The following is a 122540-nucleotide window of genomic DNA, read 5'->3' as shown; positions in this document are numbered from 1 at the left end:
GAAGAAGACAACTGATAGAGAGACAGATCCGGAAGGCATCATTTGGGCTCCTGAGTCCAGCTATGCCTAAAGGCAGCCCGGCCGCTGGGGTAAGGCAGCGAGGGATGGATGGGCTTTCTCTCCCTGTAAGCTGGTTTCAGAGATCAGCTGCCTTTGTTCACTCCCATGTCCCCATCAGGATGAGAACACTGAAGGTGCCAGGGCCTCAGAAGGCGGGGAACCCCACCCCCTGACCCTCTGCTTTCCCATGTGTAGGATGGGAGGGGGGCAAGGTCCTCGCATGCCAGCAATACCAGGTCCCAGTGTGTACTCACTGTGATCACATTTTGTCCCCACCTCAGCCCTCATGAGCAAGATGCTCTGAGCTCAGCTGAAGGGAGACTTCACTGAGCCTCATGCCCCAGCTTCCTTGCTGTGCCATGTCTGGAAGCAAATGACTAGGGCTCCAGGAGGAAGCAGGCTGGCTGGGTGCTGATGAGCTCAACCTTAGCATCCAACAGACAGGGGTTTGAGTCCTGGCTCCAGCCCTCTGTGATCCTGGGCCAGCAGTTTCCTCCTCTGGACCTCAGTTTCCCCTCTCTAAAACAGACGGATTACTTAGGACATCGGGGAGGGGGGAGAGTCTGCTGGGAGAAGTTGCTGTCCCAGGAGAGCTCACTAATACATGGATGTGTCTGGTGGAATCTAAGCTGGGCTGTGACTCCTGGCGTGGGCAGAGGTGGGAGCTGAGCTGGGGGTGGGGGAGGCGCAACTCAGCAGTCTACCACCGCCCAGAGCGGGTGTGCCAGGGTACAGTTTCCCCTCTATGCTGTGTTGCTGTTGGCTTTTAAGAGGATATGGATGTAGAAGTAACTTGTTGATTCTTTTTCCATTTGCTACTGAGCACTCAGTGTCCCGGTGTGCCTGGCTGCAGGTTGGCACTGTTTCCCGGCACCTGGACAGCCTCACTTGGCACAGCGATTCACTGAGTGGTGGTTGGCTGGCTGCAGGAGTCAGTGATGGTGTGGTCCTCCTCTCCTGTGGTTTCCCCAGACATGGGGTAGAAAGCACTTCGTAGCTCCCGTGGCCCCTGGGAGCTTCCTTGGACTGGTGACAGGTGAGGGTGTGGCTGAGAGAGTGGTTCTGTTGGGGTCAATTCTGAGACTCTGTCCCGTGGCACCTCAGGACGTGGGATGCCCCAGTGCGGTGTCTCAGCCCTCCTGGGTCCTGTGGCTAATGCCCTATAGCTCCGTGCTTCTGGTGGACACATCACCCTGGGTGCATGGCTCTCTAACACTGGGGTCCCATGGCTCTAGGATCCCAGTTTTGTGGCTGTGGCACTCTGGTCCTGTGGCTCCATCAACCCACGATGTTATGCTTCTGTAGTTTCTCAGTTCTGTGGCTCCTTGTTCTGTGGTCTCATGGCTCTTGGATTCTTTGGAACTCCTTGGCTCTAGTAATTATTAAATCTAGTGGGAAACAAGGTCAGCAAGGCTCAACAGATGGGTGCCTACTATGTGCTTCACCTTCATTCTTTTATTGAATCCTCACAATGACCTCTGAATGGGGTTGCCACATAGCCAGAGAAGTCCTGAAGAGAATCCATCTATACATCTACCCACAGACCTGCCTATCCACTCACCCATCCAATTATCTGCTCACCCATCTGTCTGTCCATCCATCCACCCCCCCATCCATCCCATCCATCTATCCATCCATTTGTCCATCCATTCATCCACACACCCATCTATCCACTCACTCATCTATCCATCTACCCACCCATCTGTCTATTCACCCCTCATCCAACCATTATCACCTACCTGTACATCCACCCATCATCCATCCACCCACGTATCCATTTATCCCCTGACCCATCCATCTGCCCATCATCCATCTACCCAATCATCCATCCATCTACCCACCCATCCATCCATCCATCCACTCAACCAATCTGTACATCCATCCATCACTCATTTATTCCATCATGTGTGCATGATGCTGCAGACATGGTGGGGAACACGATGGTGGGGCTCAGGTGACATAGACACATACCCCATGTAACCCAGCAGTGCCACACAGTGTGGCCAAGCTGTGATGGAGGATACTGAGGGCACTTTGGAGGCCAGAAGGCCCACTAACCCAGCTGGAACAAGGAGAAATGAGCCATGTGAAAGGGAGTGGTGCACCAGAGAGCAGTCACAGCCCAGGTAAAGGGGCTCGAGGGTAGAAAGAGAAGGGGCTGGAGAGGCCTGTGAAGCCCGAGCATGGCTCCCAGCTCGTAGCTTTGTCCCTGCACAGGCCCCCATCCCCACTCTCCTCCCTGTGGTCCCACCCTTCTCCTCCTCCAGGGCCCCTCTGCTTCAGCTGTATCTGCCTCCTGGTTGGACACATCAGGCACTTCCCACCATGGCCTTTGGCTCTGCTGTGCCCTCTGCCTGGGGGGCTCCAAGTTAGCTAGAACCATTCGCCTGCTCGAGTCTTGGCACCAACATCCCCCCCTGCAGAGGGAACTCCCTGACCGCCCCCTCCTTCCTCCAGCCCAGCCAGTCCCCCTCCTGCGTGGTGATGCTCCAAGCAGCGTGTGTGCACTTGCCAGCCCTAGAGGCCACCCTGCTCCATGTGTGGGGAGGGGTCCATACCTGTCCAGTGGATGAAGTTATTTAATTTCATCCCACTGATCGATAGTCACTTATTTGGCACATATTGTGTGCCAGTCTTCCCCCTTTGAGGCTGGGGCTCCTCCCTGCTTGGTAGCTCCCTCCCCCACTGGCTTATGCCCCAGTCAGGCCCCTGAGGGCCAGGCAACTAATGGGTAAACACACTCCACCCTCAGCCTCCATCCATCCATCACTGTGCTGAACAAGGGCCTCCTGTTAATGAGCTGGGACGTGGGCGGGAGAGAGGCTGGAGGAGGAGCTTGAGGAGGTAAGCTCTGTCTACCCACCCACCATCCTCAGAGGGAGGCCCAGAAACCTGGGTGGGGGAACTCTCTCTCCTTCTTCCTCACGGAGGCCAGACTGTGTGTGGGGAGGGAGTGTGGGACTTCCTTCTCTGAGCACCCAGTGCCCAAATCGAGCAGACGGGACGAACCTGCTTGCTGAGCCTCAGTTTGCCCATCTGGAAAGTGGGGATGTTACCAACTGAGGGCTCATCGCTTTCCACGGACCAATTCATTCAGTTTTCATAATGACCATAAGAGTTGGGTTTCCTGTGATCTCCATGTTCACCTTGATTTTGACTGCTACTGTCACTGTGTGAAAATCTTGAGGCATTTCCATTTTCACTTCATTAGACAGAGAAGAGAGAGGAAGTGAGGGAGAGAAAAACAGTCCTGCAGTTAGCCCCGCAGGCAGTCTCTCTGTAACAGACACAGTTGTTTTATTAAAATTCTTGACCCTGGCCAGGTCGCTCAGTTAGTTAGAGCGTCATCTTATGCCAAGGTTGTGGGTTCAATCCCCGGACAGGGCACACACAAGAATCAACCAATGAATGCATAAATAGGTGGAAGAACAAAATCAATGTTTGTCTTTCTTTCTCCCTTCCTCTCTCTCTCTAAAATCAATAAATTAAAAAAATAAGAATAAAAGAACATTCTCATTAAATGTGAGAGGAAAGGTGGGGGGGCAGGAAATCAGTACCCACTGAATACTGCATCATTAAGTTCCAGTGGGCCTCCTGTTCCTAGAGAAGTCCTTTCTCTTCTGAGGCAACTTTCCTTGCTAACCTTGAGAAGTATAAAATTTACATTATAATAGACTTGAAATTTTTTTTAATACAGGTTTATTGATTTTAGAAAGAGAGAAACATCAATTGGTTGCCTCCCATATGTGCCCCGACCAGGGATCGAACCCACAACCTAGGTATGTGCCCTGACGAGGGTCGAACCCCCAACCTTTGGTGTACGGAACCACACTCGAACCAACTGAGCCACACCAGCCAGGGCATGATACATTTGAAGGTGATCCTCTCTACTACCAGAGGGAGAGAGAGAGAGAGAAGGAAAGAGAGAGAGAACAAAAGGAAAAAAACTGAAGCACAGAGAAGTCAAGCAACTTGCCTCAGGTCCCACAGCAGAGCTGGGATATGAAACTCAGGGCCTGAATACCAGAGACCAAGACCTTCACCGCCGTGCCCTGCTGCCTTCATGATGACCGGTCCCTGCCTCCTGGGGCTGCAGAGGGTGCAGGAGAGGAGGACAGAAAGAAAAAACCCACAAAAGTGGTTGGCAAAGTTTTAAGTGTTTGGGACTTAATAAATAAAATTGTAGCCACTATATTTATTGTTATCTTCCTTTTCCTCATCACCCTCCAGGAAGCCTGGGATGGAATGGGGACAAATGGAGGGTGGGAGAGAAGGCAGGGCTTGCTGAAGGTCACAGAGCAAGTCAGGGTGGGTCTATCAGGCTTCAGTGCCCAAATGGCAGCCTGTCCCCTGACACTTGGTCCTTCTGGAGAGATGGGCCCAGTGGGGGCTGTTGGAGGCGGGCTGGGTCAGGCTCCTCGGCAGTGGCCTCCGTCTCCTCCCTGATGAATTCCCCAGACTCTGAGCTTGTGGCCAGGCCCGCCCAGGGCAGGGCAGCTGCCTTCCCGACATATTTTCCCTCTGGATTCACCAGAGGAGGCAGCTGGGCAAGCTTGGGGCGCCCACATGTCTCCTGGCCCAAAAGACCTCTGCCAGGAGGGGCCCTGGGGGCCCCATCATGCAGGCCCCAGCCCCTCAGTCCCCGCCTGGCCAGGCTCCCGGAACCACTGGGTCTGGTGTGGTGGGAAGGGGAGCTAGCTGGCTGGGGCACTGGCCAAAGGCTCAGCCCAGGAGGTCCCAGGCAAATAGAGCCTTCACAGCTAATGAGGGGCCTGGGCCAGCATTTCTCGTCTGGATTCTGTGGCCAAGGGCAGGGAGGAGGGGTGTGTGAAAGCCTTAGGGGTCCCGCTTCCCCCAGTTCTAATCCTGGCTGTGTGACCTGGATGTGTCTCATCTTCTCTCCCAGGAAAATGTGAATAAAACCCTCTAAGGTGTAAGTGGCAGAGTGTATAATTCCCTTATTGTACAAGGAGGCTGACACTGGAGCCAGGTGCTGCATACAGCTTTGCTCATTTGATCCTCTCAACAGGGATCGCGCTCATTTTACAGGCAAGGAAACTGAGGCACAGACAGGTCAAGCAACTTGGCTAGGTCACATAGCAAAGCTGTGCCTAGCTGAAGTTCCAACCCAGGCCAAGTGGCCCCCAAGTGTGTCCTAAAGAACAGGGCTGGCAAGAGTTACTGTTATCAATAGCAATGATGTTGCATTAATTGTAAGGAATAATAATAATGTTACATTAATGGTAGCAGGTGTTGCCACAGATTACCAAACCCTCCAGCCTTCCTTCTCTACACTGGCCCCCAGGCCCCCGAGGAACCTCCAGGCTGGGAGGGACAGAACTAAACACAGTCCCCAGGGTCAGGCCATCCCTTCTCTGCCAGGAATCCTCTGCCGCCGGTCACACAAGCAAAAGCCCCTGAGCCCTGCCCAAGCAGGGAGGGCTTCCTGAAGGAGGAGGCGTCAGATCCAGGACTAGAAGAACAGAGGAAGGATTTGGAGTGGCAGGGAACAGCAGGTACAAAGGCTGGGAAAGACTCCCAGAATGAGGAGGAAGGGGACACTGCCCAGAAAATATATTTCAGGGCTGGTAGGATCCAGGAGGCAAGAACGTGGAACCAGAATGCCCATCTCTGGTCATCTGTTGTCTGATATGCAAACTGGGACATCCTCAGCTTGTTGTTCCCTCTGCCTGGAGTGCCCTTCCCCACTGCTCTCCATGGCCTGAACAAGGCCACGTGTGTCCAAGCCCCAGCCTCGTGCCAAGCCTGTGGCAGGGGCCTGGCTTCCATGTGCTCTTGTCCCAGCTGCATGAGGCACACGCATGCCTGCCGGCCCTGCTGGAACCATAGTTTTCCCAAGAATTCCAGAACCAGCCGGGATCGGCCCCCAGGTGTGCCAGATGCCAAGGAAAACAGGAGGTGAGCTCATGGCCCAGCCGCCGGCAGCAGGCAAGGCGGGTGCTTCACTGGAAATGCCCAGGCTGGGGCCGGCTTGGGGCCGGCTGTTCCCACCCAGCCTCCCCTCCAGGCCCACCCCTCCTCAGTTATCCTCTGTGACTCCACATTGCCCTCAGAAGACAGCCTGAGCCCCACACTGCTTCTCCTGAGACCCCAAATATCCCTACCCTAAGATCAATCTGCACATCAGGCTCATTTCTGCCTCAGGGGCTTTGTGTATGATGTTCCTCTATCTGAAATGCTTCTCTATCATCTCTTTGCCTGGCCTTGCTCTCCTCATACTCCTGGTCCTAGTCCAGTGTTCTCTTCCCCTCTAGGGAGCCAGCCCAGACTTCCCCTACCCCAGGCTGGGTCAGGCACCTATCTCTTTGGAGCTCCCCCATCACAGTCTTGGCCCCTTTGGATGATTACATAGCTGTCTCCCACCAACCTGGGCTTCCCAAGCGGGAGAAGCTGGGTCGGGTTTGTTCACCTTGTGAACCCAACATCTAGCACAGGGCATGACACACAGTAGGTGCTCGGTGCAAACTTGTGGGGTAAATGAACGTGCCTGAGATTTCCCCACCTGCAAGCTCCACATGCCTCCCTCTGCCAGAACTGTCTTCGCCTTTTCCCTCTGCTGATCTGAGTCCTCCCTTTTTATAAAAAAAAAAAAATTTTAATTTATTTTTACAGACAGGGGAAGGGAAGGAGAAAGAGAGGGAGAGAAACATCAATGTGTGGTTGCCTCTTACACACCCCCTACAGGGGACTTGGCCTGCAACCCGGGCATGTGCCCTGACTGGGAATCCAACCAGTGACCCTTTGGTTCACAGGCCCACTCTCAATCCACTGAGCTACACCAGCCAGGGCTGAGTCTTCCCTTTTGTTTAGGTTTCCTTGCCATCTCCTCCAGGAAGCCCTCTTTGATTTCTCTGCAACTTTTCAGAATAGATCTGGCTGTGACCCTACCCTAGCTTCACTACTCCTCTTGCAGTGGCCTTAGGCTAATCACTTCCACCATTCAGCCTTCAATTTCCCCATCTTTAAAATAGAGGCTGTAAGCTTCCAGAAGGTAGGGGTGGAGAGGGTTAACTCCAGAAAACTGATGTGTCTTGTAGCTCAAGAGTGTGGCTGGGCTGACAGAGATGATTTTCCTAATTAGCGGTAATTTTTATTTTTATTACAGGCTGTTCCCAGAGTAGCTGGAGCAGAGCTCGGAAGGTGTGGTGAAGTCTCAGCAAACCGAAGTCTGGGGCCCCTCTAAGACCTCCAGCCAGAGCCCTTTAATTTATGCGCCTCCCATGGCAACTGACACGTGAGCAGCCCATTGCACAGACTAGGAAGCTGAGTGGGCTCCCGCCAGGGGGCATCCCGGCTGCCCCCACCAGCACTCACTCACAGACAGGGGGGAGCAGAAAGTGGCGAGGGGAGTCACCTGCGGCTTTCTGGGGTGAGGGCCCCAGGAGCATGCCTCTGTGGACCTGGATAGGGAGACTGAGAATCCCCGCTCTCATCTGACCCTCATTTCCTATAGTAATCATCACCACTAACAATGATACCACCACAGTGCAGGGGGAAACTGAGGCACAGAGAGGGAGTGGAGGGTCAGTCAGTCTGACCTAAAGCAGGGAGGGAGGCAGAGGTTGGTACGAACCTTTAGCCACTCTTTCTAAAAATCTTCATCCAAATTCATTGCTTTTAGAGAGAGGAAGGGAGAGAGAGAAATATCGACGCTAGAGAGAAGCATTGACTTGTTGCTCCCTGTATGTGCCAGGACCGGGATCACACTTGCCTGGACCCGGGATTGAAGCCGCAACCTAGGATTGCCCTGACTGAGAATCGAACCCATAGGGTCGACGCTCCAACCAACTGAGCCACACCAGCCAGGGTGACCTTTAGCCACTCTTGACTCCGTTTCCCCAAGTGAGAGTTGAGCGGGGCTGCCATGGCGTTCGTGGTGTTCTCAGCTGTGCGCCAGACTTGGCACACAGCAGGCACTCAGGAATAAGTGAATGAGACAGCTGGAGGGTGGTCCCATCTGACTCCCCTCCCCACCGACCCTGCACTGGCTCCTGTGACTCAGTTTCCTCACCAGATCCCGGTTCAGCCAAGCTGGGTGGGGCCTTGAACGAAGAGGCCAGCGCCGGCTGTTTACGTTGCGGCTGGACGCTGGGCTGGGCGATGGTGGGCCGTCCCTGGGGCCGGCCGCGCGGACGGGATAAATAGGCCCCGCGGGCCTGGTGGGCGGCAGAGAGCAAGCCGCGGTTCTACTCGCCGTCGCCGCCATGGTTCTCTCAGCTGCCTGCGTTCTCCTGCTCTCCCTGGGCGTCCTTGGCGCGTCGGGCCAAGGCCAGATACGGTTAGGTGAGCCGCGCCCTCCCCCACGCCGTGCCCCCAATGCCCAAAGTGACAGAAGGACCCGTGGGAGGCCTGGGGTCGCGGCTTTCTGGAGCTTGGGACAGTGAGCAGGGAGGGGTGTGCAGGGTGTAGAAAGCAGGCAGCTGGGCAGAGGCTCAAGGAATGGGGTGAGTGTCCGGGGTCCCTGCGGCGGCGGAGACGTAAGGAGTGGAGTGGGGCAGAGTCCTCATGCCCCGACACCCCGCCAGCGCCCCCTGTTGGCACAGGTGCAGACCTGGGCCCCCAGATGCTGCGCGAGCTGCAGGAGACCAACGCGGCGCTGCGGGACGTGCGGGAGCTGCTGCGGCAGCAGGTGCGGGCTGGGGTGAAGGGTACAGGAGTGCGGAGGATGGGAGAGAGGCCTGGAAGTGGGGGTCTGGGAGGTAGGGTCTGCGTGGGGGCGGGAGACAGGTAAAGGGGGTCCCGGTAGTGGTGGAGAGGGTCCTGGGTACCTGGTAAGGGGGCTCCCAGGAATAAGGGGTTCTGCGGGAGAGGGTAGGGGTCCTCGAGGGGAAAAAGGAGTCCCAAGAAGGGAGAGGGGTGGGGAGAGTAGGTAGTTCGAGGGGAGTGAGTGGGGGAGGGTGGAGAGGGGAGGCCCAGGGGAGGAGAAGGACGGAACGCCGCTGACCACACCCCGTCCCCCCTGCACCGCAGGTCAAGGAGATCACGTTCCTGAAAAACACGGTGATGGAGTGTGACGCGTGCGGTAAGTGGAGCTAAGGAGGCAGAGAAGGAACGGCGGGACACCAAGAAGCGGTGGGAAGACGGAGACAGAAACCGAGAGCGAAGGAGAGACTGGGAGGAAGAGAAGAGGAAAAGGACGAGGCTGAAAGACGGAGAGAGTGGATGAGAGACAAACAGGGAGGGGAGACTGAGACCAGGGAAGGGGACACACAGGGAAGAGGCAGAAGCCGTGCGGGAGGTGCAGGGAGGTAGGGAGACGCGGAGGGAAAAGCTGAAAACGCGAGAGCGCAGAGCGGGAGACGGGAGAGACCCGAGGGCAGGGCGAGCTGGCCGGGGTGGGGTCCGGACGGGCTCAACCCCCTGTAGGGGCAGGGTGTTGCTAGGCTCCGCCCCTGGGCTTGGTTGGTCCTGACTGCCCGGGACTTCCCCCAACCCCTCGCCAGGGATGCAGCAGGTGAAAAACCCCGGCGTGAGCGTGCGGCCCCTACCCCAGTGCGCACCTGGCTACTGCTTCTCCGGCGTGGCCTGCACCGAAACAGCGAGCGGCGCGAGCTGCGGACCCTGCCCGCCGGGCTTCACAGGCAACGGCACGCACTGCACGGACATCAACGAGGTGTGCCTGCCCCCACCTCCCCGGTGATCCCCCAACTCCCTACCGCTCTCAAGATCCCCTCTTCAGCTGGGGGTGCTCACCCGGAGGATCCCCTCACCGTCAAGGGCGCACGTCCAGACGACCATTCCACCGCCGGAGGTCACCCACGCCGGCCACCTCCCCCGCCACCAGGGACACCCGCCCTGACAATCCCCTCCACTGCCAGTGACGCCCATCCCAGGGACTCCCGTATCGCCAGGAATGGTCCGTCCCAACGACCCCCCTCACCTCCGAGGCTTAGCAGCCTCAACAACCCTTCCACCACAGTGGGGAGCCCGCCCCGACGACGTCCCCACGGACGGGCACGCAAGCAGGGACAACTTTCTCCCTCTGCTGGGGACGCGCGTCCTCACAATTCCTTCCTCTGTCCATGACCACCCAGCCCACAGTTCCAGGAGCAGACAGACCCCTGCAGGCATGCCCCTCTCCCCGCCTGATCCCGCCTCTGCCTCATGTGGCACCCCCTGTCCAAGTGCTGGCTGATGACGCTTGGACTTTCTAACTCCAAGCCTAAGGAACCCTAAGGCGTCACTGGGGCACGGGGGACGGGGGGCGACTGGGGAAGAGCTCCGAGTCCTCTGACACACCATGGCCCTTTTCCTCCCAGTGTAACGCCCATCCCTGCTTCCCCCGGGTCCGCTGCATCAACACCAGCCCCGGCTTCCGCTGCGAGGCGTGTCCGCCGGGGTTCAGCGGCTCCACCCACGAGGGCGTGGGGCTAGCCTTCGCCAAGACCAATAAGCAGGTGAGGGCCTTGGGGACTGGCGCCAGGAGTTGGAAGGGGTGGCGCATTTTGCTTAGTAAATTCGTTCTCCAGCCTCGCGGCCTTTACCCTGCCTCGCTCCAGCAAGAGATGGTAGGGACTGGGGTCTAGAGGGAGTCAGTGGGAAAGGGTCCGCGTCAGGGACGGTCGCAGTATGAGGCGCGTGGAGGGGAGAGGTAGCACAGGAGACTGCGAACCAGGTCTGAGGGTGTCTGCGTGGGGGGGGGTAACGTCTGCGCTCCCTCCCACCCAGGTTTGCACGGACATTAATGAGTGCGAGACCGGGCAGCATAACTGCGTCCCCAACTCCGTGTGCGTCAACACCCGGGTAAGGCCCAGGAGGAGAGGAGGAGGATGCAGGGACTGGGCAGGGGGTGGGGTGGTGCGCGAAGTGGCAGCGGCCCGGGCTAACCTCCCGTGTGCAGGGCTCCTTCCAGTGCGGCCAGTGCCAGCCCGGCTTCGTGGGCGACCAAGCTTCAGGCTGCCGTCCGCGCGCTCAGCGCTTCTGCCCGGACGGCACGCCCAGCACATGCCACGAGAAGGCCGACTGCATCCTGGAGCGCGACGGCTCGCGGTCGTGTGTGGTGAGTGCAGCCACGCGGGGAGGGGTGTGGGATGGGAAATAGGGGTCGGTGACGCCGGAGTCTCACCCCTCACCCGCAGTGTGCCATCGGCTGGGCTGGCAACGGGCTTCTCTGTGGCCGAGACACGGACCTTGACGGCTTCCCTGACGAGAAGCAGCGCTGCTCAGAGCGCCAGTGCCGCAAGGTGGGCGAGGACAGGGGGCGGGGCCAGCGGGAGCGGAGGGCGTGGACTGTCGCGGGATGGGCGGGGCTACAAAACCTCGCCCTTCAGTACTGCCCTTGCGGCCCCTAGGACAACTGCGTGACTGTGCCCAACTCAGGGCAGGAGGACGTAGATCGCGACGGCATCGGAGACGCCTGTGACCCAGATGCCGATGGTGACGGGGTCCTCAACGAGGAGGTGGGGCCAAGGCGGGGCCTAGGAGAGCTGGGGGGCGGGGCTTTGTTTAGGGCCGTGGCCTCGAGGCGGGACTCGTGGGTCCTGGAGAGATGAGGGGCTCTGTAGAGGAGGCGGGGCCTCAGAGGTGGGCTAATCTTGGATGTGACATTTGCCCCACTAGGCTTGACTCCCCCTCCCTCCTTAACCGGTCCTGTCCCCCAGGACAACTGCCCGCTGGTACGAAACCCAGACCAGCGCAATTCGGACAGCGACAAGTGGGGAGATGCGTGCGACAACTGCAGAACCCAAAGGAACGAAGACCAGAAGGACACAGACCAGGATGGCCGAGGGGACGCCTGCGACGACGACATCGACGGTGACGGTGAGCACGGTGGGGGCGGGGCTGGTATGGTGAGGGAAGCACCGAGGGTCCGGACTCAGCGGGGGAGGGGGACTGGGCTCAGAAGCTGAGAGTATGAGCTTAACTCGGGCGCCCTGAACCATGGACCTTGCTCAGGGGAGCAGAAAAACGCCCGCTATGTCGGATGCTGCAGGGAGGAAAAGCAGGACATGGTCTGCGGTTTAGGGTCATGGAGGTGTCCTTTTTACACCTTGGGCATAGAATCTCAGGTGAGTGCATTTACAGAGCAAGAGAAGGGCCAGTCTCCTCCCTGGCCATCTATTCATGAAGTCGGTATGAGTACTTGGGTCTAACTTTGCAGTAATTGTGCACTAGGGGAGGGTAGGACTCTGGCCCAGGCTCGCACTTGCCCTGCTGAAGTCAGCCTGGCCCCGCCTAATCATGGGGTCCTATTCGGTTCCCCTGCTTCCTGAAGGGATCAAAAATGTGGCGGACAACTGCCCCAGGGTGCCCAACTCAGACCAGAAGGACAGTGATGGTGACGGTGTAGGAGATGTCTGTGATAACTGTCCCCAGAAGAACAACCCAGACCAGGTGAGGGCAGGTCAGTTGGGTCAGACCCCCAGCGTGAGCCCCAGGCTACGTTAACAAGACTGCAGCCCATTCAAAGCAGCCTGAGGGGTGTACCTTTGCTCTGGAACTGGGCATGGGTTGGAGGCTTTTGAGTTCCTCTGCCCTGATTGTGGACCCCTGCACCTTCTTAGGGGGATGTGGACCACGACTTTGTGGGAGATGCTTGTGACAGCGACCAAGACCAGTAAGGAGGCCTTCTGGGACGGGGGTGGGGGCTCAGGGTGGGTGGCCCCTACAGGGCCCTCTGGGCATCACATTGTCTCTCTGCCCCACCCACTCACTCTAGGGATGGGGATGGGCACCAGGACTCCCGGGACAACTGCCCCACAGTGCCCAACAGCTCCCAGCAGGACTCAGACCGTGATGGACAGGGTGACGCCTGTGATGACGACGATGACAATGATGGGGTCCCTGACAGTCGGGACAACTGCCGCCTGGTGCCCAACACAGGCCAGGCAGACTCAGATCGTAAGGCCGGGGGTGGGGCCTGTGGTGGGGATGGGACATGCGGAGCCACTGGGGCAGGTTTGGGAGTGGGCATGGTGGGGCCAGTGTAGGGTGTGAGCAGGGCTAGGCATGGAGTGGGCACCTGGCACTGACCTCACCGCCGCAGGGTCTCCCACCACCTCTCAGGGGATGGCGTAGGTGATGCGTGCCAGGGCGACTTCGACGCTGACAAGGTGGTGGACAAGATTGATGTGTGTCCAGAGAACGCCGAGGTCACCCTCACCGATTTTCGAGCCTTCCAGACCGTGGTGCTGGACCCGGAGGGTGATGCACAAATAGACCCCAACTGGGTAGTGCTCAACCAGGTAGGGGCAGGGGCCAGCAGGTGGGGGGAGCTTAGGACCCTCTCTTAGAGTCCTAACCTAGGGGCCAGAAGCCAAGGGCCCTGTGGCCAGCCTCAGGCCCTTCTTCCTTTGACCCCATTAGGGGATGGAGATCGTGCAGACGATGAACAGTGACCCTGGCCTGGCTGTGGGTGAGACATGGAGAGGGGAAGGCTCTACAGGGAGCCGCTCAGGGGCAGGGCCAGAGGGAGGGTGGGGCGAGGCCAGGGAGGGTCTGGGCTGGGGCAGGGTGGTTAAAGGCAGGTTTGAGGGTTCAGGGTCATGGCTGTGTCTAAATTTAGGGGGTGGGGATGGGGTGGGTCTACTGAGGGGAAATCTGGGCTCAGGGGGCAAGCTGGACCCTGGAGGGGGTGGTTCTGTGGTGTCTAGGGCCCCATTTGTCTCCTACCTCCCCAGGTTACACGGCTTTCAACGGTGTGGACTTTGAAGGCACATTCCATGTGAACACTGCCACAGACGATGACTACGCTGGCTTCATTTTTGGCTACCAGGACAGCTCAAGCTTCTATGTGGTCATGTGGAAGCAGATGGAGCAGACGTACTGGCAGGCTAACCCCTTCCGCGCCGTGGCTGAACCTGGCATCCAGCTCAAGGTGTGTGTATGGTGACGGGGTGTGGTAGGAGGGGCACCAGGGTACCTGACCTCCAGTTCCATGCCCTCTACACACCTCCAAAGGCTTCCCAGTCCTCCCGCATCATTCCATAGACCTCAAGTTCTTCCTACCTGCTTCCAGCTCTCCTCGGGACTCCCATAGGCCCCACAGCCTCCCAGGTCCTCCCACAGGCCCTCAAACCCTCGCCCAGTGTCTGCCAATCATCTTTTGGGCCCTGAAGCCCTTTCACAGGGCCCTAAGCTTTTCCTCAGGTTCCAAATCCTTTTGCAAAATCCCTAGACTATGTCACACAAACTTCCCAGCAAATTTCCCAAATCCTCTAGACCCCAGTTTATCGCATAGACACCCAAAACTTTCTAGGTCACTAAAACCCAGGTCACTAAATCCTCCTGCAGACCCCCAAAGCTTCCCAGATTCCCAGCCTATTCAGACTCCCAAATCCTCTCATGAGACCCCGGAGCACTGCTGCCCCCATAACCCACCTAGAAATCTCCATGTGGTGCCCATGAAGGCGTCCTTGTGGGTTTCCCATCCAGCCCCCCCCCAAAGCCTCCATCATTCTTCCATGACCTGAAGCAACCACCAGGGTTCGGGGGGCTCCAGTGGCCCGTGCAGTCTCTGACCCTGTGCCCCGCCTCTGTTCGTATCAGGCTGTGAAGTCCTCAACGGGTCCTGGGGAGCACCTCCGGAATGCACTGTGGCACACGGGGGACACAGCATCACAGGTGCGGCTGCTCTGGAAGGACCCCCGCAATGTGGGCTGGAAGGACAAGACATCCTACCGCTGGTTCCTGCAGCACCGGCCCCAAGTGGGCTACATCAGGTGGAGACCCTGCCCTGCCTTAGGGGCTGAGTCCCTGCTCCACCCTGGCTCCCAGGAGAGGTTCTGAGGGCCTTGGTCCCTTCGTCTGTAAAGCAGGAACAGTGTGGCAGCTAGAATTAACTGACTGGTCCCAGGGCACAACACCCTTCCTAGGGCCCAGCACACAGCGGGGCCTCAGCGAGAAGGTGAGGCCTCACCCACTCCCCATTTCTCAACCCCTGCTCTGTGCAGGAAGTCCAGGCGCTCTGCTTAGTTAGCACCTCCCGTGTGCAGGACCCTGGATAGCTACTCTCTCACACACAGAAGCTGAGGCACAGGTCAGGGGCCCTACCTGCCCTGAGTATGGGCCACACAGGAGGGATCGTGGCCCCCACTCAGAGAGAGGAGGGGGCTCATCTTTCAGGGTAGGATGCCGAAGGTCTGAGGGCCTTCAGTCTCCTGCCTCACTGTCCCATCCCCCTCAGAGTACGGTTCTATGAGGGCCCTGAGCTGGTGGCTGACAGCAACGTGGTCTTGGACACGACCATGCGGGGTGGCCGCCTAGGTGTCTTCTGCTTCTCCCAGGAGAACATCATCTGGGCCAACCTGCGCTACCGCTGTAATGGTGAGAGGAGGGAGTACGGAGAGGGGATGAGGGGAAGGCCCACCAGGGAGCGTAGAGTCTGCCCTGCTGGCCTCACCCTCTCTCACCCTCCTGCCCTCTCTCCCTCCACAGACACCATCCCAGAGGACTATGAGATCCAGCAGCTACTGCAAGCCTAGGGACGGATGGAGACCTGCCATTAGCTGATGGCCACCCTCAGGGCTGAAGCTCGGAGGGGCGGCCAGCCTGGGGGAGGGAGGAGATCAGAGAGGACAAAATAAAGTGTGTTTGGCAGGATGGTGGCTGCGGTCTCTGCTTTGGGGAGATGGTGAGGTCTGGCCTCAGGGAGTGGGGTCCAGGGCCGACTCCCCTCCCAACTGACTAGGAGTGTCCTGCCGCTGCAGCCCACCCCTGCCCCCAGACTGTCTGCACCAGGACCCGTAGGCGTGGGTTGCTCCCCTTCCAAAACACAGGTCCAAGTAGCTGGCTATGAGGGGGAGGTGGTGAGGGGAGCAGGTCTGCATGTCCATATTCATACATGCTTTTGTGTGCCTCCCGCCAGGTGTACCTGTGACACCCATGTTTCATTTCTAGGGTGGAGAAAGGGGGAAGGAAAAAAAGGGGAGGAGGCAGAGACGAAAACATTGGGTTTTTATTAGGTTTCATTACAAAGGATGCAAAGGTACAAAGACAAAAGCGTCCACGCCAGAGGACAGGCAGGGGCCGGCTGAGTGCACCCTGAGCCGCCCGCCCCAGCCCGCCCCGGGCACCCACACGCACGGCCCATGGGACATCCACAGCAGAGTGTACATGCTGGGGGGGGGGGCAGAGCCAGCCTGGCAACAGAGGGACACAAGTGGGGTAGGGCTCAGACTCATGGGTTTGCATATATTAGAGGTGCCACCCAGCCCCTTGGGGGCAGTTTCTTGGGGGGGCAAATGGGGGACAATGGACCTCGGCTGCCAAAGCCCTCCCTCCCGGGACCTTGTGGGGGAGGCTATGGCAGTGTCCCCTTGTCCCAGTGGGCAAGAGGTCAGAAGTGACAGGCTAGGATGGACTGGACATCATTTGTCCCAAATCCCAGAACCCTGTGAGATGGCAGCAACACTCCCCTCCTGTCCCCGCACATGCCACATGTCCCTGGCTCCTTGGGATGGGCTGTTGGGGACTGGCTGGGAGTGTGGAAGGCAGAGGGAGCCATCTGCAGCCAGCATCACCCTGACGTCCAACCCCTGCCCCTCACTCTAACGGGGAGGGGCCCTGAGACTCATGGGTCTGAGCTAGTGACTGGAGGGAAACTTAGGCCCTGGGCACAGGGTCCTGTTTCTGCTCTCCATGCCTTCAGGAGGAGTAACCCAGTGTCCAGACCGGGGTAGAGGTTGCCCTGCCTCCCTCTTCTTGGGAGTGGCCAGTTGCCTGTGGCACGAGGACAATGAGGGGCCTGAGCCCCACTCAGCCAGTACCCCTGAAGGAATGTCACAGGGGCTCCTAGTTACATCTGTACTGTGAGACTCCAGGGGGTGGGTGCCCAGGGTCCAAAGAGAATGGGGGTAGAAATAGACCCAGCTGCCTACTCACTCCAGGCAAGCCTCCCAGGGCAGGCGAGGCACTGAGTCTTTCCCCAGCTCTGCAGGCCTTGTGGGGAGGACTCAGGGAGCCACAGACCTCCTCACCTGGAATGCCACCTGCAGGAGCGATGGGTCAGGACCAGGGTGCCCAGTACCCTAGTCCTACACTGGGCTTCGTCAGAACCCAGGGGCTGCTTTGTCAGTACCCCAGTGCCTCCGGACTTCACACACACAGCCCACATTGGAGTGGAGGTGCCTCCTGTGGAAATGCAGAAAGCTGAGTTTGGTGGATGGGGGTTTGGAAGGATGTTTGGTTATGAACCAGCTCGGGGCCCTGCAGGCCCCTTAGTGAAAGTTGCTCATGCGCACTCATCAGACCCAGGATGCCCAACAGATTGCAGGGGTTCCCATACTGGACATCTACCCTGGGCAGGATGCAGGAATGGACATGGGGGCCCTTGCCCTCCATGCAGCATCTCATCTGACAGAGGTGACCTCACCCACCCCACTGTGACGCACGGGCCTCACAACTGACCGCCCTTCTGGACATCCTTCCAGGAGCTCGGCAGATGAAAATCGGGTCAAACGTGCTAATCACTCAGAACCCTCCTTCCCTCTGAAAACCCATGAGCAGAGAACAGCACAGAAAGGCATCACCTGGGAAAGGACCAGAAGCACAATTCCAAGCCCCCAAAGGCTGGTCCCAGGGAGCCCCGTGACCTACAGTGGCAGAGCTGGACCCACCCCAGTTAGGGCCACTTCTGCTGTGGCTTTTCCCCAGGGGGGGGGGCTCGCCAGCTTTTGGATATGTTGGCTGTAGGTTCCCAAATTTTGCTGAGGGGTTGACCTACCCTCTGAGCTTTCCACTGAGGGTCTCAGGTCCCCCTGCCCCAAGAGGCTGGCACTCACCCTTCCTGCCCAGAAGTGTCAAGGGAAGGGGGCTGCAGGACGCTCCAAACAGCGCTGCCTGTCTTCCCCCTGCAAGGGCACGGAGGGGGAGGTCAGCACGGGCACCTGTGATGGGGGTGTGACCCCAGCGAGAGTCCGTCTTCTCCTTCAATCAGCCCTGGGCACAACCCTCTTCTCTGGAGGACACAGAAAGGCGTGGACCCTGGGCTCCATCCTCAGCCCACAAGCCGCGTTAGGGAGCAAATTTACATCCTTGATTTGTAGAGGGTAAACTGAGGCAGTGGGGATAGGCTGGGCAGCTCAAGCTCCCAGGGAAAGGTTTGCACAAGCTGAAGTGGCTCGGCTAAAGCTGGGAGCACTTAGTGGGGGTGTGGCAGGGGGACAGCCCGGCTGGCCTCTGAGCCTGTCCGTGTGGACCCAGTGTCCAGGCTTGAAGTCCAGACTTGCCCTGAGCTCGTGAGTAGGACACGGGTGGCAGGTCTATATACAGGACACAGGCCCAGGCCCGCCCTTCATGGCGCAGCTTGCCTGAAATCACAGTATTTTTCTCATCACAAGTCAAAGGACTGATTCCCTTAGGCTGTCTTGACTCAGAAAGTCTTGGCAACTCAAGAATATTTAGTAGAGAAGTAATATTTAATAAAAAACCAAAATTCCCTGTTGCAGACCCCGGGAGGCCTCCCAAGGCCCAGGAAGACATGGGGATGCCTGGACTCTAGCTCCTGACGGCCCCCCCGGCCCTGGCCCAGGATAGCTGTGCACCTACGCCTCTCAAGGGCACAGGCCACCAGCCTCTCCTGCCTGTCTGCACCCAGAACTGGCACTGAACAGATGGAAAGTGTGGGCTGACAAGGCTCCCTCGCTGGATCCCCAATGCCTTGCTTGAAATTGCATCCAGGAAGGTTGCTTGTAATTTTATTAAGGCCATTTTTAAAAAGTTCTACATACAAGTCTAATGGTAACCAAACTCTTTTATGTACATGTAGATGTTCTTAAAAAAAAAAAGTCCCCATTTCTGCCCCCAGTCCCCACCATGGTAAGAGGACAGGCCCTGGACCTGGATGGACTGACAAGGTGCTCCCCCAGCCCAGACAGCAGAGGCAGGGCCAAGTGGTCGAAGAGGGGGGACTTCCCACGCATGTGGCCACCCAGCTGCTTGGATCCATGCTAACAGCCTGGCCAAGGAGCGAGAGGGAAGGACAACTGCTGGGACCGAACCCAGCTCCCATACACTGAAGCGAGGGCTCCCGAGGCCCAGGCAGGAGGGCGGCCACAACACCACAGGGGGACACGCCAGGCAGAAGTGTCAGCCCAACTGCAGGCGGAGGAGCAAGTCAAGATGCAACTTGGGGACTGAAACGGAGGCTCCTGCTAAAGCAGCTGACAGAAAATAAAGCCAGCCCACCACCCCTCGAAGGGCCTGGAGGGCAGAGGGAGGTCACCTCTGCCTACCAAGGTACTCTGAGAAGCGAGCACCGAGAAACCTACCGCTAAAAGCACACTGTTCTTTGCCCCCAAGCCCAGCCCTCCCAGGAGGAGCTACACAAGCAGCGGCTGGAGGGGATGAGTGTCGGTTTTCTCAGGGTGGGGTGAGAGACAACCTCGTCTGTGGCATCTGGGGGCAGAAGGGCCACAGCTGCTGCCAGTCTCAGTGTCCGGGACACACCATCCCTGAGCACTGGCAGGCACCATCAGCAGGGCCAGGCAGAGCCAGGTCTTCTCGAGACCCTTACTAAAAGCAGTGGCTCCTTCCCAGGAGTCCGGTACGGGGCCAGAAGCAGAGGCACCTCCAGCCACCCGAGCTTCTGCCAGAGTCCCCTGCGTGGCACAACCTGCCCTCACTGGGCCGGGCAGCCACTCAGCCCTTCTGTTTTGAAATAACTTGAGGTGAAACTAACGAGGCCCGCAGCTCAGATAGTAGACTGCTTCTAGTCAGCTTTAAACAACGTACAACAGGGTCTCTGGAAGAAAAAGATGCTCTCAGGCAAGTGTTGGCTTGAAGTAGTCAGCTACTTGTCTACAGCCAAAACAGAAATAACAAACCAAAAGAAACAACAAAAAAATGTAACAAAAATGCCCTGGCCACCCTTGTCTGTAAATAACAGTAACAGTGGCCACAGTGCAGAGCAAGAAAGAGGAAAGCAAGTCCTAGAAGTCCCCAGAAATGACCTGACTCCACATATGTTCCCTGGCAGGCCCTGTCACCCTGGCCAGGGGCTCCCTGGCAGAGGCAGCCCCAGAGGGACCTGGAGTGGGGGGCTGGGGGGCAGGCGAGGCCGGAGGGGGCTGGGAAGATCTAGCTGCTCGGTTTACACCTTTGTATCCACCCCCATGGGAAGGGCTCTAGAGTCCTGTGTGCTCAAAATATAAAAGAAAGCAATCAAAATAGTGTTTATTTTGCACTGGGTCTGTCCCTCTCTCTGGCACCCTCTCCCTTTGGCGGGTGGGGTGGGGCTGGCTCTCTACCTAACCATGACCTGGGGGTGGCAGGTGTCGGCGGGACCCGGGACAAAGGAAGGCAGTGAGAGCTGGACAACAGTCGGAAATGCACACCGCCCACCACAGCGCAGACCAGACCCTGGTGCTCCCAGGCCTGTGGCCCTGCCCAACACGCTTTCTGCATCTTACAGGAAATGATGGCTCAGGGCCTGGGGTGGGAGGAGAAAGAGTGAGCGCAGGGGGAGTCCAAGGAGGCAACTCACAGCCTCCCATGGGAGATGGACAGCCGAGGGGGGACAGGGGGTGCTTGGCGGCATTGCAAGCTCAGAATCACAAGCTCGGCCGTTTGCAGGGACAGTGTGTGCAGTCCCTGGGCTCAGGGAGACTCCGTTGGGACCACGGACCGGTAGGGTGACGGAGCCAGGGCTGGGTGACCGAGTGCTGGGACTGCACTCACAGACGGTCCATCCGGAAGGTGTCCTCGGTGGCTGGGTCGGCCAGGACCATGTCAGGGTCATTGAGCATGTGCAATCCGTCCAGGGTCAGGGGGTCAATCTTGAGTTCGTCCAGGGGAAACTGGCTGTCAGAGTCGAAGCTGACATCGCCGACCCCGGCCAGTGTGCTGGTCAGTTCTTTAGAGAGGCTGGGAGGGGACTCTCCTGTCACTGGAGGGAGGGGGACACAAAAGTCAGTTCATTCCTGGTCCCCACCGCCCCATGCTCAGGGAAGAAGGCTTGGGCTACCCCAGGGATGCTCACTGGGGATCTGCCTTCCAGGGGACACTGACAATGTCTGGGGGTGTTTTTAATCATCATGACTGGGGAAGGGGGTGCTACTGATGGCATGCAGGTAGACACCAGGGACGGTGCTGTACGGTCCATAGTGCACAGGACGGCTGCACCCAGAGAAAGATCCAGCTCCAGACATCATGTCAGAGATACAGGCTGGGGCGTGTGCATCGAGGCACCTCCCTTAGGCTTGGAGGTAGTCTGGTTCCTCTACAGAGACCCAGGTTCAAACCTGGACTTCCTCTTCTACTTGTGGGGAGTCCTGCTGCACAACAGTACCCTGCTTACCCCTGCCCTGGCCACCTACATCCCCAATACACTCAGCTAACAGGGCTCAGGTGTCTGGGTGGCAGGCATGGGACTGGGTGACTGGCTCTATTTCTTGCTCTGAGCACAGGGCACTCAGAGCAAGAAAAAGACAGAGCCAGTCACCCAGGGTCCAGGTGCGTGTCCGCCTGGTCTGTCTACAGCTCAGCAGTGAGTCAAGGTTGGGGGTGAGTCTGGCCTCCTTGGGGCCACACCAAAGGCGGGAACACCTCAGTCAGGTCATGACTCACCCTGCAGGGCAGGGGGTTCCATTTCCTGCAGGGCCGAGGCCTACGGCAGCTGCCGGCTCTGCAGGAGCACCAGGACTGAGACCCCTGCCCAGGACGCCACGCACGGGGCCTCACCTGTGAGAATGATGTTGGGGATGCTGCTGTGGCTGGGGTAACCCAGCTGCTGTGCGTCGGGCAGGCTCCCGTGGCTGCCTGTCAGGCCCATCATGGCCGCCTGCGAGTAGTTGAGTGTAGAGCCTGGGCTGTACAGACTGCTGGAGCTGATGGCGGTCTCCATCATGTTGAACTGTTCCAGCTGGGAGAGGATACAGGGCGTGAGGCTGGCCACTGAGCACTGGGTGCTGTGGGCTGGCCGGCCTGAGACTGCCAGGACCACGTTTTCTGCAGGATGCCTGGTGCTGTGCTCAGGTCTACCCGCAGGGGCTGCCCACGTGAGTCTGTCTGCTCTGGGGTATCACCCTCTCCTAACCCTCAGGGCTTGCTGGGTGAATGAGTAAGTGGATGGATGGATAAATGAATGGATGGGTGAGTGACCAGCTCCGGGCAGTGGCCAACCCCTCCTGTGCCTGTGCACCTGATCCTGGCCTCCACATAAAGCCAGCTTGACCTCCCACAAACCCACATGCATGGACCACGCCGAGTGCCAATCTCTGCTGGCGTTCACTGTCACACGAGGTGCAGATGCCAGGGGAGGCAAAGGCGGCCCCATGCTCCCCTGCCTGGAGACAGGGGGTGGAGCTCATGCCTGAGGGCGGGCGGGGTCCGGGCAAGCATTTGCTGGGGGCGCTGTGGCCCGGGCGCCCGCTCACCTGGTGGGACAGAGCATTGGCCTGCCTGGCTGCCATCTGCTGCTCATAGTATGAGTCCCCAAACACGCTGCCCAGGTTGGAAGAGTGCTGCAGATAGAAGAGAGGCCTGCTGTCATCACAGTCCCCAAGACCGGGGAGGATGGGGGCTGCTGTGGGGGGCCTCCCACAGGCTGGCTGAGCCTGCTGAGAGGCCCTGAGACCTACTGGAGGATGTGCAAGAGAGGGGAGGCCTATGACAGCTATTCCAGGGCTCCCAGGAGGACCCGCTCTGAATTAGTGCTCCCCCATCTCAGGATGACTGCTTCTTTCCCCTACTTGCTCCCGGGGGTGGGTGGGGTTCTGCACCATGACATCTCCCAAAGTACCAACCCCATCTCCTCTCCTTGAGTGTAGGTGAGGGCAACCTCCTTTCTGTCAACCAGAAGAGGAGGGGGGTAGGGGACGTGGATATTGGGAACCCCACCTGACAGGCCCCAGAGGAAAGTGTGTAACTGGGGCAAAGGCACATGGTTCCTTAAATTTTCAGGATGGGTGAGCACTTGGTGACCTTTGTCGGCCCCTGGGGAGATATGGGACAGGTCAACAGGCCACACACATGTGGACAGGATGGGCACAGACACAGGACAGGCACTTGGAAAGCCCCTCCCCTGTTGGCCCCTGGTTGCCAGCTACTGAGACCCCAGTAAGGGCCCGTGGGCAGGCATGTGGCCCCATTACTGCTTATCGAGGCTGGCCAGGACAGGGGGGTAGGGGCTGCTGCTGGGAAAGGAGCGGGAGGACAGGGCCTCAGATGTGGTAGAGACACCAGAAAGAGCCTGAGTCCGTGCCCACTCTGGAGACACTGCCCGGGATGGTGGGATGGATGGAGCCTGACAGCATGCGGAAGGGATAAGAGGGACAGCTAGTGCGTGGCCAGGCTGCATCCAAAACACCAGCCCTGGAGAGAGACACTCCCAGCTGGACCCCGAGTGTCTCTTCTTTAGGACAGGGTGGCTCATGGAAGCTGCTGCACCATGGCCATTCCCAGATGTCCCAAGTGATGTGTTCAGCATGCATCCTCTCAAATATCTCCACAGACCAAAGGCCCTGGAACCCTCCCTCTGAGCTCCCTGTTCTAGAAAGGTCCCCACATGCTCTGACAATGACCAAGGATTGAATCTCAGGCCTCCATCCCAGCCAGAACTTGGCCACAAACCCACTGGCTGCTCCAGGTGGTTGGAGGGCTGAGAACAGAAAGGGACAGTGGGCAGGGAGGGTCCTGGAAATGAATGTTCTATTTCCGGAGAAGACTTAAAAATCACCAGCTTCAGGTTGAAGGTCTTGGCTGCGTTTGCCCATGAAGGAGGTGGCAGGTTTGTTTTGGGGCACTTGTTCCTTTCCCTGTGTCTTTGGCCTCAGAAAGGCCCAGCATGCACAGGGGACCCCAGGCCATGGTTTCTCTTGTGAGGAGGCCACGAAGGTGTGCCAGAAAGGTCTGCTCAGAATTAAACAGAGAGGCAGCACACCAGCACAACCCCAGCTGCCTGAGACCTAGTGTGCCTGCTTGAGGCTGGGTGGCACTCCCCACCACCCTCTGTATCCAGGAGAGATGCTCTCTGGGCCACGGAGGCATGAGGGACCAATGCATCCTGCAGAACCAAACCTGCAGAGGGTAGTCATGTCTGCCCTCTGCCTGGTACTGGTTGCTGCTGAACAAGTCCCTTGCCTCTCTAAGCTGTTGTCTCTGGTTGGGGTCAGACGGCCTGATAGCTCCATCCTCACACCTGAGCGAGCAGCCTGCATCCCTCACCAGTACATGACGGATGGACAGATGGACCAACACACAGACTGGGGCTTGACAACACAGGAACACGCTCTCTTCCCAGGACGGACCACTTTGGTTCAGGCAAATCTCTCCTGAAAGAAATCTGCTTGACCCTTAAATTCCTGTCCTGCTTCAAATTAGAGGGATGTTATTCAGGGACTGGCCCTGGGATGGGCTGCCCACCCAGGACAGGCCCCAGCTGCTTGCCCTGCCAGGATCAGCTTCTCTAGCCTGCTGTGTCCCACAGCACTACACGATGAGACCACCTTCTCAGAGCTACGAGAGCTCAGAGCTAGCGTGGATGGACCAAGTGTGCAGACACGAGGCTGGGCCCTGGCATGTCCCAAGCTTACTGCCACCCTCCCCGCCTGCCTACAGAGCAGGAGGCTGCACCCCAATGGTTCCAGCAGGATCCCTAGCAGCTGTGGGTGGCGGAGGAAGCACCTGGGGAGGGCCTCTTCTGTAGCAGACGGAACCTTGAGTCCTCCCTGAGCAGATGCCTACCGTCCCAACACAAAGAACCAGGCTTGGGGTGCATGTCTGAGAGCAGGGGAGGAGGGGACAAGGGAGCCCAATGTCTTTCCTGTCAGGTCCTATCTGGAGCTCTTCTCCCTGCTCTATGCAGGAAGTAGAACCCTATTTCCCCCTGGCCAAGAATGAGGCCTCAGAGCTGGGGCACTGCAGGGGATCCTAGCGGTTTCTCAGCTTGGTGCCCTTTTGAGGACTGAGAGGCTCTGCTGCTACAGTAAGATGTTTCAGGCCCAGTTGTCAGGTTTTGGGCACCCCTTCTTGTCTGATGGAACATTCCATCCTGAATGGAATGTGGCTATGACCAAGCTGGGTATGTGACAGTCACCTGGGGCCCGGATGAGCCAGGTGTGGGGAGGAAACCTATATCTGATGGGCGTTGTCAAGCCCTGCCTTTGGCCCAGGGCCTGCGGTCAGCCTCTGTCTCATCTGTGGGAGGGGGACAAGGACCCAACAGGCTTCAGTGCTGTTCAGAGAAGCCTCCTGGGGGCCACACCTTCTAATGGAATATAGGAGACTGGAGGAGGCTGAAGAGTCAGAGCCCCCACCATACCTGGCTGCCCCCTCAGCTGTGCCCCAAAGCAAGGAAAACAATCTCCACTTTTGAAAGCCTTAAGGCACCAGGCCTTGGGGTGGGCAGACGCAGGTGGCGACATGTGCACAGGCTGTCGGATGCATATTTGAGCCACACTCAGGGCTGTTCCCAGCCACTGGATGAGGAGCTGGGGGGTGGCTGACACTGAGATCGTTAATAGGAGTGAGGCGCCCACCACCCCCAGCTGGGGCCTTGCACAGACCAGAGGAGCAGCGAGAATGAGGGGCAGTGCCTTATCCTCCCAGGCCTGTGGAGCGGACGAGATGAGATGAAGTGAGGCATGAAGCACAAATGGCGGGCAGGGGCACAGGGGTGCGAGGCAAGGCTGGGGCGTGGGAGGCGGCATCCCTTACTTGTGGGGAGCTCCCAGGGGAGAAGCCTTGATTGGAGACGGGTGAGGTGGGAGACTGGTTGGCTGGGGTGCCGGCACTAGTGCGGTACTGCTGCAGAGCTGGGGCCTGCAATGACAGACGGGTCAGGATGCGGAGGCCCCAGCCCAGCTCCCCACTGAGCCCCCCACAGGTTCCTACCCCTCAGTGAGCAGGGGACCTGGGCCCAGAGCCCGGGGCCCATGAAGACCTGCCTCCACACCCAGCTCCCAGGTGTGGGGGCTATAGTCAGAGAACCTGCAAATCAGCCTCATGGGGTTGCTCTGGAGGGCTGTGGGGGAGTAAAGGAGGGGTCTCCCTCAACTCAGCAGGCTTCAAAGCACCCACACCACATACATATGCACACACCCACACACCCACACACACGCACACCCCCCTGCACTCACAGGCAGGGATGGCCTAGGGCTGGGCAGGCAGGCACTGCCTTTTGCTCCTGACTCTGGGTGGGTCCCCGGCACGTCCCACCCACCTCAAGGTGGTAGTACTGAGAGCAGGGCTCTCAGCACCAAGCAGCCACTACCACTGGCATGGCTTAGAACAAGCCTGATGAGGTCATGCTATTCAGAGACCTCAGAGAAGTAGTCACTTCCTTATTCAAAGGCAGAGGACCCTGGCTTCTCACCAGGCCTTGGATTTAAAACCTGCCTGACCTCTCTAAGCCTGCTGTTCACTGAGGTCTAGGCACCTAGCCCAGGGCCCCATAAGTGCTCAGTCTTCCCCATTTCCTCAGGGGCTTGTTCTGAGCAGTGTGTGAAGGGGGCTGAGCCTGGGAGGGGCATGGGACCTCAATGAACAGGGTGTGGGTGGCACCAGTGTGGTCACTTGCTGAAGATGCTCTCCCTGCCTGGGAGAGTCTGCAGAAACTCCAGAGGCGGCTGCCTGTGTCCCAAGGCAGTCAGAGACAGCAGTCCCTGGATAGTGCGGGACAACGTATTTCCTGCTCTGGGAGCCTGGGGAGGAGCTATGTGTATACCTGGCTCAAATACCTGGGCCCCCAATGTCCATCCAGCTTCAAAGCCAGGCCCTGCGGCAGGAGGGTGTTAGGGAACTAGGTGCCCAGGCCAGCCCTAGCATCAGAGCCGCCCCTACACCTGCTATGTTAATGCCGAAGGAAAGGCTTGGGCGCTCTCTTTCCTGTGTGTGGGTGTCTCTGCCCACCGAGGGGCTGGATCAGCTTGGAAATGTGGGTCTCTACTGTCAGGACACTGCCTGCCCCATCAGCTCAGGGGGGTCTATTCTTTTCAGAGCACGTGGTGTTCTGAAGGCATTAGTCCTGTGGCTGGCAGCTGAGGGTTGAGTGGAGAGGGCACTGTGCTCCACACATGGGTCTCTGCTCCACTGGATGTGGCTAAAGGTAGTAATGACCACGCCCTTTCCACCAGGGTCTGAACAGTCAGGAGGCCTTAGGATTGCAGGGGTAAAAACCTAGCACTCGTTGCCCTGAGCCCAGCCCAGGTAGGGTGTTCCATGGTCTGTGCGGCAGTCCCTGGCCTGGGCAGGGGGTCCTATGGTTTGAACTGCAACACACCCCTGCCCCAGCCCAGGAAAGCGGGAACCATGGTCTGAGCCCTGGGCCTCAGGTAAGGGGTCCTGTCCTATAATGGAGCTATAGCCCCCAGCCCAGGCAGGGGCGTCTCAGGGTCTGAGGTGAAGCCCTTGGCTCAGGCACTGTGCTGTATCTCTCCCCTGCAAGTTCACCTCTACCTCCTCTGGCTCCCAGTGTCCTTTCCCCAGGCCCTGAGAGCTGTGCTCTCCCTGATTCCAGGGAAGGCCCTTTTTGGATGGAAAGGGTGGAGAGCAGGTATCAAGGGCCACAGGGGCTGGCATGGCAGCCACTCATGGGTAGCCCATCTTGGGTAAAGTTCAGGGCACTGACCCTTGCTTGTGCCTTAGTTTCCCTATGTGTACATGGGGTGACAACCTCAGCTTGAGAATCCCAGACAGAAACTCCCAATGGGCACCCAGCCCCACAGTGTCTGTCTGCCTCAGCCCCAGATCCTGCTAAACTGGCCTCCAAGTGGAGGCTTGAGACAGCTGCAGATGCAGCTGGGTGCCTGGCTATGCTTGGGCCCTGGGTACCCAACTATCCCACAGTCCCAGGCTCCTCCTGCATGACCCCAGACCCAGGCCCCTAGGACCCTGTCCCAGGCTTACCGAGGCAATGTCGATCCCCATTGGCGGCTGGCCTGGGTTGTCTGGGGGGGGCTGGGGGAGAGAGGACGGTACCGTGACCGTGAGCGGAGGCAGCTGGGGCCCCCGTGTCAGGCTGGCGCTTGGCATCAGAGGGCTGCCTGGGGGGAGGCCAACAGGCACCTGGGGAGGTGGTGGAGGTGGCTGCTGCTGAGATGCAGGTGGTGGGGGTGGCGGAGGCTGCGGCTGCGGTGGAGTCGACTGCTGGGAGCCTGCCTGGGTGAAGAAGGCATAGGGCAGCTGCTGCTCCAGAGACAGGGCATCCATGGCCATGGCCTGCGGGAAGAGTAGGGCATCAGGCTCAGGTGTCAGCAGTGGGGACCAGGCCACAAGCACCCAGTCCCCAGGGGGCTCCCACAGCCTGGCAAGCTCAGTGCTATGATGGATGAACAAAGGGATGTCCATACACTGGATCCAGGAAGCACAAGCCTAGAGAGGGCCTGGCCCAGAGCCACGAAGGTCAGGCTACAGCTGGAAAGGACCTGGGCATCCAATGCAGCTGGCTACACCCTGCACCTGACCAGCCTTTCCTTCACTCTCACCACACACCAAGAGCTGGCACAACCTTCTGTACTCGCTCAGGCTCAGGAAGTGCTGGCCTCTCTGAGCTGAAGCTTCCCCTCTGCAGCCAGGCACCAGGTGTGACACTCTAGTAGCCTAGTGGGTGGCTAGCGCCTAGCTCCCTGGCGGAGGAAGGGACCCCGCCCCACCACCCTGCAGCCTGGACCACCTGGGGAGGTCAGACATGGTACTGGTGAGGAAGGCACTGGCGTAGCCACTTGGTGATGACCAGCTCAAGCCTCCTCAGAGTTGGAAAAAGGAAAATAAGCAGAAGTTTTCAACAATCATGAGTTTGTGGGGAGAGTCCCTGGAACAGGCGGGACTTCTGTCCTGTGTTGGAGGCAGTACGCGCCCCAGAGCTTAGTAGATGCCGAACCTCTAATGAGCGGTTAGTTAGTGATCACAAAGTACTTTCCAGAAAGGGAAAGCAAGCCTAAGAGACTGGGGGTGGGGAGAAGGGGCAAGGGTCACAGATGGAGAGAGTGATGACACAGCTGCCAGAAACCACCATGGCTCTGTCTGCATCCTGACCTGAGCAAGACCATGACACAAGCAGACACGGAGGGGAACCAGGCCCAGAATGGGCATCGAAACGCGTGAAGGAATGATTTGATTCTGTTATAAGTGGATGATTCCATCAAGGTCACGTTAAAAAAAACAAAGAGGTAAAATATTATCTGTCGGAGATTTTTAAAAAATAGACAAAATGGACAAATTTCTAGAAACACACAAACTACCAAAACTAACCCGAGAAAAAAATAGAAAATCTGAGTAGACCTGTTTCAAGTAAGGATGCTGAATTAGTAATCACAAACCTCCCAGTAAACAAAAGCTTGGACCTGGGCGGCTTCGCTCATGAATTCTACCAAACATTAGAAGAATTAACCCCACCCTAACTGGGGTAGCTCAGTGGGCTGCGCGTTTCCCCCCAAACCTGAAAGGTTGCTGGTTCAATTCCCTGTCAGGGCACAAGCCTGGGTCGTGAGCCACATCCCCGCTGGGGGCATGCAAGAGGCAACCGGTTGATGTTTCTCTCGCACATCGATGTTTTTCTCCCTCTCTTTCCCTCTTCCCTTCCCCTCTCTCTAAAAATAAATAAAATCTTTAACAACAACAAAAAGAATGAACACAATGCTTCTCAAACTCTTCCAAAACACAAGAGAGAACACTTCCTAACTCATTCTATGAGCCTCAGTTGACTTAGATGAGAAGAATCAAATTACTGAAATAAGAAACGAAAATAGGGACATTACTACCAACTTTACAGAAATAAAGGGTTATGAGAGAGTATTATTACTATGAACAGTTGTACAGCAGCTCACTGCATGACCTAGATGAAACGGACCAATTCCCAGGCACACACAACCACCAAAAAAGCAGACAGAGTAAAATTACAGAAAATTGAAAAAGAAAACATTCTAAAATTTTATTTTGGCCCTGACCGGGTAGTTCAGTTAGCTAGAGCATCATCCCCATGTGCCAAGGTTGAGGATTCAATCCTAGGTCAGGGCACATGCAAGAATCAACCAATGAATTCATAAACGGAACAGCAAGTCATGTTTCTCTCTCTCTCTCTTCCTTCCTCTCTCTCAAAATCAATCAATAAAAATTTTTTTAAAAGTAAAAATAAACATTTTATTTTGGAAAATTCCAATCAGATCCTAAAGAAGAGAATAATGAAGGATACACACTCACACTGGAACAGCTAATGTCGGAACAGCCCGTGATGGCAAAGGGGTTCCAAACCACTGATTAACGCATTTCCCATGTGCTTGAAAAGTTGACAAAAAGCCAAAAATTCTGGGCTGTTTCTACAGCCCCTATGGAAGGAGCAGGAGGCCTCTTAGAGAGGCAGAGCTGGGATGTCCCCCACCCCACTGTGCCTTCGCACCTGAGTGATGGGTGACAGTGGGGAGAGGGTGGGCGACACCTGCTGGGCCTGCTGCCGTCGTGCTTCTGAGCTCAGGGACAGTGGGCTGACACCGGCCGGGCGGTGCTGTGGTGAGGAGACTGGAGTACTCATCCCTGGAAGAAAGGAAGGGTGAACATGACTCCAGCCTCCAAAGGGCCACTCACACACCCACAGTCACTGCTGGGGACAGCTCAATCACTAAGACAGAAGCCAGTGGGCATGTCCTGATTGTCAAACTCAGGGTACCTTCTTCCTCCAAGGTCCTGATACCCTGACATTTGGGCCCCCAGCTCTTTGTGGTCTCTATTCTCCTTCTAGAATCCCATGAGGACCAACACTCTCCATGCTGACCCTGTCATCCCTCCAGGAGGGGTGTGTACTGCAGGCCCTGCCAGGGAGAACTTCCCTGCCTCTGGGTTGCCACACAATTGGCCCCTGGATTGATATGTCATGAGGCTGGTCCAATGAGACCCTGCCCTAGGACTTTTGATGGAACTTTAAGAAGAGAGCCCAGAGCTCTGTGTGTGTGTGTGTGTGTGTGTGTGTGTGTGTGTGTGTGTGTCCTTTGGCTGGAACAGGAAGGATCAGCGGAAGAATGAGATGAGAGAGGCAGCACCTAAGCCCTGGATATATAGCTATACTAGCATTTCTTCTGTTCTGGAGACAACTGATCTCCTTTTTTTCCTAAACTGGCTTGGGTTTTGGTTAGCTTCAAGCAAGTCAATCCTGCCTGATGTTGTTTCCTCTGGACCTTCATTCAATGCACATGCCCCTTTCCATAACTGCTCCTTTGGCCAGACCTCCTCAGCCCTGGACCTGTGTAACCGGAAGCTCCACTAACCCCCATCTCACTTCCATGTCCTTCTCCCCCGACCTGTGTATTCTCCATGCTAAAGCATCAACCTCTCTGGGATGCCTAACCTAGAAACTCAGTTATTTTTTATCTTCTTCTCAAACCCTCATTTGTGATGGAGCTCCTGCCAGGGACTCCACATTGTGCCTTCCCTCTCCTTGGCTCCTCCCCCAGCAATCTGATCCCTGGATACATCTGTTGTGAAGGAGCTGAGTGAGGTCAGGTTCAGTGTGGCAGCAGTTGGGGCCTGTCGGGTTATCCTGGGGCCCTGTGCCAGGGAGGCAATAGGCCTCCTGATGCCAGGAGAGCCCTGAGGGCCTGGCTACTCCCCCAGACTCTGTTTCCTTGTCTTTGAGGTGGAGATGATACCAGCCACCCTTGCCAGTTAACTGTGAGGCCCTAATGAGGTTGTGAGCTAGCTCTGGAGAGTCTGGCCCACAGGCAAGGCCAATGAAGGTGCCTAACTCACCCAGGAGAGCTGGACTCATCCTGCCAAGGGCACCAGATCAACCTTGTTCCAGCAGGTACGATGACAGGTTCATAGGCCAGGGGGAATGCACCCAGCAAACACTGAGGGAGATGATGGGCAGCCTTCTCTCTGCCCAGGGCAGCTGCATGCTGCGTCATCCACGTGAGGCGAGCCCAGTCATGCCTGCACTTCCCCTTGGATGCCCTGGTGGCTCATCTTGGCTGAGCACTGTGGGGGGGCCTGATGCCGTTGACTGCTCCTGAGGCAGAGCCCAGGGATCCAATTTCTGCACAGACTGTGGGCCCCAGAATCAGGCTGCTCTTGACACAGCGATGTCAAGGGAGGCACAGTCAAGAGGCCTGGACAGGAGTCCAGGAGACACCTGCTCACAGCACACTTGGAGCAGGTACCCTGGGCTGTTCCCTCTTCTTCTCTAAGCATTCAATACTTCACGGGTCCAGCAGGAGTGAGAGGAACAGTGGGGTGACAGGGACAGGTGGGACTGTGGCAAATAGGAGTGCTCTGGCCCATCTTGAGACATAGGACCTTGACCCACTGCTGCTAGGCCTTCTGATTCAAGAGAAGCCAGTTATCCAGATTTTTACACGCACTCTCCTGATGTTGAAGTGTCTATTCAAAGCATCACGCACACAGTTGTGGGCCAAACAAAATACACCATTGGGCTGAATTTGGCACTTGGGCTGCCAGCTTCTAACATCTGCCCTGAATACAAAGGCGTTTTTGAATCCCCTGTTGGATTGCAGAGCGAGCTCCCGGCCTCACATGGGGGCCGGGAGGGTGGACAAATGCCTTGCTGTTGAATTCCTTTTGGCAACCTGGATCGCCTTTGGGAAAAGGAGTGGGGCCAGCTAGAAGAAAAGTCTGGGCAGGCAGGGAGAGCTGCCAGGGGAGGACAGGCCAGGTGGCAGGGGTCTGGCCCAAGGCACGTAAGCCCAGAGTGTGGGGGCAGCCGGGTGCAGAGCAGTGCCAGGAAGGAGGACCCGGGCCTGTTGTCCTCCCGGGTCCCAGTGGACAGTCAGGGAAACGACTTCAGCAAATGTGGAAGGGGACAAGAGGAGCCACTTTCTCCCTGGTGGGAAGGCCTCTTCCTCCTCTAAGGCTCACATTCTGACTGGCGGGAGGGCTGGGTGGGGGAGAAATTTCCACATGTGCCAGAGGCTGAGGCTCAGCTTGATTTAAAATGCGCCTGGAAAATGAAGCCCCTGCCAGGTAAGCCGCTGGTGCAGCAGGTTAGAAAACAACCCAACGCATGTCAGACATCACCGGCAGATACTGGAACCGGGTGGCTGGGGTCCGCCCCACTCCCACCCCAGAATCCCCTCCCACCTGCCCCCTAACTCAGGGTCTGCAGCTTTCATACATGCCTGTTTTCCTGTGCTTGTTTAGACTCTGCTCAGGTTAGAAGTACACGGGGCCCTTGGGTGGAAAGGGTGATGATATGGAGGCCGTAGTCATAAGTGGGGGAAAATGGGGCCAGGAAACTGCAATGTCAGCACCAGCCAGGGAAAGGTGGGGGGCACCAGCCTCAGAGCTGACCTTCCAATTTCTTCCTTTGCACAGGGCAATGTTTGCACTGCCGCCCACTGGTCTCTAGGGGTCAAGGGTCTCAGGCTTCTCTGAATCTGCCCATTTGTATTTGGGTCTTCCCTGAGCCAGGCTGGTGCCCTCTGCTCTGTGGTTGAGTCAGATGGGCACAGGGCCAGGAGTGTGAAGAACACAACCTCAACATCATCAGGCTAGAGTCCCACCCCTCTCTTCAGCACCTGGCCTCCACTGACTTGTCTAACCTGGGAACATGGCGCTGTCCTCAACATACCTCACCTTCCTAGGCCATGTGGACACCAGAGCCAGGACTGACTCTCCTCCACTCCCCAAATCAACCTGGCTCCCAAGCCAGCCAATTTCCCCTGGAAATCTCTCTGCAGAGTATCTGATGGGCCCTGCCCTGGTCCAGGTGCTGCCTGCCCCCCGACGGCCTCTTCTCCCAGGAGTGCAGCAAACATGACTTTAAGCATGGGGTTCTCTCAGAAAACACTGCATGGCACGGCCCACCACACTCGAAGTGATGAGCAGGTGAGCACTGGCCATTCTGTGGCACTGGGCAGGTTGGAGAGAACACAATGTAGTGCTCTCACTAACCACCGAGTCCTGATACCTGTGGGCTCACAGAGGGGCCCCCTCGGCCCCTCCTGCCTGTCCCACCACCAGGACTGCTGGGGGCCACCCTACCTCCTCCCTGAATGCAAAGCCACACACCCCACAGTTAACTCGGTGCAGAGGTTACAGTGGGGTTGCAGGAGAGGCCCAGCCCAGGGTGCAAAGTAGTAACTCAAGGTCAGTGTAGAAAAGCAAGTCTGTGTGAGTCTGGGTGGAAGGTGTGGGCAGAGGCCTCACTGAGGGGAGGAGGTGTGAGCAGAGATGGGACAGGTGAGGGGCCCCCTGCTGCCTAGAGGAAGGAGAGAAGGAGGACGTGCAAAGGCCCCAAGGTGAGCTAATCAACTGGAGAGGAGAGGTGTAGAGGGTGGGTGATGAGGGGCTATGCAAGGTCCCAAGCAGAGGAGTGCCATAGACTGACAGCTGTTCTGGGTGGAGAAGAGGTAGGGACTAGGCAAAGAGGGGTGGCAGCAGGTGGGGGCCCTGAAGGGTGAGGAGGGCCCAAGTTGGGCTGGGTCTCAATGGTGGGGCTCACGAGACATGCCAATGGGGCAGGGTGGGCAAGGGGACAGATGAATGAGGAGGACACCTGCAGGTTCCTGGCCTGTGCTGCAGGGGACAGTGCTGTTGGCCTGTAGGAGGAACGGGGGAGGGGGGGGGCCGGGTGCCAGGAAATATTGAGATGGGCGAGGGCCGCAAGGGTCATCCCTGAAGACATGACCAGGGAGAAATGAGTGTGGAGCCTGGGGAGGGTGTCAGGCTAAAAAGTCCCAAGCATGCATCTACAGTGATCTAAGGGAAGGGAGAGCCTGCCTTTGCACAGGGCAATGCTTGCACTGCCGCCCACTGGTCTCTAGGGGTCAAGGGTGGGAAGAGTGGGGTCACTTCTCCACCTCACTCTCTGAAGTCCCAGCACTCCTCAGAGCCACTGTCCCATCCCTGGGGGCATCATGAGCCTTCCCACTAGCGGGCATTTTCCCAGGCTGTGCCCTCTGATACCTGGGACACCACTCCCCTTGGGGTAGCCTGGTAACACCAAGCCCCCACGCTGGGCTCTGCTCCCACCCTATGCCCAGAATTTTGGAAGTGACCCTGCTCAGTCATTTGTACACACACACACACACACACACACACACACACATGCACGCGGTACTTGCCAGACAGTGAGCTCTGCCAGGGAAGAAAGCGTGCTCACCCTCCCAGCCTTACCCTGGCCAGTGCCACCGATGCCCAGGTGCGTCAGGTTGGCAGTGAGGTTGCCGGTGCTGCTGGAACTGCTGAGAGCGGGGAAGGTGGGCTCCTCAGGGTCCAGCGGGGTCGGGAGTGGGGAAGGGAAGTGGATGTTGGTCAGGTCGGGCAGGGAACCCCCAGTGTTGTGGGCAGCAGGGATCAGGGCTGTAGTGTTTTCCTGGTCAGCAGATGGAAAGATGCTAGGAAAAGGCCAGACACGGGGATGAGCTCTTGAATTGTGGCTGCCAGTTCCCCAGAAGCTATGACGGAAGTGGGAAGGGGCTTGCAAAAACAGTAACAAAAAAAACCCCAAACCCCTAGCAGGCGCAAAACAACATCCTGTGATTGATTAGATGCTGCTATGCTCCAGAAACAACCATTAGTCTGAATCTCCACTTCCTAAGTGGGACCTTAGGAAACAGCCTATCCCTGTAGGGACAGGGGATGGGTAAGGGTCTTCCTTTTGCCTGGGGACAGGGTGTGTCTAAGAGATGGGAGCATCCTCCACAGCAAGCCTTGCTGGGTGGCTGCCAGCAGCTTGGCATCCCTCTTGCCTGGACTTGCAGTAAGCAGCTGGGAATTTGCTGGTGGGGGGGTGGGGGGGTGACAGGTCATCAGAGCAGCCCCTGGTGGCCATAGGCATGCAGGGCAGGTCCCATTGTGACTTACTTGATTCCAGGGACCTCACAGGACTTGGGCCTGGACCCTGTCTGAAAGAAAAGACAGCAGAGGCTGGAAGCTTCTTTACAGAATAGCTGATCTCCCCAAGAGGGCCTAGTGATGCTCAAGGAGAGGCAGGTTTATGGGGTCCCAGGGAGTCTTGCAGATGAAGAATGTCCTTGTGGGATGGTGAGGGTGGGGGGTTGTCCCAGACATGCTTGGGGCAAAACCAAGAGTTAAGCAGAGAGGGTCTCCCTGTGGCCCCTCCAAGGTCACTCTGTCTGCCTGGTAAGGTGGCACGGTCCAGGGCTGATATGATGCCTTGTCAGAGCTGGCATCGGAGGGGATCACTTTGCCTGCTCTTTAAATCTCAACCCCTCAGGGCTATGCCTGGGCTGTCAGCTACTAGCTCTGAAGCCAGCCCACTGGAAACCTGGGTGGCAAGGGCTAACCCCTCATACATTCCTGGAGCAGGGCAGGGAGGAGGGGTGTCTCCAGGGCAGGGACTGCCTCTGCTCAGCATCTGTCTGTCCACCCCCAGAAAGGACATCATGTGGGGAGGCCTGAGGCGGTGTGGACTGGTTGCCCTAAACACAGAGGCTGCCGCTCTGCCCCTCCGTTTCTGACCCTCCTTCCTGTGGTGCCTAGAACTGTGATTCCTACGGGGACCTCAGTACTCCACTACTTGAGAACTAGAACTCTGACCACCCTGCAGGCTGGCCTGGGAGAAGGGGTCCCAGGGAAACCCTATCCACAGTAAGACCCTGGTTTTTCCTGTAAACTAGAGATGTTATCAGCACTGGAGATCTGCAGGCTCCAGGCCAAGCCCCTAGACTCCCCTTCAAAGACAAAGCAGGGAACTCCCTTCCCATAGCAGCAGACGTGACAGGACAAAGCCTGGGTGCTGACAGGGGCTCACGTTCCCTAAATCCTGTCTGCCTCTGGGGCCCTCAGGTAGACACTCCTGCTGATGTGTTCTTTAGGGATTAGCAGACAAGAACGTGGGCTCACTGGGGAGGGCTGGGCCGGCCCACACACACACCCAGTGAGGAGGGAGCGCCTCACTGGCAGTGGCTGGGGCGCCTGAGGGGGGCATGTGACCAGCAGGCCTTGAGGAACTGGGGTGGAAGGAGTTTCTACCTGGCCACCAGCTGCTTAATTCAGGGAGTAAACATTCGCTTCATTACCAGATTTTTTCAAAGCACCTGACAATGACTTTCCAAAGAGTCTTTTCAAAAGCATTCCACGTAAACAGTATTAAGCACTCACCCATCATGCCCAAGCTGCCCCCAACAAGTCCAGTAAAACCCCCATACTGACACCCTACCAGGGGTGTGCATCATTTCACACAGTAGTTAAAAGGAGTCTCCCAGGATGCTGGGCTCTCCCACCCTCTTCGCACCCCCAGGAGGTCAGGGGGTTTCCCCAACACTCGCCACCTTCTTTTTTTATGGCAGTACCACATTCAGGCGCAGGCAGGGCCCTTGACGTCCTGTCTCATCCTTGTGCAGGGCCCATGCCAATCACTGTACTGTCCAACGTTAGTGTACGTGCTGTAGAAGCAAGCGCGGGCTTTATTTAACCCTTTATATGCTTTTACAAGTGTGAGAGGCCTGTGTTCGTGTTAAATCGGCTGAGTTAGGGTTTCCAACTCTGAGTTAGGGTTTTCCTTCTGAGTTAGAAGGAAACTCTGAGTTAGGATTTTCCTTTAGGGAGAAGGAAGCTCCCTCAATATGTTCCTTTGTCATCTTTGCCCAGCTGTGCTTAAAAAAAGATCAAGAAAGAAACCACTTACAGAAAGCCCATAGGCTCTTACCTTTTTGGAGTCCCATGCTTGCTTGGAAAGGTTCTTGTCCGTTTCTGACGTGGTCTCCTCCATTCCCGGGACTGTGAGCAGCAAGACTGGAGTGGGGTATGGGGAGGAGAGTCAGAAAAGGCGTCTCTCTGCAGCTCCCTGGTGGTACCGGGAGGGCATTTCCCTGACATACAGTGACTTCTGCGGATTGTACTAAAGTACAAAAAGGGTTTCATTTTTTTTTAACGATTTTATTTATTTATTTATTTTTAGAGAAAGGGAGGGAGAAAGAGAGGGAGAGAAATATCAATGTGTGGTTGCCTCTCACGCACCCCCAACTGGGGACCTGGCCCGCAACCCAGGCATGTGCCCTGACTGGGAATCGAACCAGTGACAGTTTGGTTCCCAGGCCAGCACTCAATCCACTGAGCCATACCAGACAGGGCAAGGGTTTCATTAAAAAAAAAAAACCAACCTAAAAAAAAAAATAAGTCAGGAATCCTGTGACTTAAGCTCTATAACTAAGGACATACAACTCAGCCTCCTAATGGGGCCAACTTGGGCCTTGGAGGCCTAGGACTACAAAGAACAGCTGAGAAATTCTCCCCGCCTCCTGTGAGTGGCCACTGCCCTGTGGACACCTGCCTTTCCCTCTTGGGCCATCAGCACAGTGTCACACCACTCAGCGTCAGCTGGGTTGGGTGGATCCACCATGGTAGCTGAGGGCCCATGAGTTAGTTGCAATGCCAGTCAGCCCTAGAGGAGGGGAGGAGGGGAGGGAAGGTCTGAGAGACTGGATGGCTATCATTTGAGGCCATGAAACCAGATGCGCCTGAAGTCCCTTTTGCTTGGACCTTTTGGTAACAGTGAGGTTAAATACTTTCCTGATGAGACCCAATTTCTTCATTGCCTGTTGGAGGTCCAGTTTTTCACTGGCAACAGAACCATAATGAACAGAGCCAGATCGGTTAATTCCTCCTTCATGAAACCTGGAGGGGCCAGGCTGGGGGGTAGGAGGACAGCCACACTAACCCCCAACACCATTACTGTCTAGGCCTCTCCTAGAGGAATAGGGACAGGTGACATACCTTCTCTACCCCCACCCCAAGGCCAAGTAGACTCTGAGCTGTCAGGGATTCAAGGCTTGCAGCTCCCTTCCCCAGTCACAGAAAGTCCTGCCTACCCCAAGAGCCCACATTCTTGGGAGACCCACCAGGGAGATGGCCACCTCAGAACTGCCCCCCACTCCTACACAGGGAACAGGAGGGAAATGCCAGGCACTGTGTCCCTGTCACCTCTGAACATTTAGAATCCTGTTATTACAGAGGCAGTTCCTTCTGTGATCTCACGCTCACTGCCTGATAAGCTAGGGTCCCAGGAAGACGGAGCACAAAGAGGGTGCCGCCCCCCTACAGAGGTACAGTTCTGGTGGGCAATCCTTCTACCAGTAGAATCTCCCTGGTGTTTACAGGCCTACCCAGTGAGCTGCTAATAAAAAGTGAGCATCTGGGCCTTAACTGTACATGATTAATTCTCTGGTTTCACTGTCTTGGGGCAGGTAAGGCCCCTAAGGGGTTTCCTGGGGCTGTCCTCACAGCATCACACTCCCCTCTCTGGATGACGTTGCCCCAGTTTTAAGATGGCGTGTGCTCTCCTGGAAGGTCCCAGGGACGCTGCCTGTGCTCAGCTCCGAGGAGGAGCTGGGGGCCTGGGCACAGACCTGCCAAGCTGCGGGGCTATGTACACGGCCATGTTGGAGAGGGGGATCTAGGCAAGAGCTGGGAAAGAACCAGCCCCTTTCTCACCCATCAAGGCCAGGAAGGGCCCAGGGGCTGTGGCAGGAGGGTTCTGAGCAGCAGAACCAGGATGTGGTCCAGTGTGAAGCCCTGGATCAAGCTACATCTGAAGTTGAACATCTAGCTCTGGTCTGCTGGATGGCAAACGGATAACTGCCCCTTTTGCTTGACCTTGCTGCCACCTACATTTAAAAGAAAGGCCCCCAGACTGCGTGGCCATGACAAATCCACGAACAGAAGGCAATGGGTGTTTGCAGGTGCTGTTTTTTCTGCCTAGAAAACTCCTACACTCTCTTCAAAATCCAACACAAACAGTGACATATATAAAGATTCCCTGGGCCCCTCCCCTTCTCCCACAGTACCCACTGAGTCTTCCTTCGCAGGTCTGTCCTCCCCTGAGCTGTAGCCTCTGGGAGCACAGGGGCCACCATTGGACTTGCCTGACCCGAGGAAGACACCCACGCGCCTGGTCCATACCTCTCTTCTGATGTGCATCCTGGGACCCACCCGTAAAGGGCTCTGGCTGGGTGGGCGTCATTGTGCTCTGGTGCAGGGCAGAGTCAGAATTGGTCCTGGGAGAGAAGGAAGACAGTAAGCCCAGGCTCCAAGGGTGACAAAGGGCAGTCCTGGCCCCCTGTGATCCAGGACATGCCAGATGGGACAAGGAAGAAGTCATAGGCCATTTTTGTGAGCTGCTGCATTTCAGCATTGTTCTCAAAAGAACAGCAGGAATAACCGTGACCATGGTTTTCATGCGCAAAGCCTGTTTGCAGCAGAGCTGTCCCTCTGTAGTAAGTTGTCCCTACCTGTCCCCCATCCCCTCCCACCCCCACCCTGCCTACCCCATGCACTCTCAGTTTTAGGGAAAGGACAGAACCTTCCTGCTCAAACCCTCTGGAGAGGGGGCCCAATGGTCCCACAGTGGCCAAGCCTTATGGGTACTACAAGCCCCTAGCCTGTCACTGGGTCCCTTTTGGTGACAAACACCAATGAGCAACCCTACCCTCTGGGACACTCAGTTACAAACCAGGTGTGACAGACAGGAAAAGGAGGCAGCGACTTAAGGCTTCTGAGAGAAGGCAGCCCCTGGGTGTGAAGGGAGGTATAAGGGAATGGCTTGGGGAAGGATCTTGCTTTAATCAGCCCCAATGCTGCTGGGAACTCCACCCTCTGCCCCAGGGCCAGGGTCACCCACTCTGCTCCCAGCAACAAGTGCCTGGAGGGAGGTGTTCCCAACAGCCCTCAGCTGCCCAGCACACCATGGGTGACCAAGGGGAGCTGGGTGGACATGAAAACGGCAGGTCCATCAGCATAGCTGGCAATTTGGGGGTGAGAATAAGCCGCACACCCCCAATGGGATGTCCCAGATACTGAGAGTGAGGTGAAGGAAACTTAGTTAAGGGAGAAGAGCAGATTAAAAAGGACCAGGTCAGGGCCAGCTGAGCAGTGAGGAACCAGTCGGGGTCCTAGCCCCCCACCAGCTGTGTGTCTTTGAGCAAGTGTCCTGACCTCCGATGCTCAATTTTCTATCTCTGCCAATGGGGAGGACGGCACGCATTCCACAAAGCTGTGTGTTGTGTCGGTTAGTGTATGTGATGGTTGAATAGGGCCTGATATATGATAAGTGCTTGGTGGAAATTTAATTATGTTATTGAATTAAACATCATATTACATATTGTAGTATATACATATTTATTTTTAAGTTTGCTTACTTTTGGTCTTTTTTTTACTGAAATTACATACACACACATTTTCTGTGTATGGTAAAGTATGTGTAACATAAAATTTACCATTTTAATCATTTAAAAAAATGTTTTTAAAGATTTTATTTCTTTGTTTTTAGAGAAAGGGAAAGGAGAGAGAAAAAGAGGGAGAGAAACAGCAATGTGGGAGAGATACATCAATCAGTTGCTTCTTGCACACTCCCAACCAGGGACCTGGCCTACAACCCAGGCATGTGCCCTGACTGGGAATAGAACCAGCGACCTTTTGATTTGTAGGCCAGTGCTCACCACAGCAGCCAAGACCATCTTAATTGTTTTGAAGTGTGTACTTCTGTGGCATTAAGTGTATTCACGTTGGTGTGCAACTTATATTATTGTAGGGATTTATATTTATTATCTTAGACCTTTATAAATGATAGCATTATGGGTGGTTTTTTCCCTCTTCTAAGTACATTTATTTATTTTCCTAGTCTTCTAGCAATAAATGTATAATACTTTTAAAACCACATTTTCATGACCATTTAGCAATGTGGGAAACCACAGCATTAAATGAAAAAAAGCAAGCTATAACACTGACTATCCAATATAATCCCAACTTCACTTAAAAAAGAAAAGAGCTGATTTCTAGAAACTCCCGGGTAATTAATTTTGTCATTTCAAAGTGACTACATGTTGGTCTTCCAAGCACAACCAGGATGAAAGTTTGGTTTTGTTTCCAATGAGAGGGCTGGGGGCTGGCTCTGGGTCACTGACCTTCTCCAGCTGGTATCCGAGGGTGGTGAGAGGTACACAGTACCGTAAGGGCAGCTGTCCGCTTGAGTGTGAGTTAAGGGGATGGCGCTGTTGACTCAGGCCCCACTCTAGACCCAGAAACCTGGTGGCCAGGCTACTGGGAGCCTGCAAACAGCTGGGGCCGCAGGGCGGGAAGGGGGGGCCCTTTCCTTCCTGGCTGTGAGTGGCCCCAGGGGCAGCCCTATCCACCTAGCACTCAGCACTTACCCCCTGTGAGCGCACGTGCGGGCTGCACCCCTTCCAAGAGGGGCCTCAGCCGTGAAACCGGGGCCCATGGGGGCGGCGGGGAGTCTAATTCAGATGACCCAGGTCATGACTCTTAATTCTCGGCTGATGGGCGGATCCTGGGGCCTGAGGGCTCCGTCTGGGGCCCAGCTGGTCAGGCTCCCCCAGCCACGGAAATGAGAACCAGCAAAGAACAGGCTTCTCTGTTCTAGAAAGCAGGGGGTCCCAGAGCAGCACTTAAGACTCTGGGGGGTGGGGCTGGCTGGCTGAGCACCAAGAGGTGGCTGAGCTGGGGGGGGACTCCTGACCATCTCTTTGCTTGGCCGAGGTGCAGACGGGAGTTTTGTGTGTTCAGATGGAGTCTCCCTTGGACCTGTCTGGGTCTGGCTCAGACCGCTCAGCCCCACTGCCTTGGCTGGTCTGTCCTCCACGTGGCCTTGGAAGGGGTCCACCAACATGGCCTTGATGTGTGGTCACCCTGCTCACAGCCTTCCTGGGCCCCACTGTCCAGCCAGGAGTCCAAGTGCAATGTGATTCAGTATCACCTTCCCCAACTCTCACCACAGGCTGCATGCTTCAGTAGCCACCTTTGCATCCTTGTTCTCTGTGTCCCTCAGTCCCCATCTAGCCCCAGGCTCTTCAGCTTGCCTCACTGCCTCCTCTGGGAAGTCCACTTGGGAGGCCCCGATCCATCCTCAGAGCTGGTAGCTTCATTAGTTAGATGAACTCAGGGTCCTGCAGTCACCAACAGGGCCCAGCCCCCAACCCAAGTCCTCTGTGAAAAGGATATCTGCCGTCCGTGTTTGTCCACTGACAGGGGCCGGCGGTGTGGGGAGCCGAGCCGGCCGCGCTCCCGGTACACTCTGTCTACCAGCCCATGGTGCCGGGTAGTCCGGCTGGTGTCCAGGCCTGAGGACTGGAAGGGTGTCTGGGGGAGGGGTAGGAGCCAGCATAGGGAGAAAGAGATGGAAAAAAATGAGAGAAACCCAAAATGGTTATCAGCTGTGGCCTGCCCCCAGGATCTGACCTCAGGGCCCTCCACTGCCAAGACACTCTCAGCCACCATGAGGCAACCTGGACAGGTTTCCTCCTGAGAACAGTGCCCGGCCTCCAAGCACTGTGGCCATGGGGGTGAGCTGTGGACCCCGGGCGCCACGGCGGCAGGCGTGCAGTGAGGCCAACATGCACGGGCCAGGCAGAGTGGCACAAGCTCAGGGCCGATGCCAGCCAGGGTGCCAGGGGTGCAGATGGCCTGAGCAGCACCCTCCCCCGCTCAGCCTCACCAGGTGCAGATAGGCCCCCGCCTTTTCTCTCGGGCCTGGCTGGCCTTCTCTTCCCACCTACGTCATCCCTGGAGGGGCTGCCAAGAGACAGCCCGGGGCTTCTAGCCGAGGATATTGAGGGGCCCACCTGGCCAAGTGCTGGCTCCCTGGAGGTTCCTTGTTGAGCCTGGGGCTGTTCTCAACCTAGAGCCTCCAGAGCCCTCCCTTACCATATCCCAGCACCACCAGCCAAGTGCAGGTATTTTCCAGGGCCCTGGCCCATGGTTGGCAGAATACGGCTTCCTTCTAGCACCTGGGGCTGGCAAGAGGCACCCCCTGCCAAGCCCTGATCCTTCTCCTAGCTCTATACCCCTGGGACTCCCAGGAGCCTGCTCTATGCCATCCCTGGCACCCTGGGGCTCCTTGCCATCTGACTGCAGTAAGACTGGCAGCCTCAGTCAGCTCTGGACACAGCCGGTCGCCCTGCATGGCCATCTGGTCCTTGGGTCCTCCTGTCTTCTCTGGGAAGCGGGGTAAAAGTGATTCCCTTCTGCCATGGTTGGAAACCTGCTCTTCCCCATGTATCCGAATACCTCGCCTGACATTCAGGGCTGACTGCTCTTCCAGAGTCTAGGACCCTGTCTCTCTCTGACCCACCAAGCACCCTGCCATTTGGGAGATGGCTGTGACTAAGAGAGGGAGGGAACCTTGCCATCCAGCAGGGACACCAGAGGGTAGGGGCCACTTGCCTCCTCTTAGATATACTTGGAAAGCAGAGGGAAAATCAAGGCGGCTGAAGCAGAGCCAGAGGCAGAGAGGTGCTCAGCCGGCTACAGCCCAGCTCACCAGGCTGCATCTAGGATCTGCACACGCACATGTGCATGTGGTACAGGAACAACCATGAAGCATTGGTGCGCATGCTCGAAATCTTGGGTTGGGGTCTCTCCACATGACCACACACACTTCTCCAGACATGGGGGTACAGAGCAGATCAGTTTCTGTTTGTCAGACAGACACCTCCTACCAGGCCAGGAGGGCAGCCACGCTGGGGACACCAAAAGCCTCAGCCCAGGGGCTCATTTACCAGAGAGACAGGAGCTGCTGCCAGGGCATCCCCCAGAAATCCGCTGGGCTGGAAATGCAAAGAACCGACACTCTGAGATGCTCTGGCCTCACCTGGTCCCCTAGAGCCCCAGAAGGCCCCTGCACCCTCAGCCCTAGGGGCTCCACACTGGCCCAGGTAGGGCAAGCTCAGGGTGTCCAGAGAGATGCTCTCCTCCAGGGAGGAAGGAATAGGAAGACAGAGGAAGGGGAGAGCTGGGAGCAGGGAAGCCCAACTCAGAAGTGCCCTGACGAAAGGTCAGCTTGAAAGCCCCAGGCATTTGTTCCAATGAGGAGGCTGTCTGAGGAGGGCCATGCCCCAGGGGCCCGAAGTTGAGCTAAGCAGACCCTGAGCCAGCCCAGGGGACCCTGACCAGTGGTCTGCTGCGTCCCAGTGGCAGTATCATGGAGGACTAGCAGATGGGGGGTTACTTGTGTGAGAGCTGAGCTCCTTGAGGGACCTGCCCAGGTTGCACCTGGCCTATCAGCATGTGGACAGATATGGTTGTTTCTGGGGCCCTGTCTCAGCAATGGGACAGAAGTGTAGCAGACCATGAACTTGTCCCTGCAGAGCAGACACCATGCTTGCTTGGGGTGGCCTGGCTCTCAGCGCCAGCTCCCCAGCCCACCTTGCCTCTGCTTCCACCTGCAGACCAGGGAAAGAGGCTGGCACTGCGCCCAAGTGGTGAGCCGTATCTCCTGCTATTTATGATAAGGATGTGCATGGCGGCTCTGTGGCCTGCGGGAGCCATGCTATGTAGGTCTCTGCCAAGAAACGTTTGCAGACAAGTGGGGTCAGGCCTCAGGGCCTCCTTCTGAGAACCGCTGGGCTTGCGGATTAGTGAGGCTGATGGAGCCAAACCCCAGAGGCCCTAAGCGGTTCCCGCTGCCGCACAGCCGGCCAACAGGTGTAGTGGCTGCTGAAACGCTTGAGGCCAGACTAAGGCCTTGCTGCAGGGTCTGCTGATGCTGACAGGGGACTGGCGGGGGGGCGGATCTGGGTGAGGCCTGGCCAGGCCATCCCAGGGACAGGAAAGGAGTAAGAGGGTGTGGGGCGGGAGGGCTGTGGCAGTTGTCTGCTGACCCCAGCTGTCTGCAGCAGCCATCACACACACACACGCTTGCCCAGAGTGGATGTGTCCCAGGTGGGAGGCCAGGGAAAGCTCTGCTAGGGAGGAAATGTGGGAAGGGGACAGAGGTATTGCTCACCTGGAAGGGCAGATCCACAGTGCCACTCCCAATCTGGTTCACATTGGGCAGGGACCCGCCATAGTACTGGCCGCGGCTTGGGCCCAGCTGCAGATACTGTGATTTCTGGAGCTGGAGCTGCAAGAGAGAAATCAGCAGCTGCAGGAGGAGCCGGGGAGCCCTCTCCAGCATATCCCGCAGAGTGCCACCCCCAAGAACCTGGAAGGGACTCAAGTGGTGGGATCAGTGGCACCAGTCACAGAGGGTGTGAGACCCCATGACTCAGATTCTCAGAGGAGCCAGGTATCCCTCCACCCAAAATGGCAGAATCAGAAACTCAAGGTGCCGTGGGAGGTCCTTCCCAGGACTTTGTGAACTTAGTCCCCTAAGAAGTCCCCTTCTTTGCTGGCTGACACTGCAGGTTTGTGAATGAGCGAGAGTATAGAACAGGCATGGAGACTGCAGCGTGAGGAGGAGGCCCCTCACCCACCCAAGGGAGCCATTTCTCATCGTGGCCGAAGACTTTGTTACTGGGGAGCAGGCCAGAGGCTGCGAATTGACGCCCGGACACAAGAGAAATCTTTCCAATAGCCTGAATCAGAGGGGCCGGCTCAGAAGCATAGCGCTGGCTTTCAAAGTGCAGGATGTGGACCCCGCCGGCAGCACACATAGGACTAGCAGGTCTGCCAGACCCTGCCTGAGTTCAAGGGTCCTGCCCAAAGCCTCCAGGCTCTTTCTGCCTGTCCCTCTGCCTCACCCTGGTTGAGCCTAGCTCTCATCTGGGCTGACTGAATTCCTGCATCGTCCTCTGCCCATCATTCAACTGGGGACTCATCCCCCCTCTGAACCAAGAGCTCAGGGCTCCCTGACCGGCAGCAGCTACCTCTGACCTGTCCTGGCATCTGCCTCTTTTCTCTTAAGCAGCTGATCCCACTTTTTGGGAATGACAGCAGATGCCCTGACCCAGGCAGCACGGCCTGCAGCCCATCATACCACCATGGGAGACGGGCGGTGGCTGGGCATGCGGGAAGGGGTGGTGTCACTCTCCTGGCTGGGGCGGTTGCTAGGGTCGACTCTGTATACACAACAAGGCCACTTGCGGTCCCTCACAAATAGCTCCTGGCAGCTTCCATCAGCTGGCCGCCCACACCGCCCTGCTCCCCAGTGACAGCCCAGCTTCCTGGGGGGCCTTGGACACTGGAGGGAAAGTGAAGCCCGGGAACTGGCTACCCGCCCAGCAGAGCACCTCACCCAGGTAAACAGCTGTTTCCTGCAAGCTGTGTGGAGCCCGGAGAGAGGCTGACCTCGCTCAGTTCCTGCCCAGGTGGTTCTTAGCATCTGAGGGGCCCGGCCCAGATCCCGTCTCCGACAGGAACAACCCACTATGTCCCTCCCCACTGTCATGAGACAAACAGGCCAGAGCCCCCACCCCTTCCTGATCACAGGTCACCTCAGACTCAAGACCCACCTCACACCCTCCTTGTGTCTGAGCCACATGGCAGGAGCCTGCCCTGCTCCCATCTCTAAAGAACCATGTGCCCCTATAAGGTCGAAGCCCCCTTCTGGCCCAGTCTCCCCCTCCAGTTTCCTCACCTCAGCCCTGGGCCCCTTTGTTTCCAGGCAGGCCCCTTACCGCTCCCCTCCCCCCACCCCTGAGACATCCTGTGCCCAAGCCCCACCAGGCACCATGTCCTTCTCCAGTGTCCCCGCCCAACACCCACTCCCCTACAGAGCCTTGTGTAATGGCAGCTTTTCTGGCCACAAGGGTGGGATCACCCAGCAAAGTGCCCTTTCCCAGCTTCTGTTAGTGCCCACGCCCCTGCTGGGCACATTCCCCTCCCCCCATTCTGGCAGTATCCACAGGGCTGAGCAAAGTGGGGACACAGGCAGGGAACAGGTGCCAATGGCCCTGGGAAGATGTAGTGTGACAGGCAGCCACTCCTCCAGGGCAGTACCCAGTCCTCAGTCCCTTCCCCCCACATTCCAGTGCCAACAGGATGCAGTGACACCCCCACTGCCAGCGCCCCCCCCCAGGCCCATCAGCAATCTCCATGGCAAATGGCAGGCCTTCTAATGAGCTTAAGGAGAGCCAGTGTGCTGAAGGCTGAGCTCTGTCCTGCAAAGCTAGGATGGACCAATGAGAAGTCATGTACTCTGAGTGGGACTCAGCTTCCCCCTTCACCACAAGGGCTTCAGTTTGGACCCTTGCTCTTCCTGACCACCAGGCCCCACCAATTGAGATGGTCGCTGCCTTGAGGCCTTTGCACTGATGCTGCCTCCTCCAAGAGGCTCTTCCACTAAGCTAGCCCAACACAGGGTCCCCTCCCCCACACCTTACTGTCCAAAATCATCCAACCAAGGTCTGTCTTCTCCAAACAGACTGTCGCCCCATAAGGACCCTGGCATAATGAAAGAGCTCAGCACACACAGGGAGTGAGCTACGAGTGATGCTGAGCACAAGAAGAGTTGGATGCACTGAGGATCCCCAGGCAGGAACCATGTTTCACCTCTGTCCACATGGGACCTCTAACCCCATCTTTGAGGAAACTGAGGCACAAGGAAGAACAGATGGCTGTCCTAGTGCAGAGGCAGCAGGTGCCCCAGTCTTGGGCCCAACCTGAAAACCAGCCATAAGAGGGAAGCAAAGAGCACGTACAGTCCCCCAGCCAGCTCAAGCACATGATGCTTCTGGGACTGAGTGCTAACCAGGACTCGGGGTGTGGGGATTTGCACACCCTGGCCCGAGTCCTTTGGGGGTGTCCCTTGGGGGGAGAGACTTGGGCTTTACCAGGTTCTCCGAGTGTTCCATCAGCCACTGGGGTACAGGCAGGGAACCCCAAGAGCCCTTGAAAAAATCTAATTCTGAGTCGTGTGGAGCCACTGGTGGGTTTTCCAGGGCCACCATTCTCTGGCAGACACGTGCCTCCAGTTTGTCTGGCTGTGTTCCTCCAGGTTCCTTCCCAGGCTTGCTCTAGTTTCAGGCTGGGCAGCAGGTGGTGAGTTCGAGGAGGGCAGACAGCCCCTCCCAGGCTCCATTCCCCACAGTGGGCCCTCCCCCAACACTCCTCAGTGGAAGTGACATGTTCACGGCTGTGAACATCTCACTGAGGCCACAGAGGACAACTCTAAACACTCTGGGAAGAGTCATTCCAAGAACAGGGCCGAAGGCCATCAGCTCTGACTTGGGACTCACCAAGACTCCATCCTGTGGCTGCAAGAGAGCAGTGACCACTCATGTCACATGTCCATGGACCATGCTGTCTCTCCCCATGCTTCCCCTTACACTCTCTGGAAAGGACTGGAAACCTGGACTCTGGGGGTGGGGGCTGTGCTTGCAGGTGCCCAACTAGGGAGGCCCAAGACAGCTTTTCTTTTTTAAAACTTTTTTTATCAAAGCAAAATTCCCGTAACATAAAACAAACCATTTTAACACATACCATGTAATGTCATCTAGTACGTTCACAATGTTGTACAACCATCACCTCTACCTAGTTCCAGAACATTCTGTCACCCCAAAGGGAAACCCCATCTCCACTAGCAGTCACTCCCCACCTCCCCTCACCCCTGCCAACCACTAAGCTACTTTCTGTCTCTGTGGCTTTACCTGTTCTGCATCTTCCACATAGATGGAATCACACATTATGTGGCCTTTTGTGCCTGGCTTCTCTCACTCAGCATGATGCTTTCCAGGTTTGTCTCCTTGTTGTAGCCCATGTCAGTGCTTCACTCCTTTTCATGGCTGAGTACCATCCCCTCGTGTGGACGGCCCGCATTGTGTTTGCCCCGCACCTACTGACGGACCCTTGGGCTGTTTCCACCTTTTGGCAATTCTAAACAGTGCTGCTGTGGACATCGGTGTACAAGTGTCTATTTGAGTCCCTGTTCAAATCTCTAGATATATCCCTAAGAGTGGAATGACTAGGTCATATGGTAACCCTGCAATTGATTTTTTGAGGAACGGCCATACTGTTTTCTGCAGTGGCTGTACCATTTTATATTCCTACCAGCAATGCACAAGGGTTCTAATTTCTTCACATCCTCACCTATACTTGTTGGTTTCTGTTGTTTTGACAGTAGCCATCCTGATGGGTGTGATGCAATATCTCACTCTGGATTTGATTGGCGTTTCCTTGGTGACTGGTGATTGAACCCCTTTTCATGGCTTGTTGACCATCTGTGAACCACCTTTGGAGAAGTGTCTGTCAAGCTCTTTGCCCATTTTTAATCTGGCTTTGTCTTTTTCTTTTTTTAATTTAATCTTTATTGTATTTTTTCCCACTCCATTGAGTTCCCCTCTGCCCCCCTCCCCTGTCTTTCTCATGTTGAGTTATAGGAGTTCTTTATATATTCTGCATATTAATTCCTTATCAGCTACATGGTTCACAGATATTTTCTCCCATTCTATGAGTTCCTTTTTTTAAAGATTTTATTTATTTATTTTTAGAGATGGGGAGGGAGGAAGAAAGAGAGAAACATCAATGTATGGTTGCCTCTCAGGTGGCCCCCATTGGGGACCTGGCCCGCAACCCAGACATGTGCCCTGACTGGGAACCGAACCTGACTGGGCCTTGCAGCAACCCTTTAGTTTGCAGCCCATGCTCAATCCACTGAGCTATGCCAGCCAGGGTCCATTCTCTGAGTTCTTTATTTTCTTGATCGTCTTTTGACGCACACGTTTTTAATGTCAATAGGTCCAATTAATCTATTTTTCTTTTGTTGCTTATGCTTTTAGTGTCATATCTAAAAATCCATCGCCTAATCTAAGGCCAGAAAGAGTTACACCTATGCTTCCTTCTAGGAGTTTTATAGATTCAGCTCCTACATTTAGGTCTTTGGTCCACTTTGTGTTAATTCTTACTAATGTTGTTGCTGCCCAGCTCCCACCTCACGGCTGGCCCCACACTGACCATGGCGGCTCCATGGTGAGGAGAGCCCAGCCAAACGCCTGAAGCATGCCGGGGACACTGGAGTTTTGCATCACACATCTGCTTAGCAAGAAAGGGAGTAATGAATGAATGAGGGAATGAATGAAAGCATCACAGGCTTGTGGCCAGCAGGATTCCAGGCTGAGTCACCCAGCCCCCCGACTGAGTGAGACACTCCCCAGCTGCCTCCTCATTCGTTCCCAAAGTGTAAATACAGAACCAGATACACAAACACCGAGTGCGCCTCGGAATGCCTTTAATCAGGCTCTGTGCTCGCTGCCAAGTTCCCAGCCCCGGCTGAATCAGAGGGTCCACTGGGAGCACGTTTGTTTCCCCGTTGGTGTGGTTGTTGAGCACAGACCTTCCGGCTGGGATGTGTGAAGGATCCCTCGGGGTCTGAGCTCAGCACAGCTGGCTCATGGGGGCCTCTCTCCCAGAAAATGAGACCCCAGCCCCGCCAGCCACCTGGGCGCCCATGCTGAGTGGGGCCTTGCAGCAGCCCTCAGGGGGGAGACCTGGCTTCTCCTCTCTCTTACAAGCAGGGGAACTGAGACACTGCCCTGAGGCACTGCCCTGAAACACTGCACTGACAACAGACTTGCCCTGAGGTTGCCCAGTGACAGAAGAGGCCTCAGTCACAAAACAGGCTCTTTTCCTAGCAAATCCAACTTCCCACAAAGCCGTTCCTTCTGCCTCCGGATCCTAACACTCACCCCCATACGTTTTCAGAACTTTCCATGGAGCTCCTTCTCATCACCTGGGTTTCAGCTCATACACCTCCTCAGGAAGCCTTCCCTGACCCCTACTTCCAAAACAACTTTCTATCTTAACTCAGGCTGCCGTAACAAAGAACCACAGAGTGGGCAGCTCAAACAACACATACTTATTTCTCACGGCTCTGGAGGATAGGAGCCTGAGATCAAGATGCCGGCAGGGTGGGGTCCTGGAGAGGGCCCTCTTACTGGGTTGCTGATGTCCACCTTCTCACTGTGTCCTCACATGGTCTTTCCTTGGATGTGCGTGAAGAAGACTCTCTCCTCTTCCTCATTAGGGTACCAGTCATACCGATCAGGATCCCAACCTTCTGACCTCATTTCACCTTAATCACCTTCTTTAAGGCCCCATCTCCACATGTAATCATGTTGGGGATTAGGGCTTCCAGATGTGAGCCTGTCCATGGGGACACAATTCAGACCACTGCACCTGCTCTGGGACATGCTGCCTGCCTGCGTCTATCCAGTGGGCCAGTTAGCCCTGATGGCTGGGGCCCTGCTCTCTGGGCCTCCCTGGGTGCCTCTAGGACCAGCGCCCACCCAGGAAGTGACCATCCACAGCTGAGAAACCCAGACTCGCCCCACAGCCAGCCAGGACCAGGGATCCCAGGAGTCTCCCAGCTGGAGTCCCCAGGGTGCAGAGTGGCCTGTGGGGAGGGGCCTTCTTGTACCTGGTCTTGGAGAGACCAAGAGTCAAGTGAGGTAAGGCAGTACACTTCCCCGGGGATGCTGGGTGGCAGAGGGGAGGAAAATTATAGGCAGCATTTCCAGCATCAGTTCCCCAAATGTAAAGTGACATGCCAGCTCACTGGGATCAAGGGCTGGGAAATGGCTGGGAGCACCTGAAGAACACCACAGGTGACTGCAAGGCTGTGGGATGGAGCTGGAACAGTGAGTGAAGCATTTCAGCCCCTGTGCAGGCCTGACCAGTATCCCCCAAAATTCATGCTGACTTGAAATCTCAGAATGTGACCTTGTTTAATGGAGAATTTGCAGATGTAATTAGTTAAGGTTCTTGAGACAAGGTCATCCCAGATTTAGGAAGGTCCCTAAATCCAATGACTAGTATCCTTATAAAAACAGAGAGAGACAGGGATGGAAGTAGAAATTGAGGTGATACAGATACAAGCGAGACCTGGGACAGACTCTACTTCAGGGACCCTGAAAGACCCAACCCTGCCCACACCCTGATCTTGGACTTCTGGTCTCCAGAACTGTAAGGGAGTGAATTTGTTGTTTTAAGCACCTGAGACTAGACAGCTGGGGAGAGCTGATGACAGGGACCATCAAGCTGACACTCCAGGATAAAGAAGGAGCTAGTCAGGGTCTAGGCAGAAGTGGAGGCCCAGGAAGAAGGGGGGAAGATTGAGGCCAGGCCAGCTCTGATGGACAGTCACTGCAAAGTGAAGGGAGGACAATGCTGAAGCCCAGATCAGGACAGCATGGGGCCCAGCCACAGACCCAGGAGCTGATGACCCTAGAGTGGACTTGCCAGGCAGGGGGTCTCAGTACACTGGGAGCTACCAAGGGCCTCTCCTTACAACACACCTCCCTGAAAGCTCCTGGGGAGTAACCTGCCTAACCATAAGCCAACTGCACCCCACCATCCTGGGTACACTGGGTGGAGCAGCAACAGAGATGTGGGGCCTCACTGGGTATGTAGCTCAGCCCAGCTGCACACCTCCCTCTGGCTTGCATCTGGGCACCACATCCACAGGGTCAGGGCGGGATGTTGTGAGCAGTGTGATTTCCCCTCACCCCCTCATCCATGTGTTGACTGTGGGGCCACAGCACGTCACCATCAGGTCCAAAGGGGGCTATGCAGCAGAGGTTCTCACCCCTGCCCTGTACAAGCCTTGGCCGGTCTGGGAGACAGTGAAGGGCTCTGACTGAGAAGGAGAGGGTAGTGTTTTGCAAGGTCCACACTCGGCCCAAAGGCAAAACGCTCAGAGACACCAGCAAGGCCAACTGGAAGAGTGGACTCCCTTCTGTTGTCATCTGGTGGTAGCCGTACTGCTGTGACTTTTTTACTCTGGTTCCATGTCATCATGTCCTTAGGAGAGGAAGCTGGCTGCCCCGCGTGGCATAAGATGGCCAGCGCCTGAGTGCCAACCTCATCCCATCTGTCTGAGCACCTGGTTCCCACAGCATGACTGAGTCTGCTCACTGCTGGCTAGCATCCCCTGAAGCAGGTGGCTGACCCCAGCACACAGCACGACCCTATCTGAACAGCCAAGGGCACTTGGTTTTTCCCCTGAGACCTCCAGAAGCTCTCCAGGGCTCCCAGGGGCTGCCTGCCTTGGCACAGCAGGAGGCTGTGGAGGGATCACATAGCTGGGATGCTTTTGGCGAGAGGAGTTTCCAAGAATGAGACAAACAGAATTGAGTCAACTTCTAAAGATGATCAGGCTTGAAAAAGGGACTTGGAGATGCTCGTTTATACCATGACTGCATTCTCCTGTTACTTGACTTCTGGATCTGATGAGATCAGATCTCTGATATCAAACCCCTTGGACAGTAAGGCTCACAATTCATTCTGTACAGCTAATTAAGCTGAGGAAGCCTGGGAATAAAGTTTGGAACAAGGTTAATCAATTCCCTTGCCTAGTGAAAAAAAAAAGAGAGAGAGAGACAGGTGTCAGGATGGTGCACACTCAGCTGCACAAGGCCTGGGTGCACACTCCCAATCCGCGGGCAGCCTCTTGGGTGGCAGGTCACTGGAGGAGAAGCAGGCGCTTTCCCAGGAGCCAGAAGGACTCTGACCCTGGAGCCCCTCTCCGCCCATCCCCCACTCTTCAGCACTGTGTAAGTGTCCTGGAACTGCCAGAATAAATGACAACAAACCAGGGGGCTGGAACCAACTGAAATTTATTCTGTCATAGGCCTGGAGGGTGGAAGTCTGAGACATACTGTGGGCAGGTCTGGCTTCTTCAGGAAGCTATGACAGAGTCTGTCCCAGGCCTACCACCTGGCTTCTGGTGACTGCCGGCAGTCCATGACGTTCCAGGGCTTACAGACACATCACGCCCATCTCCGCGGGTCTTCACTTGGCCTTCTCCCAGTGTGTCTGTTTCGTCCTCTTGTAAGGACACTAGTCACTGGATTTAGGGCCCACCTCCTGCAGGATGACCTCATGTTGACTTGAAGACATCTGCAAAAACCCTATTTCCAAAAGTCCTGTTCATAGGCACTGAGTGGACATGAGTTTGGGGGAGCCACTCTTCAATCACAGTCACCCGATCCTATGTCACCTTGAGAACCATCCCATGGTGGCAAACTCCAGACTTCTCCTGAAGCCCTGGGCCCCCTCAGGCGGTGCTCTCCCTTTCCGAGCCTGTTTCCTCCACTGTCACCAGGGGCAGAGGGGTGAAGCCCTACCAGCACATGGACCTGCTCAGCACATGTCAGCCTCAGCAGAAATGACCAGGACCCTGAGAGGCAGGTGGCCCAAAGTGTCCTCAGAGCCATCTGGCAGCATCCATTAAAAGCCTGAATGTGTTCCTGTCCTCTGGCTGGTAATCCCACGTCTGGGAAGCTCTTCTGAGGGAGATGTCTAAAATGCAGATTTATGCCAAAAGATGTCCCTGCAAGAGCAAGGAGCTGGAACTACGCAGGATCAGCCCAGGGCAGGGCCTCCACTCCAGGAAGAGTGAGGACACTGCCCAAGGAGCAGGAGGTGGATGGAGGGAAGCCACCCCCAGTGCGATTTCTGGACCATCTCCAAGATGAGTCCGTGTGGAACAAGGTGGACCCAGGATAAGACCGGCCTGACTCCTTTCTAGGGATGTCCCCAAGTGGGGGTTGGGCACTGGAGTGTGCAGGAGACAAGGTGGCTGGCAGGAGAGGGATTCTTTGGAACACAGGAAAGGCCTTGGCAAACCACATTACTGGGGTGAGCAAGCCTCCTGAGCTCAGAGCTGGGACCAGACACCTGGGTTGTCCTCTCTACAACAGAGACTGATGTGAACCCCAAAACGAGCCAATGCGATGGTCCAGACAGCTAGGGGTTCTGTGAGGATGGGAGTGGCTCCCTAGAGGCCATAGAGAGGGATTTCAAGCTGGACAGAAGTGAGGAAGGCAAGGGAGGGCTTCAAGTGCAGAGGCCCTATAAACGTCAGAGGTCAGAGAGGAGGGGCCAGGGAGTGGGATCCCACATAGGGACAGTGGGTCACAGACATCATCCCAGCATATTCAGGGGTGTGGATGGGGTATCCCCAGCTCTAGGTGGGCCTCCAGGGAAGGGGAGCAGGAGGAACATGGTGTATGTATCCATGTGTGTTGCACATGGGGAGAGAGAAAGAAAACTAAAACTTGTCATTTCTCTGCCTTGGCTGAACACACCCTTCCATGTACACATGGTTTTGGGGGTATGCAAGCACATCTCTCTCTCTGCCCGTGTCCGAGGGAAAGGACCCTCCGAGTTTAACTTTCTATCTCATTTCTATTGGATACAGAAATCACCAGCCAGGATGCTATTCATGGGAAATGGAGGGAATGCCTCCCAGCAAGGAACCCCTCAGCCTGGGCAGGGAGCCATACACAGATGCTGCTGCTGTGATGTGTCCTGGCCTGGCAACCTTGAAATAGGCAGGCCAAGTTTCTGACAGGTGCCTGAACCACCTGGGGATGTGGTGTCCCAGACATGGCAAGCAGGCTGACCTTTCTCACACCAAGGGGTCAGCACTCACCAGCCTCCAGGACCCAAGGTGCTGCAGGATGATTTGCAAGCAACTGCCTCAGGCCAATGCCAGACAAATGATTTTTGACCGCGGCATCCAAAGGCTGACACCTGGCCTTGCACAGGTCCTGTGTTGAAACCATCTCCCACCAGCAGCTCCTTCAATGCTGCCCCCATCCCATGATGGCAGGGGCCCCAGGGAAGATAATACAAAAGCGAGATGCCCTCATTACCATGGGCCCAAAATAGCTTTTACGCTCCATTTTTTAGACATAGTTACATAATAACCCTAAAAGCCATTTCATGGTTGGGGAAGCAGGTTCCCGGGCCTGCCCAGCCCACCTTGTACTCCTCAGGCACCTCACAGCCCTGCTTTGAGCCCCCAAGACCCCACTAGGGCCCTGGGTGGCACCTGCTGCAAGCCTGGGGACAGGGCAGGCGGGCCCTCAGGCGGCCTTGCTGCCCTTAGACCACATTCTTGGCCCAGTGAGGTGGGCCCCTCAGGAACCGTGTGTGGTCCGATAGACACTCCCCTGGACAGGCCTCACTGTAGAGGAACTGTCCCCAGCCCAGGGAACAGAAAGTAAGGACAAGGGCCCAGGAAGGCAAATACCACAGGCTTGTGGAGACAAGACCAATGGTGGCATGGGTGGCTGGACAGGTAGACACTGAGGAGACACCACAAGGAGGGCAGGTCAGAGAGCTGCCCAGGGGGGGCTGGAGGAGGGCCTGACTGCGGCAGCAAGGAGGTGGGGGCAGGCAGCGGAGCATCGCTGGCTCTCTACAGATCCTCCCTTTCCCTCAGCGGCTCGTCGCTTCTGCGAGCAAGTCCCAGCAGCTCAACCTTCAGGACCCTGGTCCCAGCCTGTGTCACCTCACACTAAGATGCCCTTATAACCTCCTCCCCAACCTCCTGTTGGAAGCCTTCTCTGCACACTGCTGCCAGAAGCTCCTTCCTCGCCTTTTCTTTATTAACTTCAACTCATGTCACGCTCCTGTTTGAAACACCAAGAGGTTAACAGTTCCTAAACAGTTTAAACACAGAGCTACCACAGGATGCAGAAAGTCTACTCCTCGGTACGAAGCCCATGAAACGAAGACCTCCGTCTACACCAGTACTTGTACATGCGTGGTGACAGCCACCAAAAAGGTGGAAATAACCCAAATGTCCATCGATGGATGAAGGATAAACAATGTGGTCCATCCACCCAATGGACTACTACTCGGCCATAAAAAGGAATGAGGCTCTGACATAGGCCACAATGTGGATGCGCCTCAAAAACACGATGCTCATGAAGGAAGCCGACCCAAAACCCACATGAATATGAAGTGTCCAGAACTGGCCAATCCACAGAGACAGGGAGCAAACTGGTGGTTGCCAGGGGCTGGGGGAGGAGAGGGAGGGAGTGATGGATCATGGGGACAGGCTTTCCTCTGGGGTTGAAGGGAATGTTCTGGAACTAGATAGAGGTGATAGTTCATGACACTATAAATGTGCAAAATGCCACTTTAGTGTACTTTAAAATGATAAATTTTATGTTTTGTGAATTTTACCACAATAAAAATAAAAACCCTGAAGAAATGAAAAGCAGCCCCAAGGTCCTGTCCAAGGGCCAAGTACACATCAGCGTGGAGGGGAGTGGCGGTCAGGACCCAGAGCATCACTTTCCGAGCCCTCACCTGTGGGACGACAGTGTGGGTGAGGGACAGTCACCAAGGACAATGTCCCTGTCCTTAGAGTTGTGTCCTCTAATTGGGAAGCTACCATGGCCCCACAGGTGTATGCCGAAGAACATGAATTGCTGACCAGAGGCCCCTGGCCACATGGCTCCTTGGCTATTGCACATCCTCTCTAGAGGCAGCCTGGGATGGACAGACCTGCCCAGCACCCACCCCAGGAGTGGTGCAGCCACCCATCCTCTGGGCTGACTCCCATGAGTCCAGGTCAGAGCCTGCAACCTGGCGGGCAGCAGTGTGGCAGCTGCAGCTGCGGCCTTCCTGAGGACTGAGAACATTTCAAAAAATGTAAACTGGTGGCCAACTTAAAAACTTTTTTTTAGATTAACTTAAACATCAGAATTGCTGGTTTCTCCTGAAACATTAGAAGTGCCAACAACTTGGGGCCTGGACTCCTGGCTGGTGATTTTTAATTAGCCAGAGCAGGGCCACCAAGCCCAGCTCGTCCCTGCTGCCCCTTGTTCCAGCTCAGCAGCTGCGTGGCTTGACCCAAGGCCCAAAGGGAAGAAGCCCCAACCCTACCCCCAGAAACAAGCCAACTGGGACGGAAAGGTGCAGAGCTAGCAGGCTGCATGAGGGCCAAGCGAGGCCCAGAATGCAGGTCTCATCCTGAGCCAAAACCCCAAAAAATCCACTGCTGCATGTTCAGCATTTAACCATTAGAGGCCTATACCAGAGTAGACTCCCTAATGCCCAGAGGCCTGCAAAGCCCTAGGGAGGAGACAGTGGCAAAAGCAGAGGGGTCAGCATCCAGGCTTGGTGGGCACAGGCTTGCTCAAGAGTTAGGGGCTCCTGAGGGGAGGGCAGGTGCAGCATACACTACACCCACAACCAGTCCCTATACAAGGGAACAGCTCAAGACAGCCCAGGAGCCTGGCCACTCAGCAGTCCCAGAAAATCCTGCGTGTCTGGCCCAGCTTGCCAATCCCCTCCAGAGACGGTCCACTGGGCACTGCCCAGGGCCAGCAGGAGAGGAGGCCTGGGTAGGTACCTAGAAACACAGGGAGCCAGTTGACCGAGGGTGCTGGAAAAGAGGCAGCAGGAGGAGCCAGCAGGTCCATGCTGTCTGGGATGAGCTCTGCCAGCCCACATGCTTGCCTGCAGCATAAACAGGTCATGATGCTCCAGGCACTGAGTCAGGCAGCAGACGCAGACAGAAGGCAGAGGATTCCTGAGAGGCCATGCAGGAAATGAGGGGCAGGGAGGGGGAGGCCAGGTGGCCAAGAAGGTGACACTGGAGCTGGGAAGAGTACTCCAGGTGGGAGGCCCAGAAAGTACAAAGACCCTGGGGTCAGAGTGAGCATGCTGAGGGGAGAGGAGCAGCAATGGAGGAGAACAAGGGTATCAGACCAGGCCACCCACCAGTAAGTGATAGGGGGAAAGGAGGGCTCAGAGTCTCTCAGGACCTCACTCTGAGTGTGGTGGGAAGCCAGTGGAAGGAAGGATTTAAGCCAGAGTGACCTGGGCCACCTTCCCTTTCAGGGTCCCCCGTGGTAGGAGGAGCTGGCAGAGGGGCCAGTGGGGAACAGGTGATGGGGTAGCGAAAAGCTCATCCACAGTAGGTGTGGATGGGACCCCTGAACCCAGTGTATTCCAGGATGGGACCTGATGTGACATCTGGAGGGCTGAGTTGTCATCCAGGCACAAGTAAACCGCCCAGGGAAGATGTGGCCTGGACACTTACCTGTCCAAGGGATTGTGTGCTCTCAGACCACACGTACCCATGGGTGCACTCACAGCTTCCCACTGGGTCCCAGGTGGATGTCAACAAGCTCACCAGCTCACCCCAATTCCCACTCACAGCCTCACATGGACATGGCCCCTGGCCGGCCCCCAGACCCTGCTGGTTGACCCTCTCTCACCCCTATGCAGGCACTGGACATCCTTCCTCCCAGTGTCTCCCTCCTTCCCCACCCGTTCCTCCTTAGATGATTATGAAAGAGCAGGAGCTATCCTCTGCTTCCCATTGCCCTGGAGCTGGGACCCCCTGCGCCCTTTCCACTACCACCTTCAGGAAGAAGTCTCACGTACCTGCAGGAACACAAGGCCAAGACAGAGCCTCCCACAATCCTGTCCCCTTGGGCACGACCTTCTCATGTGCATCACCCCCATGCCAAGCCTCTACAGATGCTCTTTCCTCCGCCAGGTGCCTCAGACAATGCCCCCAGGCCTTTGTGTCTTCATGCCCACCATTCCTCTCCTCCCAAAGACCGTTCCCCTCCCTATCCCCTCCTGTTCCACCACAGAGCTCTCCTCCAGGCAACCTTCTGGAATTGGCCCCAGCTTCCGGCAGCCTCCTCTCTCTAAGTCAGTAGCTCCCCAAGGCACAACTTCCTCTGCAGACCACCAAATGTGTGAAGGTCCAGTCCTCACTCCTGGACCTGGCCAGGCCCAAACTGACCAGGCCCATTATGTGCTTGCCCAGGGTCACGCAGCTGGGAGGAGGGGATCAGGACTTCATACTGGAAAGATGGCAACATGACCCAAAGCTATCTACAGTCAATGCAATCCCTATTAAAATCCCTATAATGTGTTTTACAGAAATAGAAAAACCCACCATAAAATTTATATGGGATCTCAAGGGACCCTGAATAGCCAGGACAATCTTTTTTTTTTTTTTTTTTTTTTAAAGACTTTATTTTTAGAGAGAGGAGGAGGGAGGAATAAAGAGAGAGAGAGAAATATCAATGTACAAGAGAAACATCAATTGGTTGTCTCTTGCGCACCCCCAACCAGGGACTGAACCCGCAACCCATGCATGTCCCCTGATGGGGAATTGAACTGGTAACCTTTCACTTTGTGGAATGACACCCAACCCACTAAGCCTCACTAGTCAGGGCACTAAGCCAATCATTTTTTGTTCTTTTTAGAATAAAAGCGTTGGAGGACTCACGCTTCCTGATTTCTAAACTTACTACAAAGCTACAGGAATCAAGACACCATGGTAGTGGCATAAAAGACAGGCATATAGACCAGTGGACTAGAACAGAGAGCCCAGAAATAAACCCTTGCGTATACGGTCAAGTGATTTTTGACAAGGGCGCCAAGGCCATTCAATAGGGAAAGGACGGTCGTTCTGAACAAATGGTGCTGGGAAAACTGGATATCCACAAGAAAAGACTAAAGTTGGACCAATACCTTATACCATATATAAAATTAACTCATCATGGATCAAAGACCTAACGCAAAAACTATAACTAAAACTGTAAAAGCTAAAACTATAAAACTCAGAAGAAACCAGTGAAAAAGCTTCATAACATGAGATTTGGCAATGACTTCTTGGCTATGACACCAAAAGCACAGTCAACAAAAGAAAAAATATGTAAGCTGGCCTTTGTCAAAATTAAAAACATTTGTGTATCAAAGGGTACAACCAACAGATTGAAAAGGCCCCATTCCCATGGAACGTGAGAAAATATTTGCAAATCATATATCTGATAAGGGATTAATATCCCGAATGTATACAGAACTACTAAAATTCAACAACAAAAATAAACAATGTGATTCAAATATGAGCAAAGAACTTGAATGAACATTTCTCCAAAGAAAATTTACAAACAGCCCATAAGCACATGAAAAGATGCTCAACATCACTCATCACCAGGGAAACGCAAATCAAAACCATGAGATACTACCTCTAGGATGGTTATAATTTAAAAAAATAAAAACATAAAATAACAATTGTTGACAAGGATGTGGAGTGATTGGAACCCTTGTACACTATTGGTGAGAATATAATACTATAATACTATGGAAAACAATATAGAAATTCCTTGAAAAATTAAACACAGAATTACCATGTAACCCAGCAATCCCACTCCTGGGTATACACCAAGAAAAAATGGAAGCAGGGATTCAAAAAGATATTTGTACAGACGGTTCCCAACTTATGAATTTTTTACTTTACATGATGGTGTGAAAGCAATACAAATAATAAATTACATGAGATATTTTATACTTTATTATAAAATAGGCTTTGTGTTAGATGATGATTTTGCCCAGCTGTGGACTCATGTAAGTATTCTGAGCACATTTTTGGGCAGGCTAAGCTATGTTCAGGAAGTAAAGTGTATTAAATGCATTTTGACTTAGCATTATTTTCAATTTACAATGGGTTTATCGGAACTTAATCCCAAGGAGCATCTTCACCTATCTGCACACCCATGTTCACAGCAACATCATTCACAATAATCAAAAGGTGCAAGCAACTCAAGTGCCCACTGAAGGATGAGAGAATAAACAAAATGTGATACATATATGCATACATGGAATATGATGCAGCCTTAAAAAGGAAGGAAATTCTCACACCTGCTACAACATGGATGAACCTTGAGAACATTACACTCCATGAAAATAAGCCAGACATAAAAGGAAAAATACTGTATGATTCCACTTACATGAAGTCCCTAGAGGAGTTAGATCCACAGAGACAGAAAGAAGAATGGTGGGTACCATGGGACGGGGGAGGGGAAATGGGGAGTTAAGTGTTTAATGGGGTCAGAGTTTCAGTTTTGCAAGATGCAAAGTTCTGGAGATGGGTGGTATGATGGCTGCACAACAATGTGAATATACTTAATGCCACTGAACTGGACACGTAAAAATGGTTAAGATGTTATGTATATTTTACCGCAGTTTTAAAAAGAAAAAATACTAAAAGAGAACTTGTGTGGGATTCCTACCAAAAACCCCCTTAGCCCAATCGTAAGAAAACATCACACAAACCATACACTGAATGAGTCTACAAAAAGTCTGGGCAGTTCTCAACGGGCTGAGGGTCACGGACAGCACAGATCCCCGGCCAATGATCGTGGATCCCAGAGTGCGACAGGATGACTGCAGTATGGGAGCCTGGAGATGATCCTAGGCCACAGTCAGGTCACCAGGGGGCACCTGGGGAAATCCGAACGCAGTCTGGAGTCTAGTTAACAGAACTGTGATGACGCTGCTGTTCTGGTTGGACCAGCCCACCTTGGTCATGTGAGATATTCACAGTCAGGGGCTATGGCAAGTGTCTGTGCTGTCTTTGCCTCTTTTCACTAAATCTAAAATTATCTCAAAGGAAAAAGTGATAAGAAACGAATACAACACTTCCCCAAAAAGGATACTGACAGACATTCATAGTGTTGTGGCAATCGTCACATGTCAAGCCATGGCACTGGGTGTGCTGGGTAAGACCCTGCTCTCATGTTGCCCCACGGGGACCCTGATGCTGGCCAGGGACACAGCTAAGTGCTTCAGGAGGGCACACTGTCTAATCTGAACAACTCTACAGAGGGAAACTGAGGCAAAGAAAGGAGTCATTTGGGGAAAGCTGGCAGAGGCAGGGCCTGAACTGCAATGACAATCCACTTGGCCGGGTGTCAAAGGGACCACAGGGTGGGCTCTTGGGCACAAGTGGCCCCCAGCAGGCCCCCTGTTACAGACGCTCAGGGTTCCTCCCTACATTTGCTGAGCCAGTGGCAGGAATTAGTGGCTGCTTGCCACTTCGGGCATAAAGGAGGCTGCTGGGCCCATCAATCACTCCTGAGGCTGTGCATTGATTCTGTGACAATTTAATGAGCCGCTCCTGCCCTAATTATAGCTATCAAATCCCACGTGACTGGAAGGACAGAGGGATAGAGACAGTACGATGCTCACAGGTGCGAAAGGGCCCATGGAAGAGGGATGCAGGGATCTGTCCTTTCAGTCACCTGAGAAACACTGAAATTGACTTCAACACAAGAGAGGCTTTAGCCAGGAGGGCACGGACAGGGTGGCTACGCCAGTCTCTGGAGGGGTGGGCAGCTCTTGTGTCTTTGTGGGGTGCAGTCTGCCTTCCCGTGTCCCCAACCTGAGGACTGGCAGCCCTGGAGAACCAGCCCTGGGCACTCTGCCTCCCAGAGACTTCCAGGAGAGTGACCAGGTGGCATGCGCCCACCCACCTCCACAGAGGAAAAGGGAAGCACTTTGGGTTTTCTGTTTTTAATTTTCACCAAAGTTTTGAGGCATAAGTGATTTCTTTTATATTTAAAAAATGCAAGGCAGAGCTCTTCCCTGCAACCCCAGCTGGCAAGGAAGGACAACCTGCTAGCGCTCTCAGGATCTCCACTGGACAGGGAGCCCCAGGCACGGGGCACTCAGGAGACCACCGAGCTCCAAGGATTATATCTGGAAACGGGGTGCTCACTTAACAGCCGGTGAGGAAAAAAGTCTGTCCTCTGCTATAGACTCAACCCCCTGGACAGAAGACCATGCTCCGGATTTGGGGTGAAACGTCCACAACCAGAGAAGCGTCAGGATGGGACCTCAGAGAAGGAGGAATTTCACATGTGGAATTAGCGCTTGAGGCCTCCTCTGTCTCAGAAATGCCTTTCCTTGTACAGGAGCCACCAGAACACGAAGTTGAAGCCATTTAATATAAACCTCCCTGTTCATGACCCTGGGAATCAGATTCCTGATTTTAGGTGAAAGAACTGCCAAGTCAGCAAGTCCTGGTCTGTACCAAGTCCAAATTCATTCCCCTGGTGCTACCCGCCCTTGGGGACACCTGCCCCAAAATCATCTCAGGTCCCTGAAGTCCCCTCCTTGGTTTCCCCAGGCCTGACCCTATATGGTAGCTAGAGCAACCTTTGCTAAACCTGCACCTCATGCCAGGCCCTGCTCCTAACCCTACCAAGCACCCTCACCCCAGAACGCACTGAGCTCAACCAGCCCTTGCCCCCTACACTCCCCACCTGCATGACTCACCCTCATCGCCAGGGGCTCAGCCCAAATGTCACCTCCCCCCAAAAGCCCCCACCACCCCATTCCACTCTCTCAGAGTTATGACCTCAGGACCATGGCAAGGGACCAATTGACCACATGTGTGGTTTCCCCTAAGGGTGGGGCCCCATCTGACTTGTTCTGCAGGAAGTCCCCAGGGCCCCGCACAACATGGGTGCTCAATAAATACCAATTGAGGGAGGGGCTTTTCCATCCAAACCCCAGCCTCTGCAGGGCACTAAATGGGGGACCTCATCAGAAGATCCAATGCTTCTCATGCTCTCCCCAGGGCACTTGGGCGGCCCACTTACCCCCTCCTACCCCATCCTGTCACACACTGCACATGGTCAGTACAAACTCCAGGTTTCTCCTTGAAGTTCAGCAAACTTGAACTCCACAAAGCCCATCATGCTCTCCACCTGGCTCTGGGCCCTCGGTGCCTGATTTACTCTCCCAGATGGAGAACAGGACCCCATGCCATGCTCCTGCTGCTTATGGGGGAAACCTGACAGTGTAGTGGGAAACCAAGGAGATTGCAGAGTGAATGGGAGGCAGGACAGCCCCCAGGGAGGTCGCTGTCCAGTGTCTGCTTAGTGTCTGTTGACTACATCCTTGTGCCTGCTGGATGCTTGCTGACTACACGTGTGCCTGCTGTATGCCCACCAAGTACCTGCTGAATACATGTGTACCCGCTGAGCATCTGCAAAGTGCCTGCTGAATGCCTGTCATGCCCACCCAGTGCCCACAGAGTGCTGCCTGCCATGTGTTGGCAGTGCACATGCCTCCCAAATTTCAGCAGCGAGCACACAGTGAGCATCTGTGTGTAGGGCCCCATTTTGGACATGCTACATGGGTTAACCCATCTAAGTGTCACCATAGTCCAATGAGGGAGGTGGAGACTACTGTGACTCCCAATTCATGTAGAGGGAGTGAAGCCCAGGAGGGACATCTGGGTTTAAACTCACCTCGGAGGAAGCAAGGAGGTGCCTGCTGCATGGCCCTGCCAGGCAGAATCCTCCGTGCCTTTCTAAGCACCCTAAGGAAGAGGCCCTGACCACAGTTCATCTCCATTTGACAAACAATAAAATATTGATTCTCCAGGTCACTGGACCATGAGGCATTTGGTGGCTTCCTTGTTTGTGAACATGAACCCCCACCCGGCTGGTGGCATCATAGCCCTGCCCCACCAGAGCAAGGTACCCACCTCTTCCCAGGGGCCCGGCTGGACATGGTAGCAGGAGAGAGGGGAGAAGAGGGGATCAGAGACACCCTGGCCAGAAACGAAGGGCTGTGCCACCCCATAAGCTCCAAGGTGAGGTGGGACTCTTTCATCCCTGCCCCTTTCTCTACAGGTCCCCCATTGCAGCCAGGGGGCCCCTACCTTAACTTCCTTCCTCTCACCTCCCAATATATGCTGTTATTATTAACCTCTAAATGCCCCAAATCAGCCTTCCCTCTGTCCTCACTGTTGGCCACCCCAAGCTGCTGTGCCCACCCCTGAACCTGGCTGCTTGCATGCATGGAATGAATGCAATACGTATCTGGTTTGTAAAACACCAGGGACAAATTCCAAGGTCCTCGACCAACAGCTATAAACTGAAGCTCAGTGTATGCCATGGTCATCCATGGCTACATTAAGAAATATACAAGCCCCAGATTCAGACACAGGTTTGAACCCAGCACCTCCACACACAGTGAACCATGGGACTTCTCATGCCTCAGCTTCTCATCTGGGCAATGGGGGAAGCAACAGGCTCCTCTTCTGGGTCACTGTAACAACCCACTGGGTACACACACATGGGCTCTAGTACCTCTAGTCACTCATGTTGCTATTCCACTGGAACCCTCCATGGCTCCCCATCACCCACATGCAGGACCTGTCCTAGTGCCCTCTACCACACAGCCACCTCCCTCCTAGATCTCTGCCCACGCAGCCTGCTCCTTGAACAGCTTCCTTAACATACAGGGTTCCAGCAGCCTGTGCCCCACCCTAACCAGCTGGCAAACTTCCAGAACAGTATGGAGGGGAGAACACAAACAGCTACTGGGTTAGTCCAGCCTAGGTCCGACCCCAGCTCCCCCTCTAATGCTCTCTGAGCCTTGGTCTCCCCCCTGTAAACCAGGGAGGATGCCATTAGCTGCTGGGGTTGTTGTCATGTGTCTCATGGAATCAGGGACCTCAACCCTCCCCCCATCTGCACCTGCATAATCCCAGCACACAGAGGGGCGCACTACAGGGTGTTGAGCTGCATCACTCCACCCAAGTCATGACAACCAAAAATGTCCCCAGGTGATTACAAGTGCCCCCAAAGGACAGAATCAGCAGGCAACACCCATTTGTAATGTTCTCCCAGGACTGCATTCAGGCCAGTACCGCCCAAGCCAGACCCCACCCCTGACCTCTGAATGGCATTTCCCAGTCCTGTTTAAGAAAAAATCCTCAGCACCAAAAACAATCCCAGGCCCTGAGGCCATCACCTCCCCTCACTGGAGCAGCACTGAGGGGAGCCCCAGGCCCTGAGCCAAAACCAGGAAACCCCCAGTGCAGAGAACAGCAGAGAAAGGCCAACAGAGCCTTCCATAATGCCTAGAACAGCCTGGTAGTGTAACACAATTAACCCAACCAGGACCAGAAGGCTCCCTGCATGGACAAAAGTCACCAGGCACTGTACCCCCAGTTGGCTTGGGGACAGTGACAGCAAACACCCGCTCTGGCTGTATGAACCAACAATGACCACCACTGTGCCACCAACCAAGGGCCAAACAGCCTGCTCACCCCCTGACTGAGGCTGACCTTCACCTGGCACAGCCATGGTGACTCCAGTGTCCCGGCCTCCAAGCAAGGCCTGCACGGCAGGGTCCTGGACCGCCACTCAGAATTCAGGCCCCCCACACCAAACCTACAGAAGCAGAATCTTGGGACAGCCTGCATCCTTCAGCTACCAGATGGTTCAGAGGCCCCCAAAAGCAGGAGACGCAACTCCCACCATCCCCCTGATCTTCCATGTTGCTCTAGGTCAATGGATCTCAAACTGTAGGTGAGACCCACTGACCAGGGGTGCAAACTCCTTCTGTAAAGGGCTAGATCACAGGTGGCAAACACAAGGCCTGCGGGCCGAATCTGGCCCTCAACCTTGTTTTATCCGGCCCAACACCTTGTTTCTACCTGGCAGCAGCACCGAACTCTCACTTAACTGTTAAAGAGTAGTTACATTCCTAAAATTACATTCGGCCCTTTGAAGGCAACTACGAGGCTGACGTGGGCCCCGGTGAAAATGAGTTTGACACCCCTGGGCTAGAGGTAAATACTCGTATTTTTGTCTCTCCAGGCTAAATGGTCTCTGTCACAATGGTTGAACTCTGCCATACACCAGGTGTAAGCAAATGGGAATGGCTGTGTTCTAATAAAACGTTATTTACAAGAACAGGCCCAAGTGGTCCAAGAGGGCTCTGCGAACAACCCAAGAGGGTTCAAGTTTGTGCTTTTAATTCCTCGTTCTGGACATATCACGTGTGCTCATCCTGGGCCTGAATATCAGCTTTGCCTCTTCCCAGCTGGGGCCTCAGTTTCCCCATATGCACAGAGGAGGGAGAACCCCTTCTCTCTGAGGGCAAGTGAGCAAAAAAAATAGAGGTCTGGTGAAAGCCACATGGTGCCAAGGCAGAAACTGAGAGTGCAGAGAGCAAACTTGACCCCTAACCATAGGGTTACAACCTCAAAGCTTCACCCCATGCCCCCACCACATCCCCCATGCCACACTCCTGGTCAGTTCCTGATGGGCCCCAAGGCTCTGGCTCCTGCTGTTGTCTTTCTGGCTTATTCACCATCACTCTTGGACCCAGTGTGGAGTGAGGTCCCAAGTTCCTGGTGGTAGCTGAATGAAGGGTCCACCTAGGCCTCAAAAGGCAACATGGTACAACCTGTGAGCCAGCCAGAGAAAGAAAGATGTGCACACCTGCAGATGGCCCCTAGGCCCACCATCTAAAGATTGTTTCCACAAGGCACCTGGACTCTGCAGGCTCTGTCTCAGCCTGAGGAAGAGTATCCCAGGCTTGCCATTACAGATGACCATGAACCAGGCAAAACAACAGCAATTTATTCTCTCACAGCTCTGGAGACCAGATGTCCATAGTACAGGTGTTGGCGGGGCCACACTCCCTCTGAAGGCTCTAGAGAAGGATTTTTTCCTTGTCTCTTCCAGCTTCTGGGGCTCTAGGTATCCTTGGCTCATGGGTGCATCACCCCAGTTTCCGCCATCATCACTACATGACCTTTTCCCTGTCTGTGTCCTCTCCTCTTTTCATAAGGTTGCCAGTCATTTAAGACCACCTTAAATCCAGGATGATCACATCTTGAGATCATTACCCTAATTACATCTGCAGAAATTTCTTTTCCAAATAAGAGCACAGTCGCAGGTTCTGGGGGTCAGGACGTGGGTAAATCTTTTTAGGGGTCAGGGTGTGCAGCTTACAACCAGGAGAGTGCTGGGGCCTTCTGGGGGCAAGGGAGAGCTCCCCAACCTCTCAGCAGAACAGCTCACGGAGTCCTGCATGCATGGAGGCTACAGATGGTACCAGGCATTTGGAACAGCCGGCACAAAGGCAAATGGTGCCAAAGCCAGGACTGGGGCCAGGACTGGGGGCAGCCTCCACGCTCAGCTCACCTGAGCCACCACCGCACTTTCCTCCAGCCTGTGCAGAGCTCCCCTGTCACAAAGTAGGGCCAGAACACCTCCGTTCCTTCAGTGCAGCCAGAGCTGCAGCCAGGCTGAGCCACATGGACTGTTCTGTTCATAGGGTTTTTCTGGCCCGGGTCTGCTCCCTGGGATGCTCAGAGCTTCCTGTGTCCTAAGCCCTGGGCAAGAGGGCAACACACTCCACATGCAATCCATCCACACATCCTGGTGGCTCTGATGCCGAAATATCACCAAAATCCACTGATTCTGCTCAAGTCATACCCCGCCCTCCCCAAACTAGACACGGCAGTGGCCTCTCACTGTCTGCTGCCTTCCCCCTTGACAGTTCAACTCACACTCATCTTTGCAGGGCAGAAGGCGCCCTAAAATAGTTAAACAGAGAGTTACTATTGACCCAGCAACTCCACTCCTAGGTGTACACCGAAAGGAAAGGAAGACCTGCATCTTCACGAGCACTTGGATATGAACTATCACGGCAGCACTATTCACAACAGCCAAAAGGTGGAAACAACACACGCCTGTTGACTGACAAAGGATAAGCAAAATGTGGTCCATCCACACAATGGAATATTACTCAGCCACAAAAAGGACTAAAGCACTTCAGTGCCACAACATGGACAAACCCTGAAACATCATGCCAGGGAAAAGAAGTCAGACACAAAAGCCCACATGGGGTATAATTCCACTGATATGAAATGTTTAGAACAGGCAAATCCATAGAGACAGAAAGCAGATTAATGCTTGCCAGAGGCTGGGGTAGTGAGGAGTGACTGCTAATGGGGATGTGGTTTCCTTTTGGGGGTGACAGAAATGTTCTGGAACTAGACAGGGCTAATGGTTGCACAGCATGGTAAATGTGCTAAAACACCACAGCACTGCACACTGTAAATGGGTGGGTTGAATGTATTGGGAATTATATCTCAATACAGCTGTTACAAAAATAAGAAGCAACTCAGGCTTCTCACCATCACAAACACCCCTCCCCCACGTGGAATCCAGGGTTTCCAAAACCACTCCAGCTTCACCTTTCCCACCCTCTCTCCACAAGCCAGCCTCTCTGGCCTCTGACCTGCTCTCAACTTTGCCACACCCTCCCCACCCCACAAGCAGGGCTCTGCATCTGCTTGCCCCACACTCTTGCCTTGCCTGGCTTGACAAGGGATACTCTTGTATCCCTTGGGGTACTCTTGCCTGGAATGGGGGGCTCTGTCTCGCTGTGCAGGTGTTGGCTCCCCCAGCCAGTCAGACCACAACACCCTGCCTCTTCTGAGAGCTTGTGTTTCATTCATTCGCAGCAATTCTCTCCTGTTAAAACCACACCAACTTCTCCAAAGCACAGCCCTTGTATGCTCTGTATGCTGCATGATTGCACCCAACATAATCCCTGGGACACGCCGGACAATCAAAAACGTTATTAGCCCTTGCTGGTGTGGCTCAGTGGGTTGAGCACTGGCCTGCAAACCAAAAGGTCGCCAGTTTGATTCCCTGTCAGGGCACATGCCTGGGTTGCAGGCCAGGTTCTCATTTGGAGGCAAACAAGAGGAAAGCAATTAATGTTTCTTTCCCTCTCTTTCTCCCTCCCTTCTCTCTCTGACAGTAAATAAATAAAATCTTTTTTTTAAATGTTATTATGTGGAATGAACAAGTTACCTCAACTTTATAGGTCAGAGCTCGAGGAGTTAAAAAACCTGCTCCAAGTCACACAGCAGAGCGCCACAGCCCCTTCCTGCATATCACACTACCCAAGTCTGAGAATGGTAAAGAAACACTCGTACACCCTCAACATGAAAGCAGTCTCCGTGACATCACACCCTGTCCCTTCACCCAAACCGGCCCTCATGTCCCTGCTTCTCAGGAAGGTGGCAGAGTTGATTCACTCATCATGCTGAACGGCCTTTCACAGGGGAAAGCACTGCGGGCCTGTCCATCACCACTGAGGCCCGTAAGCAGATACATGGAAACACGAGTGGTCCTGCTCACTCCGGCAGTGGGCAAGCTGTCCTGCAGAATTCAGGGGAGAGAGCAGCTACCACAGGGCCATGCCCCATCTGTTTAGGATGTGCAGGCGAAACCCTAGAGTATACTGCAGAGGGAGGCAGTGAGGGAAGGCTGCAACCACAGCGCGAGGGCAGAAGGGGAGCCCGCATTAAATGGGTTCGCTCACCTGCACCAGGCATTACAGATATGCCACCTGTCACAGGCAATGGCCAAAGAGATTGGGGACACGGCTGTCCCTCCTGGTCCCAGGTAAGAGAAAAGTCATCAGCCTGCCCAGGTGGCGCAGCCATGAAAGTAGGGGCAGAGCTTTCAACTCTATCTGCCCAGGCACGAGGGCTGCACCCCTGCCCACACAGTTCCCTCCAAACTGAAGGTATCTGGTCCTCTGCACTGCTGACACTAAGGCCAGATCACTCACTCTCTGTGGTAAGGTCCATCCACAGGGTGGTGAACAGCACCCCTGTTCTCTACCCACTAGGTGCCAGTGGCACTCCCACCCCCAGTCATGATAACCCAAACCAAAAATGTCTCCAGTCATTGCCATATGCCCCTTAAGGGGCAGAACTGCCCCCAGGAGAGAACGCTGCTCTGCCTCTAAAATCCAGTATAGGCTCATCTCTGCCCGGAGACCATGCCCAGCCCACCTTCCCAAATCCTGAAGTAAAGGAAGGCAACAGAGAGAGGGAGGGAGGAGATGGGAAATGGTTACCAGGGCTGAGAGTACTGCTGTCTCTGTATCTTAAAAATCTTTTCTGAATCTATTAACGGATGAACAGATAAACAAAATGTGGTCCATCGTACAATGGAATATTATTCAGCCATAAAAAGAATACAGTCTTCTGATTCATGCTTCAACATGGATGAACCTTGAAAACATCATGCTGAGTGAAAGAAGGCAATCCCAGCATGTCACATAGTGTATGATCCCACATATTAGGTAAATCCACAGAGACAGAAAGCAGATAGGTGGCTGCCAGGAGCTGGGGGAGGGTGGAACGGGGACTGACTGCTCATTAGTACCAGGTTTCCTTTGGGGGAAGATGCAAATGTTTTGTTTTTAGACAGTGGTGATGGTTGTACAACTCTGTAAATACACTAAAAACCACTGAATTGTAAACTTTAAGCAAGCGTTCAAGTGTACAAACAGGCTGTTAAAGAAACCTTTTCAACAACAATAATACATGCTCAACCCCAAGGCAGAAACAGGATCTCCAATCACGAAGACAGCCATGAACTTCACAAAACCCCCTTCTTCCTGTCATACTACATACATTTGACACAAATTGTGTGCTGGCACACAGTACGTGCTACAGACAAGATGACACAGACACTCCTGCCCTCCGAAGCCCTGACTTATGGTGTCACTCCAGTTGCTCACTTTCATTCATTCATTCATTCATTCATTCACCAACCATCTCTTCCTCTATTTCCTGAGCAAGAACATGAGCTGCTGGAGCAGGGACAGGCAGCACCTGATCGACAGTGAGCACCCAACCAATATGTGCCAAATAAATGAACAGAAATGAAGACACACATTCTAGTCTATAATGTCATGATCTCGTGGAAAAACAGGCAACTAATTAAAAAATAACATGACCTGAAAATTCCACCTGAAAAGTCACACTGAAGCTGAAGTCACAGAGGTAGGTCTGCTTGGCATGGTCAAATCAGTAGCCAAGTCCAGAGAGCAGCAATGTGGATGTCAAACCCTCTCTGAGGCCCTAAGGTGCAGGGTGGGGGTCCCACCGCTCTGCAGAACACAGAGGACATTACTGACACCTGTGCAAAGCATGCTTGCCCTCTGGTCGACAAGGAAGGGTTTGCTAGACACACTTCACACCGAAAGACAAGGCCCGAGGAGCTCAGTACTTTACCGTGATCACAGAGCCTGAGAGCCAGGCCCAGGAAAAAAACCAGGCCACCAACACAGCCCTAACCCAGTGCATGCTCCAGAGCCCCAGCGGCTTCCCAGGTGAGGTCAGCAGGTAACCAGGCCTGCCTCTGCACACCAGACCCAGCCAACCACCTGAGGAAACCTGTCCCTCCACCCTGTTCCTTTGTCCCAGTGGAAGGAACATCACCTGGTCCCCACCATATATGCTGCATAAGGAAGAGGCAGCTGTCTCCACTCGAAGGTCCAGGACTGAGCACATCTGCCTTCTTGACCCCCTCAGGGCCCCACTGGGGAGGGCATCTGACCTTGCCCTCAGGTTTCCAAAAGGTCTATTCCACGTCAGGTCTGCAGGTGGGGGCACATATCCTTCTGCCGACACCCAGAAAATGAGGCACAGACACCAATGATGTAGACACCTGTCCCTTCAGGTAGCAACATGTGGGGTCACTTGTCCCCTCAGGTAGCAATGATGTGGGAGCACCTATCACTTATCCCCAGGTACCAGTGATGCTTTCAAGCAACACCCAGTTCATACACCTCAGTGTCATCCTGTCTCCCGTAGGTAACAGTAACATGGGGCCACCTGTCCCCCTCAGGTAACGATGATGTGAAAACACCTGTCACTGTCAGGTTACAATGTAGTGGCACCTGCTACCTCCAGGTCGTAATTATATAGAGGTCCCTGACCCTCCAGGTAACAATGATGTGAGGGCACCTGTCCTTCCCCCGTCCCGGTCCGGGTAGCAATGATGAGGGGGCACCTGTCTTCATAAGGTAGCAATGATGTTGGCATAACTGTCCCCCATTAGGTAACAATGATGTACTAATGGCACGGAGGCCCCTGGCCCTCCAGGTAGTAATGAAGTGAAGACATCTGTCCGCCATCAGGTACCGATGATGTGGGGCACCAATTCCTCCCACGATGCCCAGAGAGTGGGGACACCTGTCCCCTCTGGCCCGGCCAAGCCCCGCCCCGCCGCGCGCCCCGCCCCCGCCGCGCGCCCCGGCCCCGTGCACGCGCTGGACACGCGCCTTCTCCTCCTCCCTCTTGGCCCTGAGGGGTGGGCGCGGCAGCCCCCTCACCCGCGCGGCCCGCGTCAGGCTCAGGTCCTTCATGACCTCCTCGAAAGCCGCCGTCTCCTCTGCTTGCTTCTGGTTGTGCAGCGCGATCTTCTCGCTAAATTTCCGCGGATTGTTCGAAGTCGCCATCTTCTCGCCGCCGCCTCCTCCTCCTCCTCCTCCTCCTCCTCCACCTCCTCACCCCCCCACTTGCCAGTGCCACCACGCAGGCGCCAGCCAGGCCCGCGGGCGGCGGGCGGTGCGCAGGCGCGGCGGCAGTCGGAGAGCGACGCAGGCGCACAGGAGAGGCGCACAGCGCGGGGGTGACAGCGCATGCGCGTTCCCCGCCAGCGTTGTCGGGTCCGCGGGGGAAGCAAATGGAAATTTTGGCGCAGACGCAGTGTGCTTCCTCCTGGCCCGCTGGACAGCGGCCGCTGGCTGTTGGGCAGGTTCTGAGCACAGGCCCGGCGCTGTATCTTCCAGGAGGGAGCCAGGCACACTCAAACCCCTTCAATTTACAGGGATGGGGCCAGATCCTCCAAGGACAGGGAGCAGCCTGAGTCTGAGCCTTGGCTCAGGCCAGTTCAGCTTTGTGATTAGTCCAGGACGTTGCTCATCCCCACATTCACTGACTGAACGACTATTTATTGAGAGCCAATATGCCAGGCAAACGTGGTCCCTGCCTTCACGGGGTGCACAGTGGGGGAGGGGTCAGGCATAATCCATGAACTGATAACCCAAGAACGTTTCAGATGGAGATAAATGTGACGGAGAAAATAATTCAGTGATGGGAGGAGGGTTGGGCGGGTGGGGGGCGGGGGATGGAAAAGGTGAAAGTAATTAAGTACAAATTGCCAGTTATAAAAATAGGGGGATGTAAAAGTACAGCATAGGGAATATAGTCCGTAATATCGTAATGCCTGTGTGGTGTCAGATGGGTACAGGACTTATCAGGATGAACACTTAATAAGGTATATAAATGTCTAATCACTATGTTGTACACCTGAAAATAGTATGATATTGTATGTCCGCTGAAATTGGAATTTTTTTTTTAATTTTGAAAAGAATTCAGTGATGGGCTGGCAGGAGAGTGGTGATGTTAGGGAGGAAGGTTCCCACCATCAGCACCATCAGGGAAGGGGGAGCATTTGAACTGAGGCCTGACTCCTGAGCAGCCCCAGTCCAAAAACCTGGGCATCCTTAATACCTTTCTTTCCCTACCACCTCACATTGTACCAGTTCTTATTCTCTGGATCCTCAAGCCCAAAGGAGCAGAACTAGAGCTTCAGTCGCCTCTCTCTGAATTTCTCCAGCCCAGCCTTGCTCAAGGATCCTAATTTTTGCCATGGGATGCTAAAGGAAAGGTCCAGAAATCCCAGTCAGACCCAGCAGTGAATGGGACAGTAGAGTCTCCCAGATGACAAAGGGATGACCCAGGGAAGCAAAAGGGGTTCTGTCTGATACCCAGCAGTTCCTCCCTAAGCAAAGGGACCCCAACCATCAATATCAAAGGTTTTTATTCAGGATACCCTAGGGATTCTGGGGCATGGACAGGGAGAAGCTAGGAGGAGCAGCCAGGGCAGTGTGAGGCAGTTGTAATCGCACAAAAAATACGTGTTTTACTAGGGCGAGGGATGGCTGGGGGGGAACACCAGTGGAGATCATAAGGAGACAACATCTTTTTCCAAATAATAGACTTTTACTCCCACTTTCCAACTGTTTAATGAAATTTTCAGATTAAATGTATATACCTACATAGATTTTAAGTTGGAGTGTCCTGGGCACTGCCACTGCTGCATTTATTCTTTTTGTTCATATGGTTTGGGGAACTTTCATGGACTCTAGCGTTTTTGCCTAACAAGCACCTGCCCCCCTTTTGGGTGGCAACAAGCAATTGCCCGACAGGGAACACTCATTCTGACTTTCAATCCAAGAAATGTGGATGGACCTGGTCTCACCCTACAAACACCTCTTCTCGAGTCAGAAGCCTTGGACAATCAGCAGAGCCCATTGCTGTGACCATCACCATTGGTTCAGGGAAGGCATGTGACCCAATTTGCCCAATAAAATGCAATTCTGGAATTTTTGCTTGAATACGCTTTCAATTTTTAATCTCAGCTCAGGGGAGCATACAGAACCCTGGAAACTGCTGCCTTCAGAAAGTGGGATGTTCCCTGGTCATGGGACACACACAGTGGCACACTTCAGATAGGGCCCTCAGGGAAGGCCTCTCAGAGGAGGGGCCTGAAAGATGAGAAGGTGCCAGCCATGAAAGGATCTGGGGGAAGAGTGGTCTAGGAAGAACCAGCAGTATGTTGGAAAGAGAAGCACCCTCTTTGCTTGGGTGGCTGATTTTAAGGATAACACAAGCCCCCAGTGTCAGAGGTCACTACCTAAAGAGAGATAGGTCAAAAGAGTGAACAGAGGAAAACAGAGGCAAAGGGAGAGAGAGAGATGCTATTGGGGCTCCTGGATCCAGCCATGCCCAAAGACAGACAGCCCTGCCTTTTCGGTTATGTCAGCCAATATTTATTCTCTTTTTTGCTGAAGTTGATTTGAAGTCCCTTTTCTGTCCCTGGCATTAACTCAGACTGCAGCTTCTGGGAGTCAAGTGCAGGGCTGGGCATCCTACAGAGTGGAGAAATAGAGACAGAGCACACAGATGTCAACTGCCGTAGTAAGTTAAGTGCCAGACCCAGTACCAGAACTCGGGTCTGAAAACAGATCTCAGCTTTCTTCTCTGTACCGGGTTTTGTAAGGTTTAAATGAGATTAACACGAGGTGAGTGCCTGGCTCATAAGTACTCAAAAAACACTGGTTACCTTGATCACTTCCAAACACCTGCACGAAGCTGGTTTCTGGGGAATACAAAGTGGAGACAAGATTTGGGGGGTGTCAGGGTGATAAGGCCACAAAATAAGGCCATGCCCCCAGAGCAGAGGTAAGACACCAGTTCTGCCTCTATTCACCCTCATTCATCCCTCACCCCAGCAGTGACAAAATCCATCCTAAATCCTAATGATGAGTCAGAGGAAGCCATCAGTCCTACTCATTGCACAATGGCTGGACCTTGACCCAAGCCATCCTCCTGCTCCACTGAGGAGGGCAAGCCTGAGGCATCTGGTGACTCAGGAGGAACCCAGCCCTGACATTTTCACTTTCTGAGTTTATCTAAGAAAGCTGCTGCCACCCAGTATGGCCTGGGTGGGGCTTCTCGGAGCAGCCTGTGGTCTTTGTAAACTGGGGTGGATCTCATGATGCCCATTGCACTTAGGAAAAAATCTGCCCTCCTCCTAGTTGCCCACAAGGTTCTTGCCCCTCTCCCTGGCCCCTCAGAGCAGCCACTCCTGCTTACTTACTCTTCTACCTCCAGATCTTTGCACATACTGCTGATTCTTCACGGACCGCTCTTCCCCCAGATCCTTTCATGGCTGGCACCTTCTCATCTTTCAGGCCCCTCCTCTGAGAGGCCTTCCCTGAGGGCCCTATCTGAAGTGTGCCACTGTGTGTGTCCCATGACCAGGGAGCATCCCACTCTTTGAAGGCAGCAGTTTCCAGGGTTCTATCTGCTCCCCTGAGCTGAGATCAAAAACTGAAAGTGTACTCACCCTTCCCAAACACTGCAGGGCTAGAGTTCCCTAAGTGATGCAGAAAGGACACAGACATGCCCAGTTCCCTACTTTTAAGGCTTATTCTCTATCCGTTAAAGATTCCGAGCACCTTAGGCCTCATATTATATTTGTTCATTCTGTTTTCCTGGGTCCTCAGAGCTCACACAAGACTAGGCACAGACAGGCAATTAGGAAGTGTCTGTTAAATGAATCATTTTCTGCCTGGGAAACTCCTATTCATCCCTCCTCCAGAAAACCCACACTGACCCCTAGGGAGAACTGTGATCCTTACCCTAGGCTCACCCATACCTGGGTCCTTCTCCAGCCAGTCCTGATCCGAAGAGGCTGGGAGTGTCCAATTGTTGAATAGCTCTGCTTTACCTACAGAGCACATTCAAGTGTAAACCAAGAGGTGAGTCCTTGTAAGCCATTTCCTGCTGCCTCCAGGATTTAGTTTTCTCTCATCTACTCTCCATAGATCTGCCTGGCTCCATTTGTTTCACCAGTTTCCCCAGCATCATCTTCTACCCTTCCCTTTCTCATGTCCTCCACTCCAGCCTTGCTGCGTCCTGCCTCAGGGCCTTTGCTCAGGCTTTCTGTCTAGAATGCCCTTTCTCCTGCATCCAGACCCTAACACTACTCAACATAAAGCCTCTAAATACAAGCTAAATAAAAACCTAAACTGTTGAGCGTTCTACCTGGCCCAGCCCCTGCTGATTATCCAGCTGTGTGACAACAGGAAAGTGACTTCACCTCTCTGAACCTTGCTGTCCTCCCATGTTAAATGGGAACAGTGGTGATCCTCATGGCAGATTCTTGGGAAGATTAAGTGGATAATGCTAGTAAAGCACTTAGCTTAGCGCCTGCTTCCTTGCCAGCACTCAATAACGGTTAGGGGAAGCAAACACTAGCTTGGGATGAGTTTTCATGCCTTGCTTTTCTGCACAGCCTTAAAAGGAATCTTAGTTGATCTGGGGTACCCCCATTGCATGAAGATAAATTTGGGCCATCAGACTGAGAAGGCAAAGAATAAACCATCTAGGGCCTGTCTTTGATTTCCAAACCAGGCCTTCATCAGACAGAGTTCTGAAAGCAAAGCCAGAGCCAAGTTTGATTATGATGCGAAAAGGGGAACCAGTCAACAGAGGCCAGAAATGCCAGAGACAGCGCTTACTCCTTACAACTGAACAGGGAGGGGTTAGGTGAGGACGTGTGTACCTGGGCCCCCCATGCAGGGCTGAGTGTGGGGTAGAGGGTGACATAGGCAGGACTGCCAAGGAGAGTACCAAGAGGCTGGTAGCTGAGGGAGGCAGGGACTTGGGGGATGGTTCTAGGGCAGGGGTCCCCAACCTCTGGGCCAGGGACCAGTTGCTGTCCAGGCCTGTTAGGAACCGGGCCACACAGCAGGAAGTGAGCTTGAATGTAATGTGCCTGAATCATCCCCAAACCATCACCCCCACCCCATCCATGGAAAAACCATCTTCCATGAAATGGTCCTTGGTGCCAAAAGGGTTGGGGACTGCTGCTCTAGGGATGGCAGGACCAGGGCAGGGCAAGCAGTCCAGTTCCTCCAATTGCAACCGCCAGAGGGAACATCCAATGACAACACAATGCCCATACTTGGCTGAGTTGCAACTGAATGCCCCCACGCAGACCCCCTGCCCACTGTCCAAAAGCCCAGGACATTTACAATCCCAACCTATGTGACAAAAGAGGATTCCCAAACTTCATGAGGTACTCACTTTTTTTTTTTTTTTTTGGTGGCCTAACAGGCTTTTCTTTGTGGTGGCCCAGCATCTGAGTCCCCCAATCCAAGCCTGGGGAGTCCCCACCATGGGAAGTCAGCCCCCCACTAACAAAAGCCCCAGAGCCAACAGTGTGATGGTTCAAACGGGGGGCCTCAGTTCCCCATCTGTTCCTGTTTCCTACCTGTTACCTCACCAGTGTGCATCTTTCCTTTGTAAGAAGGAGAATTATTTCCCAGCCCTGATTTTGGGCTTGGCCATGTGATTTGCTTTGGCCAATGGCACATGGGCAGAAGCGTCAGCATACAAGTTCAGAACCGGGCCCTCAGGAGGCCTCACGTGACTCCACTTGTCCTCTGGCCCCATTGTGGAAGAACATTATTTTGGCTGACTGCTGGTCCGAGGATGAAGGCAGGTAGAACTGAGCACCCCCTCACCTCACCCTACCCTGCTACTCCCCAGCCTTGCACCTGGAAGAGAGCTACCCAGCTGAGGGCAGCATAGAATAGGCATCCACACTGAGTCACGAATACATGAAAAACACCCAATTTATTTCTGTATGCCATTGAGACTTGGGTTGTTTGTTACAAGGTGGCAGCAGGTGACTAGCACACTCATGTACTCACTTTTCCAGGGACCTGGGCAGCTAGGTTGGCACAGGACATGGGGTAGGCCAATAGGATGTTTCCACTCAGGAGCAAGTGATACAAAGAAACACAATCAGGGCAGGAACATCCAGTTTCCAGGGGCGGCTATGGCTGAGTGCCAAGGACAGATGGCATTGCCAGTTGAGACATCTGGATTCTGCGGTGGTGGCACAAGCATCCTCACCAATCAGTCGCCTGATCTGACTTCAGCTGATCACCCCAGGTGCCCAGCCACCTTGATTCTTACTACTTTCTGAGCCCGGTTTTCCTACCTTCCTGCCACTTCTATGAGCAACCCAGCAGCCCTCCAATGCATGTTTTTGCTAATGAAGTCAGACAGATCAGTTTCTGTTATTTGGAAAAACCAAACCAAAACAAAACAAAAACCCTGACTTACGGTAAGATTGGGAAACCCCAGCATCTGTTACTTTTATATTATAATTTTGTAAGTGTCTGGGTTGCAAATATCAGAATAGCTGACCACTAGTATCTTAAGATACTAAGTATATTAAGCACCACACACATTGTGATTTCTCATAAAAAGGAGTCTGGAGGTCAGAGTTTCCAGGGTGGGACTGGTGGCCTCATGATTTCAGGGTTCTGGGAGGCGGCATCCCTGTGCCTCTCTTAATGCTCCTCATGGCCACAAGATGGCTGCAAAAGCTCCTGGCATCCTATGTCCTCACAGGAAGCATTAAGGGATGGAAGGGGGCAATAAAGCTTCTCCCGTGACCAGAAACTCCCACCCCAGACCTTCCCTTAAAGCTTACTGCCCAGAGCTGGGAAGTTCGCCCAGATTGAAAACAACCCCTGCAAAAGGCATTACCAAGAAAATCTGAGCCAAATCCTAAATTAACCCCCACCCGAAGCTAGGCATACTGCTGCTGGCCCCAAATCAGGGCTCTGTGGGTGAGGGAGGAGAAATGGCTGCCAGGCTGACCACAGCAGAGTCAGCCACAAGAATTGGGCTAGGGTCTGGCTGTGGAGGAGCATGGACTCATGGACCACCTGCCCCTGGGGGTCCGCAGATGGCACCCACAGATGCTAGAATGGATGAGGTTCTGCTCCCACCTTCCCACCCAACCTCTCATTTGTGCAATAAACATTCCTGGCAGTGCCTCCTGGGACACACGGCCAGGTGCCCCTAATAAAACCCGTGCTCGGAGACTCCACCATGAGAAGTGAAATCTCCAGGGCCCGTGAGAACAGAGGAGCTGTAGCTGCATTCCAGGACACAAAGCCAGGGGCAGATTTCCAAACTGGCCAGGTCCAGGGCAGATTCCCACCTCACACAGCTCCCCCAAGGCCCCTTTGGCCCTTACTTGCTGCGAGGCCCCAGAAGTCACACTTGGCCTCCCTCTCACGAGCCTCCATCCCACTGTCCCCAGAGACAGTGTTTTCCCACAGCCCCGGCCCAGGTGCAGAGGGAGGCTCCAGCAGCCGAGTCCAGGGCCTCAGAGGGGAAGCAGGCCATCTGGAAGGAGATGGGCTTTCCTCAAGCTCGGTCCCCATGCACAGTGGATGCTGTCCTGGGTGAAAGGTGAAGGGAAGTGATAAGGTGATGAGCTGCAGACCCCTTCAGGGTGCCACACAGAAACGGCCAGACTGGGCCAGGGATGTGTGTGCAAGCTATTTGTTCAACTGTGGATGAGCAAGCACATGTGTGCAGGTATGCCTGAGTGTGAGTATGTGTGTATGTATGTGCAAGCCTCTGTGTGCATCTGTACACATGTTCTGCCTTTCTCTGAAGGACACAAACGTTCACAAAGTAAAGTTTCAAGCCAGTTTCTGCTAAATTAAAAACAGCTTTTTCGTGTTTAAAGTTTACAATACAAAAAATAATTTTCCTTTCTTCCAGGGGGGTGGGTGGAGAAGGAGGGAGAAGGGGCCCCCGAGAACATTCCATGAACCAGCCCAGACGGTTACGCACAATCAACCAGTTAGATACAGCAGCGCCCCCTCCACTCTGTGCCGGCACCCCTGCCAGCTCATTGGGGACAAGATGTTCTGAGGTGTGAGCTGATCTGGGGGAACTTGCAGCTGGCGAAGGCTTCTCACTGCCCCCCTGAAGAGGCTGTGCCTCCAGCAGGAAAGGGGTCTCTTGGGGGAGCTCAGGTTAGGGCGGTGAGAAGGCGCTGAGATGTTCTGGTAAGACCCCAAGGGCCACTGCTTTCCTTTCAATGCTCCTGGCAGTGTGGGCTCCTTCCTCATTCCCAACCAAATTCCCATTTCAACACTGCCTCCCCACTCAGCCTCACCCCAGGGGCCCTATGGCTGCTGGACAGGAGCACCAGGCCTATGGTATCTTTTGAGGGTGACCTAGAAGCCTCCCCTCTCAGAAGGCTATACATGAACAGCAGGCATTGTCTACTAATGTGCAGCCTGGTTCACAGTGAGGCTGCCACAAAAGCAGGGACCAGGGGCAACCCATGGAGCTCTTAGGCCCTATGGAAGCGTGATAACTTCATGCTTTCTTTCTTTCTTTCTTTCTTTATTTATTTATTTATTTATTTATAGAGAGAAGGGAAGGGAGGAAGAAAGAGAGGGAGAGAAATATCAATCGGTTGCTTCTCATACAGGCCCCATCCCAACCAGAGACCGAACCCACAGGCCAGGCATGTACCCAGACTGGGAATCGAATCAGCAACCTTTCATTTTGTGGGACAACATCCAACCAACTGAGCCACACTGGTCAGTGACTTCATGCTTTGTTTAGGCCTGCCCTTTCTTTTCTGCATTGCAGTCTCTGGGCAGAGGGGCTCCACAGCCACAGGATCTTGCACCCCAGGCCTGAGCATATGGAGACAGAACCTGCTAAGGCTGGGAATTGGCTGGTGGCAGGGGGCTGAACCACCAGGCACATGGAACAGCCTAGAGAATCGCTGGGGGCCACTGGGTTTGCCATCTGTCTTACCAGTGCCGACTAGTGGTCCCGGCTCCACTTCCCACTGCCCTCACTCACATCCCTGAGCTAAACACTGGCCCCCCCTTCTAGCTCTTCTGCAAGGATGGGAAAGGGTGAACTAAGAGAGGGGCCCCCAAATGCCCAGAGGACAGGAGGAATCTGTGACCTATCAGGCTCCACAAGCTCAGTGCTGGGCCTGCTCCATCTTTTCACCATAACATTTTTATTAAATACAAGGAAAATATTAGGAGACGACGTCTTCTAAGGTATGGGGTTAATTCTTTACACAGCGAGTGGGTCACAGAGACATGACATCAATCGTCTGTTAGCAGCAGAGAGACACTTTAAGTTGCCCCAAGGGTACAAACCCCATTTATAAGACAGCAGTGCTGGCCTCTTTAAAAAAAAAAAAGCAGCAAAATGGAACAACAGAAAAAAAGGTTTAGAGACCAAAACAGATGCAGCCAGAAATGCTGTGAAGCCATTGAAAAGAAAGGTTCCCATCTGCCTGACTTCCTGCACTGGTAGCCTTGGGCCAGGTGGCACTTCGACCTGAACACAGGACCAGGGGAGTACAGGGCTGGAGAGTGGATGAAATAAAAATCCTTGAACAGACCTGTGGAATGCAGATGTACTGAGATTCTAAAACAGCATCCTCCTTCATCTGTGGGACAGGGACATTGTCCCAATTCTCCTTAGGGCCCTCCACATGGCCCAGTACCCAGTGGGAGGCCTGAACCTATAAAAACCATCTCCGGGAGCTGGCTGTGGTTTTTCCTTCTGAAAGTGAATGAACAAACACCCTGAGGGTCTCAGACCAAGGACAGGAGTAGGGGTAATTGCCGAACCCTCCTCTGTGGCCTCCCTCCCACTCAACACCTTGGGCTCATTTGGGAGACAGAACTACCCTTGGTTGTCACTTCGAACTGGGTGCTTCCAGGCCCCTCCTGCTCCAAGGGGTCCAAATGACAGAGATGTGGGGTGCAGTTATTTTAAAACACACAAGTGCAAGAAACTTGGGAGGAAGAGAGTGGCATACCATGAATTTGGAATGACACTAATGAGCCCTCATCTGAATGTCTGAGACTGCCAGGCTGAGGGATGGGAGAGAAGCGGGGCACAGCAACACTCCTGATTCCCAATTCCCACCCCTGAGTGAGGACCCTGTGCAGATAAGAAAATTGCCTCAGGCTCAAGTTTTCTGCCATAACATGTCGGCCTCCTCACTGGCAGGCTCCCTGGGCAGGCACAGAGCCAAGATCTGCTTCGGGAAGAAAGGACCCTAGGAAGGAGGCTTATCAACACAGAGGGCCAGCCAGGGGTGCGGGGGTCAAAGGGTTGGGGGCGGGGTGATGAGGTTCTCCATAGGACATGTGCTCACCAAGCCCCTGGCAAGAACAGCATGCAGCCAGGTCATGGCAGGAGGGGGCATCCTGGGAGCTACCTCCTGCTCCCAGCACGAGGCAGCAGGACTGAGGCACAGGCGATGCCTGCAAAGGACTCAGGAAAGTGCAGGTCACGTTCCCACTCGTCCGTCTCGGTGTTATACACCTGCACAATGCCTGTCACATTGTTGAGGCGCCAATTATAGCCCCCAACAACGTAGATTTTCCTGTCCAATAGGCAGCAGCCAGCCTCTGACTGACCAGCCCTCATGGGGCTCACGCTGGTCCACTGGTCAGTCTCGGGCACATAGTACTCCACAGCCAGCACATCAAAGCAGCGGTCCACGTGGTCCATGCGGCCACCCAGGGCATAGATGCGGCCACCAGCACCCACCATAGCGTGCAGCACTCGGGGCTCACTCATGGGTGCCTTGAACTCCCACTGGTCGGCTGCAGGATCATAGCAGTGCAGCGCCTTCTTGTCCTCTACTGAGATGCCATAGCCACCTGAGATGTAGAGGCGTCCCCCAGCCGAGACACCTGCATGGCCCCAGGTGCGGCGCTTCAGTGAGCAGGCATAGCCCCACTCATTGCGCCTCGGGCAGTATCTTTCAACTGAGGCCAGGCTGCCGGCTCGGTTGCGGCCACCCGTGGCATAGACCATGCCGCACAATGCATTCAGCTGGAACTGGATGCGGCTCTCCTGCATGGCTTGCAGACGCAGCCACTGGTTCAGGTACGGGTCATAGCGGTAGCAGGTATCCACTGCACCCTCACCACTGCGGTACTGCATGTGCTGACCCCCAGCCACATACACAAAGTTGTCCAGCACGGCCACACACGTGTGACTGCAGCCCACCTCCATCTCTGTAAGCTCGCAGAAGTGGCGGGCTCCTGGCTCAGGCAGCTGGTATACTTTGCTGCTGACAGCGTGGTCACTGTCAGTGTAGGGTGTGCCACCAAAAGCCACCAGAGAGGGCACGTCGGAGCGCACAACTGTGCGTGGGGACTGCATCTCGTGCTGCCGAAAGGGCAGCACCTGGTAGTTGAAGGCCTCTAGCAGGTACTGACGGCACAGCACATCCTCCACCATGAGGTCCAGCGTCTGCACACTGTCCACCAGGTCAGACGAGTGCATGAGTGGGAAACGGATATGGCAGAGCACGTGGCTGGCGCGTGGCCTCCGGGCAGGATCATGCTGCAGCCATCGGACAGCAGCGCGGAACAGGTCAATCTCAGCACAGCTCTGCAGCCGGTTGCTCTGCAGGAAGAAGACAAGGCGCTCCAGTGGCAGCTGCAGGAAGTCCTCCTCGGCAGCAATCTGCAGGAAGTGCTGGAAGGTGAAGGCATCCACAGACTCTTTGAGTGAGGCCAGGCTGAAGGTGGTGGCCATGTGGCCGATGTGCAGGCAGGTCTCCACACTCATGGCAGCCTTGAGGAACTCCTCGCACAGCTCCACCACTGGCAGCATCTGCAGGAACACAGCCGCACCCAGCACATCCTGCACACAGTCCAGGTCCAGTGTCACCTCGGCGCTGTAGGCAAAGTCAATGATGTGCCGCAGGCCACGTGCTGACAAGCCCTTCAGCTCAATGATGTCCTGGCTTGCCTCCCTCATGCCACCTGTGAACATGGCCCTGAGGGTCGGAAACACAGCATGTGGGTTCAGGGCACAGAGGGACATTGTGGTCACTGGGATGGCCTGGTGCTGAGACACAGGCTTGGCCCACCAGGGGAAAGCAGGCCAGGTGTGCATTAAAGACACGCAAAAAGAAAAAAAAAAGGTTTAATCCACCTTCAAGTCACGATAGAAACTCTGTACTCTGCCCCTCTCGTGGGACACTGCCCAGCCCTACCCAGATGTGTGCAGCATTGCGGCAGGCTGATTTGGAGAGTAGAGGCCAGGTCCCCCTCCGCCCCCCGCTCATGGCAGTGTAGGTGTGACTGTGCAGGAGGAGGCCAAACCTTAGCTTTGGCTCTAGGAAGAAGTCCCCAACTCCACCTTAGTACCCAGCCATGAGGACAAGTCCCTCAAGGAGGTCAGGAAATACAACGGGGGGACATCAGGGGAATGCACACCATAGTTCATAGAGTCCACTCCCTCCCCAGCACACTCACCTGAATAGGTGGCTCCACCTCCCCCTGCCTGAGTCTCAGCCACTACCACATAGGAATAGGAAGGGAGTAAAGGTCCCAGGTTGGAGCACCTATTAAAGGACCCCACTGGAGTCATTGATGTGTCCAGAGAAAGGCCCAGGTAGTCAGGGAAGCCCCTGAGAATGGCCCACAGGAATCCCAGACCACTGTGAGATCCCCTAGTGAGTGACCTCAGGTCTATCGGCTGTGCTGTCCTGCTCTGGGACACAGAACCTGGGTCACAGCCCCCCACAGCCTTTGTTGGGGGGGCCTCCACCAGGAAGAAGGGTGAGAATCCCAGTGCCTGCTAGGAGTTCATAGTAGGTTCTAGAAGATGGTGCAGGGAAGTTCCTTTCACAGACAAACTGGCCTTTCTTCATAACTCTTGACGGCCATCAGCGTACATCGCAACAGCTGACTGAGGGGAGGGAACTTCCCCTGGCCATTTACCTAACAGATACGCGTCACCCAGTCACCCCTAGTATGGGCCAGGCTCAGGTGCTGCTTTGGGACCACCAACTAACAACTGCCCAGCACTCCACGGGTCAGTGACACAGCCCTTCTAAGAGCAGTGCTTTGCCAGCCCCAGGGCCCTGCCCCTTCTTGTCCCTGTGAGTCCCATCAGCCTGTCGAAGGCAGAAGCAGTCATGGCGACGAGAGGGAGCTTTGCCTTTTAAGGCCTCGCCAGCTGCAGTACCAGCGCAAAGGAGCCTTTAAAGGGCATTTCTGGCTGGGGCGGCTCGCCCGTCCCCAAATCCAGAATAAAAATAGAAGCGGCGCCCCAGATGGCTTGGCTTCTCTAGCTCCCCAGAAGGGCCTCATTGAGCCCACAGGGCGGGCAGTCGGAGGGCAACTGGGCAGGGGAGATGCAGCCTGTGGTGCGCACCAGGGGTGGGTCTCTGTGAGATGGTGGCAGGGATGTCGTGGCCATCACCGGCAAAGCAGGGCCAGAGAACCACCCCCAGAAGGGCACTCACAGGAAAAGGCCTTCACAGCAGACTGATGCATGCACCCGGCAAGGCCTTGCCTGTCACATGGGGACTAGAACAGAACCTGGCACACTCTGGGGCCACTGTCGGGGAGTCCCTCCTTTCCTTCATCCTGAGAACAGGTATCACTAGGGCAGGGACTTGTGCCAGTCTTCTCCCTGCTGGATCCGAGGCCAGCACAGCACCTGGCACACACAGGTGTCAAATAAAGACAGAGTGGAAATGTGGCCAAGCTCTGCCATCCCTCAGGGCGGAAACTGCTGATTGGGTGCCCATGGGCCACCTCTGTCCCCCACGTACGTTCTTGCTTGTGCAATGTCCCCAAAAAGTTTTAAGTAAGTTGCAAATCTGGGAAAAGCAGTAGGTCTACTGGCCATTGGGCCAACACCAGCCACCTTCCCTCATAGCCATCCCTCCCTGGATGGTGCTGAACTCACCCCTCTCAGAAGGGCCTGCATTCTCCAGCCCACACCCTGAGCCTGTGCTAACCTGAAGTAGTCACTGCAGGCAGCCAGGACCACCTTGTGCGCATGGAAGGTCTCTCTGTTGACTGTCAGCACGACGTCCAGGAGCTGGCCCTGTGAGCGAAGCGTGGCCAGGCCCTGTAGGAGGCTGGTGCTATGGCCGGGCGCTGAGAAGGTGCACTTGAGGGCTCCATTCTTATCGGGCATGCTGTGGGAGAGCAGGGTGGAGTTCGAGGCTCAGAGGTCTCGGGGCAGGCTGGTCTTAGCCCAGGGACCCTGGGCAGCTCGCCCAGACTCTGAAGCTGCCGCAGGCACAGGCGAAATCACCAGAACCAGCCCCAGGGAAGGAGAAACAAAACCTGGGTCTCCCCGTCTCCGCCACCTGCCCACTGACTAGCCTTGGCAGTGGATGTCATTTGCTGCCTGTGATAATGGCAGGATTTCACATAGGACCTGAGGAGACCACATGTCCCTTTTTAAAAAAATTGAGGTGGGATTCACAGAACATAAAGTTCACTAGTTAACATGTACAACTCAGTGGCATTGAGCACATTCACAATGTTGTGCAAACCCTACCTCGGTCTAATTCCAGCCCATTTCCACCACCCCAGAGAGAAACCCCACCTAGATCAGCAGTCACTCCCCATGCCCCCCCATCCCCCCGTCCCCCGTCCCATTCTCTGGCAACCGTTAGTCCACTTTCTGGCTCTACGGATTTGCCTTTCTGGACATTTCATATAAATGGAATCAGACGACAAGTGGCTTCTTATGGCTTTTCTCACTCGGTATCATGTTTTCAAGGTTCATCTACATTGTAGTGTTTATCAGTGCTTCGCTCCTTTTTATGGCTGAATAATATTCTACTGTGTAAGTGTGAGTACACAATTTCTTTATCCCTTCAACTATCTATGGACATGTATGTTGCTTCCAACCCTCTCCCTTAAAAAACTCTATCTCATTATTTTTTCATTCTAGATGTGTCTCTTGAGTGCTGCACTCTCCACATCACCCATGTCCCCTATGCCCCAGCAAGCCCCACGGGTAAACCCATTTCTCTTCTACAGAGGCTGGGTGGGATTAAGGTGCTGGCACAGAGTCCCAGTGTGAGTGTGGAGGAGCAACTAGACCTGCAGCTTCCCAGGAGCACTGGGCTCTAGGGACAGGGGTGCTTCTCACTGTGGAGGAGAGTGTGCCACCTCCAGGAAGGCCCAGTCACTCTGACACCTGCCAGCACACTTCTAGTTCCCAGCACCCTGGACCACAAAGTCACAGGGCAGTTTTCAGAAGAGTTTGGCTTTGGGCTATGCTCTGTGGCTGCCTAGTGGAGGGGAAAGGTCCATTGGTCCCGTCTTCCAAGGGCAGGAATAGGCTGAGCAGCTTGCCCATAGCCCCAGAGCTGTTAAGAGGATACAGCAGAATCTGAATGCATCCCGGGAAGCAGCAGGCTGCATGGGATCTTCTTGTCACCTCCTGGCCAATGTGGGGGAAACAGAGCAAACTGTGGGGAAGCCACAAAACCAAGAACATCTCTGTAAGAAGACAGGTTTACCAAAGGAGGCAGCTTGCTGAGGGGGTGGGGACAAGGGAAGCAGAGATTCCTGTACCTCCAAATGAGGAATCAGGAGAGAAAAGAAAAATTGTTTTAGATTTTTGAAAAGATTTTATTTATTTTCTTTTAGAGCTAGGGGAAGGGAGGGAGAAAGAGAGGGAGAGAAACATCAATGTGTGAGAGACACATCTATTGGTTGCCTCTCGTACGCCCCCAGCTGAGGACCTGGCCTGCAACCCAGGCGTGTGCTTTGACTGGGAATCAAACTGGCGACCTTTTGGTTTGTAGGCCGGCACTCAATCCACTGAGCCACACCAGCCAGGGCTAGAATTTTGTTTTTAGGTTTTAAAAAGGAGTGGTGGAAACAACCCCAATGCCAATTAGCCGATGAGTAAACAAAATGTGGTATGTGTACACAATAGAATATTACTCAGCTTTAAGAAGGAATAAAGCCGATTCACACAGCCACATTGGTGAACGTGGATGCTCAGTGAAAGAAGCCAGACACAAAAGGCCACGTGCTGTATGATCACATTTATATAAAATGTCCAGAACGGGCAAATCCATAGAGACAGAAACCATATTAGTTGTCAGGGGATGGGGGAGGGAAATGGGGAGCGATTGCTAATAGGGATGGGGTGCCCTTCAGGGTGATGAAGTATGCTGGAACGAGATGGAGGAGATGGTTGCGCAACACTGTAATTGTGCTAAATGCCACTGAATTGTTCACTTTAAAAGGGTGGTTTTATATTATATGAATTTCGTCCCCCAAAAAATACTAGAATGAAAAGACATCTGAGCCTTCTCAGGTCCTGCATAAAACCCTTCATGACCCCAGCACCTCAGAGAATATGAGGAGGTCCTCCATCGCTCCCCAAGTCCCCTTTGCTGCTTCATCTCAGTAAACTTTAGCAGAGTGAATACATCAGTGAATAAATGGTTTGGAGGACCCAATACATCACTTCATCCTGCAGACACAACAGGAGCAAACAATGTCATCACCTCCAGAGTCAGGCCCTAGTGGTTCAAGAAACCCCCAGGACTTCCTAGCCCATGGCTGCCCCACTGTCCCAGCACTCTGCTCCCTCACCAGCCTCAGGCCCCCTGGAAGTTGCTTTCCCACTCCTGGGACCAACACCTGCCCACAAATGAGGGCCAGTAAGGTGAGCACCAGTCTTCCCAAGCAAGCAGGAAGAAAAAGAAGGCCCCTCAGCCCCACTGCCCACCAGCTCCCAAAGCACTATAGGGAGTAAAAGGGCTGATGCCAAGCACAGGGCATGGAGTTGGTACTGGACCCATGCAGTTGCAGGCAACTTGAGGTCCCCAACCTCATACCTCAGTGTCCTTTGAGAGAGCCTTGGGAATGGGAGAGGGCCAACCAGGGGCCGAGGGATTGCGAGGTACTCAGAGTCCCACAGATGTGGGATGTGGCTGGGTGACACAGGGTATGATAGGAGGAGCACAGCTTGCGCTTGGTGGAAAGGTTTCCCACCATGGGAAGCAGGAACGCACAGGGTTTGGAGTCCAGCGCCATCGTTGTCTGGGCTGTCAATGCTGCGGGGCGGGGCGTGCCTGGAAGGCTGGGTGTGCAGCCCTCCTACAGGCCACGGAAAAGGAAGAACAGGGGCTCAGGGGCACCCTGAGTCTCCAGCTTGGCTCACTTGCCTCTCCCCACCAGGTAGAGGGGATGCCCACTTCACAGGTCTCCTCCTCTCCCCAGCACAGAGCAGCCAGAGCTGCTGCGTCCAGCCCATCCTCCCTGACTGCTGAGTCTCTGGTCTGACAGTTTCCCAAGACCCCACAATGGACCCAAGTCCTGAACGTATGCACAGAATGTCATTGGTTCGTGGACACTCGAGAGTCAAAGTGCCTCAAAGAGCACCCCCCACTTCTCCTCTGCCCCCAGCCAGGGCTACTCTCCATTAGACGGCCACTGCCAGGACACCTCCAGGAGTGGGGCCTTGCTGATACCCTCTGATGAGCCTCTGAGCCGCCTCAGCAAAGGCCATGCTCCACAAAAGCCTCCAGGGACCCATTAGGCGCTCAGGTCCATCCTACCCCTCACCGGCTTTGTCAGCCCCTAGACCCTTACCTGTGGGTGGAAGGACACAGCATGAACAAGGAGTGACCTTGCCCTCACCTGGTGCACACCCTAGGCCCTGGAGAACAAATAGGTCAAACCATCCAGAATCAGTTTCACATTGCAGCTGTGGGCATCCCAGGGAGAGAACAGGTGCAGGGCAGAAAGCTGCAGAGGCCAGAAAGTGGGGGTGCCCTGGCTTTTCTTCCTAGCCCTGCTACCCCTGCACTTAAACAGTGATGCCCGTGGGGCCTCTCCCTAGGGGGAAAAGGGCTTGGCTGCATGCTGGGTGCTGGGCCTTGCTCCCTGCTTCCACAGAGGGCTTCCTCGCAGCCTTGCCTGCGGCCATGCCTGCAGTGAAGGCATACTGAGATGCCTTCCCCCACCTCCACAGCCCCTCTGGCCCCTCTGGCTCCTCCAGTCTGGGCAGTGGAGCCACCTCTGTGCAGCACAGCGACCTTGGGGTCAGAACAGCTGGTGTGACCCCTTGGAGCCTCCCTCCCTGGAACAGACTTGGACTCAGCAGGTCCAAGCCCCAGTAAGTCACCTTCATCACTAGGATTCCCTAGAGCCCAAACCCAAAGCCTGGCCTTGAGCGGAGTGTCTGGGGGTAGAGCCAGAACCCAAAGGTTGGGAGATGCAGATCAGTGAGACCTGCTCCTCAGGAAACCTGCCCGGGCTGTACCACGGACCTCACCTCGCCAGGCTCTGGCATCTGGTGTGAGAAGCAAAGGGAGGATCCCGCCCCCTGCCCTGCTATCAGCCAACTGTGTGACTCAGGCATGTTCCCTGGCCTCTGGGTCTTTATTTTCTTGGCTGTCAAATGGAGCAGGCAGGAGCACAGATGTCACAGGGCTGTGCTGAGGCTTCTCTGCCCTCACTACCTCCTGGGAAATAATGGACCACAGACCACCTACTTCCACCAGCTTCCCTTTGAGCTGGGGAGGTAGTGAGGACCAGTGGGGGGCTGTATCCTGCCACTACCTATAGAGCCACACACGGGCCACTGAATAGGGCCACACGCTTGGGAACTTGAAGCCTGGAACGACCCACAGAGCATTGGCACATGGTAGGTGCCCAGTGAGCCAGGCTGGCCTTTCCATGGACACCTTGCCTCACAGATTCTGTGCATTTTTCCATTTTGCTTTCACATGGTCTCATTTTTCTTACGAGTCCCTTGGAGACTTCAGGGCAGGATGGAAGGACTTCCTACGTTTCCTCTAAGTCCAGGGGACTGGCATGCATGTTCACTTTTCACGAGAAGATATCATACCAGGGGCAACTTTATCATGGAGCTGCTCTGTCCCTGAACATATATTTACCGTGGTCCTCCATATATAAAGAGCCCCAAGAAATCAATACAAAGCTAGCAACCTCCCAGAAAAATATACAAATGATATAGGCTGACAGTTCAGAGGAAAGGAAGCACAGCTGGGTAGGCCTCTTCCAAATATGAAAGTGTGCTCACCAAGGCATCAGCTTTACCCCTCAGGTGGCAGAGTCATCAGGTTATCTCGCAGCAGATGCTTATATCGGTTCCCAGGGTGAGTGTGAAGTGGGACAATCTCCAGGAAGGCAGTGCAACAGACTTAGCAAAATTCTAAGGGCTCACATCCTTGAATCAGCAAGGCTACTGCTGGGATTTATCTCAGGGATTTATCTTGCACATGTGTAAGAGAGATGAGTGAGGACATTCCCCAGACATCACTTCCGGGGGCTGATGATGGGAAACAAACTAAATGCCCTTCAAGGCCGTACAAAGAATTATGATGCCTTCCGACATGGGCTATATCCCTCAGCTGAGCACGGAGGAAGTTAGAATGTCCATAAGCAGGAGTCAAGACACCTGGGCTGGAACCCCAACCAAGCCCACTGGACTGCTGTCTACAGGGTGTGGGCCAAGCCAAGCTACAAGTGAGTGGGAAGCAACCCTTCCTATGTACACATCCTCCTTGTGCTGGGCAAGACTCCCAGCACCCCATAGGCTGTTTCCTTCCTCCAGTCTCACAGATGGGACAACTGTCCCCATAGCCCCTGCACTACCCTTCACACACCTCACAGCCTCTGGGGAGCTCTGGGAGGGAGGGAGGAAGCTAGTAGGGGCCAGAGTTCCACCCCCCCTGGACAGAGAGGCAGGCATGGGTGGGCGGAGGTGGTCAGGAGGAGGAGTACTGGGCCTGGGACCAATGACTAAGGATGGTCAGACAGGAGGTGGCCACCACAGCGGGGCCACGGGCCTCCAGGAAGGCGGTGGCGGCAGTCCTGGGCCAGTCCAAGTCTCCAGACGGCCACCCGAGCCATGGTCACCAGGCCTGAGTCATCGGAGCCAGTGCGTCAGCAGCTGGTCAGGGTGTCTCTGGGGGCCTCTCACTGCTGCCCCAGCTGACCCTCTGCCTGGATCTGGGCTCCAAGAGGCTGCATGTGCCCCCACAGATCTGGCTTGGGTTCAGGACTGTCCTGATCCCCTAACCCCACGCTGTGTGCCCCCCTAGAACTGTCATTGGGAACCTCTGGCCAGGCCCAGGCCTGTGCTAGACACGGGAATGCAGCCCCTGCCTCCCTCAGGGTTTCCCGTGTACAGGGGCTGATGGGACTGGGCAGAGTAAACGCCCCAAGAGAGACCACCAGTGGCAGGATTCCCACAATCTCCCAGGGGACCCTAGTCACTGAGCCCATCGCTGCCTGCTGGTGCCCCTACATGGGCTCCTTTCATCCAGTCCATCATGGGGTCACCGCCCCGAATATATCAGCCTGGAGGCCTTGCCTCAAGTTCTGCTCTGCAGAGACCTAGCTGGAGGCAGGACTGCATAATGGGGAGAGACCACAGGAAGTGCAGAGCCACAGGGTGATAGAGCCTCATGGTAGAGGTGAAGGCGCCCCTCCTCCTGCCCTCGCCACTGCTGGCCCTGGTCTCCACGGTCAGTTTCCCAACCCTACAGGAGATCTCCAAAGCCCCGGAACAATTCTTTTCATTGGAATGTCAAAAAAAAAAAAAAAAAAAAGGAAAAGGCAAGAACAAGAATTTCATGGAAACATTTCTTTGGGGTTTTGTAAAATCCTTTCCCACCCCCACATGGAGCCCAAAGCTCAAGCCAGAACAGAGTCTGCCGGTATTGCCCCTTTAACATACTGTTCTGACATGCAAATTCCCTCACTTCCCCTCAAAACGGAGAGCACTTCCACTTCCAAAGCCAATTTTGGTTTTATTGTCCATGTGGCTCCAAGGAGCACAGCAGCACAGTGCAGCTGGTTGGCTCCTACCCCGGCTGACGTTGTACCAGGGAGTCCAGCCACTCCACCCAAGGTCCCAGGGGGATCATGGGGAAGATACTGTGCTTTAGGGGGCAGAAACCCAAAAGGGGGACAAAGAGAGGGGGAGAGAGATCCAGAGAGAAAGAGGGACGGAGATCCAGAGAGAGGGACAGAGACCTAGGTAGGGGGCGGGGGGAGACTCACAGAGAAAGTGGAACAGAGACTCAGAGAAAAAGGGGGGACAGAGACCCAGAGAGGGCAAATCGGGCTCTAGAGCTCTGATGAAGCTCTGGCAGCCTACAGTACCACCTCTCCACCCTATTTCAGACACCTCCTTCACCCACCTTCTGTGCCTTCCCCCTAGCACCCTCTGACCCTTCACAAGGCAGGCCCACTAACTGACCCCCTACTGCAAGTGGTTCTTCACAGACAACCTCATGAATCCCCTGCCAGCCCAGGAGGAGGGGACAACAAGTGTCCCCTTCAAGACAGAAGACTGAGGCCCAGCACGGCCCCTAAGCCTGCTCACTACACTGCAGCCTGCTGGCTCTGCCAAGGCCACAGCTGGCTCCTGGGTGCATAGCTCCTTGGGTAAGAGGTGCACCAAGGCCGGGGTCTCACACACCCCCACAGAGGCAGATAGCCCAGCCACTGTTGCCATGGCTGCAATATTTCACAGCTCCGGGTACTATGCTCGCAGCCCAAGGATAGAGTCTCCGTGATTTGGCACCTTGCTCTGGCTCACTGCCTGCACACTCACGTCAGCGCCTCTCTCCTGGGGCTGCTCTGCAAGGGTGGCTCTGCCTCCCTCATCCCCAGGAGGCAGCAAGCCCATTCCCGGGCCATCCCTACAGATCAGGGGCAGCTCCTTCTGAGATGCCTACAGTTCTCTGGCAGGGCTTGATCCCTGGGCTTGCAGAGGTAATAGAGGAAAGCTCAGGGCTTCTGGGTGGACAAGCATGGACCCCAGGAGCAGATGAAGGTTCCCACAACACTGTCCCAGCAGGCCAGGGCACCAATCCACTGACAGAGACCCAGAGGGAACAGAGACCCAGAGAGGAGACAGAGACCAGGGGAGTGGGAGGGACGAAGACTCAGAGAGAAGAGAAGAGACAGAGAGAGGGGGGCAGAGATCCAGAGAGAGAGACAGAAGAACACAGCCAGGGTCCCAGATTCCATGTCCTCCAAGCCTGGAATCTCTCCACAGCATCAGCAGTTGTCTATTTCTCCCTCCTGGTCATCACACTGGTTATTCTCAGACATATGCAGAATTTACAATAGGCTGCCCAGCTCCGCGCCAGTCTGCGCACCCTATCAGTGGGTCTGTGTGTGTCCACAGAGGGCAGGTGTGCCAGGCCGACAGATCAGGGCAGAGCCTAGTCCACTCCCTGCAACTTGCGCTGCCTCCTCCAAGAGCCAAAGGCTATGGACATGGCCAGACACGCTGTAAGCCTGCCCTAGGAGCACATCGCCCACAGAAACCCCTCACTGAGCCCTGTAAAGAACCCCAGGCCACAATGCCCCACAGCCCCCAGTCCTCCTCACGGCATCACCATCTGCAGCCATCGCTCACGTGTAGAGCCTTCACTTCTGCCCGTCGGTGCCTGCTGGGCAGTGACAGGGTGACAGAAGAGAGGGGGTGCAGGGGAGTGCCCAGCAGGAAGTACTGTACCACTTGCTGGTTCCTGGGGCTGGCACCTCCTGAGAGCCCCATGCAACAGCCTGGGAGGCTGAGGCTGGGGAGAATGGAGGGGAAGGCTGACAGGTTCTAGAACCTTCATTAACCTCAAAAGAACCTTCATGAATCTTCTTGAGGACCCTCAAGGTGAGAAAAGCTGCTCCCGTCCTGCCCTGCCCTGTGTCACCAGCCCCTGCCCTGAGGCCAACCGAAGACCCCTCGTGCACAGAGCCTGGCATGGGGTGGCCCCTCAGTGCCAGCTCCACTGAAGACAAGCCCTGCCAGCTCAATCATCTTGCCCTTCTGTGACTGACAGGGACAAGTGGCACAAATCCCCATGTTCCCCCAATACTCACCGGGTCAGAGTGGAGTACTCTGCAGATACCCCCTGCCCTCCTGCCAGCAGTGGGGCATGCATCAGACCTCATCACCCCAGGCCAGCGTCTCCTGTTGTTCTCCACAGCCTCACAATTCATGGACCACTGCGAACCCAGTGCCCCTCAAACCAGACCAGGACCTCCTGTCCAGTCTCTGTGTCCTCACCCCAGCCTCTAGCTCATGCTCCTAGGAGCCCAGGACAAGTGGGGCTCATGTGGGACTACTACTGATGAACAGGAGGGTCATGTGGGCAACACCCAGCATTCCCAGACCTGCCCGACTCTGGGCACTTCTCACAGCTATGAAGAAAGAGAAGGACACCCAAACCCAACTCCCCTTGCCAGCAGCAAGCTCTCCACCTCCACCCCTCCCTGTCCTGGTGAGTGAGAACCTACTCCATACAGGGCCATGGGCTGGGTGGTACAGACCTGGTTCCCAGCTTATTTCTCAGTGGGCAGCATGGCAAGGGGGACACCACTATCATCACCATCTTACAGACAAGGCAATAAGGCACGAAGGTCAGACAGAGAGGTCTAAGGCTACACAGCACACAAAAGGCCTGGCTGATGTCAGCCTCTATGTAGCCTCAGGTGGATGGACGCCATGATCACTGAGACTGCTGGCCATGGGCGCTGAGTCATGAAGTGGACATGGAACTGGACAGCGTGAAGGGCAGGATGCAGTTCCTTGGTTCAGGCCACGGCAAGGGTGTGCATTAGCCCACTAATCCTCCAGCCTCTGTGTGGGAGATTGCCCCACTTTGCCGGGTCGCACTGGAAGAGCCTTATCGAGGCCTCCCTGACCCTGCAACCTGGCTCTATTTGTTTTCCTAACTCATTGCTCTGTCTGGCACACCACCCATTTGTTCCCAGCCTGTCTCCCCAAGGCTAAAACAGGACCTCACCAGGGCAGGATAGGGTGGATTCTGGCACCTGGCACCATGCCCAGAATGTGCTCAGAGCTCAGTCACACTTGTCAATTGGATGCTACATAGAGGGGGTGGATGGATGGGTAGAGGGGGTGGGTGGATGGGTGGATGGGTGGATGGGTGGGTGGATGGGTGGATGGAGGGATGGAGGGATGGATAGATGGATGGGTGGATGGATGGATGGATGGATGGGTGATGGGTGGTTGGGTGGATGGATGGGTGGATGGAGGGATGGATAGGTGGATGGATGGATGGGTGGGTGGAATGGTGGATAAGAAGGTAGGTAGATGGGTGAGGTGACAGATGGATGGCTGTTAGGTGGCAGCACTGGCTGAAGCTGACTCACATATCTGCTCACGGCAGATCTCTACTGCATACATCTGCTCGGTCCACTCCCTCCACACACCCTCCTGGGTCCAAGTCGTGGGACTGGGTATGTTATCTTTTGACTGGGCTAAACAGGAGGCCCTCAGCAAGATTCTCTCAGGCATCTGGTCTCTACACTTCGCTCAGGCTGTGCCCCGTGTTAAAGGGCCAACTCCTACTGCCCTGTCACCCTCCTCCCTATACAGCACTCCCAAGTCCCCAACTCTTCCATGTTCCTGAAAGCCTTCACCTCCAAGCCTTCTCAAAGCAGGTCGCCCCCTGGTCTCCCTTGCCCTCACAGCCCAGCCAGATCTCCCCACAGCCTCTCTTACCTCTCACAGTCTAACTGGGGCACACATGCCACGAGTAGCAGGGGCAGACTAGCGAGCAGGTCTCAGGCCAAGGCTTTGCCTGACCCGCTGATTCAAGGCTGATCCCAGCAACAGGCCATCCCCCCACATTATCCCCACTGCACTGGGCTTGGAAATGGAGCCACCTGAATGAGCAAAACCCCTTCGCTCCACAAATCAGGCAAGTATGTGCATGACCACGCAGCCCCAGAGCACCGTTCAGAAACCCAGTGACATTCCAGCGCTGCCGAATTCCAGTGTCTCAGGGCCCAGCCCAGCTGCCTCCCCTGGCAGGACAGGTATTGAGGCCCCGAAAGGGATGGCTCTGCCAAATGGTATGGCATGAATTCATGCCCAGTGGTGCCAGGCCTGACACAGGCAGACAGCCATGGGGATGGCTCAGCCAGGCCCGTCCAACAGCAGCACAAATTTAGGCATCAGAAGGGGCCTGTCATGAATATCTTCATTTTAGGGGGTGCTAACATCCCTCCCCTCTTCTGATAAGGACCTCCTGTTTTCTTCAGAGAACCTCCTATTTTCCACTCTCAGCCCCAGTGGTAGGGATCAGGACACCCCATCCTTGGACTGAAATGGGAGACTCATGACTCAGCCTAGCCAACCAGAGCCTCCCAGCCCCACTGATTAGTCCCGGCATGGGGGTGTGACCCATCCAATCCAATCAGAGCCTTCCCTGGGAATGGAGATTTGCCTTTCGCCTGATTCTGGGATGGTGGGGGGCAAGGTGAGTTCACCTTGCCCAGTCAAGAGGGAAGACAGAGCCCTGGCTGGTGTGGCTTAGTGGATTGAGCACTGGCCTGCGAAGCAAAGGGTCATTGGTTCAATTCCCAGTTAGGGCACATGCCTGGGTTGCAGCCCAGACCCCCATTTGGGGGTGCACACAGGAAGCAACCACACATTGATGTTTCTCTTCCTCTCTCCTTCCCATCCCCTATCTAAAAATAAATAAAATCTTAAAAAAAAAAAAAAAAGAGGGAAGACAGAGATGAGAAATGGGAGTCACAGATTCTAGGAGAATCATCTGAGCCCTGAATCTCAATGGACCTAAAACTGAAACACTCCCTAAACTTTGCTTTTTAATGAGAACAATGAACTCTTATTTTTAAGTGAAGGCAGTGAGTTGAGTTTCTGGTGCTTAAAAACCAAAGTGGGCCTTCAATGTCAGAAGTCTCAAATCCTGGCCTCCTTTCCACCACGTTCCAGATGAGACTCTGGAAAAACCACTGTGGAGTTAACAATTCTCCAGCTGCCACCTCTGCCTGCACTGACTGCACACAGTCTTCCCACCCCGGATCGCGGGGCAGGGAGCGGGGAGGGTGCGGGAGGCAGGGAAGCCACACTGGGCAATCTCTGGGTGAGTAGGTGGTGGCCATACTCAATGTGAGCCCCGCCTACCTGCAGTGAGACATTGGGCTCCCCAGTAAAGGTCAGCAGGCTACCCACGCCCCACCCCCTGCAAAAGTTCAGCAACTCTAAATGCTCAAATGCTGGAAGCATGCCTAAGGCTGGAGCTGCAAGGCAGCCCATGCCTTCAGCCTTGACAAGGAAAACACTACCCATCGCTTCGGCAAGTGACTCACGTACAGCATAAACATTTGTGTACTCCCAACAGCCCTACCTTAGAAGCAGGCAGGCTCCAATTATCTCCTCTTGCGACAGGGAGAGGAGGGAGATGGAAAAGGCAGAGAGCAAGAGACGACCACACTAAGGCAAGCACATGGTTACAACTTTAGTCCTGGAAGTTTTCCACATGGAAGCTGCCTGTGTGTCTTCAGGGGGGCTTCCTGATATGCCTGTAAGCAAGCTTATGGGCACCTCGCCACCCTCTGTGAACCCTGCCATGAGGTAATGCCCCACTCTCAGCTCGGATTACAGAAGATTCTGGGTGATCATGTCTCTGTTTCTGCTTCCTTTGGCAGACTGCTTCCACTCCTAACACCCCATTGAGAGGAGAGCTCTCCGGATATCCAGCTCAGCCCGCTCCTGGAGCAGTCTGTCTTTGACCCCTGAGGAATTTCACAGTTGTCATGTCAGGAAACATCTCGGGCCTCATTGGGTAACCGCCCTTGAGGTCTTAAAAGCCCCAAGGTCCACCCTTCAAGATTTCCTCCACGCTGAGCATGTTCAATTCCGGAAGCTGCTTCACTCACAGGAAAGCTCTGAGATTCCCCGAAGGTGCTGGTTACTTCCTCTGGAATCACAATATTTTCTTGTGCGGCAAACTGGCACCCCAAAACCTGTTTTGCAGAGGAGGAAGCTAGGGAGGATTCGTCCTGTGCATCCTGAGTGGCCCTCTCTGGAGAGACCAGGGACAGGCCAGGGAGGGGAGGAAGAAGGGACTGGAGACCCAGGGTCAACATGTGTTAAGAGCTCATCTGCACAGCTGCTAGCGGCTACCACAAGAAAAGGGGGATCTTCCAGTAGAAACCTGGAAGGTGGCCCCCACTTCCCACTGCAGGCAGCTGCACAGGGAGAGTAGCCAGCTGTTTCTGTATTCAACACACAGCATTAAATCCTACACAAAGCACACCTGCCAAAAGGTACTATTCACTGGCTTACCTCAAATAGGGCTGATTCACTGACAACATGCTTGGGAAAGAGTTTCTCTACCCAGATCCTGACACGAAATAAAGGGAGGAAGAGGAGGGTGACCCTCACCTGGCTGGGCCATGAAGTACTCTTTCACAAGCCTCTTGGTCAAGCCAGCAACCTTGGCAAACCCCATCGCAGACTGTGTGTGAAGCACTCACTGGATGCAATCAGAGCCTCCATGATGAAGCCCTGCCTTTGGGGGACACACATTCTTGGGGGCATGGGTCCTTAGCACAGAGAATGTTCTATGAACATAGGGCAGAGGGCAGGCTGTGGGCTATGGTAGATAGATCGGTCAGGCTACAAGGAGGCAACACTGGGGTTATGTGAAGCTCTGGGACAGGACACTCCAGGGGGAGTTGGGTTAAAGGCCCAGGAGGGGTGCTGGCCCAAGAGGAGGGCAGGGTGATGGAAGCTGGGAGGCCTGGCCGGTGAGCCGAGGGGGTCACATGGAGATGTGGATTTTGTTCTGAGAGTGAAAAAGCCCTTGGCAGATGTCAGATGGGAGAAACGAGAGAACGATGTGGACTGATGCCTGTCTTGGGAGATCCTGCCAGAATGGGGAGACAGGGGCACAGAGTCCAGAGGAGGAGGAGAGGTGGAAGAAGCGGCAGGACCAGGATGTGGCTAACGAAGAGAAGGAAAGAGCAAATAAGAGTGCCTATGGTGCATATGGACTCTCAAGGAGAAGCTCAGAGTCCATGGGTGGGGAATCAAACTGAGGAGACCGCCTTGAGTGGCTATGACTAGTCCAAGCCCTTTTCCTGGGAGAAGGGACATTCCTCGGACCAAGACCTGCTGGCTGGAAGACCTGAGGCCCTTGAGCAAAGAGAGGCATGGGGGCTTTCTGGAACAGAGGTGGCCAGTGACCCTTGGAGGTGGGATGTCCACCTCTGTCCCTCCCAGCTCTGTATGGGATGGATGTTGGCAAGCAGTGTAGCCTCTCAGGCCAAGTGAAGCCTGGTCCTCCCCTGCCCACATATCTACCCACAGATCCTCACCCAGCATGCATTCCTAGATCCATGGCAGAAACCTGAGAGCAGGTGATTCCCTGTCCAGCTGCCAACACTGGTCAGCACAAAGCACAAGTTCAATCTTGAATCTTTCCCAAACCTGTGCCCTCTCCATAGCCCCAAGGTTGGTCTAGGCCCCATCCTCTCCTGCCAGAGGGATCCTTCCAAAACACAAATCTGACCTAGGTGTCCCTCTCACCCAAATCCTGCCCTCCCAGTCTCCCATCTCAACCCTCCTACCCACTCCTCTCTGACTCCCAACCCTGAAGAGGCTGTCTCCACACCTTCAGAACCTACACACACCACTTGCCAGCACCCAGAAAACAGTCCACCTCATCCAACCCCCTTTTCCTGAGCTGATGACGCTAACCTTCAGATAACACAAACTTTCAGACTCTGCTCAACCTTGCTCCTGCGGAGGCTCTCAGACCCTTTCCGAGAAGGCAGGAACTTCCCATTTGACTTTGGGATCATTTATGGCACCCATGGGGTAATGACTGCACCAGTGTTTCACTAACTCCCTGTTGGCACATAGGACCCCCAAGGGAGGACTCAACTGTCCCCCCCATCCCTCCTAGCAAGCCCAGCACCAAACACGGTGGCAGGTACACAGGAAGCATGTGACAACCACCAGGGGAAGTGCAAGATGTGAGTTCCATCCACGTGTGGATGAATTGTTTCTGTCTAGACCCTTCCCTCTCCCCACCCTCATTCTCCCACTTCCTTCCTCCTCCAGAGACACCAACCCCAAGTCTGAAACATGCCCAAGACCAAAGGGAGGGAGTGCAGAGAAAGCCCCATCTTTAAAGGCTCTGGGAGGGAGGAGGAATGCGGGCATAAAACCTGCATCCTGGCCTCACTGACCTCTCCCCTGCGGATAGGCAATCAAAAATAACTGCTGTTAAGGAAAGTGAACGATACACCGGTGGGCACAATGATAGCAGAAGCTAATAAAACCTTCCTCCCCTAGTAACTATGGCCAAAGACAAGAAGGAGTCCCCGGGGGATCACAGCCACCAGGTAGAAGCGGTCCAGCAATAAGACAACTGCAGTGCTCAATTCGGGGAGAAGTGTGTAGTCTTCAGAGCAATTTCACATCTTGAGCTTGAGGGACCCTGCTGGGATCCTGCCTGCCAAGTGAGGGACAGGGCATCCCTGAGAAGGGATGAGCTGCATGACCCGGTCCTCCAGCACTACCAGCCCAGCGCTTCCTCCAGCTCACCCCAGGCTCAACTGTTCATCCCAACACTCTGCCAAGACCCACCCAGCTTCTGCTCACACTCTGTTCCTAGGTGCCATCTACTGTCATGTTGCAGATGCAGCTCAGACTTGACACGTTCCATTCTCCCGCTGCCCCACCACTGTCCCTCTCGTGGCCATCAATTCATAATGCCATCGTTCTCCCAAATGCCCAGGCTATTGCCACAGACTGAATGTGTCCTCCCCAAAACTCATATGTTGAAACCTAACCCCTAATGTTATGGTGTTAGGCAGTGCAGCCTTTGGGAGGTAATTAGGTCATAAGGCTGGAGCCCTCGTGAATGGGATTAGTGACCTCATAAAAGGGACCCCAGCCCTGGCCAGGTAGCTCAGTTGGTTGGTTGGAGCATCATCCCAAACACCAAAAGGCTGTGGGTTCCATCCCCCGTTAGGGCCTAGGTTTCAGGTTCAATCCCTGGTTGGGGCACACAAGGGAGGCAACCAATCGATGTTTCCCTCTCACATTGATGTTTCTCTCTCCCCTCCCCCTTTCCTCTCTCTCTAAAATCAATAAGCATATCCTTGGGTGAGCTTTCTGGTTAAAGGGACCCCAGAGAGCTCCCTAGACCCTTCTACCATAAGAGGAAACAGTGAGAACACACCATTTATTATACTTCCGGCCAAGATGGAGACTTAGGTAGACATACTGCGCCTCCTCGCAGAGCCAAAAGAAGGACAACAATTTAAAAACAAAAAACAACCACAACTGACAGAAAATCAAATTGTAAGGAAGTCCGACTACCAGGGAGATAAAGAAGAAACATTCACCCAGACCTGTAGGAGGGACAGAGAGGACTCACGGCAAGGTGGTGGCTGGTGAACCCAGCTTGGTGGCGGATTGTGGAGCGGGGTGGGCAAAGCTGCAGCTGGCCGGTGAGGCAGCAGCTGGCGGACCAGGTGACATACCACACAACCCAGGGCTCCAGCTCGGGGAAATAAAGCCTCAAACCACTGACTGAAAACACCTGTGGGGGTTGAGGGACCAACGGGAGAAACTCCCAGCCTCACAGGAGAATTCATTGGAGAGACCCACAGGGTTCTAGAACATACACAAACCCACCCACTCAGGAATCAGCACCAGTGGGGCCCAATTTGCTTGTGGGTACCGGAGGGAGTGACTGAAAACCGGCAGAGAGCAGAGCAAGCACCATTGCTCCCTCTAGGCCCCACCCCCACATACAGCATCACAGCTCAGCGACCAGCGTTACCCTGCCCTGGCGAACACCTAACGCTCTGCCCCTTTACGTAACAGGCATGCCAAGACAAAAAAAAAAGGCCCAAATGAAAGAACAGATCAAAGCTCCAGAAAAAATACAACTAAGCGACGAAGAGATAGCCAACCTATCAGATGCACAGTTCAAAATACTGGTAATCAGGAAGCTCACAGAACTGGTTGAATTTGGTCACAAATTAGATGAAAAAATGAAGGCTATGCTAAGAGAGACAAAGGAAAATGTACAGGGAACCAATAATGGTGGGAAGGAAACTGGAACTCAAATCAACAGTGTGGACCAGAAGGAAGAAAGAAACATCCAACCAGAAAAGAATGAAGAAATAAGAATTCAAAAAAAATGAGGAGAGGCTTAGGAACCTCCAGGACATCTTTAAACGTTCCAACGTCTGAGTTATAGGGGTGCCAGAAGGAGAAGAGGAAGAGCAAAAAATTGAAAACTTATTTGAACAAATAATGAAGGAGAACTTCCCTAATCTGGCAAAGGAAATAGACTTCCAGGAAGTCCAGGAAGCACAGAGAGTCCCAAAGAACCCGGACCCAAGGAGGAACACACCAAGCCACATCATAATTACATTACCTAAGATTAAAGAGAAGGAGAGAATCTTAGAAGCGGCAAGAGAAAAGGAGACAGTTACCTACAAAGGAGTTTCCATAAGACTATCAGCTGATTTCTCGAAAGAGACCTTACAGGCAAGAAGGGGCTGGCAAGCAGTATTCCAAGTCATGAAAGGCAAGGACCTATATCCAAGATTGCTCTATCCAGTAAAGCTTTCATTTAGAATGGAAGGGCAGATAAAGTACTTCTCAGATAAGGTTAAGTTAAAGGAGTTCATCATCACCAAGCCCTTATTATATGAAATGTTAAAGGGACTTATCTAAGAAAAAGAAGATAAAAAATATGAACAGTAAAAATGACAGCAAACTCACAGTTATTAACAACCATACCCAAAACAAAAACAAAAGCAAACTAAGCAAACAACTAGAACAGGAAGAGAACCACAGAAATGGAGATCACATGGAGGGTTATCAACAGGGGAGTGGGAGGGGGAGAGAGAGGGGAAAGGTACAGAGAATAAGTAGCATAAATGGTAGGTAGAAAATAGACAGGGGGACGATAAGAATAGGATAGGAAATGTAGAAGCCAAAGAACTTATGACCCATGGACATGAACTATAGGAGGGGAATGTAGGAGGGAGAGGGTATGCAGGATGGAATAGAGTGAAGGGGGGAAAATGGGACAACTGTAATAGCATAATCAAAAAATATATTAAAAATTAATAAATCTATTAAGATTAATTGATTAATTAATTTTTTTAAAAGAGTACACCATTTACGAATCAGGAAGTGGCCTCAACAGACATCTCGTCTTGAACTTCTAGCTTCCAAACTTCAAGAAATAAATTTCTGTTGCTTCTAAGCCACCCAGACTACAGTATTCTGTCTCAGCAGCCCAAATTGATGAAGACACCAACTTTTATCTTTTCCCCATCTGCCACACTCCATGATCCCCTCGCAGCCAACACAGCACAGTGACAGAACGTTGACAGCATCAGGACCACAGGGCAACGTCGCTACCTCTGCACTAACACACACACACATGCAACATGCTGGGTGCCCTCTCAGCGCACCCTCACCTTAGCTCACTTCTTCCAAGCTACCCTGCCCTATGGGTCTGGGATCCTGCTTTTCAGATGAGGAATCTAACACACACGAGTGCAGATGTGCCCGAGGTGCACAATGAGTATGTAGGGTCCATCCTGCTCATGGAAGGAGGGACCACAGACATATGGGTGTGATGAGGCCCCTGATGCTACAGATCTCCCAGAATTCTCAAGAGGAGGAATGGAGTTCCCATGTCCGAAGAGTCAAATTCCTGCCTCTCCCTACCAGCTGAGAAGAGGATGAGGCCCAAGCAGTAAGAACTTCTCAGAAGGCAACTCACCCCCCAGTCTTCTGCACAGGCATTGGGGAACTACACTCTTCCAGAGCTTCGAAGCTTAGTGGACACAATCTAGGGCACAGTCAGAGAAGGCTTGTTAGGAAATCTCAAACAAGCAAAGGCCACCAAGCCAGGAGCAGACACTTCAGCTGAACTGGGCCAAAACCACTCACACTGTGTCCTGGCTACAACTTCCCATGGAAACACCTGTGGGCAGTTTGTCCCTCCCACCTCACCCACCAGAAGCAGTGTGAGTCAGCAAATCTAGGCCCCATCCAGACACCTTCAGGGAAAATGCGCCAAGGAGTAAGGATGCTAAAGGCCCACTGTCTGAAGAGCCTCCATAGAGGGAAGGCTCTTCCAGAACTCGGCCGGCTAGGTAGCTCATAGTGATGGAATTGTAGCTGGGGAGGTTCAACTCCCTGGAGAGCACCTCCTCCCCCTTCAAAACACTGAAACCTCCTCTCCCTCCAGGAGCCTGAACCTCGTGGAGGGCCCGAGGTGGAGCTACGAGGGGTCCTGCTGGAGGACAAATGTCTTTTGTATGACTGAGCCTGCAGCCAGGCCCCATCCCCCTCCTCAAGCCCTGGCTGAGGCCGCCATGTTCGTCTACCCCAGAGGTTCCACTCGGTCATTAATGACCATCTCGACTAGGCAATGGGTTTTTTGTTGATCCCTCGAGATAGGAAGGAAAGAGAATAAGCTTTTCTCTTTCACTTTTCCCCCTCTGTTGCAGAAGAGATAAATTGGAACAAACAAGTTATATAATACTGGGGGTGGTTGGGGCGGGGAAGCACAGTCCCTCGGGGACGGTTTCTCACGTTGTGGACTGCTGGAAGGGCCAAGGGGAACACAGGAACTGCCCCCACACCAGGCCAAACGGCAAAACCCTTCATGGAACAAAAAGGCAGATGCAGACACCTCCTGGAGGCTGGAAAACCTGCCTTCCAGACAAGGTCAGCCAACCCCAGTCCACAGCACTCCCACGAGTCTCCCCAAGAAGGCAAAGGATCACTCCATCCATAGATGTAACTTCCGCCTTGCCAGACTGCAAGCCCTAGAGAGCTTTTCTACACCCTATCCATCCCTCCTTCCCTCCTGGCCATATTTCTTGAACACTTATTTCCTCTGTGTGCCCTCAGCTCCAGGTACACAAGACACACTGTCCACCTTCAAGGCATTTCCACTTGTAAACACACCAAGTAGTGCTGGGTGTTGATAGCATGGTCAAGGATAAATAACAGCCTTCTGAAGCAGCAATTCCGGCCCTGGAGTAGAGCCCAAAGAACTGAACACAGGGGTTCAGGCAAAAACTTGTACACACATGTTCACAGCAGCACTATCTACAATAGCCAAAAGGTGGAACCAACACCAATGTCATCAGCTGGTGAATGGATTAACGAAATGTGGTATGATAGAATACTATGCAATCATAAAAAGGAATGAAGCACTTTTACACGCTACAATGTAGATGAACCTTGAAAACATTCCATGGAGTGAAAGAAGCCAGTCATAAAAAAATTCCATATTGTATGATTCTATTCGTAAAACAGGTAACTTTATAGAGACAGAAAATAGAGGAGTAGTTGTTAGGGGCTGGGATAGAAGGGGAATGGAGAGTGACTGCTAATGGAGACAGGATTTCCTCTTAGGGTTATAGAAATGTTCTGAAAGTATACAGAGGTGATGGATACAAGCAACATTGGGAATGTGCTGCACACCACGGAATTGTACATTTCATTCTCTTCTTTTTTTTTTTTTTGAATTGTACACTTTACATGAATGAGTTTTATGTCATATAAATTTTACAAAAAACAAACAAACACCCTACCACACACACACACGAGGTGACTAAGCAAAGTGTTCCTGGGGCTAGCTGAATGCAGGCAGTCAGGCAGGTGGCTCTGTGAGGCCATGATCTTGGAGTATAGAAGGATGAAGAGGAATAAGGCACGGGCAGGTCATTCAACAGGCCAGTCTGGCCCGATCGGAAGAAATGAAGGAAAGAATAAATGAACAATGCTACAAAGGCCTCTATGTTTCAAAAGGTCCTTGGGAGGCTATTGTGTGCCACAATCTCCTTCAAAACCTGGTCCTCTTTCTGTAGGCTCCATCTCACCACATCAGGGTTCCCCGCCCTCCTTCCTACACTAGCACCACAGAAATAAGACACACACAACACACACACGCACTCACATACACCCACCATCACTTGCTCCAGACAACAGTGGTTCTTCACTGAGCTGGATGGAAGAGGGTACACGGGCATCTCAGAGATGGCGGAGATGTCTTTTAAGAAAGCCCCTCCATTTAGAAAAGATTCCTTAGATATGACATTAAAAGCATAATTCATAAAAGAAGAACATCGATAAACTGCATTTTCATCAAAATAATAATTTAATTTATCTGTAAAAGATAAGTTAAGAAAATGAAAAGACGAGTTGAAGACTGGGAAAAAATATTTGCAAATCATATATCTGATAAAGAACTCGTAACCAGAATATATAAAGTCTTTTAAGAGACTTTATTGAAATCTTAGAAGTCAATAAGAGGATGACTCAACTAAAAATTAGTCCATAACTTTGAAAAGACACTTTACCAAAAATATGAATAGATAATGAAACCATGAAAAAATGTCCAACATCATTAGTTATTAGGGAGATGCAAATTAAAACCAAAATAAGATACCAGCATACACTTAGAATTGCTAAAATTAAAGCTTGGCTGCCTTGGCTGGGTAGCTCAGTTGGTCAGAGCACCATCTCAATACACCAAACTTGCAGGTTCGATTCCCAGTCAGGGCACATACAAGAACCAACCAATGAATGCATAAATAACTGGAATAACAAATTAATGTCTGTCTTTCCCTCTCTGCCGCCCCCCTGCTTACTCCCTCTCTCTACAAATCAATAAATTAAAAAAATGACACCTGGATGAGTGGCTAAGTTGGTTGGAGCATTGTCTGTACACCAAAAGGTTACAGGTTCAATCCCCAGTCAGGGTATAACCTAGGTTATGAGTTTGATTCCTGGTCAGGAATCCTAAGAGAGGCAATCAATCGATGTTTCTCTCTCTCGTGCCCCCCCCCCCGCCACTTCTCTCTCTCTCTAAAATCAATAAACATGTCCTCAGGTGAGGATCAAAAAAAGAATAAAAGATGGAAAACTGCATTGGGTTAATGTGTGTATGCTCACATTCTATAAATTTAGTTTTATTGAATTTATTGGGGTGACACTGGCTAATAAAATTCTATCGGTTTCAGGTGTACAATTCTTTTTTTAAAAAAGATTTTATTTATTTTTAGAGAGAGGGGAAGGGACGGAGAAAGAGAAGGAGAGAAACATCAATGTGTGGTTGCCTCTCACACACCTCCACTGGGGACCTGGCCCACAACCCAGGCATGTGCCCTGACTGGGAATCGAATTGGAGACCATTTGGTTCACAGACTGGCACTCAAGCCACACCAGCCAGGGCTCAGGTGTACAATTCTATAATACATCACCTCTATATTGTATTGTATGTTCACCACCCCAAGTCAAGTCTCCTTCTACCACCATTTATTACTCCCTTAAAAAATGTATTAAAACTCAATGAACAGTATGGTATGTAATTAATTATACCTTATCCTTGCCCCAGGTTATCCCACCCCAGGGCCCAAGTCAGACACCTAGGGTTCACTCCCCCCTCTTGTCTATTCCTGACATGCCACTTGGTGACATTCCTGGTCACCAAGCCCTGCCCAAGCTACCCCCTGAATCTCTTCCCAAACCTTCTGTATCTCTAATGCTGCCCACTGGAGGCCTCCAAAGTCCATCTCATGCACCTAGGTCAAAAGGCCTTTCCAGCCAGCACCAGCCTAGGTCCCCACAATGATAAATGACACCACAGCACATGAGTCCTAACTTCATCATTCATCACTTTAACTGAAATGATTTGCTCCCTTAAGCTCACCAGTGAGAAAGAGCCTGAATTCCGGTCCTTGGTCAGCCAAGAGTGGCCAGCTGTCTTGGGGAACGGGGATGGGGAGGTCTGGGCCACCCTGACCCTGTGCAATGTAAAGAGGAAGGAGACTGTGCTCCCTAAGGTTGGTGTTCTTCCCCTCTGAGAACCCAGAACAACGCATGTAAACATCAAGTTTTACACCAAATCTGGGATTCAAGCACCCAGTCTCAGGATTTGGCCAAAGGGAAAGGGGACCTCCCTCTAAGCAGAGAAAATTAATTCTGCCCCCTTGGTCTGAGGGCAAGACATTGCTTCAAGTCCTTTGACCTGCGGAAGGGGGAGATTTAAGTCCCATGGGGATAGGAAAGAGGCACTCCAAGGCTGGACACTCCTTGTGTGTATGTGTGTTGGATCTTCAGGGCTCTCTCACCATCCTCAGGCTCCCCAAGACCCACTCCAGCCCCTCAGAACACCTGGGACTCCAGGCCCTTTCTTGCCCATCAGGACTCACTAGGACCCCCAGGGCCCCTCAGCCTCCCCTCTCAGGTTTTCCCAGGGCCCTTAGGCCTCTTTCATGTCCTTAGGTTCACTTGTACCCCCTACGCCCCCCCCCCCCCCGCAACAACCGGCTTCCACAGTCCTCACCAATCCCAGGTCCCTTCAGCATACCCTCAGGACCACCTTTAGAATCCTCAGGGTCCTTTAGTACCCTCTAGGAAGCCTTGGGCCTCAGTCCCAGCAAGCTTCCTTCTGTCCCCCTTCAGAGTCCCACCGAAAACAGCCTTAACAACCTCCAGACTGCCCATGATCTCTGTTCAGGCCCTTTCTGCCTCCCAGACCCCTTGGCATTTCCAGTTCCCAGTCAGGAGCCCCTGGGTTTCCCTTCAGACCTCCAAGCCCTCCCATGCCCCTTCAGGCCCCTAGGGCCACATGTAGAGACATCTCGAGGTTCTGGGGCGCCCAGCCCTCCTCCAGCTGTCCGCTCAGCAGCACCTACCTGCAGTCCCCGGAAAGACCCCTGGGCAGGCCCAGTACGCTTCCCAGTCCCTCAGACCCCCAGCACTCCCCACAGGTCACCAGGGTCCTGAGACAGGTGCGACCCCACTACAGGCCAGGTCTCACCTGCTCGGGCGCTCTGGGCCGGGGCCCGCGCCGAAGCCAACACCGCCGCCGCCGCCGGACTCCGCCATCTTCCCGCTGCCGCCGCTGCCGCCGTGCGTTCGAGTGACGGGAGCCTCGCGCCTGTCCTGGAGACCAAGAGTTGGGGAACGGGGGCGGGGCGTGCCCCGCGACTGAAGGGCCTGGGCAATACTAGGAGCCGGGAGTGCGGAGGGGGCGTGGTCTATAGGGGAAGGGGAGGAGTCTGGTGATGGGCAGGACGGGCGAGGACCGGGGCCAGCTCTCCGGGTGTAGAGGAGGGGCGGGGCTTCTGGCGAGGGGTGTGGTCTGATTGAAGACCTGGCGGAGTCTGAGGAGGCAGGGAGGATTGACGGGATTGGGACTTGGGCAAGGCTCTAGGTCTACAGAGGGGCGGGGCCTAGACTGGGATGGGGCGAGACCGAGAAGGAGGTTGCAGGGTGGGGTTACAAAGGCGTGGCCATTGGAGAAGCTAGAGGCAAGGATGGAACCGGAGAGCTGTGGATAGAGGGGTACAAGGAAGGGGGCTAGGAGTGGGGGTTGGCGGGAAGGTGAGGTGCAGCAAGTCTGGAGCGGATTCTGCTCTGGAAGAGGGATGGGACGGAGACGTGTTGGGCGACGAGGCTTGGGGAATGGTCCTCTGAACTCTGAGAACCATCCCTCCCCTCCCAGAGTCACTCCCTCTTCAAGACCTCCCTCAGATGGGGGAACTCTCATCCTGTGCCCAGGCCTCAAACTTCCAGCCCGTGTTTGGGCCAACAGGGCCTCCGTAAGCTCCCAGAGCTTTTCCCACCCCCACTGGCTAGAAAGCCTAGAACCTCAGCCCCGGGTGGGTTCGGGCTCCCAGGACTTCTCTCCAGCCCTGCGCCCATTTAGTTTTTTCACCCTCTGAATCGAAAAACCCTCCTTTGTGGGTCCTCAAGAAAGGCCCAGGGGTCCAGATGGGGCTCAGAGCCCTCTGTGCATCACTGCTCCTAGAAGGGGGTGAACATGAGCTGGAGATTCCAGAGGAGGAAGCAAAGGACCTCCTGAGTGGGCTCCTGCAAGTAGAATCAGACCCAACTGATCCATGTCCAGTAGAGGGTCAGGCTTATAATAGGTGCTCATTCGTTTGTGCAAAAATACTCAGGAGTTGACACTGCAAGTTGACAGATACCAGGTGTCGAAGGGCCCTGCTCACCTCTCCTGCACACAATAAGCACTCAATAAGTGCTGAATGCATACATGCATGAGATACATGCATCCCCAACAAGCTCTGCACACTCACTCTCTCCTGCCTGTAATCAGCCACCACTCAAGCCTTTGTTCCAGATGAACCACATGCAGGCATCAAACCCTGCTCTGCTAAGACCTACAGTTCACACACCCGCCAAACACGCGGCTGCAGTCAATGGCATCCATATGCACACACACTTAATAAACACCCAGATTCAACCCACATGTGAGACACACAGACACACAGCTCAAGATCACTGGGCCCCTGGCTGTGCGCATACACATAGCATGCTGCAGACGCATGGTGCTGTGGACACACTAGATACTCCAAGATCATACATCACAGGACAGCCAGGGCAAAGGACCTGATGCAAGAGTGTACCTGGAGCGCTGCCTGGCAGAGAAAAGTGAGGGACAGGGTAGGCATCAATGAGGGGTGCTCTAGGTCATGGAGGGCCTCCTGGACCACTGTGGAGGCATTTTCCCCACGTAAAATGAGGAGAAGGGGTTGTTGGCAGAAGGGATGTAACCAACATGACAGTCAGGGGCAAATCTTGAATAAGGGACAATACTTAGGAGTATTCTAGGACAAATGATGAAGCTCGCTGCAGGGTGGTGGCACGGCAGGGAAGGGGTGGAAAGTACCCCTAGCCAGGAGATACTTTTCAGGTAGTGCCAACGGGAGATGCAACAGATGGGTGTGGGAGTGAGGCACAGGGAAGCCAGGGTTCTTGGCCTAGCCCAATTGCCTGCTATACCTAGGATGGGGGTACCAGCAGATGGGGAACCTGGAGGGCCAAAAGAAGGTTACTGCAGACCCTCACCCAATAACGATGACCTGTGGTCTGGCAGATCCCACAAGCAGACATAGCAGGCAGAGTCCTGAGGCCTGGCCACCATCTGGACAACAGCTGGCGTGGCTTTCCCAGAGGCAGGGGCCTTGCCACCTGCTCCCCTGTTCTGAACCAGTTGTGGGACTCACAGCCCCAGGTCGGAGCTCAGAAGCCTCCTTGTAACCCCCAGGTGTTGCAGTAGAGGAAACTAAGGCTTGGGGCAGGGCTTATAAGGGATGCCTTGTTTCCTATAGCCTCATGCCGGGGCCTCCTCCCCCTGTCTGTCCTACGCCATTGAGTGGCCTTAGAGTGAGCTGTAGATGCTCCTAGTGCCTACTTTTGCTTCTCTACAAACTAGACAGGTCAACACTGGATAAACACTATTATCATCCTGAGTTCTGCATCCACTTCTTACGAGCCATGAGGTTTTGGACAGGTTACTCCAGCTCTTTATGCCGCAGTTTTTCCATCTGTAAAATGACCCTGGGCAGAGGTCAGGATGAAATAAACAACACACTTGTGCTCAGGACAGCTCAGTCAGTAGCCCTAAGTCCATGGCAGCTGACAGCACTTCCCCTCTCCCACACCCACACTCTGCCCTCCAGCACTACTCGATTTTCCGCCTAACTAACAAACTCCTTATTTGAGTTTTCCTTTTTTAAATCGAGATATAATTCTCATACTATAAAATCTACCATTTTAAAGTGTACAATTCAATGGCATTTAGTGCATTCACGATGTCATGCAACCATCACTTCCATATAGTTCCAAAACATTTCCACAATCCCAAAAGGAGACCCTCTCCCATCAGCACTCACTCTCCGTTCCCGCTCCCCCAGTCCCTGGTAACCACCGACCTGCTTTGTGTCCCTATGGGTTTACCTGTTGTGAATATTTCATATAAATGGAGTAGCATATGTGTCCTACTGGGTCTGGCTTATTTTACTCAGCATAATATTTACGAGGTTCATCCACATGGTAGTGTGTATCAGTGCTTCACTCCTTTTTTATAGCTACTATTCCATTGTATGGATGGACCACATTTTGTTTATTCATTGATCCGTTGATGGACACTTGGGTCGTTTCTTCCTTTTGGCTATCGTAAATAGTGTGCTGCGAACATGCGTGCACATGTATTTGTTAAGCACCTGATTTTAATCCTCTGGCAGTATAAGCCAGTTTTACAGATGAGAAAACTAGGGCTTGGGGTTATAAGTCAGCATTCAAGACTGTGGATATGATTTGAGTCTGGCTTCTGACAGACATGTGAGACCTTGGGCCTGGGGGGCTACCAGGACCCCTGGCTCAGAGTAAGATGCCCTGGAGGCCCTGTCACAGCACTCGGCCCACATCAGCCATTACATTATTAATAGTGATGGGGGTTGGCTTCTGGGGCTCCTCCCCTTGCCCAGAGCTCACTTTCCATGGGAATAAATCACTGGGGACTGCTTTGCCCACCTCCCATGAGGTCCTCCTGAGGATGGCTCACCTCTAGGCAGCAGTCCTAGCACTGCCTGGCTGTGGACTCTCATTGCCTCCAGCACCCCAACTAAGTGAGGGCTTCAAGAGCTGCCTCTGTTGCAGCCTCTCATAGAGTCCCTAAGGGCCCCAAACCCAAAGCCCTTGCTGTGTGACTGCAGGAGCCCCTCACCCTCTGCATTCGACTTTCTTCACCATCCAGGAAGGAATGCAGAAGTGGTGATTCTTCTCTTGGGGACAATTAGCAGCCTATAGTGGACGTTTGAGTGTTTGACTCAGAGCCTTTTTGGAGGAGGGGAGACTGAGGGAATGATTGAGTTCATTCCCATTTCACAGATGTAGAAATTGAGATCCTGAGAACCTAAGAGTTCTTGCTTAGCCAAGAGTCACAATGATTCATTCATGTGCCATGTATTTACTTAATGTGCCAGATGCTGCCCAGGGCTCTGAGTCAGGAAGAAAACAAAGTCCCTGCCCTTTGGGGAATTGACATTCCAGGGGAAGGTCAGATGGAAAACAAGAAAAGGAGATGCGTGCCAGTTCCTCCACAAGTTCCTTATGGACCTACCCTGTGATCCAGCCATTCCATTCTGAGGTATGTGCCCAAGACAAGTGAAAGCAGGGACTGCGAAGATCCTATTTCCAAATAAGGTCACACTCTGAGGTTCCAAGTAGACATAAAATAAGGAGGGGAGTAACCCCATTTAACCCACTACAGGTCTTTACCAACAGAAAAAAAGACATGGGTCCATCAAAGAGGTGAACACAAATGGTCATAACAGCCCTAAACTGGAAACCTCCAAGGGTTCTCCAACAGGTCAATGGATAAACAAATGCCATATTCACACAATGGAATACTATGCAGCAAGGAAAAAAACCAGTGCTACGTGCATCCCACAGGTGGGTCTCGCCAACATTTAGTGAAAGAAGCAAGCATGAAGAGGACACACTGTGTGATTCCATTTATGGAAGTTCACAGACAGGCCATGCTAATCTATGTTGACAGGTTGGGACAGGGGCCACCTAGTGTGGATCATCAGGGAGGGAAGTCATTGACCACAAAGAAGCATGGGGGCTTGAAGTGATGGAAATGTTCTATTCCTTGATTATGGAACAACATGGGGGTTTACATCTGTCAAAACTCAAAACTCATCAAGCGCTTAAAATGGTTGCATTATTAAAGTAAATTTTGCCTCATTAAGGCTGATTTTTTTATTTTTTAATATTTTATTATTTATTTTTAGAGAGAGGGGAAGGGAGGGAGAACAACATTGATGTGTGAGAGAAACACTGATTGGTTGCCTTTCACACACCCCCAGCTGAGGACCTGGCCCACAACCCAGGCATGTCCGCTGATGAGGAATCAAACCAGCAACATTTTGGTTCCCAGGTTGGCACTCAGTCCACTGAGCCACACCAACAAGGGCTGATTTTTTTTTTTAACAAAAATAAAACAGGTCAGATGTAGTCAAGGTGATAGAGGTAAGACCTGGGGCTACCTGTGGGGGGTGACCAACTAGAAGGGAGCACGAGGGAGCCCCCAAGAACTAGAGTTGCTCAGTACTTAGGTCACAGTAGGGTAAACATTCATGATTCTGTGCAGTAAAAAATGAGTGCATGTTGCTGTTTGTAAATTACACCTCAATTAAAAAGAAAGACTCAGAGGCTCAGAGTCACTTGCCTAGGGCCCCACTGGGAGAATGTCAGAGCCGTCCTACCCTAGGGCTCACCACCGCCCCGTGGTCTCACTCATGCTGTCTCCCTCCAGCATGGGTCCACACACACGTTATGTACCTGCTATGCGCCAGGTGCTGGGCTGTAAGCATGCAAGGCAAGCTCCCTGCCCTCATGTTCCAGAATATTCTGGAATGTATATTCTAATGGGAAAGACAAACCTGAGACATATGAACTTATCAATGACCAAGGCCTTTCCTGATGGTGATAGTTGCCATGAAGGCAACAGGCTGAGAGTGACCAAGTGCAGGGTGGGGGCTGCTTTAGCCATAGGTTAGGGACAGCCTCTTTGAGGAGGTGATATCGAGCTTTAATAAAAGCAGGGGACAAAATATTCTAGAATGTTCCAGGACATTCCAGAACATTGCGGAAGGGCCTAGAATGCTCTAGAACATTTTCAGGAGGCAGTAATGTGTAGGCCCCAGAAAGAGCCTGAGAGACAGAGATAAGAAACCACATTGGGTGGGGTGACATGGGCAAGGCTTGGAGCAAGGAGAGTGTAGACAAAGATGTATTGAAAGCAGCCTCCTGGAGTATGGGACACAGCTGCGATGGAGACTGCTCACATGTCACATCTGGCAGAGGGAACATTTATTAAACCAATCATCACACAAGCTAAGAAGTAATAACATAATTGTCAACATGATAGAGTCTTGAGTTGGGGCACAGTGACTTAAGAGGGGCCAGGCTCAGTCAGGAGGGCAGGAAGGGACATTCAGGCTGAAGAGTTGCCCAGGAAGCAAGCAGAGTCTTCCAGGCAGAGGGAATAGTCTGTGTGGGGACCTTGAGGAGAGAAAGTGCCAGGAGCCGCATAGAGCCTGGTAGGACTGCGTGTGTAGAAGGTGGTGGTCGGAGTCACATAACAGAGACCCATGGAGACCTCAGCTTCCCCATTGGGCTCATGCTTGGCCATGAGTCCCTAACGGGAGCCTAGCCTACACCTACACCTACACACACACACACACACACAAAAGGGAAAGACATGAGTCCCATCCTTCCCTCCTAGCACTGAAGGAGTATCATAGGAACACCTCACTGCCTCCTTCCCTTCCTCAGCAGATTACCTCCCACAGCCCAGAACTGAGGCCTGTTGCCAGGAAAACAGGATAGTCAGTTGCCATGGCAACCCTGAGCTATGAGGACACATGGCCACTCCTGCCTATTGCCATGATGCCAGCCACCACCCACCATCCATCAGGTCTGCTTTGGGTGCAGGAGGAAGACAGAGGTTGGACCACGAGGGGTCAGCTTCCCAGATGCCTCACAGAGCTGAGAGAGCAGAGGAGAAAACTGAAATTTAGAGAGCTGTGGTGAGTCACGACTCCTCCACAAGGTCAATTCTGCTGGCCCCCACCTGTGAAACGAGCCCCAGATGAAGGCAAAGGGCTCTCTCTCCTGTGACTCCAGAGAGGGCCCAAAGGCCTTTGTGTGGCACTCAGGCCCCTCCCCCAGTGAACCCCTCAAAGGGGCAGGTGATATGAGCGGGGGTTACTTTTCTTGGCACACACATGCTCAGGCACCTGGGACTCCCTCCCTTTTTCCAATATTCTATCCATCCCTCAAAACCCAAGTCAGCTGTCACCTCTTTTAGGCAGCCATCACTCATCACCTTCTTGGAAGGGACTCCTTTTCCCTCTCCACACACCCACAGTACTCACAGTTTCTACCCTCACCACCTAGCATTATTCGTTCCACATCTACAAGGCACTCTTGACCCAGCCCTGGGCTTTAAGAAGTAATGCACTAGCCCTGACTGGTATGGCTCAGTGGGTTGGGCATCATCTCGCAAACCAAGATCACGGGTTTCCAGTCAGGGCATATGCATATGTTGCAGGCCAGGTTCTGGCTGGAGGCATACTTTAAAAAAAAGGAAAAGAAAAAAAGAAAGAAAAGAAAAGAAAAAGAAATAATGCACTAGACACACAGCAGCAAACAAACAAAACAGTCTTGAGAGAGAGGAGGGAGGGCAAAGAGACAGGGATCAGTCACAACTTTTCAGTTTCAAGAAACCGAATGCAAACTGACATAACCAAAAACCAAGGGGTCAGGCACATCTCAATCCAGGGCTTCCAGTAATAGGATGATGACAAAGTCTCTCTCCATCTGTCTAGAAGACTGTCACATTGGTGACATATGACCTTTGGCAGCTCTAGACTTATATCCCCCCAGTTAACAGGGACATTTCTCTCCCAAGAAGTCCCACCAATACCAGAGGAGGCTTGGGTCATGCCGCTAAATTTCGCCTTAGTTACATAGGTTTGGCCAAAGCAAACCAGTTCTGTTAGAAAGGAAGAAGAGGGTGAAGGGTACCAGGTAGATTCCTACCAAGTCCATAATAGCATTCCCAGTGGAAGGAACAGCTATTGTAACAAAGGCCCAGAGGCTGGACCATTGATGTTACTATAAGAAGCAATAAGGATAGAGACCATTTTGTTGGTAGACCAAAAGGTGGGAGGGATAGAACAGGAGAGGTGGCTGCCAGGTTGGTGAGTATTGAGTCCATAAGATTCCCTGGCCAGGTAGCTCAGTTGGTTACAGTGTCATCCCAATATGCCAAGGTTGTGGGTTCGATCCTTGGTCAGGGCACATACAATAATCAACCTATTTGTCCTGACTGGTGTGGCTCATGGATTAAGCACTGGTCTGCGAACCGAAAGGTGGCCAGTTTGATTCCCAGTCAGGGCACATCCTAGGTTACAGGCCAGGTCTCCAGTTAAGGGTGTGCAAGAGGCAACCAATTCATGTTTTGCTATTTCTCTCCCTCTCTACCCCTTCTCTTTAAAAACAAATAAATAGAAATCTATATATAAAAAAAGAACCAGCCAATGAAAGCATAAGTAAGTAGAACAACAATTCAGTGTTGTGCTCTCTCTCTCCCCTTTCCTCCCTCTAAAATCAATAAATTTAAAAAGAAAGCCCATGAGGGAATTAGGTGGTGTTTGAGGGCAATAGGAAGTCATGGAAGTCAGCAGGGGAGGAGCATGGCCTGACTCCATGTAGGGGATGGACTTAATGGGATGAGGCTACTTCTGAGGTCTGAGAGGAAAATGAGGAGAAACCCAAACATAATTATTGATCCCCTGCTCCATGCCCCACCACCTAGGAGACCCATGGAAGCTGCCTTCATGGAGCTTATAAAATTAGGTTGTACCAATGTTGAAACGAGTAATTACTAACTATTTAACAATTACTGTGGTACGCACAGGGAGATTGACAGTGAGCTAAACATGAATATAACAGGATGCTAGCCCAGTCTGGGATGACTTGGATGTCTTCTGCTGAGTGCTTTTAGTTAAGAATTTGGGCAGAGCTGGGCTGCAAGTACTCCTGGCAGAGGGAAATGCAAGTACAAAGGTCTTGGGTAGGCTCGAGAACACGTGTGGCTGGAGCATCATAATTGAGAGGCAGAGCCTCTCTAGAAGTGGTTAATGTTAATGGGGCCAGATTGTGGGGGGTCATGCTGGTACATGTGGGTGTTTGAGCTCCTCATGGCAACAGAAAACCCAGGAAGGAGGTGTTATCTGGGACTAGATTTGCATAATACTGACAGCTCCCCAGCTGCTGCATGGAGCTGGAGGGTGGCTGGAGGGGAAGCAGGAAGCCCAGAAAGGTGGTAGCTTGGACTTCAGGTGGTTTCCAGGGAGACAGAGAAGCATGTGGGCTAGAGGCCAAGAGGGCAGGCTCTACTGATGGGATGAGGTGGAGTGAGGCTAGGTAAGAGTCAAGGGGCTACCAGGTGTTTGGAGCCATTGAGACAGGGAGGCCAGGGGCAGGGCGTGGGTACAGGGGAAAGGACCACCAGGGGCCCTTCCAGCTGGGCTAACCAGTTCCAGTGGCCATTTCAATTGATAGTAGGGATGTTTGTACAACATTGTGATGAGCCTAATCCCACCGATTTGCACACTTAAACACTGGTTAAATGGCAAATTTTATGTGAGATATATATTTTACCACCACAAAAAAAAAGAGGAAAAATCTTAAATGTATACCAACTCAAACTGAAGAAAAGGAAAAATATACTTAAACTTCTTCAGTCACCTAGCCACATTACAAGGGCTCCACAACACCATGTGTCTAGGCTAGGGATGGTACAGACAGAACATTGCTGTCATCACAGAAAGTTCTACCGGGCAGGGCTGGCCTGTCTCCACTTCTCATCTCTGTCCAGGTCTTATTTCTTGGCAACGCTCCTAAGGGAGGCCCTGAAACTACAAGCCAGGCTCAGAATGACGCCTGGGGGCCTAAATTGCCTTCGTGTTGAATCCTGATGCTCACGTTATCAGGCAGGGTCCTGGCAGCAGCAGGAGCCCCTGAGAATGGATGATTCAGGAGCGTTGTAATGAAGGGGCCCTTTGCAAAGGTGTGTGCACAGCTGGGTAACTGACATGGGTGTGACACTACTGCAGAACAAGCAACAGCGGGGAACTGTCCATGCCCAGGCTGAAGGCTCACTTGGTAGAGCTGTGGCCTTTGGTTGGGGAATATAGAGAAGGACATATGGAGAGAAACACAACTTCTCACTCCTCCTTCTTCCCACATCGTGCTGGTCCTGTCACCGCTCCCTCCCACCACCACAGCTGACTCTAGCTGGAAGGCTGAGGACCCAGGTGGATTAAACTCTAGGGGCACATGAGCCACAGGGATTTCCCAGAGCTTCCCCCATCTCAGAAGGGCCTGGTGAGCAATGGTCATGGCCATGCTCAGACCACTTTTCCAAGGGCCGATGGAAAAACAAACAGAAGCAGGCTTGGTCCAAGACACCTTTTATGTACATGGTTTATTCCTCCCAACCCCCATGCTGCAATTCCAGCCTTAGCCACCCACCCTCACAGCATGGAGCTGCCCACAGCCTCCTCCCCAGAGGGCCTCCTCCCACCAGAGCTGGATCTCTGGAGGTGAGGTGGGGAGAAAGTGGGGAGCCCTAGCACAAGGTGATTGGTTCCCCAGAGACCTCAGAAATGTCCTCCATCCTGAGTAGGGACAAGGAAGGAGGAATGAGGCACAGAACTTGGGTTTAAATACTCATGAAGCTACACAATAGAAGACAAAAAAATGGCACACTCCAGGGAAAGGAGGCCCAGGGAGGAACAAAAGCCAGATCCCGCCCCCCAGTGGCGGCATGGTGACCCCAGGACCCAGAGGGATGAGGAATGGGACCAGGGAGAGAGGATTTGGGGCTACAGGAGTCCAAGGATGGTTCCACCCTGGCCTGGACCCCTGGGTTCAGGGCAGTGAGGATGGAGGAGCTCCTGCCCCTGGCAGTGCTCAGGCCAAGGAAGGCCTACAGCTTAGTCAGGTCCAGCTTCAGTTTGTAGGGTGGGGGACTGTCCCCAAAGTCATGCGATGGGGTAGGGTACAGGGGCCAGTCTGGCTCTACAATGAAGCCCTTGTGTTGCTCCAGGGTCAGGGGCTGTAAGGGAGGAGGAGGGAGGGCAGGCTACTGAGCCCCTACCCTGCAAGAGATCTTCCCACCCCGGATCTCAGGTCACTCTGATTAAAGGTGGGGGTGTTCTTCCCCCCCATTTCACAAGGGAGT

General features: G+C 54.0%; 4 protein-coding genes across 16 annotated transcripts in view; 1 reads left to right on the top strand and 3 right to left on the bottom strand.

Moving 5' to 3' along the window:
* Nucleotides 1–8235: 8235 nt before the first annotated feature.
* On the top strand, nucleotides 8236–15613 carry COMP (cartilage oligomeric matrix protein). 2 transcript variants are annotated; one of them, XM_045195723.3, is made up of 19 exons: nucleotides 8236–8364; nucleotides 8607–8710; nucleotides 9052–9103; nucleotides 9525–9694; nucleotides 10341–10478; nucleotides 10750–10824; nucleotides 10922–11080; nucleotides 11160–11264; nucleotides 11373–11480; nucleotides 11682–11841; nucleotides 12296–12414; nucleotides 12585–12637; nucleotides 12740–12921; nucleotides 13087–13265; nucleotides 13387–13435; nucleotides 13701–13897; nucleotides 14569–14741; nucleotides 15206–15345; nucleotides 15457–15613. In XM_045195723.3, the coding sequence occupies exons 1-19, from the start codon at nucleotides 8286–8288 to the stop codon at nucleotides 15501–15503; spliced, it is 2289 nt and encodes a 762-aa protein (XP_045051658.1). In that variant the 5' UTR covers nucleotides 8236–8285; the 3' UTR covers nucleotides 15504–15613. The 2 variants fall into 2 exon arrangements, with proteins under 2 accessions (XP_045051658.1, XP_024416550.1); XM_024560782.3 differs by having other exon boundaries at nucleotides 8259–8364; nucleotides 8625–8710.
* Nucleotides 15614–15956: 343 nt separating this feature from the next.
* CRTC1 (CREB regulated transcription coactivator 1) lies at nucleotides 15957–74324 on the bottom strand. Of its 9 annotated transcripts, XM_053910866.1 has the most exons (18): nucleotides 74170–74324; nucleotides 45665–45781; nucleotides 44439–44486; nucleotides 42883–43020; nucleotides 41829–41890; nucleotides 39829–39923; nucleotides 37577–37662; nucleotides 35770–35810; nucleotides 35080–35300; nucleotides 30353–30486; nucleotides 28024–28176; nucleotides 27865–27915; nucleotides 25675–25779; nucleotides 22395–22481; nucleotides 21700–21880; nucleotides 20698–20905; nucleotides 17802–17870; nucleotides 15957–17151 (listed from the first exon to the last, which is right to left on the bottom strand). In XM_053910866.1, exons 1-18 carry the CDS (start codon nucleotides 74293–74295, stop codon nucleotides 17070–17072), a joined length of 2004 nt encoding a protein of 667 aa, XP_053766841.1. In that variant the 5' UTR covers nucleotides 74296–74324; the 3' UTR covers nucleotides 15957–17069. The 9 variants fall into 9 exon arrangements, with proteins under 9 accessions (XP_053766841.1, XP_024416700.3, XP_071075324.1 ...); XM_024560932.3 differs by having other exon boundaries at nucleotides 27865–28176; XM_071219223.1 differs by having other exon boundaries at nucleotides 27865–28176; nucleotides 35080–35147.
* Nucleotides 74325–80054: 5730 nt separating this feature from the next.
* On the bottom strand, nucleotides 80055–112179 carry KLHL26 (kelch like family member 26). Of its 3 annotated transcripts, XM_045195794.3 has the most exons (4): nucleotides 111729–112169; nucleotides 91669–91735; nucleotides 88053–88235; nucleotides 80055–86075 (listed from the first exon to the last, which is right to left on the bottom strand). In XM_045195794.3, the coding sequence occupies exons 2-4, from the start codon at nucleotides 91689–91691 to the stop codon at nucleotides 84494–84496; spliced, it is 1788 nt and encodes a 595-aa protein (XP_045051729.1). In that variant the 5' UTR covers nucleotides 91692–91735; nucleotides 111729–112169; the 3' UTR covers nucleotides 80055–84493. The 3 variants fall into 3 exon arrangements, with proteins under 3 accessions (XP_045051729.1, XP_045051728.1, XP_045051730.1); XM_045195793.3 differs by lacking the exon at nucleotides 91669–91735; XM_045195795.3 differs by lacking the exons at nucleotides 88053–88235; nucleotides 91669–91735 and having other exon boundaries at nucleotides 111729–112179.
* A 9583-nt stretch (nucleotides 112180–121762) lies between these two features.
* TMEM59L (transmembrane protein 59 like) overlaps nucleotides 121763–122540 on the bottom strand; it is a 5064-nt gene continuing 4286 nt past the window's right edge. For both annotated transcript variants that reach the window (XM_053911516.1, XM_024560937.4), the window contains one exon: nucleotides 121763–122414. In XM_053911516.1, coding sequence (XP_053767491.1) covers nucleotides 122286–122414 — 129 coding nt within the window. In that variant the 3' untranslated portion in view covers nucleotides 121763–122285. The remainder of the gene's footprint in view (nucleotides 122415–122540) is intronic.

This window comes from Desmodus rotundus, chromosome 9 (assembly GCF_022682495.2).
Source record: "Desmodus rotundus isolate HL8 chromosome 9, HLdesRot8A.1, whole genome shotgun sequence".
Classification (NCBI taxonomy): domain Eukaryota; kingdom Metazoa; phylum Chordata; class Mammalia; order Chiroptera; family Phyllostomidae; genus Desmodus; species Desmodus rotundus.
This window is presented reverse-complemented; position numbering and strand designations above follow the sequence as displayed.

What these genes read in the sequence shown, in the direction of transcription:
- COMP (XM_045195723.3), top strand. Translation starts at nt 8,286, where the DNA reads ATGGTTCTCTCAGCTGCCTGCGTTCTCCTGCTCTCCCTGGGCGTCCTT. An exon ending in GGGAGCTGCTGCGGCAGCAG is followed by an intron (nt 8,711 to 9,051) that starts GTGCGGGCTGGG and finishes CCTGCACCGCAG; the next exon opens with GTCAAGGAGATCACGTTCCT. An exon ending in CCTGCGCTACCGCTGTAATG is followed by an intron (nt 15,346 to 15,456) that starts GTGAGAGGAGGG and finishes CTCCCTCCACAG; the next exon opens with ACACCATCCCAGAGGACTAT.
- CRTC1 (XM_024560932.3), bottom strand. Translation starts at nt 74,295, where the DNA reads ATGGCGACTTCGAACAATCCGCGGAAATTTAGCGAGAAGATCGCGCTG. An exon ending in CAGCAGCTCCTGTCTCTCTG is followed by an intron (nt 43,021 to 44,438) that starts GTAAATGAGCCC and finishes CCCCTCCCCCAG; the next exon opens with ACACCCTTCCAGTCCTCAGG. An exon ending in CACTGTCACCCATCACTCAG is followed by an intron (nt 28,177 to 30,352) that starts GTGCGAAGGCAC and finishes CTCTTCCCGCAG; the next exon opens with GCCATGGCCATGGATGCCCT.
- KLHL26 (XM_045195793.3), bottom strand. Translation starts at nt 111,796, where the DNA reads ATGGCGGAGTCCGGCGGCGGCGGCGGTGTTGGCTTCGGCGCGGGCCCC. An exon ending in GGCCCAGAGCGCCCGAGCAG is followed by an intron (nt 88,236 to 111,728) that starts GTGAGACCTGGC and finishes GCTCTCCCACAG; the next exon opens with CATGCCCGATAAGAATGGAG. An exon ending in GCCTGCAGTGACTACTTCAG is followed by an intron (nt 86,076 to 88,052) that starts GTTAGCACAGGC and finishes TCCGACCCTCAG; the next exon opens with GGCCATGTTCACAGGTGGCA.